The sequence below is a fragment of the Anopheles merus genome, chromosome 2L (assembly GCF_017562075.2).
Source record: "Anopheles merus strain MAF chromosome 2L, AmerM5.1, whole genome shotgun sequence".
NCBI lineage: Eukaryota > Metazoa > Arthropoda > Insecta > Diptera > Culicidae > Anopheles > Anopheles merus.
The window spans coordinates 16,644,302-16,788,480 of NC_054083.1; the positions used below are offsets into that span (position 1 = coordinate 16,644,302).

At 41.3% G+C, this 144,179-nt stretch overlaps 1 protein-coding gene across 1 annotated transcript; it reads left to right on the forward strand.

Moving 5' to 3' along the window:
* Positions 1–16,342: 16,342 nt before the first annotated feature.
* LOC121594889 (general odorant-binding protein 45-like) lies at positions 16,343–17,182 on the forward strand. Its single transcript, XM_041918674.1, has one exon. The coding sequence runs from the start codon at positions 16,343–16,345 to the stop codon at positions 17,180–17,182; it is 840 nt and encodes a 279-aa protein (XP_041774608.1).
* Positions 17,183–144,179: the final 126,997 nt, after the last annotated feature.

Below are 144,179 nucleotides of genomic sequence, written 5' to 3' on the forward strand. Positions count from 1 at the left end.
TAAACCATTAACGACATCCGACGTATATCACAAAGAATGTGAATTGAGCAGTAAACTGGTCAAATAAATTATTGTGCTTCTTTTATAACTGACGCTGCAAGATAGATGGTCTTTTGAGTCATTTTTACATTCATTAAAATTATAGTAGCTTTATTATTTTTTCTGTTAATCTTGAAGTGTGAAAAAAATATAGATAACAGGTAGAATAAAAGTACTTTTACTGAAAATCAATTTTTTCTCTTCCCGTATCGGTTCCGCTTTGTCAGATGGAATAATTTCACGGAAGCAAACAGTACGGCACGTAAATGTAAGCTATTGGTATCCTAGACTCAATGGTTCGGTTTCGCTTCCATTGCTTCTAATACCGCGGCCGGCGCGACAAAGATGAATTTAACCGCTTTCATGGTCATCCATTGTCCCACCGTGCAGGCGATGCAATCCGTCCAGACAGCACCGCCACCGGCACACCATCGCACACACTCCTGTGAGTGCGGAGGGCGTTCGTCATCACGACGATAATACCGGTGGCCATCACCGCCATCGCCCTCTGGATGGTAACCTCCTCTTCTTCATCACGATAGTGTCATTTGTTAGCTATTAGCCACGGTTGGCTAATTCAATTCACTTTCCACCACTCACCACTCACATCGTGCCGTGCCGCCAGACACAGCAGCAGCCGCATCGAACAGCACCTAAATCGTCAACAGGACAAAACATGTATACAAAAAGAAAAAAATGTATACCAACAAACACACACACATACACACAACACACCGGCATTTCAATGGCGCGACGACAGTGACCTACTTCCCGGGCCGTGGAGACGACTGTTTGCGTCGCGCGAAAAATGGCGCACACCGCTAGTTGCGCCGCTTCGACAGCTGATCCGCTCGACGCCTGCTGGTTCAACCAACCTGTCGCTCTGGTTCGATTGTTCCGTATTCCATCATCATCACCAAAAGGCGCGATGGCGCCTATATCTTCAATAGGCAGTTTATTTTTGTTGCATTATAGCCTCCTGTTACACTTCTTCGTCCGCTTCCTCGTGTCAGACAGCCGCTAGCCGGGTGGCACTGCCCGACTCTGCACGAATGAACGCTCCATACTTCATCGTTAGCTGGTGTAGCTTTTCCGTTTTTATTGAAACTGACTTTCATATTTTTTATTATAACCAAGTTTTGTTTTGAACTTCATTTTTCGATAGCTCTGCCTTGTTCGCGTCACGGTTCAAGTGGAGTCAATTCAGCCATATAATTTTGGCCTGTTGTCGTAGGTTAGGGCTCATCAGCCAATACAAACAGCACTCTCTGCACTCTGCCGTTTGGTAAACAGCGAACTCGGTAAACTGGAATGAGAACTGCGGCAGTTTGTTCATTTATTTCGCAAACAAGCGCCTCTGTCCTCCAGCTGCCCCCGGCTACGATGCTATTCACTCGCTTTATGGTTTTGGTGGAGGGTTTCGGCGATACGGCGTATGGTTTAGATGCAATTCGCCCTGACGGACGTCGCTGTTGCTTTTTATGAGTCCATATTTTTTGTTTGTCGTTCATGCTAGACTGTGGGAGACGGTGGGAGGAGAGCTGACTGTCACCTGGAGCAGGGTGAGATTATGACGAATCGGTCGAAACGCTCGGTCGGTCGGTGGCGCGACAGTCATGGCCACCGTCGCTACGGTGAACGGGTTCGTCCGGTTCGTGTACGGTTGGGATAGGTCATTGTGCCACACTGTTGTCGGAAGACCCCCGTCATGGTGCGGGTGTCGATGCACGCGTAGACCTATTGCAGCTATCTCTAAATATTTACCACTTTGATTAACTGTCGATCAAAGTTTGCGCTATTAGTCACACGGCTTCGTCTGGGGGGCTCCCGACGCAGACGATGCACATCTGCTAAATACGCGTCGTTCAAGGCTGGTACGTTCACCGGCCATTGCCGTTATGGTGGATTGCTTTGCTGCTGATGATGCGTTGTACATTAAGGGAGTATCTCTTTGTCAATTTGTTTTCCCAACAAAAAATGGAATCGAGAAAAATCTTTTTTTTTTCTTCTTTCAAATATCCACCAGTGATGTTATTGAACATGGGTTTTGGGCTGCAGATGTGCCTGCAATTCCTGCCAAAAGGATTTTTTTGTGTTTTGAAATTACGAAACAAAATGTAAGATTATGCAATGGGAAACCCCTGCCAATTAACTGTCTGCAGGAACGTGCCGCCGTTTTGGCTACAGAACGGATATTCGCTATGCAAATTCTTCACCTTTTCGTTCGCCGGATGAAAAAGTGCACGAAGATAGGAAAAAAGGAAAACCAAACACTGTGTTCTGCGTCCATCGCTTCCAACCAACAGATAGTAAAATTATATTACATAAAAAACCCACCCATACAGACACGCGCTTTGCTTGAAATGTTCTGTCACAGATAAATGTTTGCTTTCGTTGCCAAGATACAAGTTGGCATCGATGGTCCTGTGTGCCAGCGGCCCATTGATCTTCGGTCCGACCCGTCGGTCCAACGTAGCGTGAACTGTTATGTCACACGTGCGCATTGCTGTACGTACTTTTACTCTTCGTCTTCCACGACATGAAGACAGCTTTCGAAATACTTCGCTTTTACTACGCAAATAATGCACATTGTTGACTGTTGGGAATATTTTGGTAAAAGTAATTCATTATGTTTGGTGAACTTTATCGTACCTCATGGGAAGTTAAAAATATTGTAACTAGGAACAAAAAAAAATTCAATCCATACTTCATGCTTGCATTTTGCATTTTTCAACAAATAGCATAAATTTATTTCAAACAAATTGAACCATATTGCTTTCAATTGAAAGCCAATGTAGGCTTAGTCTAATGCTTAGTGTGAGACAGAAGAAAAAAAAACATGTTTACATTTAATGTTAAAATAATAATCCAATTCAAAACAGAGGATCAATATTTACTTTTAATTGAATGTTGTTTTTTTTTTTCAAACCTGAAATGAAATGAAACAAAAGGCGTAGGGTTAGGTATTGATACTAGGATATGGATGCATCTGTGATACTCGAACAACTATTGTTTTACGTAACATGTAAAGTGTCTAGGCCTTCGTGCATTGTTGCTGGTAGAATGTCAATAATTCACGGCTCTATCAATCCAATTCAATAGGAATCCTTTGAACCAATTCAGGATTAAAAGTAAACAGAAACGCAAATGGCTCATAAATTAGCTGTACTAATAATATATTTTATCTAATTTTGTTATTCATCTTATAAATAAAAATATATCTTCCTCTTTCTCTATGCTAGCCTTCTCGTAGCATTGTTAAATGGTTGTTTCGTTCCACGTGGTATAATTTCAAAATAATTTTTATTTCAACTTTCTTTCAACTTTTTTGTATATGTAATCATGATTTTATAGATGAGATTATGACAATGATGTTGATCGTGTTGATAGATGAAGCTTTCTATAGAGATATAAAAAAAACAGCCGTGTAAAAATTGGTGGCGATTGTTGCTGGCTACTAAACGACAATATTTACACCAGACAAATCAAGCATCTTGGTCAAAACTAAAATCTAAATAAATGAGTAGTGCAATTTGTGTTGGTGCAAGATGTCACTCAGTCATTATGAGTTGTGCTTCTTAAGTGCATCGATCATTTAAATTAATTACAAAAGCTTTTAATAATGACTTTCGGTATCATTACTATTCATTACTTGCACTTTTAAATTACAACAATATTATCAGCTGCGAACTAAAGCTAAAAAATGAACTATAAAAAGAAGTTTAATTTAAGACTTACGCTTTTGCTCCCACTCATTCGACGTTAAAATGTTCATCTCTATTCCACTGACACCAAGACACGTCATCATTCGCTTGGCCCCAAACGTCCGAACGACTAGTGCCACTGTCAAGTTCATGGGCTTGAGTTGATTGAAATTTATTTTCAATTGCCATACCCTGCCTTCTGCCCTCTTATCCACCATTACAGAGAAACGGATCGCTCATTAGCATCGGTCACCGTTTCTTCTGCCAAAAAAAAAAATATGTTCCTTTCGCTGTGAAGTTATTTTAAACACACAGTTCATCATCCTGTGCATCGTCTGTGGACGGTGGGGCGTCAGGAAAGGTGAAAAAGAAATCGTGACGATGCACCATGCTACGGACATGTTGCACTCGAACTGTGGGTTGGTCAAAGCCGCTAAGAATAGTACGTAACAGGACGGACGAAATTGCGTTCGTGGCGTGTTCGGATTCGCGCGTTCATTTCCTGGCGTCCGAGCTGCCCGACAGTAATCGGGGTATAGGAAATAGTATCATTCAATGCATCGTGCTTTTCGGATATTCAAAATGGAGGAAACAGCATCCACCTAAAGTAGTTGATCGTTGTTGATTTATGTGACGTCCGACTCGCAGTAGACGAATGGGTTATGATCGTGTGTTAGTGGAGTCTTTCGGATTCGTTTGTCTTTTAGCAGGAAAGGCGAATGTGAGAGAAAGAGGCGTAACAATAAAACAGAGCAGAGAAACAAAATCAAACGATAACGTCTTAGCCAATACAACCTTACAGTCCCATTACCCCATGGTCACGAGAAGAAGATTAAATTATTATAACTATATTTTCCCTCTCATTTCGTATCCCATTAGGGAAACGCTTCCAAACCGCTATATTCTGTTCGTTCCAGCTTCCATCTCAGGAGAGTTTAAGGGGAAAGAGAACTGTGATCTGGAGCATACAACCAGAGTGGAAAGTGGACCACGAACGGCTCGACACCTTTGGGGAAACACGAGGTATCGATAAATGCCAACATCGTTTCGCTTGGCAGCGGGAAGTTGGCTGCACATCCTGAAGGTGTAGCATTTCAATGGATATTTAGTCTAGGAAACTAAAAGCTCCTACTATTTGTAATTTCGAGGTTTAGGAGGTTTACATCACTAGCCAAACCGGCTTAAGCTGATGCCGTTACCGAGCTGAAAGTACAAGCAATACTTGATTTTATCATATGATTCTAAATCGCGCCAGTGATTGAATTGTCTTATCAGGTACGAAAAGCAAAAAGAATTTTGTTTTTGGAATATAATTAGCTTCTCTATTACTTATAATTTTCAATTTTTGTGCGGGGTATCTGATTTACTAGTCTGATTATTAACACACATTATACAGTCAGGCCTAAGCACGGCGAAGCAGTCTAGAAATAAATCGCAGATTAAGTCTTGTGGCAGATAACACTTCAATCGGATAAATCACCGAGCCACCGCCCAGTCGCTGTCTATAGCCAAATGCGCATGCGCTTTTGCATGCAAATCTTTAAATCTACACCAATTTCGGTACAAGTTCTTATCAAGGCCTCAAGTTCCAACGTAACCCATAAACAGTCTTTCCCATAATACGAATAATACTTTTCTAGAACATTCGTGTTGGGATTGTTTGATAGGAGAGTGCCCAACGACCTGTCATAAACAGAAGGCATCCGAAGATAGCCAGAAAATCCGAACCAATACGAACCAAACTGATCAGGACTGGGATAAAAAGGAGCGGTAGGGCAACATTCGGGGCTCTTGAACCAATTAGCGGGAAAAACGACTAATTTTTTGGCGCATTTCACGTAATAAATGCTTGGCAAAGAATTTCACCCGATTTTGGTTATTTTAGTTTCTAACAATTCGTTTAACACGGATTTTCGAGTTTGTCAAATATCCCATTATTGTGTCAAAATTTGGATGAAAAATAGCTTTTTTATGATTTAAATTGGTACTTTTACATTACTACCTATTTTATCAAAATCGTGCTGACTATTTGAATATTTATGTATTTTTATCGTTTTCAAACTTTTGGCTGTTGCATTTCACAATTCATGGAGATCATCGTACCGAATACGTAAATAAACTATCAAAAATAAAAAATTTAGTGACACAAGTGTTGCGTAACTCCAAGAAAGACGACACCATGCTAACCAGCCGCAAAGTTCAAAAGAGTACCGTGTGATAGTAAAAAGCGTCATAGTTCTACAAAGTATACTGTTGAATTTCTCAATAAGCCATTAGATTCCATTAGTCATTCGATATCAGTCAAAGTATAACATAGAAGCAACATCATCAACTGACTAGCCGGCTGCGTGGTACCAATAAGTCCCGAAAGCTTGTATAGACCGGCATGTCCGCATACGACGTTACGCCAAGTGAAAAAAAACGAAGCGATTTTTTCTGTTAAACAGCCAAAATCAACTATAGAGTTCGAGCTGGCTGTTTGGGGAGTTTTATCTTTTCCATAATTTAAAATAATTACAGATATTTGAAAATGGGATCTAATAAATTACACGTTTTTGACCTTTGTATCGTTAATGTACGGAACTTCGTATGTTTTCTACTTACAGCCGTCGAAAATGTATTAGCAATACTATCATAGCTGTATGATGTGTTTTCCAAAATTACTTAAAACCGACGGCGTGTGAACTGCTTCAGTTAAAATACGATATGATCTCATCTCAGCCTCGCGATTTGCATCATACACCTGTACAAACATTGAGCTACTATCGGTGTACACACGACCACAAAAAAACCCTATTTCACACAGAACAGAACGGCCTACAGCAACGTGTATCACACCAAAAACATGGAAATGAGTATTCTCTGGAATTCCCGAGCCCATCATCACCACCACACAGGCTATACCCCATAAATCTTCATGATGCAGATCAAACACGAGCGAAAGGAGATTAAATCATTGTTTGCTGTTAGCGAGCCACGCCCAGGTGCATGTTTGGGTAAGTGCTCTGGATTTTACAATTATGAGTAATGCTAATTTTCATCCATCCGACCACCGAGGCTCATCCGGCAGTGGCAAATTGGCAATTTTAATTGATGTGTAGCTCTCTCTCTCTCTCTCTCTCTCTCTCTCTCTCTCTCTCCTTCTTCTCTCTCTCTCTCACACATACACATGCCCTTTCATTTAAAATTATCTGTAGGGCCTGGGACGAATCTGTAGTGGCTTGGGATGAACCAATCCGACTCGAGTGGAGGATGCACTTCAAGCAAGGTTAAACATTACATCGATGACTCATTAGCTTAATAAAGCAGGTGGGGGAACACTATGCCATGTTGGAATGTGTCGTCGTACTGTTGGCTGGAGAAAAACATTCTTCAAACATGATTCATAGGCGTCCTCTAGGTTGATCCCTGTACCCCTTTTTACATAACAAACACAAACCGTTAGCTTTAAGCAAGCGGCATTTTATCTCGCTAGCAGCATTTTTGTTACTAATCGTGGCCAATTTGGCCCCAACCACGGATAGCACATTTTTACAGCGTGATCGATGATAGCGAACGGTAGCGGTAACATTAAAACCGAAACTTTATTTCAATCAACCATAACCATGCCTTAGTCCTTTCGGCGGGTGCCCAGCGCGTTGACGGCACATAATTATGGATCATTTTTCGCTCAAAACGTATTGGATAAACTGCACTAACGTGAGCTGAGGGTTCTTGGTTGCTAATGCAAACAGCTGCCTGAAGCACACGATCAGTCGCCATTAAACTGTACCATTTTAGTACGTACGGTTAGCGTATACAGCATCCACCGTGTCCATGCAATGGTTCGGATTACGAGGCTCTAATTTATGCATAGGTAAATGATTAATTAGACGCAATTACGAGCTAATGGATGGTTGGGAAAAGTTAACCGAAACAGTGTCGCAGAAACGGTACGTGCTGCTTACATCAAGGAACCGCGAGAAAACCCCTAAACTGCATCCACGAGAAGGGAGAACGAACTTGACGCTGGTATGCAAGAAGCTGTTACAGAGAACCAAAAATTTGGACGAATTATTTTTGAGGTCATGTAAGTTTTGGAATGTTTTCCAAATAAAAATCTTTGTCTTGAATCATCAGAGTCATTCAAGAAAGAGTATGACACATTAAAAATTGAATAAACTGTTCTGTTTTAAGGTGGCATAACACATTTTGCTGCTGAAAAATGTTCAGGAACAAATTCTTATTTAGAAGTACATCATGGTTCTAGAGCATAAGAGGACTTGATAACTACTTAACCAAGTTAAACCCGTAGAAAGACTGTAGTATCTTCTAATCATGTTAGTAGATAAGCAGGAAACACACAGATTTCTTATTAATATGATAAGGTACCATCCGTATAAAATTTATAAACCATTAAAATAACTTGTTTTCTTGTGAATTTTAGACTTAGTATCACTTTTATGTCTTATACTCAAAAATTTAAATATCTGCCAATTTTAACAGCAATTTTCCTAATTGCTAAACATTTAATCATTAATGCCTTGTTTACATGAAAGCTTTTTATTCTATGAGTACAATTTTCTTGCTTTGGTTTCATTTGTAATTTGTATCTTCTTCCATCGTTTAGCTTTAACTTTCAACACAAACACAAAAGCAAAAAATATATTGGAAAGTCTGCTAAATAGAGCACTAAAAACAACACTTATAATCTTGCAAAAGGGTACACCGTTAAACAGTAAGCTCCATGATTTAACCCACATCCACGCCATCAACGTTTGATAATATCTGCAATTTATGCCACAAACTGCATCACTTCATTGAATGATTATTTAATTATTCATATTGAATAAAGTTATCACTCACAAATTACACACGACCATGCATTGGCTAGTTATGGTGTCGTGTGGGCACCCTATCTGAAGAGGAATTCCGTTACGTTCTTTAGGGTGTGCTCACAAACCTGCATCGCATCCGATCGCGCTGCAGCTACACAGCGTTAGCGAAACAGCGGCAAAGCCTGTGATAAAGTCCTCCCACGTACGCGTGTTCTCAACGTTTCCTTACCCGGGCGGCTTTACACAGTCCACGCCGGCAGGCGCAGTTGCATAATCGGACACATTACAGTCTATAATTTATTCATTCGAACACGATTAGTAATTAATGAAAGTGAATTTAATCGAATACGAAAATGGAAATCTCATTTCGTAGCCCAAGCGAACCGGGTCTGGAATAACAATTTGTATGCATATATGTTCCGGTAATTGCCCCTCGGTCCCCGGCTGGTCCGGGACCCTTTGGCCCGCGTCTGCAGCTCCCGCCCCAAAACCAGAAACCAGAAAAGAAACAGCATCTGCTCAGCCCGCACCCTTTCACGCGCTGAAATGGCAATTTAAATGACACCCGACACTCGGACGGGTTGCACACGGGCTTAGAGACGGTCAGCTGTACACGCGTGCGTGGGCCGCGGCGACACGATTAATGCAGTTTTCAGCTGTCGCCAAATCGCTGGCGCCTGTGCCCGCTGGCCCCCTCGGTGCCTCGGCAAAGTTATGAGCTGCGATGATCTTCCACCGTGCAAGAAGCTGTCGAGGCTGCTATTAGTTAGCTAGCCCAGGCCCCGATGGTTCGATTTCAAACTATCGCTAGGAGCTGCAACGGACTCGGCACAGCAGGGAGAGCTGCTGGCGATGGTTGCTGAGCGGGTGGGAGTGGTGCATATGCAAATGAAATTAGAAACATCTATCCGTGGTGTGCGATGAGTGGGTCGAGCTCGGTTTCAATACCACGGACAGGCTGAATGGTGCAAGAAGGGCAGGAAAGAGCGTTGGTTCGATTTGAGTGCGCCAAGTGACACGCGTTTTCCCGTGGACTGACCTTGAAGCACGATAGCTGCAAGAAGCAGGACATGCAACTGCGTTCTTGCTTTTTTGTGTTTACTTGTCAGTGTGCTTGGCAGTGGGTCAAGCAATCGTAAACACTTTCTCTTACGCTTTGCTGGTTGTTGAAATACGGGTGATGATTTTCTTATCTCCACTATTCCGGAACTTGAAGGTGATTGTTTTTTTATGTCAGATATGTCAGTTTTGGGAAATTTTGAATGATTTTCTTCAAGTGAACTTATTAATCACTGAACACTATTCACTATTCAATATCCATCACAAGTTCATGATAATTTTCACTAAGTGTTACATGTATACCTAAATATTCCACCTTATATTACTTTATGTCATGGCTGTCGTTCTATATATGTCGTTCTATATATTCTCATATAAAAAGGCCATTTGTTTGCTATTCAGGTCTTTTCTAGTATGGTTTAAATATTGAATAGTGCGTTGACTTCAGTGAACAAATATTGCAATTGTTATATTTTTTATAAAATTAACAGTACACAAATATCTAGAAGTAATTGAAATGTTTTTATAGGGAGTCAATAAAATCTTGAGATAATGAAACAACATAAATAAATAACTAAGAATTGAGGGTTGATGTTTGGCTGATTTCTGTTCTGTTTTATTTGACATTTAATGCAATCTTCAACCACATGCCAGTCTTTTAGCACTGTTTTTTTTATTTAAAATAACGTACAGGAGTTTAAGAACTCATTATTTTTAACATACAGAAGTAACGAAGTGAAATATCACTATCCTGAAATAATTTTAAATTCTTAAAAAAAAAAACATTTCGAAAAGTGGCTTGGCTACTGATTTACATTAGTTCAATTAAATTCCTTACGACAAATACACTACCATCCACCGACGATAAACAACCACAGAAGCGCTGCAATCAAACAGCCGTACCTTTTCTCAAACGAAACTACAGCTGCGTCGTTAGTTGGCCACAACCCTAAACCGACGGGTAAGGTAAGTTGCTGGCGGAATTGCCAAGCGAATAACGACATAGAGGTGGCGCAACGAAGCAAACGCAAGAGGAAAAGGAGGAATAAAAGCAAAAATCTAGCGTCTAATTCAGCGTAAACTACTCACTTTACGATGCAATCGCGTTGCGGGTGTAAATTTAAATGCATTTCATTCTGGTAAAGGATACCGCCCGTCCGCCCGTAACCCATCATCACACCGCCAACCATCCGACCCCCGGCCCCCTTGCTTGCTCGGTTGTAGGTGTACATTTGCGTACACGAAAGCGCATCAAGCGGTTTGAAATGTGCATCACGGGTGAAAATTTCAAATTCATTGCCAAGAAAATTGAGACTTGGTTTCATTAGTGGCTCCGAACACGAACTGTGTGCGCTGATCGGTAGATGGAGGTAGCAGGTGGCGGCAAACCGCTGCACTTGCCTGCACGCCGCAAAGGTAAAGGTCGGACCAGCATCCACGCCCTGCCAGATGGAAAATTGTAGGAAAAAAAGATCCCATCCATGGAGCTAAGCATTGCGCGGAACGGCTACCGTGGGTGATGGTGGAAAGCAAATGAAACTGTGGCATTCGATGTTTGGTGTGCGGGGAAGCGGTACGCTTCGTACCGAGCAGCACCATTTGATGAGCCGGTGCAAACGAACGCTTTGAGCCGAGCAGCTGAGGTGATATTTGAGGCACCATTAGCGGTCCGCATCCGAACCGCGTCCTGGCTGGTGAAATAGTAATCGACAATTTGATGAACAGGAGCGCGTGAGAGCGTCGAACAGAGCGGAGGAAGTAAAGAATCTGGCGCGCAGAGGGTGGGTAGAATTAAGCGACCTAGTAAAATGCAACTGCACTTTCTGTGTCGATGTGCGCTCGGTTGAGTGTGGGCCTGCCGGGTGCCGTTTGAGGGTTGTTATGCACGGTGAAAGTTTGTGATGAGCTAATATATTTTGCCGCTGTCAGGAAGCAAAACTAATGAGATCAAAGTTTAATTTAGGGAACGCTGACGGAAAGGCAGCATGTGAGGTTGCGGCGGCGAACATTGGGTATGCGCAGTATAGTGCCTGTGGTTTGTACGCGGCAGCAGCAGGAAGAGGAACTATTTTGGCTTAAGATAAACATACACAACTAAACGTGCACGCGTGTGCGGGTTTTCTCACGCGGTTCTTTGACGTTTTCACACGCGGTCAGTTATTAGATGTTAATGGCTTTGCGTAAAACCCTGCCCAGAGCAATGCCAAGAAGAAATATGTGCAATGCAACAGGACCTCTAACGTTTGCAGTAGGTGGACGAGAGGAAGCGGCGTTTGTTAGGATCAGATGGTGAGAGCGACTGGAACAAGTATATGGCAGCAAATGGAAACAGGGCACGGGGGTACAAAAATAGTGTACCAGTCTGTTTGTTTTGTTTGTTTGTCTGAATGTTTTTGAGCAGCGGCACAAGCAACTTCCTGGAGTGGGTGATATTTTGGTTAAGGGCCAAATATTGTGAAACGTTTCGCGTATAAGGTGGGGTAGTTTTATAAGCTCTGAATGAATAGCTGATAATTTGATCTGCCTAGAATGGGAAAAATACACATGTTTTAGTGTGTTACAGTCTTTTCCGGAGTCACGCGACACTTGGGTTAAGTGATTTTTTTCGACAATTCGTACGTCAAATTGGTACAATTTTCTCGCAAAATGGCCGAATTCAAATAAATTGCAGTTTCGCTAAATCAACAGAAATAACCGAGTTTTATACACGAATCGTATGAAATAAGTAAGAAATTTGGCCAAAAATAACTTGTTCTCCTTCCTATTCTGACTGAAAAACATGATATTCGAATTATGCGAAAATCCGAGTCATGTGAATGTCACTCGAAAGCATTATACGCGTAACTCGGGGGAAGACTGTACAACTCCCAACACCGGTTTACGAACCATACAGATTTTAACAAGGTTCATAAACACTTTGCGGGTTTTCAGAAAATAGATAGTTAATGGAAGATTGAATAATATTTTACTACAACCAATGTGATATGTTGTCTGTCTGTTACCAATTTTTTACACTTTTGAGAATTTTAGACGTTTTGACGAGTGAAACACATTCCGTATTTTAAAACATCAATAGATGAATTCTGAAAAAAATCGTTTCAATCGAACATGGTTATTTATGCAACATGTTACAATGTTATACGCAATAACAAACAATTGTAATGGATCCATTAGTTGACCGACTCGTCTATACCATTGCTTAATGCTTATCCTAGCACTAACACTAATATCCACTATCACCAACACTAAAATAAGGATTCCACTGTAATTAATATACACTGCAACTATATGACGTTGATGTATGAATATGGTCACGGCTTTGAGGCATAGTATTATAAAATCATGCATGATATCTTCTTTTGTAACAATGAGTTATGAGTGAGTTTATAAAAATTTCTTCTAGATGCATGCATGATTGACTTCTACCGAATAGATTGTTGTTAATGGAAAACAATTATAAAAACGTTAAAAAATTAACATTAAGAGTAAAATTAACACATTAACATGCTGGCACATTTTTGCTTTGATTGATAAATACTTTTATTTTGACCAAACACATTCTGGTTTGCATCGTAATATATGATTACCTCTAATTATTATACAACAAATATCAAATTGAGATTTCTTGAAATGAAAAGTTATTTATAGTCACAATAATCATAATTTCGTATAATAACAGTGCTATTACCACACCTACTTAAACGTACATTAAACTAGCACAAGCTACAAAAGCTGAAATGTCAAATCAAGAGGCGAAATGTATGTAATGATCATTAATGGCACTACAGTACACTGGTACACAGGTGTGCTCTAATTACGATTCCACCCTATCGTGTACGGAATGAAACCAGCCACTGCACACGACCAACTGACCATCGAGCCGACAGGTGATAAGACACTGTACACCTGCCCCTAACAACTTCTGCCAATCGGCGATACAACGGAGCCAACGACGAGCTGATAAACTGTGCACTCCGCATTGCAATCGGAATCAAACCCCAGGAGTCTTCACACCTTTCTCGCACCATGCGGCTGCAATAATAATGAGTGGACTAGAGGGTGCAGCATTTCTGATTATCGTGAACGTCCGTCAGGTGTCATTATGCAGGGCCGAGTGGTACTGAGAGTGGCAAACATTATGCCCTTAACACTTCCCAGAACTCGGCAAAGCATATCATAAAGTCCCAGCTTCTTGCGAAAAGTAGGACAACGGGTAACAGATACTCATCGTTTATTCTCATTTTGTCCTGAGCTGATGAAAACATGCCGCATGATAATCAGGAACTAGTTTGTGCGTATTTCACACGGAAAAAACAGCTGAGATCGTACCCCCCGCTATCATTGGGGTGGTTGCTGCCACCGTAAGGTGCTGCCATCTAGCTCAAGTTCACAGTGAAGGCAACTCGACGCGAACGGACGACGCTAGTGCAGCTGTTGCGGAACCGGTTTTAGGGTGTTCGCGTCATCCCCTCGCGGAGGTGCGCGAAAGTATCACCAACACTAGAGTCGAGGGCCGCCTGCACACCACCGCGCTAACCAACGTCAAACCAGCGCCAAACTACGGAGCAGCTGGTTGCCGCAGCCAGGTTACGCATCGCGCACTAGCTTCACACGTCAGGCCTACATTTGCATCGGAGCGCGCGCACACAGCGAAGATTGCCACCATCACCACTCACCCACTCACAACCACTACCAATGTTTGCATTCTATGTGACGGTGTACGTGAGCGCTGGCGAGTGGCCCGCCCGTGTGTGCGCGCTAATCTGACACGATGTCGATGTCAGCCCGATAGAGAACGTTCAGCGTCAACCTGTCTAACGAGAACGGTTCCCACCTTTCCTGCGGCTTCCCGTGCTATCTGGCCTGTCGCACACCCACCACACGGGCCCCACACCACCACCGCCTTTACCCGGCCATGGCTTGACATTTGCTCAGCGATAAGTACGTCAGTACCGCCTGGCCTGGTAATGCTATTTTTACGCGCCTCGCCCCACCATTGCGATGACTCGCAGCCACACTGGAGACGTGCGAGCTGTGGCAGCGCGGCTCGGTGCTGGGTCTGATTCCGGCCGAGATTAGGACGCATACCCGCGGTGTGGCCAGCGTACACGATTTGTATTGACTTACTGACACTTGAATGTACTGGCGGGTGCGGGAAAACATGTCAAATTATGGACCGGATCGTCGTACTTCCGCAGTGAAATCCTTTATGCGCGCTGGTGGTGGCCAGTGTGTGCGGGTGATGTTGGATGCTATTCGATGCCAAACCTGCCAATCAACCGGGGGTGGCAGCCGGGTCCCCGAAGCCGTCACCCGTCAACACCCCGCCAGCGAACCGGGCGAAAGTGCAAGCGAAGGTATGGCAGTGGACGGTTAATTGGCTTTACTTCATGCATTTTCCCGCCCCAGTGAAATGGTGGTGCGCTAGGGAGATCCAGGCGGGAGGGTGTCTTTATTGGGCGGGGGGCTTGTGGGCGCAGCGCTGGTCGCTGAAGCAGCACTAGAAAACACGTCGCGATGCGTGTGTTTTCCCTCAAACTGGACAGGGATTTGTAAATAGTGTGATTCGTGAGCAGTCCATCCTGTTGCGGTGAGGATTAGCGAGTAGTTTAAAGGTTTGTAACGATTTACACTAACACCGTGCAGCATTTCAGTATTGCATAGTAGCATTTCAACGAGCTGATACTTTACATAAAAGGTTTAAATCATGGTTCACTCGTTCTTCTACAATTAAAAAGTAATACAAAATAGTATACAATGTTGGCAATTTTCGTTCAATATTATTAAGACGTAAAAAAATTAAATTTTGATGCTGTAATTTCATAACATTATTTCATGAAAATTCAAATCAAATTCTTGAAAACGATCGTAAAAAGATAAATTAAATAATACTTACATGTCATTCAAGATGCATAACAAAATGTGAAAAAGGACTAGCACAACCTTCTAATTTAAAATAAATTATTAGTAATATAAATTATATTCCCTGGTAAGACAGTTTTGTCAGCGCATTCCATTTGATAAACACAAATACATGCATGTGAACATGTAAAAAGGTGTATAAAAATCAAAAATGTTTTAAAATCTCATAATTCGTATTTGCTCACACGTTCGTATCTTTAACTTTGCTCCTAATCAGCCTGTGCGACGAAGATGTCGCCCCGACTCCAAACAAACACAACACCAGCTCTTTTGTTGTGACTTACTGTCACATCGTCTCAATGCACCCGTTCTGATAAATTTCACCTATCCCACTAACCCGTCCGCCCATGCGTGTTGGTGCGTTTGATTTTTCATCAGTTCTTGCCCTGAACGGCACGGGACAGGCCCGTTTGCGTAATAGCTCATGGTGCTTCACGCTCTCGTAAATTGAGCAACGATGATGGTTTTTGTTTTGCACCCACCCTGCCATGGAGCGCGGGCACAGCACAACAAATGGTAGCCGAAATGGTCTGCAGCTGGTCGACAGTACGTGACGTTCCGACGATCCCGCTATCCGTCCCCGATACGCCCACAGTTTGCCAGTTGCTGATTTTTGAACCCGGAGTGCGTACGTGCTAATGACTCGTCTCGTAGTGGAATCGCATTTAAAGTGCACTGCATCGCCTATAAAGCACCCCGAAACATCAAACAGGTGCGTTTAGTTATGAAACATTCCGAGCGTTGCACTACACCGCGGTAGGTTGTCGGAGCTGGAGCAAATCGTCGGCCATCGACCGAACGATGGTGTACTGGTCCTTGGGAACGGGGCTGCAGCTGTTGCTGCTGCTACTCGTGCTCGGCGGTAGTGAACTCCAGGTTAAAGCGAAGGGTAGCCTCATACTGCGTTCCTTCGACGAAATGGTGCTCGAGTGTGCCGAGCTAATGTCGATCGTTCACTCCAAGCTGGCCAGGATACGATCAGGTGTGATGTTGCCGGATGAGGACACAAAGTGCTTGATTAGGTGTGTCGGTATTAGTGGAAGGTTCTGGAATGACCACACGGGACTGCGCAAGGAGCTTTTGGCTCGATATTTTGTGACCGATCCAGCTGACGCATACAATGTGAACCGCACGGAAACTTGTTTGCAGGAACTGCCTGCTCTAGAGTTAAATGCTGAAAAGTGCTGTGGCCTAGCGTTTGAGTCCTTTCTGTGCTACTACTACAACTATGGAAACCTGCGACAGGATAGTGTATTCGTACCACTCGACTATCTGCAGTTGCAGCATGTGACATCGCGTTGTATGGATGTGCATCAGATCACAACAGAGCAGCTGATGAGCCTCAGTGAAGAGGCAATGGACGCAAACGACAAAGTTCACTGTTTGGTGCGGTGCATCGGACTCCAGACTGGTGTTTATAGTGATCGCGAAGGTGTCAGTATCGATCGGCTCTATGCTCAGTACGGTGAAGGTCATTGTGAGAGAGAGTTCAAAACACACGCTGTCGAATGTATCACTAAGCATAGAGAACTTGCGTATGGTAGTCCCTGCAAACGGGCGTATCATTTGCTGTACAAGTGTTTCGAAAACGTGCGCAACGTAATATCGGCCTATGAGTTACCAGATTCGGATGGGAATTAGTCTCGAGATAGATTCAAGGCACACACAATTACCAGTACAACACAAAAATTCCCGAAGGCAAGAACTTAGGATCTTTACAAAACTCTTGTATCAAATCATGCGAATCGAGTTGGAGAACGTGGTTAGTTAATCGATTCCTATGGCATATACTGAGGATCGCATTACATCAGTTGGTTAGAGTGTAAGAAAATGAGAAGCTAAAGATTAAGACTAAAATAAAATTTGCATGCCGTGATCAGCATAAAATACTAATGAATTAATTGAGAGTAATACAAAAAAGCAAACGAAACGAAAGGATTTTTATCTATCGGGCAAGGATAAAAATTCAAACTAGGATAATTAAATTTGCCTTGTAAAAAGATGCAGTATTTTCATCAGTCTTTGGCAGTCAGTATTGTATTGTTGTCAGTATACATTACAATCAAAACCAATGAAAAAATATCAAATTTAAAAAAATCAAAAAGAGATAATAATAAGCATATTAAAAGACACAACAAATTAATAATTAGTCATATTTACTTAAAATTTCAATACAAAATAGATCATTTACATATTATTCTTATTAAAAGCGTTACCTTGTTTCTTCTTAGTTGGAGCACATCTCAAGAATCAATTATCTACTATGTTATTTACAATGGTTTTGAGGAGAGATAAATTACCTGTATTTTGAAAAATCACCAAACATGACGATAGCAATCTTCTGTAATACTAAACTTTCAAAGTTATTGCAAATAACAGCAACTTACACGTTATCTGATGTTCAAGAACATGTGATTGACTAAAAAACCTGTTCAAGGCACATAAAAAAATACAAAGATTCTTCTCTGGATGAATGAAACTATGATTTATGAAACATAAATTAAATGGGTTGCACTTTTTTAACAACTAATAGAAACACGCTTGACGATTGATATATTGTATGTGAGATTAAGTCATTAATTATTTATTTAATCACTGCCTTATTTTAGTTGTGTCATATAGTCAGCCTCCTTTCTCATGAACTTGACGTTCCCTCTCTCCTTTCTTCTCTTCCGCTTTATGTTCCATCGCGTCGTTTACGCGATAGACCCACAATTTTCATCCCTCATTGCCGTTCGGTTTTTTCTCAAAACGATCCCTCTTTTAGAGAATATACTTCTTTCAATAAAATCATAGGTTTTTCGATTTCCATATACCTTTAGAAACATTTAGAAATATCCTCCTGTGCACGTTTTTTTTATTCGTTGTCCTTTTTCCTCTTCCCCTAGTATTTAAGAAACTAAATATTGAGAAACCCATGCAGACAAACAATTAATTATTAGTATGCAAATAAATAAATCAATAAATAAGTAATAAAATAAATGAAGAAATAAAAAAATTAATAAACCAATTAAACAAATAGATAAATAACTAAATTTTGTTCTTCTTTTTGGCACAACAACCGTTATCGGTCAAGACCTGACTGTACCCACTAGTGAAGTGAGCTTGGCTTTCAGTGACTTATTGTTACCATAGCAGGATAGTCAGTCTTACCTATGGGGGCTCGGTCTATTCGGGGCTTGAAGCGATGACGGGAAATAACGAAATAACTAAAAAAAAAAAAAACAATAAATAAAAAAATATAAACAAATTAATAGATGAATAAATAAATGAATAAATAAATTGATGAATAAATAAATAAATAAATATATCAATAAAAAATCTATATAGTGGAAACGTGAAACGTGCTTATACTTTTTAGTTAACAACAAATCCGTTATGGGTCCAAGTCTCGAAAGTACCGCACACCTTTTAGTAGGACTGACTATCCTACTATGGGCCATCAATAAGTCCCTGAAGGTCCAACTGACAGACTGGTGGTTGTGCAAAAGAAGGAGGAGCTAATTTCTTAAACATTATTTGTAGTAGCTTGAATGCTACCGAAGCATAGAAATCATTTACAAAAAATAAGCTTTTAACGAATCCTGAACGCTTCGTTCACTAGAAGCAATCAACAGTACCTTTGTACCTAGTACGTGGTCTAGTTTCTGCAACCATTTTTTTTTTCAATTCACAATTGGCCATTAAGCTTCCGTGACTTTGTTTATCAGATTGCAAGTATTTATTTTTCGTGAGTTTGAATCAAGTATGCAAATACGACAACGGACATTGATCGTTCGCCCACCGTGTGGCCCTGCCCTGCCATGCGGCCACAAATCGAAAAGGTCGCTATCGTACTATCCCCCGATCCCGCAGCCGATCGATTCGATGAGTGGAGCGAGCGAGCGAGTCGATAAAAAAAGCTCGGTGTCAGTCTATTTGCTTGGAGCATAATTGATTGAGAACGTCCAACGACGAGAAGCTGTCTTTCGTGTACTTACCTTATTTGAAATTGGTTTCGATTGATGTTCGCCCATCCCTTTGGTGGGGCTTGCATCCCGCTCAAACGGTCCATGGGCTCAAACGGGACTGTGGGAAGGGAGACAGGGAGCAATTGCCCCTCTGTGTCTTTGGCGGGGCCTGAAGCGACATTTAAGCGAAACCGACGGCAATCGATAGTGACAATCGACTTCCATTCTGACACTGGTGCTGCAGCAGCAGATCACTCTACAGGGAGCGCGAGGGAAGGGTACGAATGGTTCGCCCACGGTTGTGCTCCTACCAACCCAGCGGGCTACCAGCTAACAAAACTATCAATACACATACACACACACACACTCACCCGTCCACCTATAGCAGCGCTCCCTGAAATTACCCTGAGGCACGGGCGAAGAAGATTGGCAGCCCTTACCGGCAGCACCATGGGGTGAGGGGGAAATATACACCTCCCCGGATCACCTACGTAGTGAGTGTGACTTGCGGAGCTCGGAATTTGTTTTGCCTTTGCACGAGCCCTTGATACCTTGATCCAGTGCGGGGATCGTGCGAAAGAATGAACGTAGCGGGTTGGGGGCAACATCAAGAACCAATCAATCTTTTAATAGTTCGATCACGATTTTTCGTCCAGCAAACAATCCGATTCGGATTCGGATTGTGGCCCGATCCGGTGCATAGCGATGGTAGGGGGCACGGGAGCACACGAGAAACTCTAGTTTCGTTTTGTTTCATTATTATTCATTGTTGTACGGAGAGCGTGGTTGGTGCTTAGTTCGCGTCGAGTTTTCTTTTCTTCTACCCGTTTCACTTATCTCCCTCTAAACGTACCACCACTGTTCGTTAGAAGTTAGTCAAGAAAAATCACTCAACTTCTGCTCTACGTGCAGCCTCCACCGGGTGATGCGGTGAAGCTTTCCAGCTGCCTGTCTTCTGTGCCGACGAACAAAACAAAGTTCCCGATAAAACTAACACCGGCAGCATGCTATTGGCGGAGCAGGGGCCAAAAGTTTCGCCGAGGAAGTACACGCGGTAGCATTAAGGCGTGAAAAAACAACCCGAAATCCGATGCGAACAATCAATAAGTTTGACTGATTGTTCGACGCGCAGCAGGCGATTGTAGGCGGTGTTGTGCTGATTCACCAACGGTACAATAGCCGGAAAAGGGTAGGAGTCTTTAATCCAATGTCACAAGGTCAGGGATAAGTTTTCATGAGCCATGCTGATTGCTCGAAACAAGAATAGAGCTAATGCTTCGAAATGGAATGGAAGGGAAGGGTAGGAACTTAAAGATAACCATGATGTACTGACGCAATTTTGTGAATCTTGTTTTAGGGAAACCGTCGTTAACGCCTGGTTATGTATTCGTTTATAAAATGCATGGTAGTGGTTGAACATGCATTTTTAAAATGAAGCACAATTCAGTTCATAGTAAGTAAGTAAAAATAAAACAATTTCTTCAGCATGAGTATCACGGTAAATGCATGGACATTACTAAATTACGTTTATTACACATCAGGGTTCCAAAAAATATCAAGCCTGAATATTGTGTAGATGATTCATGTAATAGCTTGAAGCACAAAGAGTTTACATTAACAGATGTAGATAACTTTTGCTTATATTTAATACCGTTTGGAGGAAATGTATAGATTTTCTCTTAATATTTAGCTTTGCACGGTTCTGAATCTTAGCGCATTGATATCAATGAACACTCATTTTGTGTTAAAGAATATTGATCAAATATGGTGTTTGTTAATTCTAAATTGGGTTACTTTAGTTGGTTTGGAAATGTTGCAACATGCAAGCAAATGGGCAGCGGACAAATGTAACCTTTATTAAGTTCAAGATTGTAGAGATCATTGAGCACATTAATATGAGTAGCACATATGCACACATTGTTTTCATGAATTTTAATAGTCAAAACTTATCGTTTTTGTGAGAAAAAAAATAATAAAAATGTCATTTGTCTATTATCATATTATAAAGTAAAGACTAAGAATTAAATGCAAACTTTTGCCGAATTTCTGTAGGATGCGAGAATTTCTATGCATTTGAAATATGAAACATACGCGGTATCATCATTTTTTGTCGTTTTCAATACTGCTTTGTTCAAATGTTTCATTATTTTAATCAGAAATCATCATTAAACATATATACAGCCCAATAAACAATCTGTCCTTTTAATTAAGTTCTAGCAGCCAGCCAGTAAAAATGTTTCGGGGATCTTTTGACTTTCATTGTAAGGATAATGTTGGCAAAAAGTTTTCAACCTCCTATATTAACAATGAAACCAAAACCGGTGGTCGGTGCACTGGCGCATCAACCGATTATGCTGATGTTATTCTGGCGCACACAATCTTGCAACCACTCAGCCGCCGAAAGGGGGCGATGATTATGATGATCAAACGTTTAAGGTCGAGTGGTCGAGTTTAGTATGAAGCGTTCCGAAACCCTCGGAAACTAACTTTCCTGTGTTTGGATAGTTTCCTTATCGTCGAACCACATAGGCAAAAACTGGACCAACTTTTCCGTCACCAACAAGTGGCTTCTAGCTCTAAACTACTTCTAGTCCAGTTCAACGCACTTTCCTCTCAGTGGTGTTCGTATGTAAATGTAGCTATCTCGGAATTGAGGATGCCAAAACATGTTCAAACACACACAGATACACACGTATGTTGATCACAAACCTTACAAACCCTACAAAGCCAGAAGAGTATGGGTGGGAAAGCTCACACCAACGGGATGAATGCTAGGATGGAGCAGTTCTCATTACGAAGCAAACTATGCAAATAAGCTGGAACCCTTGTGAACCCCGACGTGTGGATTGATATGACTTACCACAAACACCACAATGAGACAAAAAGGTAATCTCTGGATAAGTTTGCAGTCATAAGATAACGTTTAAGTGTACTATATTTTCTGTTAAAATGTCTCCTTCTTTTATTTTTGTAGCTGAGAGTGAAATGTTAAGTTTGTTAGTGTTCAACCATAGGATTCATTAAAAATTTCATGACATTTTTTGTTGGTCAGATATTCTTTTCTTGAATAAAATTTTACTCAATCACATTGTTTTAGTTTGTGTTTGTGCAAAGCTTTCCATGCACCAAGTGCACCTCATCATATCTATTCGCCAAGATGCACTGCATCCAACGCAAAATGGACTCTCAACTATGTTGGACAGCTTAATGCCCGGTCTCATATGTACTGGTGGATTTCAGGTCAAAAAGAAATTCGCTGCTAGTATACGGGAGAAACTTTTCGGATGTGACAAATGCAAGCGGCTGACACTAGAAACACGAGACACATTCTACAAAACTTTCCGAGAATAGCTGGCGAGCCCGGTACGAGGAATGAAGAGGCAAAGTAAAATTGCTGGAACATCTCCGTAGCTGTATCTCAAAGAAAGTGCTCCCAATACAGTACAGAAAGTCGCATTTGCACCAAATAAAACGACAAAATTACGATCGTGCGCGGAAAATGAGCGGAACGGACAGCGACTGGCTATGAAAAAATCCTTTCCACACAAAACCAGCTGTACTTAGGCGCCCGGCACCCGGGAAGGGGTTTCACAGACGAAACGGCCCGAAAGGAAGCAGCTTAACAAATTGTATTATTTATGGCGCGACGGTGAGTTATGGAAAAAGTTTTCCTATTTTGGAAAATGTTTAATTTTCGTCAACTTCATTACGCGCGCACACGCCCGAAGTTTGAGCAAGAGGGAGAGTGAATGAGAATGAGTGAGGAAATATTTCTCCGCCCTTTTCCATCCCGTGCCAACAATGAACGACAATGCATGCAAATGGACGGGATGCGTAAAAGGGATAATTTTGCTTAAGATGAAAACATAATATTTAACAGCTTAGCTGTCGGACGTTTGATCGTGAGTTTGTGCAGAACAAGTGAATGTCGCTTGCACGGCAAGCGCTGCTTGTGCATCATTGGGTATGGGATGGAAGGAAAGGTAGCATTAATTAACATACGAAAGGCACTTGCACAACTAAACTGTAGAGAAGCATTCAAATAGAGGCAACAATGTAAAAGACACACTAATACGTTTCATAAAGCCAACTGAATGTGCTAGGGTTGAATGAGACGCTTTTTTTAAGTATTTCTATGAAGATGGCACTCGAGAACTGCTTGGAAATGGAGCACGAAAAAATAAATCTACAGCCCAAACAACTCTAAGCTACTCGGCTCCCGGACTAGCAAGTAGATTATCTGGCATGCGGAGGGACTGCGATGGCACTTGAAGAGTATTTTCCCCATAGAAAACTTCCAAGCTTCCGGGGACTTTATTTAAGTAATTTATTTTTGCCTGTAAATCCTATTACAAAACAAATGTCCCTTTCCCGGCCCACTTCGTCCAGATATTCGGGGCGGACAAAGTTTTGTGCTATGCTATCGTCAATCGTCACCGCTGCGAAAGCGTCACCGTAAGGACGCATCATCAAGGGGGTGGACGTCGCATAATTTCACCCACACCGCCGTAGAGTCTCTGCAGCGTCGAAGATTGAAGCGAAATTGGTCTCGGGCAAGATTGTTTCCACCATTGATACAGGAAATGGTGATTGTTGTGGGCGTGATTGCACGATCCGGCGGACCAAATGGGAGACTCAGCAAGAACCGAGAGAGAAAGCAAAAAAAAAAACTGAACCAGAATATCCCTGACCGTTACCGAGCGGCAATCAGATCGAAGGAGCAAAAGTTGTCGTCGAAAAGGTAAGCTAGATGTTTTTCTTTTTTTTCCTGCCATTTTCATGCTAAAGCAGTAAGTTCTTCTGAACCGATGGCAATGGTAACACATTTCGAGCAAAACTTTCCAGTTAATCTTCATCCTCGCATACTCTCCCGGGGGGTTTTTTGACCCCGACCCCTTCGCTGGTCCCCGGTTGGTAGTTTTTGGTTTTCTAATCGTTGGTGAATTATCACTAGGCTGGCGAATGGTGACCCTGAGAGTGATACACAGAAAGTTTATTTAAGAGGCAAGGCTTATGATTCCGGGAAGCTTATGATCCCGAATGACTACTAACAGGATATTTAGAAACTTTCCTCATCACTGATAATTGTTCTCGTTCGCGTACTTTTGGCTCAAGATGACAGATATATACATCATCACAACATACCGCAAAGTTTTTTTTGCATCAAACAATAGATTTTGGAGTAGTAGAATTTATTCGTAGTGTCTGTCTATGTTAAAAAAATTGAAAGCAAGAGTATTTTGAAAAAAAAAATTGTTTAACGGTATTGTATGGATCTGTAATGGATCTAAGAAAATTTGAATTCAACTAATGTTAAACTATCTCCAATTGTTTGAAATGCTGGCTTGGTTTTATTTCTAAATTCTATCGACGAAGATTTACATAACAAAAATAATTGCAATCTCGTAAAGATAACTCTGGAGTTTTTTTTCAAGTTATTGATTCATTTTCAATACAAAATACATTTACAATACAATACAAAAAAATAAATATGTTCGTTGAACTGTGTGAAAAATCACGGCGGCAGATATGGCTGACCAAAACGATATTCAGAATTGATCCAGGACTGAGAGGAATATAGTTATGTTTTATGTGTTATGTGATTGTGTAAACTGTAAGCAGTATTTAGTACGGCTAGTGGTCATTTGGTGGTCGTTTGGTGAATACATAAAAAATATAAAAATACACATAAACTTCATTAAAAAGTTTTACTCTGGAATGCTAGACACGCAAGTAAACTTCCAAAAACATTCAAGGATAGCCTTATCAAAACATCCAAACTTCAATTTACTTTTTATGACGTTACATTGGAATGCTACCAAAACAATTCTATAGAAACAATTGTTATTTATTTTCGTTCGATCTACGGCCTTGTGCAGTACTTGACAGACAATTCCAGACATATAAAATTTGAATTGATTTTCATTTTTATAGACTTCTTTTTATGAATTTTCATTACATCGATCGTCATAAAATCTTGTTTTCCCCTACTACTTACTTACTTGCATGTACGTAAAAATAGGATAGGAATATTAATACTTGTTACATTAAAGAAAACACCCCAAAAATGAGTTGCTTAAAATGAGCAACTAAATGCGTGACATTTTGTTAATGTATTTAAAAATGTTAAAAAAAGCAAAATTATTTTTCATAAGCCATTTTAAATATTAATTGCATGTGAAATATTTTTTGTAGTACAGTTTTATGAAAAAAAAAAAAAACAACTGTCGCTTTTGCCTTCAATTCTTACAAACTCGAAATGACCGGAATCAATTAAAACATAGAGTGCACACATATATGCACATTCATAAAAAGTAAAGTAAATAAGGTAAAACAAGAAATATTACAAGATGCTTTTAATTTGCTGTATTAAAATAATGATTACATGATGGTGTTTAAAGATAAAACGATTGATATGACAAAATCAGACACAATAGTGAAAAACAACGCGACTTCCTGATTTTTCAACAAGTAAAAGAGAAAAAAGCATACGGTGTAGTTTTTGCAATTTAACGCGGTCATGACTCATTGATCAAATAATAAATCTTTTTTTCACAAATATAAAATTTATGAATTAAAAATTAAAATTGAATTTTTTAGAATTAAAAAATGGCTTTTGAAGAATAAAAAATTAACTAAATGTGTTGAGAGGCTGTGAAAATGTAATACTAAAGTATTACGTCATACCCTTTGGATGTTTCATGATTGCACCTTCAACTGCATGAACTAAGTTGAAAAAAAAGACAACCAATATTCAAACATCTTGATATTCTTGTTTCCTCCCACCTTCATATCTTGCACGCCCGTTCCATGAACCGTTGATCGTGAAAAGAATTTCCACTTTCCATCACTTCGTACACGCCGGGGGAAATGAAACACTTGTGATATTTCCTGATAGTTTCGAGCGAAATGTCTCCTACACGCCGTTCCCAACATCGATCCAGAGCTGCCGCTCCTCATCAGCACGAATGTCCTTCCACTCCCGGAAATACTTCACGTTGCCGAGCTTCAGCGACTGTTGATTTCAAACCATCCTCGCTTCGCAAGACTATCTGCCCTTCCTATCAGCTTCGTGTTAGAGTTACACAAATGATGGTAAAGAAAATTTCCCCGATGCTCTCACGCTTCCAGTGCACCATTCCCAGCGAACTGCTTGTGCTGTTTCAGGCTTCTCCCTTCGCACCTGTTTCTTCGTTCCAACGTTGCGGTACAGTTTTTCCTTCCCAGGGATGTTGTTACCTTCCGCTTTCAGTTGCTTATTTATCGTTTTTACGATGGAAAAGTTAAACAAGAAACTCCCAAACGCTTCCTACTGCCACTGGCTTGCTCCATCTCCTCCCCAGCAAAGCACTCGCCTTCGCAGGCAAGGGACGAACTTTCCATCAAATTCCGAAACGCGTAATTCGTCGCCACCGTAGGTCGTCGTAAGTTTGGCTGGCTGGTGACTGGGTGATTCGTTTTCTTTTCTTCTGTTCGTTGTATTCTTCCGCTCTCTCAATGTGAAAATGGTGCCCAATGGTACAACAAGTCAAACGTTGTTAGCCGAAATGAACTTCTCTCCACCGTGAAGCCGGCAGGATAATAGATGTGGATTAAATTGCGTGATCTTTGGCGTCCGGTTGGCGTTTTGGGGTCGCTTTTCTTTGCTTCGTGTTTTTATTTTTCTTCAGATTCCACTTTCATTCTCGGGCAACAGGATACTGTTCCTTTAAATATCAGGAGTAAGCAACGATGGACGATTTGACGCGGGGGTATGAACTGTGTTGTTGTCGAGATGGTGCGGTTGATGATGATGATGGCCACGATGCAGGTCCTGGTGGTACGTCAACATTTGCCGAAAGATGATTGACGAAATGAAGCAAGTAGTTGCGGACGGCAAAAGGGAGCGAAAGTTTATTTCTTCCCTTTCCAGTGTCTGGTACACAGTACACGGAACAGTGGGAATATTTGGAGCATTGAGGGAGGGCATTTTTCCCTTCACTCTATTGGCCCGGGCCGCCCAGTGAACACAAAAGTGGCAAACGTTTTACCACTTAACGGAGGCCTTTTTGACCATTTGCCCAGACGAGCGATGAAAATCGGTTTGTGCCTCACTTGGGCCTCGTCCACCTAGGGAAACTCAATCTAATTTATTTGCATATTTGCTGAAGCCTACTGAGGCACTGGGCGGCTGAGCCACTTTTCTTCGATAGATACATACTTAAGCGGCGTAGCATTTCTTGAGGGGCTTGGATCATCGCCTGGAAGTAATACAAATGCTTCCTGTTCCGAGATGGATCGTAAAAGCAGCTACGAGAGGATTTGTTTTTCAAGGTGCTGATGGAAAATGGCTGGCTGTTCAGGGTTCTAAAACAGTTGTTTTCTTATGTTATTAGAGCAAGAATACAATAAAAATCAGTTCGTTTAGTTCAGCTTCAGTTGCATCCTTCATAGATTTTTTTTTCAACGAATTGAGATTTATGAGTTAGCTCTGATATAACTAAATTTATCAAATTTGTATTGAGTGTTATGCATAATACGTACTGTATTGACATATTTTAAGCGGTCAGTTAAGCTTTTGTTGTGACTGCCCAAATAATGGGATATTACTCAAGAGGAGCTTTATATCAGCCATGGACTTTCTTTGAAATCCTATATTTATTCCATGTGGAGTTGTGAATTACTGGAAATAGTTACCATCCACACTATCGAGCACTTTTTCACTTTGAAGCTTATTCGTGTACCATCTCTCGACCTATGTTAGCAAATGATCAAAGTGGCAGCATTTTGCTTTCTTGATTTTTTGAATATTCCATATTGTGCAATAAAGTTAGACATTTTGTGAACATCCATTTGTATGTTTAGTAAACATATCTTAAGCGATGTATGAAACCACTCATGAAACATATTTAGCGGCGTGTGTCTAACATTTTCTATCGGTATTTTCATCATTTTTATATGATGAGCATTCGTGCCAGGTTTTCGTAAAAACTCATTTAGTTTTTTCATTATTATAATTTACTCATTTTGATTAGTACAGTGCTGAACGAAAAATTATGATATATTTTTTCTCATGGCGTGGTAGTACTGTTCCACTTAGAAACATGTTTTGGCATTTACTTATGTTGATAAATATACACACAATTTTTTTACCGCAGTTCAGTAACTTTTTACTGATTTTTTTTTTAGCTTAAAGTTTAGAAATCGTTTCAGTTAAAGAATTTTTACTGAACCGTTCAGTAATCTTGAATGCTGAAAAAAAAAGACAGCTCGTTCATTGAAATCACAGTAAAGCTATTTTGATAGGGCTGTTTATTCTGTAATTGAAAAAAGTGGCAAAAAAACCTTTAAAGTGAAGTTTTTATTGATTGCACAGGGTGGCAATCTTTTATCTCATGTTCATTCATGTTGCATAAAGTTTGGTACAAATTTAAACTGTATTTTGTTGACACAAGTTTGTTGATTCGGTAAGCACTCATGGTCACGACGAAATTTCAGCAAGTGCAGCTCCGTGGTGTAAAGATTTTACCCACCAAAACGGTTACACAATTTTTCACATCAATCTTACATGCGAAAATCTTCCCTGAAATTTTATATTGCTGTGATTTGGGTTTCTTAGCTTTAGCTGGTTTAATATTATATGTGACTATCACTATCACTGACTATCACTATTCCGCCTGTTGAATGGTTTCAAAAGAATAATATTTGATTGATTTATTATCTATATTTAACATTTTTCCACCTTTAGTACACTTTAATTTATATGTGTGCGTATCACGCATCGCAAAACTATGAAACATATGGGATAGTATAGTATAGGAATTTGAATGTTTATTGTATGCGGACGATCTTAGACTTTTTTTCCTGTGAGGTTTTTTGGTGATTGTATTGTCCTGCAAGCATCGATCGACTCTTTTTCCGACTGGTGTCTGAACAACGACCTACAAATTTCTGTTGATAAATGTTTGTCCATGTCGTTTCACCGTTCTAATTGTCCAATAGTGTTTAACTACTGCATCTCCGGTACACAATTACAACGACACAGTGCAGTAAAAGACTTAGGACTTACTCTTGACCGTAAACTTGACTTTCATGTGCACCATAACGAAATTATTGATAGAGCGAACAGAATGCTAGGATTTATACGCAGGCAGACCGAGAGAATTCTCCGACCCACGTTGTCTTGTCGCACTCTACAAATCACTAGTCAGATCCATCCTAGAATACTCCTCAGTAGTTTGGTGCCCATCGTCGTCGTTATGGTCGAATAAGATTGAGTCAGTGCAGAAAAAAATCACCCGTTTGGTCTTACGGTTCACACCCTGGCGTAACGTAGCAGCGAGACTTAGTTATCATGCCCGGTGTTTAATTTTTGGACTCGAGTCTCTTGCTACTCGTCGCGAAACGGCGCAAATCTTGTTCATGAAAAAAATCATCCTAGGAGAGATAGATTCACCGGACCTTTTAGCTAGAGTTAATTTCCACGTACCTGCTCGTATTTAAGAAACTTTAGGCTACTAAGAGTTGACCAAACTAGACGTGCATTTAGCGATAATGAACCTTTGACTGCGATGGCTATCAGATTTAATGCACATTATGACTCTTTTGACTGGAATTCCCTAAGTTAACCTGTTTTTCTTGCTGTGATACTATGTGTTATTTATTTTGTGCTGAGGTTACATTGTACCGTGATGCTTTATGTTATTATAAGTTTAGTTTATAAGATCAGTGATAAGGCCAATGATGGCCAATCACTTAACATTTACAAATAAACAAATATGTATTTAAATCTCTCTCTTCTGATACATATAGTTTCTGCTCTATTTAAAAAGATTTGCTAAAGTACTTGACGCAGTCGTTAAACTCCCTTGCAATGAAAATATAGTGTTTGGTGAGTTTGTGAAAATATTCAATTCGTAAAATAATTTATATTTTATATTTTTAGTTTATTTTATTTTCAATAATATTAGCCATAGAATATGCTGTAAAAGCAACGATATTTTCTAACCAGGTTTCAATAGATTGTTTTCCATATCGCTAAAATCGATATTTCTGAAAACAACACAACTAAAATATGTCCTCCATTTCAACGCAAACAAAACAAATGGTTTTAGGGAAAAGTAATTTGAGTAAAACATTTTTAGCTTCTTTTAAAAATGGGAAAAAACTGCGCTCAATATACAACCACAGCAAAAATGTTGAGCTGAGTACAGCATTTTTATGAATTCATCCCCCCTGCATTCACTCGTCTCCCAACAGTCCCTATTTCTGTGTGCTAGCTGTATCCATCCGTTGCCACGGTGCGTTGTAAGTTTGCATATTTGCCTGCTGCCCAATCGTTTTTCAATTTTTCGTACAATATTTGCACACACTGGATCTGGTTTGTCTACAAAATGCATTCGGCGAATTGAATAGAAAGCGTCAATGGTGAATTTGCATGCAGCACACAGCTACAAGTTAGCTTGAGGTGGCAGTGAGCGGAGTTGGTAAGGGTAACGTTCTGCTTGCAATCGAGCATGTATCAAGTCTCGGTTGGAAAAAGTGTTTTATTTCCCCTGTATTCTACAACTGCGTTGGGGGAGAAGCATGGGGTTCAGCTGAATCTAGTCGGACTCAGCCAGGATGTAATCGTTTTACTTTTTCCCAAATAAAAAAAAAGCAGAAACACGGAATAGAAAACGAACTAAACGATATGGCCACTATGGCATTGCTCGCCTGGCTGATGCGAGCTGGTGCAGAAGCGGTATTCTAGCGGTCCAAGAGCTCTACCGAAAGGGTACGATAAATGGTCATCGTTTATCACTGGCACTATTGCTTCGGAAGCTTCAGCAAACAACCGTTTGGGGGATTCTGCTACCGTGGCACAATTCGAGCGCCCTTCCAGTTTCGATTCATTTCCGGCCGGGATAGATGTGTGTTCGATTGTCCATTTTACGCTCCCGAAAACTGCTTTCCCTGTTTCGTTTTCTTTATTGCCGGCCTTTTGGAGGTGACGAGGAAACATGAATCCATCCAAGAACGATTGTTGGAAATAGAATATCGAACAAAAGGGTGAGACAAAACGGGGTAAAGTTGAGAGCGCTGGTGAGCTAGGACCTAGAATAAATAGCTACACGCTACATTAAACAAATCGGTTCGATTGATTTCAAACTAATCATTCCTTTTGCAGCTGGCATGCACAAACGACTGCAGCTCTAGCTCATCCGTGCTCGATTTGGGTCACTTTTTCACTGCATGTCATCGCTAGTCATTAAATGGATGTAAAAACATGGGGAAACATTCTAACTGCAACTCTGTTAGCTAATGTTAATTGTACTTTTTGAACAATGTTAGCTTTTCTGGGTTGAATTATTGAGGCGTTGAATCGATGTATTTTAAGAAGAATAAACAGCATCGATTGAACAGAAGCTCGTGCAAGTTGCTATATAGGATGCCACATGGGGAGCCGCTGTTGCTAGAGCCACACTCAAATGGCCCAAATTTCCGAACCCGGTCACATAATATTTACCATCCGTGTTTGGAGCCCCTCCGAACGACTCGATTGAGTTGTGATAGCGGCAGGGCGGTGGCCAACAGAAGCCCATCGCTGGATCCGACTATTCTAGTGAGCGAATGGCAGTCGCGTTGTAATACAAACAATACCTACCGACGGGGTCACTCGGGAAGCCGTCGCGCGAGTGTGCTTTGCTTCGGTAAATTTAACTTGACAAATGGAGGAGATGATTCCGAAAACGGGGTTAGGCAAATATTTACCTCCACTGCAGCGTTGGTCACAAATACCCAACCAACAAACACGCGCACGGACAGTAGCGTGGCTGCTGTGACACTCTCCGGTGGCAAAAATAATTAATCAGTAACCGTTAAACGAACGAAGCGAACTGCTGCAAACGGCGCGGTGTGCGTCACGGTGGTTCCGCAGCCATAGATCCGGCGCGCTGCGGTTACCGAGTTTACACCCATTCCGTGGATGAAATTGATCGACTTTGTCCGTGGTTGGCGGGCCGCGAAACTAATGCATTTGCCTTTGGCAGTGCGGGCCCCTGTAACGGTTGCTTTCTGGCCCGGGAGGAATACGGCTGTAGGCAACGCGTCAAATCACAAATAATCGGCCCAACACGCAGCCAGCGCGCGAAGTGACAAATGTTTGTATCCCGCATCGCCTCAGTGGCCTCGCTCTTTGTGGTGGGGGCCGGCTCTCGCTGAGCCCTTCCAGAGGGTAGGGGGTCCTTTTGCTTTGCTGGGCTTGTACAGTGAGGGGGGTATTAGCAGCAGCCGCGTCTATGGGTTTGAGCTGATTAACTTACCACGGAAGATTACATCGAACATACAGTGACGCTGATGGAGCTATCAAAACTAAACTTAGCTGAAGGTTGAAATGGAGGATTACTTCGAGCGTAATGAATTTTCCAGAAGCTAGAATTGTGGGCCACACTGAAGGCATTGATCTGCATGATTTGACCTGGTTTGGTTTAAACTTTATCACAAACATAGATCGCTTGTCAAATTGGGATCATTTTGCAAAAGAAGCTTAGTGTAGTAGCTTTCAATGTTGTACCTCTGATCAAATTATAAAACGCTTAAGATAAAAGCATGGCATCCCATACTACATTGACATACATTAAAAATGGCTTGTCTAGTACTAACCAGCGAAGATTTCTAACAACCTACTTCTTCTATTTGGTGTCATTGGATTTTATTAGGGTGTTTTGAATAATTGTAATAGCATTTCGTTGATTGTCTCAGAATCTTAAGTTAAGTAGGATATAATTGTATAAATTATTAAACAACAGTACGTATGTTTGTTTGAAGATATGATACTTTCATTTTCATCTTTAAATACACTAGTTCAAATCTGGGATTCTTGTTTTTATGAGATATTAAGATAATTCTTCATTGTACATAGCGAAATTTACTCAACTCTTCGCAACGAGGTTTAAAATCCGTTATGACAAAAGCTATGTAAGAATGTTTCACTATACGTCGCAGAGTGTCTAAAAGGCTCGTCAACAACATAATATTAGCCTTATAATCATGCCAAATCAGTTATGTTTCAGGTGAATGTAATTTGGTTTGAGGAAGGTTTTCATGCAAATATGTTATATGTTTCACAATAAAATCATATCCTCCCAACCTCCAATATTTTTTATCTGTTAATGTGATGACTATTCGTTGATGTAATTATATGTAGTTCTCATGACTATGTCTAAAAATGATTAATTAGTTTACAGAAAAACATAATAGTTTACCAAGAGTATGTCAGGATTAGCCATTGAAAGAATTGAAACTTCGGTCTCTGTTGTATGAAGCTTTGTATGATCCTCAAACATAGAATCATTTAAGAAAACTTATCGGCTATACCATTCCATTTAATCATCATTAACTTCGAGCATCGTATCTTCGAGGTTCTCAATACTACGTTGAACATGTTTTTAAATATACTGAAACAAATAAAGAAACATTAAATTTAACTATTTAACTTTAACAACTACTGAACCCGTTAAAATCACGCTTTCTTCATGATATATTATTTGCTCATAATGCATTATTGAAGCTAAAGAACGCGTCGGTAATAGGAAATTGTCACCATCCAACATAATCTTTCAATTATCTTATGAGTTCAATTAAAATCCAGCTACATTCAATCGTTACTAAATTGACTAAATTGTAAAAAAAAACAAGGTTTATCACAGTGTAGGTACTTACGATGCCCCTTTCACTTACAACTCCGCCCATTTGCCTGACCCCACATTACAGGGCACCTTTACACTTTGCGAGCATTTAGTAGCTTTCTGAAATGGCTTTTTCGCACTCCGCGTGGGTCACTTGCGCCCGGTGCTATCGGGAGGATCTCATTAATGGCCGTTTAGTAATCACGCCGAATCAATTAACGTCAGCAGTAAAAGTGAGAACACGAGGCTTACCGAGGCACCGCACGGTTTACAAACGCATAAAAAAGTGCACCTTCCCCACCTACTCTTCCCGTGTGCACTTCCAGGCCGTTCGCTAACAAAACCAACAAAACAATTGTACGGTTCCACCCTGCGGTAGCAGGGACGCAGCCGAGGTCCACCGTGCCCGAGACCGCCCTATCGCCCAGTATCTCTCACTCTAATCGCGAGCCGACTCATTATTCTCTGTGGACCCCGTTAGCACCGGCAGCTAGCGTAGAGTGGTGTAGCAGCAACAGCAGCAGCTGCTGCTGCTGCTGCTGCATTCGTAAACGACCCGCCGAACCCGCGTAAGTGCATGAATGGAAGTGTCGATTTATCGCTCTTATTATCTGCTTAGTGCTGACTGCCGCACATATCGGTAGCATACTACTCCCCCCCCCTTTCCCCGGGTGCCCACGAAGTGCATCACGCCCGCTCGCCCGATGCACTGCTCGGCTGCGTTGCCGCATCGTGATGCAGCGTATCGCTGCGGGAAATCGCACAAACAAACAAAAAATTGGTGCCCCGATCCTGAAGCCGCTTGCAGGCAAGTTTGCTATCGATCTAATCGGAAATCTGACCAGTTATCAGGTTTGTTTATTGGTCTGCTTTTTCCCCTCGGCTTCGACTCGTCGGCCTGGTCCAGCTTTGGCGTCAGCGTGGAAAGCCCGATAGCAAGCGTACATATTTGCACAGGAACGATAAATTGCCCTCCGCTTGCCCTCCCAACAGAAAAGAGTAGTGCAAGGGATCTCCTGGCTACTGGGCGTGCGGCACCAGCACCAGTGAGAGAGATCGTAGTGTCATTATGTGCATCTTACATACATTCAAGCGTCCATGCGAGTGTGTCTGTGTTTGGTTGTGCAAACATTATCGTTCGTCTTCGATCTTCATTGAGTTGCCTTATTTGCACGGTTTTGAATTTGTTGCAATCTTCCTTATCGAGCTTCGCCGAGTGTGACGACTTTGCCCCGGAACGGGCAAAGAAATGGGCAACATTTTATTTGGCCTGTGATTTGTGTCAAACACGCTTTGGCCAACCAGGTCAGGTATGGCATGTGTGGGTGAGAATTATTTAAAACAAACTGTAACACTGTTTCAAACCCGCTGCGCTAATCGCTAGCGCGCAATGTACAATCCACTGCAAGGCACACGGCACCGGATTTCAATACCTTTGCGCCGCATCTTTTCGCAGCTCGATCGATGGAAGATTTAAATCTGAAACAAATGCCACCAGGCAGCCGCGGAACAACGGCCAGCAAGAACACAGAAATCATCGACCCATTCCCTCCCGCCCGGTGGCAATTTGAGATCTGCAAATGTACACGTAATCGCCGTGTATACGCCGTGTACATCCATAATCCGATCCAATTAGACAACTTAAGGTCAGCCGGTTCACCGTTCGCCAGCCCTGCCCGAGCGGATCGAGGACAGTGGCGGCAGCGGCGGCGGCAGCACGGTAATCGCTCGCGTACGGATGGATTGAAGCAGGCCCGTGGTCCGTCATGATCGAGGAACGGGTTAGCGGTGTGTGTTTTGCTGTTTCTCGGTGCAGGTATTATCGCTCGCGTTGTGGTTGGTGGTTTGCTCGCGATTCCCCCTGCTTGCCGTTGAACGAGGGTTTGAAAGCGTGGTGGGGAGTGATGGGGTGAGTGAGGTGGCCAACTCTACCGATTCCTTTCCGATTTGCTACACCCGTGCATTATTATTTGTTTTAATGATATAAGTTTTATTCTAAATTGTTTGATGGTTGCAACTTACAATATTTTTTCATGTTTGTTGGTAGTTTTGTTTACATGTTTACATAGTTTTGTTTACATCGTTTTAGAATTGAAGTGAATGTGGTGACATTCACATTTTAGATTCTTTGACTACGCCACAACCAATGTTATCAAAACAACCATTTAGAACGTAATCCAAACAATCCTTCTAGGAAAATTCTAGGCATTTTTTTGTAAATGTACAGACTAAATATTTTATATATTTTTAAACCTCGTTTCTTTATGTTAAGAAACGAATTTCTAAAGCATTGCATTCTCGAAAAAGTTTAGTAATATGCATTCTATTGTTTATTTTTTTTAAATAATTGAAAACTTTTGAGATAAACAAATTCTAGATCACATTTTTTTTGAAACATAATAAAAATAATGTTTATAAAACGATCAACTTAAAACTGAGTCTTAAGAACCAAATATTGAGGAAAACGAGTCATATATTAATTACTTATTGGCAATTTGTTAGGGCAACGTCTGGCTTATTATATGTTGACTTCGTATGTAGCTATTGATTAAATATTTGGTAATTCATTTGACTCTTATATTCAACTAATGTTTGAATAAGAGATAAAACTAACAAAGAAGTAAAAATGTAGGCAGTATCATTAAGCTTCCAACATATTTTCATTATTTGAGAGTCTTTCATTCCTTGAAAACATTTGCACTTTTGTAGCTCCCCAGGGCACTGCCAAACTCGTGCAACGGTATCCCGGTACTGTTGTGAAGACTGGCCCACTGTTCGCGTTGCAGAAAACAGTCACACTGCCAGCAGCCCGTAACGAATGCAGCTCCGGCACCGTGTATGGCTGGAAAATTAATCATATTAAATTGTAAATTATGATTTATGTGATTTGATATATCTAATTTATACCACTAGCGCCTAGGTTGTGCTCGCAGCCAGCGGCCCGGGCGGTATTTTGACCCGGCGAGAAAAAAGGGCTTGGTCCTGGCGAGAGAGGAACCCTTACTTACAACGGTAGGAAGTGTAACGAATCTTGCATCGCCTCCGGCAGGGTGTGTTCGCGATCGCAAAATTGACGTTCGACCCCCTTCGCTCGACGTTCGACGTGATCGTGTGCCCGATCGGTCCGAATGTGTGCAATACTCGGCGGCACACACACACGCACTGCTGTACAGGGGCGGACGGTGTGGTCATGTCTCACGGCGATCAGCTGATTGTTGACCAGCCAAACCGTCGCCCGGTCGTGTCGTGTATGGTTTCCGCATCGAAATATGACGCGTAGTTGTACGTGGGGTGGCTCAAAATACCCTCTCCCTCCCCCCTCCCTCATTACCTTCCTTACCCTGGGGTAGTTTTTGGAGTCGAGGGTCGGGCTAGCTGAGGGTGGATGACAGGCGTGCAGTTTTTCATGCGCAGCGTAACGCGTTTAATCGGCTGCTATTTATTTTTGCTTTTTCCAGTTCAGCTTGAGTCAGCCCCGAAGGCACTGGGAGAAGGTTACTCGAACCCTGCCAGCGAGCCGAGAGGGTGGTGACAGTGGATTGGAGCTTAGCCGTTCCGTTCGCCCTGTTTGAAAGGGTCCCCCGAAGCCAATTTACACTTAGTTACAGTCATATTAGCGGATCGTTACAGAGCCCCTCCCTGGTCGATGGTTGGGTGGTTTTTGCGTACGTTTCGGAAATTGCCGACAACGAGGGTGACAATGTTGATCGAATCGAGCCAAAACAAGCTATATCTCTTGTTAACCATACTTAACCGTACATACGTGAACGGTGTTGTCTATGGTTTTGCCTTTTTAAAGGACCATGTTTGGTTGCGAACCTTTAAAATTGTGCTAAAATCAATTTATTTTCTACATCACTTCAATTGTAATTCTGTGTAGTAAAGGAATGATAAAAGTCTAATATTATTGAATGTTTCATATAGTTAATCAAAAACCGATTGTCAGCAGCTTAACAACATCAAAAATATGGTGAGAACAATATAGAATGATTGATTTTGATAACCTGTTTTCCTGATCTTACCTGTTTTCAATTTTACCTGCTTAATGAAGGAAGTTCTTGTTTAGTTCAAGGAACGAAACATTTGTCTACTTTCAACTGTGCAAAACATACATTAATAAATTATAAATCTTATTCGATTAATTTTATTTATTTATTCATTTTTTAAACGGATTTACTAAGTTAAATTTCTAAAAAAAAGGTAAATAATTCAAGCACCGCACGATAAAGGATTGCTTAATGGAACCTAGATAACTTAAATTAATTTATAGCTGTTTACTTAATTAATTTCCAGCTGTTTACTTAATTTCTAGCTGTTTAAATTTACCTTGCTTCAAATTCATTAAGTGAATTTTATTTGTATGCCTATGTTAAGCAGTTTCTAGTTGAAAGTGAAAGTAATTTAAGAAACTTTGTATCGTTTCTAGAATTATTTAAGCAAACTAAAACAAACAAGTGAAGCAAAACCTTTTTTGTTATTAAATTGTTAGTTTTACATGTTTACTGCCTCTTGAAGTTCGCCAAAAGCTTGAATTAAAATTCCTACTACTAATTGACAAATGTCATCCCCGGTCTGCAAGTGGAGGGAAAATTGCCCGGCCGATTTATATGTATATTCTCAATAAGTTATAATTCTATACGCTTCATCAAACGCGCCAACCTGCCAGCGGCATTCGCGCTCCAACCGGGCGCATCCTGATGCGCTTTCAGTTTGCGGAAGCATGCACACGCACAGGCATTACCGATCCCACCAACCGGGCGGGCAACATGAACAGACATGGGCGGACGGTGTTAGCGAATTGGGATGGTTAAACAGATGTGAGTATGCAAAGTGTGTGAACGAGGCTTGCTGCTGCCAGCGCTGCTTCGTGTGCATCGCGCCGATTAATTAAAATGGAATTGCTAATGAGGTATTCTCATATCGGATAAATTCGTTCGCATCCTACCAACCGGGCATCGCGGCACTCGTTATCTATCCCAACCTGTTTTCCCGTTTTCCCGCTTTCACACACGGTGTACGCCTTTGTATGAGCAGCACATTCCCGAGGACGCAGGGAAATCCTGCTGATCCTTGCTGAACGCTCGAGCTTGTCACCGAGTGGAGTTTCCCAGAGTTTCGAAAACCCATCAAAGTCAGACTTCCGCTTCCGCTTCCGCTTCCGCTGCGATGCTGTCACTACCGAGGATACACACATACCGTTCCCGAGCCTTTTGTCATGCCTGCCCTGGGCAGATCGGGAAGAAATGTACTCCAGGACGTACGGGCAGACAAAAAAGATTCACCCCTGGTGCCGTATCACTCGGAAAAGTATAGTGCCAATCCTGATGTACCACGCGTTGACAAAGCCTCACCTCTCTTGCGGGCGCTTATAATCCCATCCTTGCGTACCGCACAAACGGTACTGCTGATTGTGTGTTAAATCATGCGATACTACGTGCAACCAATGTTTGGCGTGGTTTTAAACGTACAAATTCAGACTCTCAAATCGTGAATCACGCGCGATGCAAGCTCTACTGATGCATCACACCATTGTACCGCATGCAAAATGCAGCAACCCAGTTCCGTCTCTCGCACTCTCTTGATTTGGTGGTGGAGTAGTTTTGGCGTGCATTTGTACATATATTTCATTTACCTGTCACCCTGCAGTGCTGCAACAAAAAAGAGAACGCTTTCGCAGATGCAGCACTCATTACGGGTTTATGAAACGGAATTATGAGGAAAACTAATTGAAAGTTGTTTGCACTCTAGAAAAGCCCACTAGAAAGCAGCGGTATATTTGGTTCAGTGATTTCAGTGAGCAACTTTTTGTAATTAGCAAAAATTGTGACTGCTTGGTCAAACTAGTGCATCAAACTCTTTCCACAAAGTGAAACCAAACAGTGTAAAATGTATCAAGTGCACTCACAGTTGCTTAACAAGCGCCATTTTATCCAGGTGACTAAACTGCACCGTAGCAGCAGCAGTAGCAGCGGCCCTCTTCAAACAGTTGCAAGCACTCTGGGAGACTTTAACTCCTTGGTGGGCCAATACTGTCGCTTTTACAAATAAGGCAGCACACAAGCGGTTCGATTTAAATTTCAATACAAGACCACCATTCCCATCTTGGGTGCCTTCGAGCAGGTGGCACTCTTTCCCGGAAAGCCATTCTCTCGCGGCGTGGAAATGGAAATGAAATTGTGTGGAATAATAATGTACAGGCGGCAAGCAACGGGCTGCCGGGTTGATCTTTTGCCGCCAATTGATTGATGCTTATCGGATGTAAATGAAATTATTTCAGCTAAAGCAACACAATGTCAACCAACCACGTGTGTCTGTTTACGGGTGTAATCGGTGACACACTCGGGGTAATCGTGGAACGTGATTGGATCGTAATCGAACATGTTCTGCTAGCGATTGCTGCTGATCTCATTACATATGACAATTGGCACTTGAGTGAAGTTCCGTTGGCCTTGGCGTTAGGATTGTTTAGGATGAGTAATGAGAAGTGTTTGGTTTAATCTTCCTGGTTTTTAAATAGACACAATTTACAACACAGTTTATATGTATCATTGAACACGTAAAATAATGTGAAGATAAAGTTTACATGTGTTTTAAATAAATGTACAAATCATGTCTAATGAAGGCATCTTGATGATGGCATATGATCCGAAATGTAAGCAAGATTAATCAATTGAGCAACGATGTATAATTTATAAGTACACGCGGAGGCTATACATGTATGCTCATACGACCGATTAGGCATTACTGGTAGGAAAAATTAGTGTTGCAATGTCCATGCTCATCATTTAACCGTTTCTCGTAGCAAGAGTGTTCATAGCTTACACGTGGCAAAACACGACTTTGAACATTAATAATTTTAGGATAAATATTATTTTTCTTTCTCTAACTTTATCATGCAACTTACTTTATAATAATAATTATTTTGATGTTATTGCTTTGTGTAGCAAATCTGAGGATTTATATAAAAGAGTTAATCATGAGTGTCCTCGCTCTGGAGACTACAATTCAACTACAATCCAAATTGGGACTCAAGTGGTTCATGCCTATTTCAAATTATAAGGCCAAAGCCGTTGCTCCTGATAAAAAAAATTACCATAAATTTTGTATAAAAGAGCATAACTCAAAAATAGGCAAAACAATTTAAAGGTTGTTTATTGAGTTTAACTTTAGGTTGAAATTATTAACATTTTTTTGAATTTTGAATTTCAAAATATTACGCCCAAGTAGCGATGCTTTCATGAAATTTATGCTGAAAAAATTTCATATTCTATCTTATTAATCTACAGCATGTCAAAACGGTTCGCAAGCATGTAGTTGACATATTTGTCAGTCGCTTACTCCCTGCTCCACTTATTGCAGACGGATTGTTAATCGAGTTCCCAACCGCAAACATGATTGTTGTGCGCTTGCCACCCATTGCCAATAGTTTGCATACAGAACGAGAATTAAAATGCAGCGCAAATGTAAAACAAAAATCCATAACATTGCAGCATGCAAACAGCGGTCTGATTATCGGGCAATAATTCACTGCCTTCTCGATCAAAGCCCAATAACGAGAGAGCACCCCCAGGCCGAAACCGAACGCCCGCAGTCCACTCGTTCTTGATGCTTGATGCCAATCAAATTGCTGTCCGTGCCGGGCTTGTGTCCATTTCGCGTGGATGGAAAAAATCGTACACTCCCGCAGGGAAAAGCTCCCCGGGAGACGCGAGCTTTGCATAAATTAGTTCACAGCGCTATTTTTAGTTCCTTCACAGCGGTGAATGTAGTTGTCAATTATTGATGTCCTTTGGCGGTGACTTGTATGCCGGTGGACACCAATTGACGTATACTTCGATCTGCAGCAAAAGAGGTGCACTTTTTTCCGGCATCGCTGAACAACCACAGCGGCACCAAGTAACACGTACGCCACAGTGCCCATTCCTGTGTCCAGACACAGGCGGCAAGCGTTTCAAGCGCGCTGGATGTGGGTCAAGGAGTGTAGGAAACCAAAATCAACTTCAAACCTAAATTGCATCGATTATTCGTCAGATTTCGGTAACCACTGACCTCCCGGGCGAGGAAGGGATGGTAGGAAGGCTATTGTGGTTTCTGCGATCTGCAACGGTTTCCCGACTGGGCCAACGGGTACATTTTCATAACCAGAAGTCGACGAAGGGCTGGGCTCCGTAATGGGGCGCTATTAAAGCCAGCAAAGGAGAAAAGCAATGCCTCAGCATTGGTTTGTGCAGAATAAAATCATGCACATTTTAATGAGTGCATACCACGAGAGGATGCAAATCGTGTGTTGGCACGCTGCTGCTGCTGCATGAATCATTCCTTGCTTGACGGAGTCCTGTGGAGCGGTCTTAACCGATACTTTCAAAAACATCGCAGCCCAACCCAATATTTGCTCAAACTTATGCAATTTAAGCTATTTAAAAAAGAAACTAGTAAATATGAGGACGTCAGATTTTTCCGCTTGTTTTTTTTCCTTTTTCCATCCAAGAGCAGTGATAAGAGAGATGAATAAAGTTAACCGACCACGTGGTACAGTCGTAAGACTTAGCAAACATGCTTATCATGGATTCGAACTCTGTATGGATACAGAATCTAAGTCTTTTTTATTATTTTTTTTTTAAACTTTTTAAAATGTATCTTTAGCTGACATCTTCTCCTATTTGGTGTAAACGTCCAACGCGGTCATCCGGCCTATACACGTTTCCGATACTTATTGAGTACCATGCAGCCAGTCATATTCAGTCCTTGCCACGGGAGGATGGTCGATTGTAGACTTGAGCCCACAAAGGACTTGTTATTAAGTTGTCAGAGTTGACGACTGGACTACGGGACCGCCTCATAAACTCACAACAGATTAACCAATAGAATTTTTCGTGAGTATAAAATCATTATAACAGGTTGGGAGGTATACACATGAACTCTTGTTTTTAAGCATTAATGACATCCTAAATGAAAAATGAAAGTGTAAGCCATGACGTTGATTTATGCAGCAATTCAAACAGCTCCTAAAATAGCATGTAGAATGTCGTAGTCTGGAACGAATGAAATTTGAAAACCATACACTGCGTAGTTTGTTTGAAACCATAGAGTTTGATGCAATCATAGAGGAATGTTTCTTGCTCAAGAAAAAAAGGTGTTTGTATGACTGGATCATTATAAAATTTGTACAGATATCAAGCTTCATTCGTAGAAAACACTAAAAATCCAGACATAAATAAAAGATTTTGTTTTCGTCCCTCGATGGTTTCGGAGAAACATCATATTCTCGCATTACGTTTGCACAACGAATTGCAGGCATTGATAGTGTGTGTGAAAAACCTGCGAAGAAGAAAACCCATTTATGATAAAAACCCGTGCAGCGTTGTATGTGTGAGTGTTTTTGTGCACTTTTCCATCAACTTTATGCACCGTAGAAGTCTTTCATCGACGGTGCCGAAGGGCAGTAAGCGGATATGCTTTGCTGTTTGTACTTTTGGACGGGTTTTTTCAGTTATGCCTTTCGGTAGCACAACATCGAATACGCTCGAACGCCTGGCTGCTTTCATGTTGCAACATAATTTCAAAGCCACAGGCTCGATACGCGTGAGCTTCAAAAATGAGCTCATGAAAGAGTGGTACGTTTTTTTCTGCCGTTTTGTGCAATGCAATGTGTTCGTTGCGTGATATTCGTTTTTTTCTTCTTTTGTCTTCCATAAATCCCGATACGATGCTCTTTGCTATTCACTTTCATGTTAACATTTGCGTTGAGACTGTATTTTAACGCAACTTCCCACAGTTTTTTATTGGTGTTGTTGTTGTTGTAGGGCGATCAGGGTCCTATTTTTGCACGTCCGGAGCTGCCCGAATTGGCATGCGGATGTGGGCGCTCTAGGCTGGGAGCTTTTGTTTTCGCGCAACTGTATCCAGAGCGCTTGGTTTTCTTTTTAGTGAACGTGTGTGTGTGTGCTTGTCGCGAAGCGTTCATGCTGGGCGAACTGAAATCAGTTCTGCGGACTTCACGACAAAAATGGGACTTTCACGACCGGGCCGAGTTTGGACGATGGTTAAACACCAAAAACTAAAAAGTGCACGCCCAGAATGGAAGGTAAATTTATAGCAGGCTCACTGATTTCATGATACACATCTATCAGATTATAGGTAGTCTTGGTTATTATGCTTCCGTTTAGTCTGCTTAGTGAATGCAGCTTTTGTTTGAAGTTTGACTTTATAGCACTAATCTTTGTCAATACATTCAACTGCATATGGACAACCCAGAAGGAAGCATCATAAAAACAAACTATTCAATTATTCCATTGCTTTCCGTTTGAATAAGATATCATTCTAATTTATTTTCCTTCATCCTGCCGGATGGAAACGCAGCGTGAAACGTAGCCTCCGTAGTAGTGTTTCCTCCCGTGTTTTCGACCGTGAACCATTGGCTGTCGTATGAAAGGTGCGATGCGTTGGTGCACTTTGGAGGACTGACGCTTCCGTTGATATATCCTCAGCTTGCCCTCCGGTGTGCAAAGGTTAGCAATCGAACAGAATGCATTTCGTTGAGTTCAGATCTTTCACCGTCCTTTCCTGTTCCTCCCCCATCGGCTCCCTTTTGTCGAATGCATGTGGTCTGATACCAATCCTGTACCATCCGTGCTAGCTGGTTGCTTGGCTGCTGTGTTGAGTTTTTGCCTTTGATTCGATCATTTCATGGTGATGCGTTCCGACTTCCACTGCTTTCTTACCCCGTCTACAGCACTATTGCAATCCTAGCATCTCCACCATGTTTCTCCCGTGTTCCTTTCTAATGTGCATTGTATGTGCACTCAGGGAATTAGATTTATCGTACATAATGCTAGCGTTTTATGATCTCTTTTTATTTGATTAAACTTTAAACTATATTTAATCATACTGCTTCACGTTTGCCACCATCATGCGTACAAGGAGATGTATTCTACGATCTTCGAAGAGAAGAACAAAGAAGTGTGCAGTTCAGAGGCAATCGGATTGGTGTTGTAGATAGGAAAGATTCGATTGTTTGACGTTCGATTCGAGCTTGGAGCAAATTTGATTTCATTGTCGTTTGTGCCTTGTCGGGTCCAGATATCAGTATGAATTGTTCGCGTCAATCTTCAGAGGCGTGAGTTATTGCATCGTAACATTATAGTAAAATATTACACATTGATTGACAAACGATGCGAGCGTTTATTCAAGGTGGGATTAACGCTTGTTCAAAACTGGATGTGAATTTAATACAAGAATGTCATAAAATCAATTCAGTATTATTAATAACAATAATAATAAATACTATCATTTATGTTGTACAGTTTGTATTGGCCTGAAAATCATTTATGATTAAATTTTATTAAATATCATTACACATTCCACTGTACGGAAGTTAAAATACTTATACTATTGTTGAAGGCGAAACAATCACATTATATTTGTGCAAAATGCAGAACCAACCCCTTCACTTTGACTGTTAATTATCGCTCGGTGCTGATGTAAATGCTAATAAAATGTAATTCTGGAATGCAAACAATCGAATATGACACGTTGTACCATCGTTGGCAGTTTTCAAGGTTTCATTAAGGAGATAATGCTTGGCAAGCAAATCCGAGTAAGGAAGTAATTGCAATCATGATTATATTTCAGCACTTTTATATCCATTTTGTCTTTAGTAATATTTGTTTGTAGTAGATTGCGCTATTTGCGCAAAGCGGATTGTTTAATTTGGTTTATTTCAATTAGGATGCATAAGAGCTATAATGATATTTGTTTTTGTTCGATATATTGAAAAGTGTACTTGATCATCTTACATAAGTAAATATCAAAATAATGGATTCGACCCTGTACATCTGAGGGTTTTTATAAATCAGTTTGAAAGTCTATCTAACTTAAAATACCTTATATTTTTCCAAAACGCTATGAAGGTTTTGTTTTTATTCAAATTTGTCTTAATAATAAATTTGAAAAGCTCATACCATTTAATGAACTAATTTTCCGTTAGGAAAATAGGATTCATGCCGCGTTACGCAAATGAAGATAAATAATCGAATCAGGGGAAATACAAGACATTATATTGATTCTATTATGGATTGATGTCTCTTTAATCCTTAAGCGACTTTTCACATTTCCTCAAACCTCTGACCAAGTGGTATCGAAAAACAAATGCAAGAAAGTGTGCGAATAACACTCTACAGAAATTATTGCTTCAGTGAGCTCCCAGACATATAGGAAAGTTTTCCACCAAAGTCAAGCAAAGAATGAAAAAGGTAACGTAAAGCACTACGAGGGTCAAAGAAAATTTATCATCCTCCAGGTCGAAACATATTTACACTCACACATGGTCTTTCATTTTTTCATTCACTCTACTTCTTTCTTCCGCTCTCTATAAAAACCTTTTTTCCTAAGGTCTAGTATAAATGTGCGTATAAGTGTGTGTATGTTTGTGCGAGCTAGAGTGAGTTGTTGCTTGCTCTTGCTCCATTTTTTTACGATGGTCACTTTCCTCATCGTTCCGCTCGTCGTACGAAAAAACACCCAAAGCACTTCAATTTTCTTGTCTTGCTCGTGGATTCGGAGCTATTGGGAGTTTCCGTTTTATGCACCGGCACCTTTGTATTGTTTCCGAGCGATGTGAGCAAGCAACAAACACTGGAAGACTTGACCAGAAGACGAAGGGTCACAGATTCTTCTCGAATGTTTTTTTTTCCACGCTTCCGATCCTGGACTGACCATCAACTGCACAGGGCATTAGGACTTCGCTTGTGAAAGGATTCAGCCAACGGGAAACTGGCCTGGCCCTTCCTACGAATACACTTATGAAGGGGAAACACCCCCCCCCCCCACACACACACACACACACACACACACACACACACATACGAGGGAAAGCGTCACCATATCGAGTAATAGCTTTTCGACACTTCATGGGATGTCAATCAATCAGCTTTAATGCATTATTTATTATCCCTTTCCTGTCGTCGGGTGCTGACAACGGTGCAAAAAAGCTAACCGATTTTCCCCGGGAAAACAGCACACCGGACACTCACAGCTCACACAAACCCTGTTTCACGCTCACTCTGCCTCGTTTCTGCACATTTGGATGCACACGAGCATTCGCTACAAGTTGGACACTGGACAAGGCTGAGGTGTGACTACCGGGGCAGGTTGGTTGGTTTGGCTGTAAGCGGAAAATACCCTCCGTCTCCATCTCGACCCTATTCGAGATATCGCCGGCTGCATAAAAGTGGTAAAACCTAGACAAACCCATCACGAGTATGAAATATACACTTGCCATTGAGACCATTTTCCGGAGTATGCTCCGCCTCCTCTGCCGTTTCTTCCTGCGGAAAGGAACAAACATGAACACACATAAACACACACAACACACAAAAACACACACCGAGTCAGGAAAATATAGCAGGGTGACCGGAAACTGACCATCTGAATCGCGTGCGTGTAGTGGTACGTGTGAATATGGTGGTTCGGGAGTTGCCCGTCGTGTCCTTCTTTGGCATTAATCTAGCCGGTAGGTGTTTGGCTTACGCTTAGCCCTCCGTTGGGTCATTGGTGACAAGCGAGAAGCTTATGGGCAAGTCTGTGTGTATTAGTATGGTTGTGTTTTGATACATCGACCTGGCTAACGGAGAAAGGGTCATCGTGTTTGTGTCGGGTAGGCTATCGATTTTCTAGAACCATAATTCATACACAAACGATCAATCTGCATATGACACGCACACTTGCTGAGGAAGAGCCACACGCAATGTAGGTGCGGTTGGGAAAGAGTCTGCATTCTAGCGAGGGTCTAGCAAATTCACAACGAGAGGGGGGGATTTTGGGTACCAAAGTCTGCAAAGTTCTCTGAAAACAAACATTCATCGACTTGCATGACTGATAAAGTCGGCAGTATGGTTTAGTTCTTTGCACTCGAGTCGTGTTTGTCCTGCCAAAAGAAAGATTATGCGTTGTGTGGTACTGTTTTATTTTTTTTGTTTTTTGGGGCTTTAATTAAAGTACGGTATGGATTTTTTAATTACACACAATAATTTTCTTGATAATGATAAAATCACAATGGCACAATTCAACGATTAAAATAATTATTCAATGAAAAAAATTAATTACAAATCACATTATGGAGCTCTTAAAGGCACATTTCCGGTAATATTATAAGAAAAAAGAAGAAGAAGAAGAAGAAGAAGAAGAAGAAACAGAAGAAACAGAAGAAGAAGAAGAAGAAGAAGAAGAAGAAAAAGAAGAAGAAGAAGAAGAAGAAACTTTATAGCGTGCATTTTATCATTCTTATAGACACATATTTTTCAAACATCCTCTAGAACCTTATCGTGGATTCTCGATGAACTTATTTGGCCCATAGACCTGACCGATGAACGCAATAATTGATCGTGATAGTTGCGATCTATTTAACATAATATAAGCTGAAAACAAAACTGCACCTAATTTAACTTGATAGGCCTTACAACAAAATTGCATTGCAATTTTGGAAAAGAATCAACATTGCTTCTTGAAAACACATTGTTTTCTTGAATTATTTACTTCATCTTCAACGCGTCAAAAATGAGCAAGTCGCGCTGGAATACTTATTCTCAAGGCTTAGGCCCTGATATAATATCTTCCTAAGAAAGTAACAAATTGTATTTATCCGTTATTCAAGGTCACTTCTCACTTAACTTTTCTATCTCATTCTTTCTATATATCTCAGATTGCATTTCTTGCAATGGGCGGATTTAAATCAATGTTAATATAATTATTATCTTCACAGATATCTCAGACACTTTGCCTTCTTCCATCAATCTGTCTAGCAACTGCCAACGGCAAGAAGAAGGTTGCAAAAGCCAAATCGCTTTTTAATTCCCAGTTTTATTACAACTGACGAAGCATTACGGCAACGCAAACGTTCTTTTTCAATAAAGTATAGTAAAGGTGCGTGCCTAAGTGAGAGAACCCTCGGGGTGATGTGTCAATTTCCATCCTCTTTTATGGATACATTGTAGCATCAGGTTCCAATAGCCCAGATCGATTTCGATCGCATGTTCGATTAAGTTAAAAACGAACCAGTAGTGAATCATGCCATTTTTGGAGTTACAGGTCGCTCCAGGCCAAGTCCAGGTTGCTACAGTTTGTTGTTCTGTTTGTGTAGGTGTGTTGATCGGGTTTCGCATGTTAAAAGAACACGATTGAGCACCATTCTCGCTGTCAAATTAAATCTTAAAGCACGTAGCATCGACCGAATATCGGTGCGCTGGAATTTATTTTAACCAACAGTCCGTTCTTTAGTAAATGCCTAACAACCGATGTTATTAGCAACCGAGGGAGATTAAAATGTTAATAAACTTATTCATTATTCCACGACAATATGTGCGCGAGTGCATTTTCACCTCAGGGGTGAATCGATGCATGCGGATATGTCATTTCGGTGAGATTGCATTCGTGTGCAGTTGGCCTGCGGGCTATTACAAACCTCGAAATGGCAGCCTTTTCGGAAGTCTCATTGAATTCGCCAGAGTGTGTAAATTAATCAACCGAGTGTGTACCGTCTGTACGGTCACACTGATGTGGCTGCCTACAAGTAAGGAAGCTACACCCGACCGCTTTCCAGTTCGTCGAACTGCAATGTGATGCATAATAAATTGAGCAAATTTATGGAAATCAGAACGACGCTGGCCGTAAAACATGCGAATATTACAGTTTACGATATCTTTCGCGATATGGGAAACCGACAAACCACGACGACGATCGTGTCAGGTTCCTGCTCCGGGTTTCTGAACCTCAACCGGCAGCTCGCGCTAGTCAGCATCTTCGTTCAAGAAGGAATTTACCCCGCGGTGTCGTTAAACCGCGACTAATACGCTCTTACGATGATGATGAGCTGACCGAGCCTGGGACTGCGAGCTAACGACCGTTCAATAGCGTTGGATGGTCGTTGACGGACGGCTGGCCTTCACTTGTAGGGGAGGTGTCAGGCAGGACAAAACATCGTAATGATACATCAACCTCGATGTTCATTTTTCTTCATTGGACGGTACGTATGCCAAATGGGATAGATTTGTATAGATTACTTCCAGTCAAGCTTGTCAGAACAGCGACAAGAACAGGAACGGCCTTATACAGGAATTTAACAGTATCCTTACAACGTCGAGTGAAAATTGTTGTAATTGTCAAATAATGATAAAATCAAACATTTGATTAAGCATATTTTCAAAACGAACTTCTTAGTAACAGTAAACATCAATAAATGTATTTCAAATCAAATATATTGGTGTTTTCATTACATATAGGTTTTTTTTGTTAAACTTCACCTTTTTACATGAACATTTTAGCATATTGTGCAACCGTCCTTCAGCTTTTATTATTTGCCCGAACGTATCTAGTAGAATTATTACATAATTAAGTATAATTAACATGCTATTTATATCGTTTTTGTTTGTTCATCAAAGATTGCCTGATTATCAACCACAAACTAGCTGGCTTTAATAGATATGCTGTAAGACTCTTACCATGGCAACAAGGCGATGTGTTACCGTCATACCATTCCCAGTGCCTGCTTTCAGGGATTCAGCCGTTGGAAAAGCACCGTGAGATAGCTAAATGCGTTTTTAAATCAGGCCTTCTCAACCACCACATTTATGCTCCTACTCTATTTTCTACGATAGAATTCAACGCGCCATCTAGGAATCTACGTACACGTCAATTCATATCCGTCCCTCGTTACAGAACTCGTTTTGTCCAGTATGATCCTATGTCAGCTCTGTTTCGAACTTTCATCAATAACTATGATTTATTTGATTTCAACATATCGCATAATGTTTTTAAAGATAGACTCAGGACACAACTTTCGTAAAAATCATATTTTCAATATACATTTTCTATTATTGTGCACTAGTTCTCCCCTATCCATTTATGTACATTAGATAGTTTGTAAGCACTAATTAAAGTACATTCATGTAAAATCTTTAAGATTTCGATGGATTGATCAATAAATATATAAATATACAATGTATCTCTTCAGATTTTGTTTCTGTTTTGTTTCAAGGATGATGAGAATAAACGACGAGAGTAGTTGTTTTAAGAAGAAACTTAAATAATTTTCACATTAATACCATATTTTCCATGATACACCAAGTTTTTAAACTTACCATCAACCACGCGTTTTCTTTTTCATTAAAAAAGGAGCTGTGTTTTTTGTAATTTGTCTTCTTTATCCTCAAATAATATGACACGTGTATGGATATGTTTATCTTTTTGGCATTAACTTTTAACTTAAGCCATGCATCTTGCCAACACAAGCATCGTATAGTTTGAGGTTGAACCTCCGGATTAAACCGTTGTAGAGAACCACCTATACAATGTAGTAACTGTAGCTATGCCATATCGTAAATCCCGCAAACGATCAACAACATCATGTTTTTGATCGTGTATGTGCGCTTAAGCAGCTGGATTGAGAACGATCCAAACGATAACAATGATGCTTCACGTCCCGTAGGGAGATATACACCGCGTACTACCATATAAATAGCCTTGAACGCAGCTAATCAGGTTTCCTCCTCTCGTCGAAAACGGGAGCAGCTGGATAAGACAGCAACAACCGAACAGAGTTGTGCGACATCTCACCGGGATTTTGCCTGCCACATTACGGGAGCAAAGCGATGAATACCGACACTTCTTTCTGACACATTAACGTTGTTTCTAAGTGGTGATCATTTAAGCACACGTTCATATTATGCTTTATCGTTGCGAGGTCATCAAAAATGTCAACTAACACTGCGTAAATATTGCCCTCAGCGGTAAGGCCACAACACACTCAGCACAGCATTGGGGGCACGCCGATTATTTTGACAAAAATTATGCTCTAAAATATACTTTGAAAATTGTGTCCAGTTGTGAATATGCTGACAAAACACGTTATTTCCTCTTCTTCTCTGGTGGCCTATTTAGGGCAGCTACTCTTCTATTCATTGCATGCCTGTTCCATTCTATGGCCATGTTATCCCCCGGGTCTGAAAAAAACTCTCTTTGATGCTTGTTGCTGTGCAGTTGTACCAATGGTCATAGGTTACGTTAGACTGGAAATTAATTGGCCCAGCAAAACTATTCTCCGACACCGCTTTTTTCTCGGCTTTTATCTCGGTCTAGAGCGTATTCATTTCCACCATAAATCTGTCAAAGACAACCACTTTTCCGTTGTACGGAGCGCATGTTTCCATCGTGGATCAGAGCACACGAAGCGTGACAGCATCTCAAATGATAATGGCTACCAAACATGGTTTCCAAAAGGAAGTATATGTTAGTTTGCTCGTGACTGAAGAAATGAGAACATCTTTTTCGTTTTGTTGTAAATAATGGATTGAGATGAAATATTTTTACAAACGGTTTATCTTTACAACAGTTAATCCTCCCCAAAATTTAAAATTATATGCATACAAATTTAATCATTCTTGCTTTAGCGATCCAGACATCCATATATTCCGTAAGCTACCATGTTTTGCTGCTGTTTGTTTTTCAACCTCACTTAAGCACCGCAATAAACTATCGAAATGGTATTCAAAAATGATTCTTACCCATGCACCGTTGCATTGCTAGCGTCGTACATGCTAGATCCTTCCAGTGACTTTGTGAAGGAGGATATGCTGAACTGTTGATTTTTTTGAGGCACCAAGAGAGCGTCATGAAGATCCAATGTTTTTTCCCCATCTTGAGGTGAGCAAGCAATGATTACATGAAACGGTTTGCTATCGATAAATGTCAACATCAGATTCACGGTTTCTGCTAGATCTTATATTATCGTACATTTGTCTGTGAAGGTGCATATGATAAGAATGCACTTTATGCACACAAACTATGTGTGAAAAATTAGCTGCCAGTGACAGTATCGTGTTCGGTAAAAGTTTATCAAAGGGGAGTCGATACGACATTTTATGACATCTGGAGTAAGAGCATTTGTGCAAGCATTATAAAAATGTTTGAATGTTGTTTAGTTTGTGATTCAGTGTGTATAACAAAACAAACGGTTTTAATGTATGAGATACACAAACACTCTCCAACCCAAACGCTCTACTCTTAGAAAGGAACATTACTGAAAGGAAGCGTGTTCTTATTTACTACGTTGACCATCTAAAACCAACCCGGACTGGCAGGTTAGTCGGTACAACAGATTTGTGAAAGGCACGAACAAATTGAATGACAAATAAATTTTAGTCTTTTGTTTTACCACCATCATTATGTGCCCTCATTCCTCGAGTTGCAAGAAAGAATCTTCGCTTGTCTTGTTCCAGTTCATTCCGGCGAAGAGTTTTGCTTGCTGTCACTGTTTGCTTGGCTTTGGAGCAGCAAGTTCGTTTTCGCTATTTTGACGATGCACCGTGCTTACCAATTTTGAGTACACACAGCAACAGTCGTTGGCAGACGCGAGAATCCTGTATGGGTTGTTTTTTTGTTTTTTTTTTTATTTTGATATTCCCTTACCCTATTCTTGAGCACGAAGCTTATCAGATTATGATTTTCGTTTCATTCACGGAACGGTGCATGGAATAATGTAATTATTTTCAATTGTTCGTTACCCAAAAACCTTTGGCAGGACTGACGACATGCACTGTGTAGGTTGAAGGAGGTCTCGACTATTTTTTTCGGTCGTATCTAGACGATGCTTGAATCGCTGGAGACACTTTGTAACCCAAACGATCCGGAGCGTGTTTTTTTAGAGTGAGGGAGGAGGGAATGGCTTTCTTCGCGGTTATAGAAAAACCTGCTCGAGCCAAAAAGGTAGACAATTTTTGAAAGCAACCACCGCTGGTTGGATGGTTCTTTTGGTACTGTTAAGCACTAGTCCCACAAATGACTATAAGAACGTGAAGATGAAGTCAAATGTGATCGCGCATAAATTAGATTCGGGATGTTAGGGCTGCTCTTGGACTAGCTGACTGTAATACGTGCAAAAAAAAAAATACAAAAAACCCACTTAATGGACCACTATCAGGCACAATGGAGCAAGCTAATGTGCCCGAAAAGAAGGCAAGGTAGATAGCATTATTTTAAAGGCAAAACTACACCGCTTGTCGTCGTGGTCCGTGCAAGATAGCCCTTTTACCACGCCGATTTCCCTTTCGAATGAATCGTAGATTGGGCAATGGGCGACGACTCGCTCGCACGAATCGTAGCCCCGTTTCTATGGTGTCGGACAAATTGAATTTATGATGAACTCATTTTGTCACGATTCGCCCTGCACGGTGCATGGAACAAACGCATTTCGGCTCGGATGAGCATGCGGTCGAGCAAAAGCAGGAAGGTGTCAGAAGGTATGATCGGTGCACAAAGATATGCTTCCACTCCGTTGCGGTCTGCAGGGCGGTCGTTTCGGAAGCGTGTCTAACCGAATAAGAACCGCGGCATTTCGGAGCAAAATGGAATGAGGTTTCGACATGCTGCGATACAGTGCCACTCGTGCAATGGATCGATGGATGGTTAAAAATAGAAAGGCATCAAGGAAGCTTCACTCGCTGCCCTTTGACATGACGAGCGCGAAGGGCATTCCGTCGGTTTATTAAATGCTTTCGATTAGAAAGTCGATGTGATTGGAAGTGTAGCTGTTCGGTAATCAGTGTTATTTTTTTTAGTGTTATTAACTTTTTTATCAGGATTTTAAAAAGTTAATTCTAGAGTGTATAACTTTTTCGCTCGTTGATTCAAATAACGCGTAAAACATTTCTAAAGACTACCAATAAAATTACACAACTTTTAAGCATAGTTATTAAACCAAGATATTGTGGTTCAAATTGATTTACGGTACTTAAAATAAGATGAACCAAAAAAGCCGAAAAAAGTAAATGAAAATCAAAGGACAAATGAGAGCACATATGCCTCGACCTATCCGTCACATGTTGTTCGATAGTTGGTGTTTATTATTATAGAGCGTTTGGAGTAAAACACTAGTCTGGATAAGCTCTGTAATCCCCGTTATCGTTCCACATCCTTCACTCTTGCGGTTTTACACATAACACGCAGTCATTATCATACATACAACCATACACACACCACGTGAAAATTTGACATACGACAATATGTAAGAGAGTGCATAAATATTCATGAAATAGACGGAATGTTTTATTAAAGTGTCTTAATAAGTGCTGCTATTGTCTACCAATATTTTTCATTAAAATGCTGAAACATTTTCAGGAATGTTTGAGATAGTTATTTGTACATATTCATAGTGTTGAAAAGAACATTCTATTTAATTGCGCGTAAAATAAATGTTTCTTATGTTGCTAAACTGTAGTAACTTTCGAGTTTGTACAAAACAAAAAAATCTAATTTTGGTGCAGTTTAAGCCATCCGTTCCTTTTTGGTTAGCAGTGTTATCCCAACATCTGTGCAACATTTCCCACCTTTAACGTCAAACGATCGGCTTCGATGGTTATCAATTCACGGTATAATAATTTGTTGGTTTTTGTTTTTACAATTCACGTCCAACCTATCGTCTTGGTGCACACCAAGTCCCTCAAGCACGTCTTGGCAGTTTTACGCCACCAAGCACAACAAGACGTCAGGCAATAGGTTAGTGGCTTCAATCGGAATCCCTCCAATCCTTGGCAGCTCAACTGGAAGCTTGTTTGTTTTTCCGGTGCCGCGTTGTTGCTGTTGCTGCGGGTACCTTGTCAAAATCTACCTTGCGGCGGGAACCCGGTACGAAGCTTTAGCCCAGCGTCAAACCGTCGGCAACCGTTTTGTGCATCAGCTACCCCAAAAGGCGGGCGAAACCATCAGCTAGAACAATAAACCCCCCGGCCACCAGGACGCGGAAAAGGATTGGATTGCACGGGTTGCTGCCCCGCCAACAGTGGCCCAACAGCCTCCGGCACTGTTTGGACGGGTTGGCAGCGGAAGCGAGTGCATTATGTTTGTGTGCTTTTGCTCAGTCTGCGCTGACGGTCTGTGTTGCATCGCAAAAGCGCAGCCAGCGAGTGGTGCAAATGCACCGAGCCGGAACAAATGATGGGTGAAAAGGGTGCTGTATGGGATGGGTTCTAGCGCCGAGGTTAGAACCAGCCAGTCATTTGCTGCCACGTCTTCAGCCACGGCTGCAACTGAAGGACTGCGGCTGAGATGGGGGAAAGTGTTTTCCTTCACGGCAGTACGGCATATAGGAGGTTGAGGATTTTTAGCTAACAGAAACCGGATACCTTCGGGGTGAATTCGTATAGAGCGGCGAGCTGTGCCAAACGGTGGGCAAGGATTGTAGGTGATTTTGCTCGAGACACGTTTGCATTTGGCAAAAATCGAGTCACGCCAGTGTGCGCACATTCCGTGCACACATTCGCACAAAATCCCACCCCTAATTGAATGGCGAAGAAAAATGTCGAGTCTTAGGAAAAATTTAATCAGCATTAGCTGTGTAAGGGACTTTCCATGCATTGCCGTTTTATTTCGTTTCCCTTGATGTCCCACACACACACTAACACACGCTCTGTGTTTCATTTGTATCCTTCTATCTAACTGAACCTTTCGCTCCGAGACCGTCGACTGGGAAAGCAAAAGAACCGAGTCCCTCGAGAGACGCTAGCTAAGGCTAACTTATGCCAAAAATAAAACCAACCCACCCATGGGACCCCTCGGGATGGCAACGTAAAGGGAAGCCTGTGACTGGATGCGGCGGAGCGCATTAAGCTTATTCCTTCTTCACGGCCAATGGAAGGCGACATTTGTAGATTGCATTCTTCCTTCATTTTACGTGGTTAACTTTATGCCCGCCAGCTTTAGCACCAGCAGCACCGACGCCGCGGAGCAGAGCGGAGCATATAAAACAGCTAATTCGGCAGCTTTTCTGGCACGGGGATGTTTCCGCGAATATTTATGCCCGACAATAGTGTCTGCGCTTTTGCGGGTTCGAAGCTTCAATTTGTTTCGATTTCGGTGTCACGCCTCTGGAAAATGCAACTGTGCATTCGATGCTTTGTTGCTACGGGGGAATCCGGCACACTGGAGTCTGCGTGAAGCGTAACAACACAACGATGCCAGGGCGGGCGAGAAGGAGAATAAAGAAATTTCATTTGGCAACGAGTTTTAAGTGCAAGGAATCAATTTGTTCAATCCGTTAAGATGGCATGGTTTGATGCTGTGGAATAAAACTGTAGGATCAATGGCAAAACCTGCAGCATTGCTGCAGTAGATTGCAGGAATGAAGCGTTTTTTGATTAAAATCGCATCGCCGAGATTGGGGTATGAAAATGAACTCCCAGCCCCGTTAAGCTGGACGTTCAGCTGAGTGGCGTATTTAAATTACTCCACAACATTATTATGTCGTCCAGAACACATATTTACATTTGAAATGTGTACGTCGTGCTTTATTATTCACATTTTACAATACCACAACACCACGACCGCCTGTCAATAAATGAACGTGGACCGCCTTTCAATAGTTACCACAATTGCTACAAGCATAAGCATTTATAGATATTTCTCATCAGCATAAAGCATTGTTTGGCCAGAACAAATAAAGTGCACGCTTTACGAACGAACACATGAGCGCACTGTTAGAACGGTTGGCGTAGTGTGGCGAACAAAACGTGTCTGTGTTTGCTTTCGGTTTGGGTGTTTGCTTTCCCCGACCCGTTTCTCTACTCGACTGGCTAGGAGTGCTGTTTAATCAGGATTGGGTGGAACAAACTTAATTTTTTTTATCATGGCTCACCTTTTGCTGCATCTATTTTGTCCTTCCGCATAATGTGACGGAATTTTGCGTGCGGAACAACAGCAAGTACGTGCCTCCCCGAAACTGTACAGTGATTGGCCCGGGCAAATGCATTCCAGGTGTGGGCAAAAGAACCGTCACACGCAATAATGCATTTGATTTGCATGTTTCAATAGGGAGGGGCATGCAAAATTTTTGCAGCAACGCCAATGTTTACTTTTGTTTGCAATCTCCTACTGCAAGTACGCTGCAATCGGGTTGTAGTGAATAGGGTGGGTGATTTGTTTATGTAACATAAATTATTCATTTGACCAGAAGCGATGAGTTTACAAGAGGGAACTAGAAAATAAGTTTTCCAGGGTAACATAAAGTATAGTTTCATTCATTTCAACTTATCCAAATTTTCTACCTTAAAAAACGTAGGTTTTCAGTAAGAATGGTTGCTCAGAAACTAAAAGCTTTGGCGAGTCTATCAAAAGCAAAAACAGATGTTTTGTTATTGAATATAATTGTGCAAGGTAGAAAAATGGTGTTGCTGCACAATAGATTCATAAGAATAAAACAAAATTTTCACTGCGGACTTTCACCGAGCGTTGAACTTGTTCAATATTGATTTTATTTTTCAAATGAAATCCTAGGTTGATGCAAAGTTTTCAGCGAGGCTAAAGCATTGTGCTCCAGTACAAATGGATCAATGTTAACCTAATAACCATTTTCATAAAAACATGCTGCATCAATACGGTGTAGATAAATTCGCCAATTTAACATCGTTTTATCTTTGTGAAGCCTTTGGTGTATTTTTTTAATTTCATAAGAATCATAGTAAAATGAAAATCACAATTGTAATAAAAATTGATTTAATGCAGATGCATTTCCATTACGAATAACAATGGATTGATAAATTGATAAAATAAGATGTAATAAAATTTATTGATAAGGTGCAAGAAATTGACCAACACGAAATAGGTAAAACACAGTAGCTTGCATCAAAATCGTAACAGAAAAAAAGGTCTAGTAATTGTGCGAGATATTCAAACAATTTACTGAGCTATTATTCCAATTAAAGTTTCAATCTTTTTAATAAACCATATATTTTAATAATCGAATCAATGGTGCTTTGTTTTAAATCATGACTGATTTATGTGTTGATTGGGTTTACTTGGCAATCTAATGTTCTATAACCTATAGCAACAAGCTACCTGAAATGTTAAGGGTGTGTAAATTGATGAAAACTGTTTTTAAAAATATCACAAAAAATATTTTTAGAAAAATGTAAAAGCTTAGAAGGTAGTATGTTTCACTGGATCATAGTATATAAACACTATATCAGCGTCTAAAATAATATTTCCTAAATTGTATACGTAGGTTTACGTAAATGTAACGTATACGTAACGTATAGTAGATTTGTATGGAGTGCAAAAATTATACGATTTGAAGTAAAATATTGTGGTACATGTTATTTGAGATTGATTTTTGTAATGACTATATCTCGTTCATTTATGTTTTGCCAGGTTTTGTCGTTGTCCTAACACATATATTCAAAATCAAACCTTACTCATTTATCATCGTTTTTTTATTTTTTTCTCCTTCTGTCTGTCGAAGCAATTGCGATGTAATCAGCCCTCCCAGAAACTCGGTGTATGCAGAGTACAAAGCATAGCACACCGGAACAGTTTCTAATTGCACCGACACACATCGCACAAGGTTTAATTGAATTGTCTGTCTTCAGATGAGTTTCTGCGGACCCCGCTGCTGGAACAAACTAACCCCTGCGGTGGGGGTCCGATGTCAAGTGGGCGTACAGCACCGGTCGATAAATCAGCACCGGGTCGACCATTTAATAACGCTTCACGAGAGACATCTGCGACCTTTTCAGACGGTGCTATTCTTTCCTTTCTTTGTGCCGTTTCCTTTGCTCTCTTTCCTCATCTGAAAGGTTCAGGTCAAATCTGGAAAACAAGAACTGCAACGGTTAGGTCATCGCTGATACCTACCAGAAATAGGTGGTGGGGAAAAGCAGCATTGCGATGCTGTAGCAATGCGAACCGACGGTGTCTTCTCGAACCAGTCCGGCCTCCGAGCGATCGAACTGTCCATCGGTGTGTCTCTCATGGGTCAGCTTATCATCATATCGTTGAAAGAATGCTAGCAGTGAATAACGAGTTTATCGACAATTACACCGTCCACGGCAGTTTTCCTGCTTCGGCGAAGGACGCCACCCCTGCCGGCGGTTCTTCTGGATGCGCGAAACCGTTGCGAAGTGCTCCGAGGCCCAATCACGTAACCATAGGTTCCTGCAGTGTCGATCCGATGGATCAGGTCGATCTAATGTTAACCAGCAATCCTCACAGCGTACGGTCCTCGCTATGACTCCTCGCTGCATTCTGCACAGCCCGAGCCATGCCCTGCTGTCGGTCCCGTCGGAACGGCAACGGAAACGAGATTTCATTGTATGAAGCCATTTAATGGTACTGAGATTGGTTGGTTAAGATTTCCTGCGCGGTTAGCCCGGGCTCCGAAATACCGTGCCGGTTGCAGTCCCAAGTGCCCACTGACGAAGGTCTTCAATATTGGTTTTGCCACGAGCTTGATTGTTGCCATTCCGTGGTAACTCGGGAAAAATCTCGCGCTCTAATGCGCTCCCTTACCTTTCCCGGAATGGGTAGGAAAACCCCTGCCGAACGGGGAGGAAATTTTTCCTACCCAACGAAACACACGGAACGCGGGCAAGGTTTCTTATCCCGGACCCAGCGCCAGAGAAGCTCGTTCGCAGCGAAGCGATTGCAGATTCTGATTGTGTTTACGGAAATGAGTACGGGCGATTGTGAAGCTGCTTCCTTTTTGTCAGGTCTCGCTAGTCTTTACACCAACGGCAACGGGTTGTTGTTGGATGGAAGCTCGGGAAAAGCCACAATAAAAGGAAACACAGTTCGGACGGAAAATCGAATCGAATATCCCGTCTGTTGGTGATCAGAAAGGGTGGTGTGTTTTTTATTGCTTCGATTCAGTTACTATTGCAATTAAATTGAAGCAGGAAAAACGAAACTTTGCAAAAACAAAATAAATCAAACCCGATGCTCATCACTATCTCACTGGTTGATGGAAAGCTTTTATTCTGGTATGGGAATGAAAAATTCGTTGGGCTGTTATGCTGTAAAATTCCAGATCCATAAAATGTTAGGGTTTACTGTAAAAGATGGGTAAATGTGGATAAAACCGTAAATAGAAATATCGATGCTTCTCCACTTTTTTATACACACACTTTTATCGTCTTTTTGAATTGCCAATGGTGATTTAAGAACCCTGGCGAATTTAACACAATAATTGAAATGAAAGCGTTGTTATAACAGAAACAGAACTAAATGAAATAAATAAAAAATAAATAAATAAATAAAAAATAATGAATAAATAAATCAATCAATCAATAAATTAATCAATAACTAATTAAATGATTAAATGATTAAATAAATAAAAAAGTTCATTATTCAATAAAAAGATAAATTAATTAATAAATCTTCTTCTATTTGACGTTGACACTGATCAAACAAGTGTATGTGCCCTTTGGTAGTTATTCATCAACATGGTAGAATGAACTTTATCCATAGTTCTTTTTACTTCTTTTATCTAATTCTTTCAACAACTTTTAAAACATTGGTAAGCAGTTGACAGATAAAAAGGACTACTTTGTAGCGTACCTTTCATAGCATTGGACTACTGATTTTCATCTGCACTCTAAACATGTGCAGGAACGCTCATCCATTCTCGCTGTGCCCCATCGGAAGAAATTAGAAATAGCTTACGTGATCGTCCTCCCGTCGCGACAAACGCGTGTCCGTACATATTAAAATCCCTCCTTGACCCGCCGCTCTTTCGCTTCTTCCCTTTCCAATTACAACGGTAGTTAATATCGGACACTAAAAGTTGATGGCCAGCAAGTTGGCGCGAAACAATCCATCGAATTAATTCCCAGCGACACTAAGTCGCTGCCCGAAAGCGTCTCGCGTCTTGCACGAAGTAGATAAACCGTATCAGCGAGAGTACCGAGGAAGCAAATGTACAACCATACACACACACACACACACACACACACACACACACACACACACACGCATAACTAAGCCGGCATCAAGATGCGAAAGTGCATCTACACGTTCGCTGCCTCCCCGGTACAGCTGCGAACACATGCATTGCGAGCGCAGCAAAATCATTGTCAATGTCAGTGCGGTTATGATTATAATTAATAAAACGGTTCTTTACATCTCTGCTGGATACAGCTCCTCCGTCCCCCAGTCCCTTTTCCCGCATTGGACCACCGTTCTCAGTATTTATAAATCAAACCGCACCGCACGCACGGGGCGTGAAGAGCACGCTCGACGACCAACGCACCGGATCGTTTGCGCACTAAGCAAACGTGTGTATTTTTACCGCTTTGGCGCGCGTTTTGCACCGCCTGGTGGCACACGCGGTGCAGTTGCACTTGATTGTCAAGCCCAGCGCGGTGTCGGTGCGTCGGTGCGTATTAATAACATGTACTGCATTTGCATCCCCAAGCAAATATTTTTACCCGCTGGTAGCCGCAACCGATCCATGGTGTTTGTGAATGTGCGCAATACCTTTGGGCTTGGTTTAGAAGGGGAAGCCGACGGCAGGGCTTCGCTAATTGAAAAAGTGGTTAAAAAGCGATAATTCATAGTTTAAAACTACTCGCAGTGTTTGCGGTATCCTGACGTTACCTACAGTAACCAGGCGTGTGTTGTCGATTGCCGTAACGTAAAGTTGTCTGTGCGTGTAATGTAAGGTTGCGCTGTTCTCGCAGTAGTATTCGTAGTTGGAGATGATGAGTTTTGCAAATGAATGAGTTCCCACTCATTCAGATATACACAAAAAATCCTCTCAATCGTTCGGTCTGCTGATTGCTTTTGGTCGTTCTGAACCGAAAGCGAATGCCACCAACCTCCGAATGCGAGCTGCCTCGTGTAAGCACATTAGTATTGATTTGAGTTCAATTCTATCCGGTAGCAGCTGCTGCCGGTCGCGAGCGACCGCTAACGCTACCGACTAATGGTTCTATTTGAATCCCACCCCGGCTAAGACAAGCAAACTTCGGCATCGATGATTTATTAACCAAACGCCAACTGGGAATGTAATCAGCTGACGAGCAGCTCAGTCGCGCACCAACCTTGAACGGTCGATGGAGGGTAGATTGACCAGGCAGGAAGGAACGGCTTAGTGGATAGTTCGTTTGTTTGCTTCACAAACTAGTTGATTCTTGCTGCAACTGCTACCGTGGAAAATTACGCATAATTTTTCATGTTATTCCCCAATAGCCGGTTTGTTTCGTAACAGCTATAATGATGACGTTTGTCTCAGCGTGAAGCATGGTACGTCTTGAGGGAGAAACTTTAACACGCTTAACTGAGCAGGTTTCTACTGGCGCCAGCCTGCATCAATCGATGATTGTCGGAGTTGCATAGGTATGAATTCAATGCTGAAATGAAAATTATATCTAGTTAATGAGCTTTATTCCATATAGGAGAAATGGAAGGATTCGGATAACAATTGATTAAATTTATCTTTGGAGTTAACGTGTATGGTCATATTTCGGTTCAAGTTTACTTCATACTGTAGATGAAGTTTTAGTGTACCTCACACACGTTTGACGTTTAACATTCAACGTTAAATTAACGTTTAAAGTTTAAGAAGTTAATTACACGAAAACAGAAAAGCATAAGAAAATTAGATTGTAAATATAGCTCTGAACAATTCTTTACTTAAGGATGTTCAAGCATACGAAGTAAAATAGTGAGTTAGTTCAAAATGTTTTTCAACTATACGAAAGTATGTAAAATAGTTTTGGGACCAAAACATAAAAAAGCACACAAAAAATAAAAGCAAAAATGTATTATTCCTAAAATATACGCTATACAAAAATTATTTATGCTATAACAAACTAAAGCCCGCGTTAGAGCTCCAGAGAAATTGAACGTGACATTGTGGGGTTTTGTGCAATATTTCATTACACTTTTTTCAGAATTTGGCTTATTGTACACCAAAAAAAGAATATTCAATTCCCAAATCATCTAGAATCTACACAACATTGCATCAATGAATTAAATGCATTTCCTTGTGATTTTTCCGCTAAGTCAATGATGGTCTGCGGGAAATCACAAGGAAATTGGCATTTAATTTATTATACAATTTTTTTTTTATTTTCTAGATAGTTAAGGAATGGAATATCCTTTCTTTCGGTGAACAATACGCCAAATTCTGACGAAAATAAATTGAAATACAGCAATATGACCAAAATTTCTCGTCCACTTTCACGCAAGGTCTATAGCGACCTTAATAATTGAAACGATAATGTCATTATATTGAATTGTGCAAGTTTGACATTGATGAGTTTTTTATATGAGGTTTAATGTACTATACTGTTTTCCAATTTATTAGAGCAAATGTAATGTTCTTAGTTATTTTAGTAATTAATATAATATTTGAAATAGTTTTTTTAAGTTCGTTTGAGAACCAGTTTTCCAATACAAGTGAAGTAAACAGATTAAATGCACGTGAAATGTCAACCCAAACTTCACAAAATATTACAATCACTGAACAAAATTCTATGAAAACAAAAAGATTTCCAAAACTCTACTCAAAGCAACTACTTACACCGAACGGCAACATCTCTCGCACCATAAATAATAAACTATTTTCGACGAACGCAAAATCAACCCGTCCTGCAACAAGTTGAAAAATTGAATGTACCATCTATTGAATTCTTTTCCGCCGGGAGCCGATTCGAACCACTGCAGGAAGTGTGGGTGAGAAATTAAAAAAAAAACATACACACACACACACACTCTTACACACTAATACACATATATTTATATAAACTCCTAGCTACCGGAAACTGGTGCAGTTTCATAAATATTTAAGCATCGAAAAAGTATTCCTAGCGGGCTGGCAAAAGCCCTCGTCGTGCTTCATAAATAACATTCTTTTTCTCCTTTTCTTGTTGCTGCCCCATGCAGCTCGAGCATGGTTTCCAGCTCGGAAAAATGGCCAACTCTCAGACACCTTCAAAACTTTCACGAAGGTGGGTGCTTGAAGAATTACCCGAAAACTTTTCCAATGAAGTTGTTATAGTGCGTGTTTTTTGCCCTCGTTTATCCCTGTTTTCACTCGCTGTTTGGGCTGTAGCGATGCCCCTTTCGATTACCTTTCAGACGCTTCAATGGGGCAGCTAAAACGAGAGAAAGAGAGAGAGAGAGAGAGAGAGAGAGAGAGAGAGAGAGAGAGCAGGAATACGCCAACCATGACCCTACAGATCAGTGGTATCAGTGGTGATGGTACTGGTGTGAAGACGCCCGAAGCCAATGTCAGCCTGCCGGGTTTAGTGTGGGTTCAACGAGTCTGAACAAGACTGATCTGTTTTTTTTTTTCTTGAGACAGGCATAGATAAAAAAAAAAGATTCGACAAAGTGCAATTGAAAGTTTGCAATTGCTTGGGAGGATATCCAAACGCATACTCCCGGGCGAGGAAGCAAAACAGGGATACATGGCCAAGACAACAATTGTACTGCAGGGGGGTGATTGTTTAGAGCACATAATTCCTTCTCCCTCTATATCTCTATCTCTCTATCTTGCTTTCGCATGCTTTCCTTCTCTCTTAGTAATCTACAACACTCCCAAAAACAGTCTTATAAACGAAAACAAATTTACATAAGAAAAACGAACTATGAATAACATCATCGTGCGTTTTGCGGGAGCAACATGCTGTATGCCTTGCAAGTGTATGTGCGTTGTGGAGAAGTGAGGGAGCGAAGGGAGGCACTGGAAAACTTTTATAACTAAACAAAATCCGAACTAAAGTAAGGAAAACCAACCAACCTCAATTGCCACATTAAAAGAAAGGTTTCATCCCCTACGCTAATGGATGGCGAAACAGCGGCGAACATCGGGACCGGCAGATCGCATCGAGCCCAATATTGTCACACAAACGGGCTTGGCAAAAGCTTTAAGCCGTTCAATGAACGAGGTGTTGGGCAGCGCGAAAGGTCCCCTGAGGATCGGAATCTCGCCAGCTTATTCCCGTGTGACATACTAGGAGGGTTGGGTTTGTATCCGCCCCGGGAATATCTGGCTGGTGGCCAAAAATGTAGATGAGCACCGTATCCGTTTCAATGCGAAACGATGTCGGTGATTTTTTTCCTTGCCACCTCTTCTCCACTCTGCCAGCCCCGGTGCAACTATTAGCTGCGATAAAGAGCTGCGCGCGGGCCGCGGGAATGCCATTTCCGGTGGAAATAATATCCGCAAATAAATATCCTTTTCCCGGGGACACGATAGAATAAAAATGTAAATATCTTTTCCGTGGGCCCAATGTTCTGTTTTGCGAAGCGAGTGAAAGAGTGAATGTTTTTTATCGTTGGTGCTAGATCGGCTCGGGATGAAGATCCCTTTGGTCGTTGTTGTTGTTTGCTTGAGACTTTTTAACCACTCATACTTAGGACAAGATGCTTGCGAGCGTAGACCACAGCGGAGCCCAGCATCGGGATCCTTCCGGTGTTGAAATATTGCACAAATTTCCGGACACCCTTGGGCTGGGAATGGGTTTTTACTGTGCCAGGCGAAGACAGTAGAGGTCCATCGTTCCGTACGCTTTTAGGTGATACGATTCCAATTTCAAACAAGTACATGTACGTAGCCTGCCGTAAAAAAACCCCATTAAACAGCTGCAAATCCTACTATACGCGGGTCAAACGCAGTCAATCGTGCGACTGCTCGTTCGGTCGGTTTATGTTCGACAGAATGCAAAAGCACATTCCGTGGGACAGGCGCTTGTGGCACAATCAAAAGTGGCTGTAAATTGTCGCTGATTAATTAACCCGCCTCGCTTATCGTGCGGTACTGATCGTGCGGGAAAGCATACTAAAAATGCACTCTTTTGACCTCGGCTTGGACACACCAGCGTCCAGTCCTCGATATTTTGCCTCATGATCGATCGGACGACCACTCGTGCAACGTTGTTTTGTTCTACAAAATCATTTTTCAGCTACACACTGCGATGAAGGTTGGCTTGGCATACAGGGAGGTCCGTTTGAGCGGGACCACCCCCCTCGTAAGGTGATCGTATCGGTTGCGTTGGAACGACAAAAAGTTGTCCTTTTGCTTTGCTGCAAAAAGCGCGAGACCATATCAAACGTGACAGATATGATTGATTACGTGCCACCATTTTGCAGTGTGATGAAAGCTGTAGAAGAAGGCTATGGGGAAGAAGGAGGCAAAACAAAAAGTGATCGTGTTGGATCTGCAGTCGAGTTGCATTCGCAGTTGTGACTGATCGTCAGTTCGTTTCGGTTTTGTGCCTGCTATTTGGATGTTTCTATGGTGATGACAGTGAAATATATGTTTTTAAGTTTACAACGTCCCCATGCAATCTGCTCGTGCCCAGGTTTGCTTAATATGGACTTGACAATCACGAGCTACGAAAGATGAGTTAAGCTCATCGTATGTAGTTGTCAAACTATTATAAAACTTAAAATAATTCCTGAAAGTTCTGCATTATTTTGGAACTTGAATAAACATCATCAACGTATCAAATCAAGAGTTATTGGATGATAAAAAAAAACCATTAAAAACAATTTTTCTTCACTTGCAACCCTTGCCCTTCGCCAGATGAACACTATCTGAATCGAACAATCTTGTTCGTGCGGATCTTTCAAGCATTCTGCACAAAGCTCAACATTAAGTGTTCACAGTTTATCGGGCTGCTTCGTTGGTGGTACAAAGCACTTGTGTCTGCATTCAAGACGATCAGCAGCACATAATTCGCGAAACGTTTACCGTCCTCCTTTGCCACTTTTGCCTGGATTGATGGCAGAGCGAAACCTTTGCATGACCATGGCGTACGAGAAGTGTTGAAATTAATTGCTTTTTCCTCTCGGAGTTCCTTCCCCGTCCAGCTGGGAAGAGCCGAAAAAATGATTTATTTACGGCGTAAATTATGCCTCACTATAAACGGCCGCCGGACCGTTGGGCAATTGTTTTGATTTAGAGGAGCGTGCCACGATAATTACCTACTACGCTGGATTTTCACAAACATGCACATTGCGACATGTCGACCCCAGTCGCGGCCAGTGTTCAGAATGCGCAATCGGAACCGATTTGAACCGCACCGCGTGCTGTTGGAAAAATAATGCCTTTCATCGATACGCTCTTAGGCGACGTGTTTTGACAAACAACGGTGATGAGTGATCGCTTTAACAAGCCATCGAGCAAATTCTATACTGATTATGGGTTAAGAATAATAGTAAACAGAAAACTCCTGATCCCTCGCTCTGCTATGCGTTTTTTGATAGTGATCTATTTGTTTGGTGCATTGTGTGATCCCACACTAAGGCTACGATAGTGATTTGTCTTGTTGAGCGCAGTGCAGATTGTAAATGTTGTGCAAACTTTTGCACATTTTGCGACACGTTTTATTGGTGTTGTGATTTATGCTGAGTAATTAAAAGCACATATTCGCGATCGTTATAGAGGAAGTTGATACTGCTCTTTGCGATGATAAGTGCACAAGATTATAGTCATTAAATGCGTAGTTTCCAGTACTGTTAGAACAATGGGCTGGATGCATTGATAAGCAGCGATTTTTTGTTCTTCCTTGTCCTCATCATTATGTGCGTAGCCACAACAGCAACATAATGCTGATTTTTTGTTTAAATTTTGGAAGACGGTTGTCAGAGTAGAATACCACGCAATCAACACGCTGAGCTACAGCACAAATTCAAAAGATTTTAGGCTTAAGGATTCAAGAATGATTTTTCTTCATAGAAACCATAGATAGTTGCGAAAAATCGTTTACCATGCAAAACAAATAACTGTTAGTGGGGCCCTTTCCGTTTGAAGTTCGCAGGCTGACATTTCAGCCTATCAGCTGTTTGTATTGTATAGCATTTTTCAAGCAGCTATCTATGTGAGTACATTATACAGGTGGGCTTATCCCAAGGTGTATGAATTTAAAAGACTGTTTTTTATCGCTTTTACTTCTGAATGATGATTTTAAGAGTGTTTTGAGTATTCGTCAAGCCTCTAGAAAGCTCGTTGGAGCAAAAGTTTTCACTAGTTCTGTCAAAAAGTGATGTTAAAAATTGGTTATAAAAAAAGCTATGAGACTACCTGGACTACATACACTTTGATTCCAGATTCCACCACCTGATCTCTTTAATGCACCTTGGGATAAATGTAAACAACCGTGTTTTCGAGCAGGTACTCGAATCTAATTCTAGCTTTGTGGCTAGAATAATCTAGACTGAAAATTGCAGGCTAGTTTTTTGTGTGGTTTTGTATGGAGTGTTTACATGATTTCAGCCTCCAACTGTCAAACTCCATACAAAAAACTAACTAGAATCGTGAAGGCCCTCAGTATTCTTTCTTGCCACACACTAACCTTTACTTACAGTTTCAGTAAGCAATCAACTGCTATTTCAGCATAGGAGGATTCTTTCATCTCGGGTCCTAATCAACGGGTCAAGATGGATCCCATAGATGTCCCGCTCAATATACGCAGAGTAAACGTATCACTATAAAAATTTATTTCAATGATTTCAAGACTAAAAAAACTATTCAAATAATCATACTCAGCTCTCATTTATGAGCTTGATCAAGATTCAAAATGTATTATCAGCTTTTTGCGTTATTCTCATAAATAATTTGATTTTCATTTTAGTTTGCTTTTCATTAACTTCTCTTGACAGATACCTATCAAAGCTTACTTTCAAAAATGAATCTACGACCTTGTCTGTCGTCTGTAAGCCAATTTTTCTCCATGGTGGGTGAAGGCATTCCAGTAGGCATGTTTTCTATTTTTATCAATGCCCCAAGACAAAATTGTTTGAGTAGATATTTCGCATTATGTTGTTTCCTCAATGTTGATCCAAATCAGGTTTGATCGGATAGCTGACGCGATAGTCAGACGCTGAAGATCCAAAAATGATCGCTTTGAAATGTGACGTCATTGCCTGTCGCTGCGAATTTTCAATGGACGTAATTTTCGCTTTTTAACATGTACTTTCTAACAAGTTTCCTAGGTACTTTTTCGCTGTTAGGTTGGATGCGTCGACTTTCTGCCCAAACGAACGCAACGAACTTTTCGCTAAGTCGTCGCCCTCTTTTGGAGTTTCTTGTAGCTCATGGTCGTCGACTATTCGAAACCGGGCTTTTATTCGATGATCTGATTGTTGTCTGCGTCTGATGTCCACAAAATGCTGCACGATGTCCGTTTTCGTCGTGGCGGGGTGCCGTTCTTTGGTTGTGCACGCTTATGTACAAAGGTGCTTCAATTTCTTGACCAGCACGATCAAAGTTCGAGTGTCCAGTCAAATGCAGTTCATTTAACATTTTATCAGTACGGGTGAAGGTTAACTATGAAATATGACATTTTTCTTATTTTTGTAAAATTCAAAAAAAATGAAATGTAAAAACTATCGCCAGATAAAACCAGATATATAAGATTTAAAATTTGCTCACTCTTTATCTATTGCTCTTTATCTCTCTTTACAACTGACTTTCTTTTTATGCCTCGATACTGGTTAAATTGATGTGACATTTTCTTTTACAGAACTAAGGTCTCTTGAACCATTTCAAGACTTCTTTAAAAACTGATGTATTCAACAGGTGCAATCAACATAAGTAAAGACAACAAATGAATCATATGTACTCCATCAATACTATTCTTTCCTTTTATGTTACGCGCTGTGTACACTGCTAATTACCCCTATCCTTGAATGCTAAAATTCAAATTAAAAGAAGCAATTAAAAACGATTATATTGCAAACAAATCATTCACTTACATTGATTAAGAAGTCATAGCCAATCATCCATTGCAGCGTAAAATAAATCGAACAACCTAGAATACGTATCAATGCTATTCTATTGCGTAGGAAGCATTGCGCATCGGTGTAACCTCAAACAGTCTATTTTGCTAGCTGTAGTTGTTTGACTCTTCCATTAGCTCGATTCAAGCTCATTGCCATCAACAAGCCTAAAACGGATCAGTTATAACTGTACACATACACACCCTTCAACACCGATACATTCCCCCGATGGCTAGACACTCTTTCTCTGTATTTCACTTCAGATGCCGCCAATTACGCCTAGCGCCATCGTCTGTAATCCTCTGTTGATAGCAAAAATTCACTTCCTGGTAGTACTACCCAGGCTAAGTTAGAGCTGGACATCGTACTCAGTGCAGAACCAGCCCCCCCCTCCTCCCCACCTTTGTACTGTCGTGAACGGTCAGCCAACGACAGCTAATACGGCTGCGACACTCATGGGGCAACAATTGTCAGGAAAACCAATAAAACATCTACGCTACGCACTGTCAAGATGAGTAATGTGGAATATTAATTAAAATAATAAAGAAAAATAAAAATAATTCTCTCCGACATTGACACTCCGTAACGGGCGTTTGGCTGTGGCGTCGGATTAAATCGTTCGGCATTGAGGCTGCCAGCAGTCGGCACTTGACACATAGTCAGAGGACAGTTTCTACCGATCTCCTGTACCAACCTGATCCAAGCTCGGCAAACCAAAGCAAAATAAACGATCGTTTCGTAGAAGCATCAGCATAGACTCCCTCCCATTCGCATCCGGCACAACAGTTTTCTTTCGCTTTGGAAAGATCGTATCACGGAATAAGAATGTGTTTGAGGGTGAAATTACCCACCCAAGATAGTGATTCTTCTTGGTCTTTCTGTTACCCCAGTCACCGGAAAGAGCGAAGGAAAACCACCACACGGCAAAAGTGACATATATTTACACCAGAGTGTCACATAAATTTCCTAAACAGCATTATTTATAAATTCCAAAACCAACATCCGGACTCTTACCCAACGTGGAAGCTCCACCCCTGGGGACCGAACGTAATCCATCCGCTTCGAAATGGAGCGAACCAAGGGAAGATTAAAGCAAATCTGGTAGATGACAAACGGAACCATTAGTATCGCATATCACTATCATCGCACATTGGCACATCTGGCTGGCAAGATTGAGCAATGTGGGTAATGTTGAGATTGTGTCTCACCACGAATAGCAAGATGGGTGGTTTCGGTGCTCGAGCTGGAGGAAATTCTGGGCGCCATGCTGCACCAATTATTTTACACGATTGAAGCAAATCTAGCAGCTAGCAAGCTTCTAGCAAGTGCTAGTCGTGAGGTTCCTAAAAAAACGGAATGGAACGAATGTGTTATAATTTACAAATGCAGCTTCACAAAGTAAACACTGAAGTATTTGAAAAGTGATTTTGATTTCTTTCTTTAAGAGGATATAGACGAAACGCAAAACACCTTAACTGTGGGTGGTTAAAATTAGTTGCGTTCAGCAACAGATAAAACGCGGTACGGTCCACACTTCTTCAAAATATATGTTTGATCAAATAATTTATTAGTAGCACACATTTAGTCTAGCATAAAACAACTCCTGTAGGTTTCAAGCCATATTTTTCCGTTTAATTTAGTCTTTCTCGCTGTTCTGCTTTTTTCACATTCATCAGTTAACATTGTTGAAATAGCTCATACACCGGGCAGCTATAGCAGGTGAGTTTATTGCAGTACAATTGATTCTCATTTATTAGTAGATCTGAATTAAATATCTCGTTTAAAGATACGTTTCAATCGATTTGATTCATTCGCAAATGATTTGATTCTTTTCCTTTACTTCTGTTGTTCGTAAAATCTATCGGTTTCTTAAACATTTTTATGTGAAATTCGTAACCAAAAGACCTTCCCAACATCCGGGCTTTGTTCAAGACGCCTGGAAACGGAAACTTAAGCACCTTGCAAAACGCTAAACCACACAGCCACTTGATAACCCAATCGCATCCCGCAGGAAAAAAACGTGTGCTCGTGGGCATTTTTCGACGCCATTTGTGGCAAAGGTCTGCGCTCGTCAACATTCCCTGGTCAGTCAGTCAGTCAGTGAACATTCCAAACACTGAGAGACATTTATTGACTTACCTCAAGACACCCCCATACCGTTGCGTGCGACACTTCGCAGCAGTAATGGGGACGGATTGGCACGTACGCAGCACTCGACGTGTGATACTCTTTAGCGATTTCATGCATTTGCAATTCGTTTGCATATGATGGCTAACGAATGGCTTCAACACATGTATTCCTTTCTATTACAGCTTATAAGACAAAGTTAATGCATTTTTTTGGGTCCCAGAAGATATTTTCTAATTCATGCTTATTTACCATAAGTAACATTTTAAAATAATGTCAACATGTCTTAATTATTTGACAAAATAACAAAACTTCTTCTCTTCTATGTATTTCTTCTTAGTATCTACAGAATTGCTTGTTTTGAATCTAAATCAGAGGAAATAAAGTCATGCTTCCTGTATTTCGTTGCTCCGCGATTGCTGCTTGCCACTAATGGTGCCATTTACCCTTACAACTCAAGCTTGCACTCGCACTTTCACATGGAAAACCCATCGAAGTTCGCCCCATGTTGCCCCGAAACGGTCCAGCTATTTCCTCGTTGCAGGATAATAAATGTTAATTTCGACAACTTTACACCACTTTTCCACTCGAGCAACAACCTTCTCCATGCCCCGCAGGGTACTACGTTCCATCAGCCTTTCTTCACGATTTTATGACCCGACTCATGCCGTCAAGCAAGCTTCACCTGCACCGAATTTCCCTGCACGAAAGGTGACGTAAAGTGCATGGCACCGACCGGCGAAGCAAACCCTTTACACCACCCTTGCACACCAGGTGATGCTTTGAAGCCCTTCCTTCCACCGGCTAAGGAAACTGGTCCACTGCGGAATGGCGTGTAGAGCTCCGTGTTGCAGAAAATTGCAGGTACCGGCGAGAGTCATAAAAATGATGCCATGGACTGTCGAAGCGGGCTGTAAGGTGGTTTCAAAACGGCAACAGAATAAGAAAAAACAAGACGAATTACAAAATGAAATCATAAATGTAGATGCTAATCTCATAGCGGTGGGTTCAGACCATTACAACACCCTTCCGTCATGGCGCCTTAGCGATCATTTTAAGTCTACTGAACTAGTTGTCCAATGCAACTGGAGAAACATTCTAGCACGTGGTGATAATGCTTCTGTTTTCTTTTTCTACATAAATCAGTTCTTACTTAGACTGCAAACTCCAAACGATGTCACAGCACGAAACGGATCCGTATGACGGACAGTGTTGTGCCCATCGTTTCTTGCATTCCTCTCGGAGCTCTTTGAAGAAGAATAGCTTCCTGGTGTCATCAACAACATTTCTGATGGTGTTTGAAAAGAAACGGCAACACAATATTGGCCACGAGTTAGCAGTGAACGATACTCATGACTTCATTGTATCGGCACTCAAAGTCTCTACGAAGAACAAAAAAAAAGTATATCGGTAGGCCTATTTTGGTGACGATTTCGCTTTTCAACGCTTCCCTGCTTGGCTGAGCTATCTGAGCAGCCAGATAGGAGCGGGTGGCGTTCATTTCATCACTACTAGTGTCATGATCTAGTAGGCTATCAATGCTCAAGATTGTTCTCGGTTGATTGGCTGTTTTTAAATGGGTCATTGGTTTTTGGTTTCATCCCGTGCTTCCTCAATAGTTCATGCATAAGCCACGTGCACAAGAGTTTGTTGCGTATAAATAAATGAAATTTATATCAATTTATTTTGCTGTTTGCTATGAAGAGGATTTTGAGCTGTACATCATTTATCCAGGAATATATAACTATGAGCATGTATCTATAGCTAAAAACAAATCAAATAAATTGTATGAGCCCCTCTTAGCAATACATTTTGAACAGCACAAAATTATTGTATATACCAAATGTGTTGGCGGTATTATGTGTTTGTTGTGTTTTTTTTTTGTATTTACCATGTGTCAGAAACAGTGTTGTTAATTGTCGACATTTTTTATAATATTCGCAGTAAGCGGGTGTCAAAATCATTTTTGATCATGATATGGTTACCATGACACGACTTTCCAAAAGCGACAATCATTTGTGCAATAACAATCAATGCTTTTGCGATGATATGATTGCAAAAAATGTAGGATGAATGTCATTTGAAATTTTTCATGAGAGGCCAGAACTGCTCAATCGTGCATTTATCGATACTTAGTCATTAGACCACTTGATATTTTCACTCAGTCAACACGGAAAATGGTATTCTCTTACAGGAGTAGAGAAATTCACGCGAAAGGACCCATTTTCGATGAAGATCTAGTTCACTTGAGGTACGGCAAAATCAAAAAGTCAAATGATTGTAGCAGAAAAATATCATCGTGTCAAATGATATATTTTTTTCCGTGATTGTCGAATGAATGCGTGGATCTAGAATGCGATGCTTCAAAAAATATCATTTTGTAAAATTTTATGTCGACGACTATCACCGTTCGCAACACTGGTCAGAAACATCATTTACCTTTCATACAAACTTGGTCATTCAATCAGGCTATGACCAGCATATCAGCTTAATAATTAAGGTAAATGTTAGGGTACACTTTAAAGTTTAAATGAAATGAAATAAAATAAATAATGGCTGCAAAACATAAGTTTTGCATGTGTCTCCACTTAAAATTTCCCTAAAGACATTCAATAACCAAACTAATACTTTGATTCATATTTTCATATTTTTATGAACTGTTACAAATAATCATTTCAGGTAGGCTTAAACCGTCTACACACCCATGACCCCCGGGTATAAAGTTCCATTTGATTGTAAGCGTAACCACACGCAGCGCACGTACACACGAATACTGCCAGGCGCAAACCGAGTACCGGCGCGTTAGCGGACGCGGCCGCGAAAATAGATGACCTTGTGCAAAAATATTGCGCAGGTCATGGATGCGAAGACTGGTTTGGTGCAACTTTCGGCTCAGCTTGTGTTATGTTTCGGTTGTTGTTTTTGTTCGCCTTCCGTCAATTTTCTGCTCGCGAGTAAATTTTCTCTTCTGTTGTTCTTTGTATTATTATCTTTTTCATCATTTTTATTGCTTTTGCTTCGATTCCGCTAGGCAATCTTTTGCCTGTCATCGTTACACGCTTTCCCTGTTCGTGTCATTTGCTCTTTTTCTCTCTCTATCTTTTTTTTCTCTCTCTCTATCTCTCTCTGTCTCTCTCTCTATCTATCTCTTTCTCTCTCTCTCTCGATCTCTTTCTTCTTCACACACTCTCTTACTCTCTATCGCTCTCGGTTTATTTTTATTGAACATTCACTTTTAAGTTTATTTGAAGGTTGGTGTGTATTATGTGCGTGTTTCTTTCATTCTCTCACTGCGTTTTTGCAAAAGGGTGGATATGGCAGTGGGGAGTTTCGCGCGTCTCCCCTGGTTGCTAGTTGCATGTTTGTTTTAACTACGGTTCAGCTGTTTTGCACGATGCGCCGGCTGGTTTCCGGTGGAATAACAGCGACGATCGTTTTGTACTTCTGTGCCATAAATTGAAGGCAAATAAATTACTGCGCTGGTCTCGAAATACGGGCCTGTGTCAGTTAGGGTGTGTGATGAGCATCCGAACAAGCAAAACCAGAAAGAAAGAGAAAAAAGTCATTCACGAAACAGGTTAAAACCTTCAACGACACCATATGATTGACGAACATAGCAACGATAAGATAGCGATGATGGTGAAATTCGCATGATCATAAATCAAGCCTTATTATTTAATCAGATATAAAAACATGAGCTTCAACATCGATGATTATAGGTAAAAAGTAAAAAGCAAGTGGTTGGGATTGGTGTTTTATTGGTGTTGTTGCATATTTATAGTTTTTTTTAAATTTAATGACAACTCATAGACTAGATAATTTTCTGATAACATCTATTTTAAAAACAAAATAAATGTTTATATATTGAATTTTGCAACCCACATGAGTCAATTAAGCTTTGCATGAGCTAAACACTTCTAACCTCTCTGTGCATTCCCTTTTCTATGTATCAAACACTTACTAAATTAGTTTCAATTCAATTGAGTGCAATGAAAATATTAGTTCTTTTGTAATAAAAGCATTGCTTTGATCTCCAAGATTGCCTTATGCTTGCCTCTGAGACTATAAAATTGAAACTTGACTCAATCCTGTTGATCCTGTAGATCAGAATCGAATAACATTAACCGGAGTCAGATCGGAGTCGTGGGTGCGCTCCAGAGAATACATCGCTATACGAACACTCAAGAGGAAGAAGAAAAAAAGAAGGAATAATAGAAGCTTAGTAAAATTGGAGCACGTCCTAACGAAACATATTATTGTACATTATAAAAAGATGGTATGTAGTTTAAAGGTATACTCATTCATCTGATTTTAATAAAAATAAATCTAGTTTTTTTTATCTCACATAGAAATTTAACATATGTGTAAGTAGCGCTCACAAATTTAACCAACAAAAAAGCTTAGTAAAATTGGAGCACGTCCTAACGAAACATATTATTGTACATTATAAAAAGATGGTATGTAGTTTAAAGGAGGTATACTCATTCATCTGATTTTAATAAAAATAAATCTAGTTTTTTTTATCTCACATAGAAATTTAACAGATGTGTAAGTAGCGCTCACAAATTTAACCAACAATTGTATGTTTTTTAGATCAAAGCAAATGTAGATCTTTTATAAAAAAAACCATTAAAAAAAAACATAGTCAAGTTTATTAGCAATCAGAAAGTATTATTCCAAAATATGCCCGGTTAAAAAAAAATCTCAGGTCAGTTAAACCTCACGATCGCACGATTTGTGATTGTATTTACTCGCCCGGTCCTTGATTTAAACTGCTCGCCACGCTGACGCGCTTGTTTATGCCTGCTAAGCTTAAACACACCCTGCTGGGAGATGCTGAGGCCGTTGAACCGAACAAAATTCAAAACCCGAATGTTCGGTGCGATGCACCGAAACGCACACCGTGAAATCGTGTATTTCGACAGTTTTACGATTTACTTCCAAAGCGCGAACACCCGAGATAGCTCACCCAAAAAATCGATCAATAACCTTTCGCGTGAGGCAATTAAACCTGGTCCACACACCTCACACCATCTCGCGGGCAGAACACCAACAGGAGATAATGCTTGGTCGTGCATTTGTTTGCTATCCTTTCGTCGTGAGCCACATACAAGTTATATTTTGCTGCCGGTTTCCTTCTTATTTATCTATATCCCTTTAGAAGCCTGCCTTTTAGCGGTAACGACCTAAACCGGGGACATCATTACATCATGTGTATATTTTCAGCCGAACTGATGTGCTGGGGTCGAGCGAGAGCAAATTTTTTTTCGTGGCTTGATATTTTTGACCGACCGCGTCCGCGTCCGATGCATATATTTCATGTCCGCCCCAACATGTTGCATCATCAGCATCGGGTGCGGGTGCAGTTATCGGGCAACGACATTGGATTGTAGCGAGCAACCCGTTTTAGAAAAGCGATGAGAGATCGTCAAAAACAGCTAGAGAATATACAGCAAATCTTGCACACATGCACAAAAAGCCAAACATAAACAGCGCCAAACTACTTGTGCAAGTCAGTGACTTTCTGACAAACGCGAAAATGAAGCGTTCGTTCCATTCGCAGGCAAACGGGGGCTTGATTTTGGGGGAAACGCAGTTCAGCCAAGCCATCCTGCCGCCTGCCCGTGTCCTTAAAGTCCGACCGACGTACTGGTCAACGAACCTGGTTGGCGTGCAGCGTGGATTCTGACTTCGAATTATCGCGAAAAATTGTTTTCCACCCGTCAGCAAACGTGCAAAACGCAAGCAGCACCGGGCTAAGGTGCAGGGGTAGCGGCCAGACAACGGTTTGCCGCGGTTGTTGCGAGGGAAAGTGCAGCTGGGATGGATTTTCCCATTACATTTTCCGGTCGCTAACAGCTACAGCTACACTGCCACTGCCTCCGAAACCGAACACGGCTGTCAGTTTAACGGTCGGAGGCAATGTTTTATTTCCTTCACTACGCGCACCGAGCAGCTGGTTGATTTTTATTTGTTTGGCTAATTTTGTCATTTGTTCCGTTGTCGGGCATTGATGCACAAGAGCGCGTCCATCATATGCCGCACCCGGGGTGGAAAACGCAACGCTGCAGCGATTCGCGCGGCCGGATGGTTTTTGCAAAAGGGAAATTTCTTTCCCGGGGCCGCAAAAGTGTCACAAATTACCGCCGCTGACTGCCGATGAAACCAAACCCGACGATGGCAGCTTTGTCATTCTCGCTCGTTCTGCAGCGGGCCTAGCCTAGTGCTGGTGCTGGGAAGCGTTTCGTGTGGAACATTCCAAACGTCGTCGCCGTGGCCGGCCGGCAACGGCAACAACTTCCTGAGGGGGGCAACGGCAAAAGTGTTCCGATGTCGGTTGGAATTATTCCGTGCTGCGCTGTACTTGCATGCGTGCGTGTAAGAAATATGCCTGTCACCAGCTCACGTTTTTCTTACGGTTTGTTTTGGGGTGACAGGACGGGTGCGCAGGGGAAGCAAATGATGATCCCAAGGAAGGGGTTAAATTTATCTTTTTATGATCACACGAACTGTGTGTATGTGTGCATGGTTTGGTGCCGTACAAGGGGAAAATTCTGCTCGCCGGTTGTCATGATGATCATTCAATTTGCCGAGCAGAAGTGAGATGTTCGAAATGGAAAATAAGACGAAAAAGGGTGAAGGCGTGAGAAGAATGCAAGACACAGGCAAATCATCCTCAACGTTGAGTTTGTTCCTTAGTTTTAAATTGATTTCTTCAGTTTGTCTTATAGCATTTTGAAAGTGAATATTCCATATTTATTTTAAGCCAGTGACAAAGTATGGTATATCTATTGTTGTGGATTTTTTCTACATAAGCATGTTGTTATTTTGAGACTACATTTCATTAGATAAGCTATATCATGCATGCAAATATTCACCAGTAAGCAGCACAGAACGGCTCACTCAGACATGCCGTGCCATTAAATATAGATTTTTGTACACCCCGGGCCCTGCTCGTCCAATCGCTAATCGGATCGGCAGCTTACCCGCACACCGGCCTTTACCACAAAAGGCAAACGACGGATATTCTGGATATTTTTATGACCGACTCGATGGCGGCGGCCGAGACTCACGAACCCGCGCACATCATGACCGTGTGTCGACCGGCTGATTGGATGTACATTCGCCACCCCGTTGGCCTGCGATGAACGATCGTTGACGCGCGAAGTAACTCCAATTCTGTTGCGGAGTCGGCCCAGAACGCTGTCAGTGACTTGCAAGCTGCGATCCGGTGATGCAAAGGGATGGCTGACTCGTGGGGTGGAGGGAGGGGCCGGAAAAAAAAGAACAACAACCTGACGGTGCGACGACAGGACCTGGCACGACCTCACGAGATGATGCACTCGACGCTGTGTGTGTGTGTGTGAAATGTGCTGTAAACTGCAGCATGGTCTCGGTGCAAAAAAAAAAAACTGGGCGCAGAAATTATTCATCAATCACATTGACATTGGGAAATATAAACACAAAACGCGAGCACTTCTTGTACGCTAGCCTTTTCTCCTTCCTCCTCCATCCGGAGTGGATGGTTTCCATTCACGACCGCACCACCACCAGGGCAGTTAGTTGTCAGATCCGCCTTCTTTAGCATGCAAACCCGAATGCAGATGGGGCGGATTCTGCACAAGATATGCCACATACCGGCGGCCAAGGATGGTGCCAATGAACTGTAATAAAATTATGGTTCTGCATTATTAGTCATCTCCCTATCTTACGCTCAATCGGTTGTGTTTGCCATGCCCGTCCCGTTCCCGGTCGCAGGCTCCAGTGGCGACCGGAAACGTGAGAAAGCTTGCCGTTGAGGAGGCAAGCTGGATTGTTGATGAGTTGTGTTTTGAATAAAAAAAGGGGGGAATTAATCGTTGCTTGTAGATGAACTGTTAAAACGATGAATGTTGGCAAAACAAAATACTGTCAAACTGGAGGGTGTTTTGCACACAGTTGAGGCGATACATGGTGTAAAGTTGGATAATGTGAAGAATGAAAACTCATTTAACTGAGTATTTATGATTTATTTATGTACTTATTTAACATAGTATTTATGAATGAAATGGAAAAGTGATGCATAAAATGTAAACGTAGCAACTCAATTCAAAAAGAATAACCAAAGGATCTTGATTAGTATTTTAAAACTTTATGTATGCAAAGTCGATCTATCGAAGCTTAACCCTAGAAGCTCTTATTGCTTGTGGAGAATGCTCCTATTGCTTTTGGAAGTATTTTTCTTCTTCTTCTTCGGCACATCAAACGTTGTAGTTCAAGGCCTGTCTCAACCACTAGAAGGTTTGGATATCAGTGACTTATGTATTACCCATATCAGCATGGTCAGTCTAGGCACTGTCGATTTTAGGGTTGATCCCATGACGGGCCTACTTCTAGTAAATTTGCTCGAGTGGTCGACTGTACCACGAGACCGGCCAAGATACTGTTTGGAAGCATAAGTTTGTTTTAATTGTTTAACAACATTCAATTATATGTATTTGCCGTCGATGGACGAACGACGACAATTAGGCCTAGCTCAATCTTTTGCGAGGTGTTAATAAAAACAGGTGTCAACACCTGTCTTACAAATTGTGTACACGTAAATGAAAAGACTCTTATTCGTTCTACTGTTGAGTCGGATGTTAAATTGATAGTTTAATTAGTGAACACATCACTTCTTACCATTTTTCTCTTAAATTCTTTGTTGAAACAACCATTAAAATATGTATGATAAAGAAAAATGGGCGTTATGATACTCCCACGGTATGAAATTTGGTCAGAAGTTTAACGTAAACCAAAATTTATCCATTACGTATATTGATTACTTCTTTAAGGATTAGGATAATCGATCTGATAAAGAAAACAATAATTAGAAAAGCAGCCACGAACAACCAATAAAATATTTTTCTTTACAATTAAATTTTGACTTGCCCTGGCATCATTTTTATAATATAAAACTCAATTTCAAATGAGAAACACGCTTCGTTCCTTCATCGATCAGGGAATTAACGTCAACGACAATGGATCCACAGCAGGGTAAAACTTTTGCAAGTGAAATACGTGGCAGCCACTGAACCAGCAGAAACAGTGCACTTCCGTCTCCCTGCTGTTGACTTTGCATCCAGCACCAAAGTGCTCAATCGCCTGCCGGGTGTTTTGAAAACTGCTTCGCAAAAGGTACACTACCGACCACCGCTCGCAAGAATCGGATAAAAGCCCGATCCCACCCAACGCATTGCATCGTTATTGGAGGGCGAAGAGGCATCGACAAAAAAAAAAAGAAAGAAGACAAATTTCAATATTTTCCCTAGCACGTCGTACGTTGGAAGGAAATTGCGATCTGTTCTGGGCCGGACCGGGTCGGTAGGTGCAGTGTCAGGCCGGGCAGTTGTTGCCATACGTCGCTCGATTGTCTCCCATTGTTTGAGTGTCCTGGTGGTCCAGGACGGTGGCACATCGCAAGTGACAACACTTTTCCAAACTACTTCTCCAAACCGGACCGAGTACGAACAGATATCGAATGCAAACGACTGACTGGCTGCATCTGTGTATGTATGTGTGTGTGTGTCGATTGAGCAAATCGCTTCAGGAGTATTTCATCTTTTTGAAAGCACAACAAACGGAAGCAAGAGCGTCCGAACTTTCAATCCGATAGCCGGACTTCATCGACCCGGATGGGCACACAGTGCCGGGGATCTGGGAAAGTGAATGATCATGATGATGATGATGAGGATGAAAAAGCGGCGGAAAGGTAAAAGTATCCTTTTTGCATTCGACTTCAACCAGCACTCGGTCATCATAGGCACTGTCTGTGGACATTATCGGTAGTGGGGGTTTTCCCGAGCAGGATTGCGGGAGGATCTCCGGTTGGCGAAGCGAATGAAAAGGTGAGCTCACTGGAATGGCCGTCAGGGTTTGCACAGTTGCACATGCACCTGCCAACGCACGCTTCCCTCCCCGGCCGGACTGGGTAACGAGACTGACAAAACAGTGCATCAGTGTCCCGCAGCGATGGATTTGCAATTTTCTAGCAAAACAATTTCAAATTATTGTGTCACAATCACTCCTTCACTTCGGCTTCGGTCGCTACCGGCGGAAGTGTACGGATAGCCTTTTAACTTCCTCTCCCCTCCCTTCAAACCTTTATTTTCCCAACGGAATCGAGCGCCGCCTACGTACCAACGAGTTCACATACGAAAGCATTGCAATGAAAACGAGGCACTGTCAAGCAGGTGAAGCTTTTCCTCCTTCATTCGCCTTTGTTAATCATACATCATAAAAACAAGAAAGTGTAAGGAATCTGCAATATCAGAATCGCTATCGGTTCTGGACGACTGTGATCAATGAGAAACGATTCTAATTGTACAAACAAATAAGTTTTCTTTGCGGATGTATTTCTGTGTAACGGTTGTGCGCGTTATGTTCGTAACTTTGATCATGAGAAAGCAGTACTGTAATCGTGTATTCAGGGAGCTAAACCACTGTATGCAGAGTAAAATCCTTCCAAGGTTTTATTAGGCATAAAAAATATTTCTAAAGATAATTAAAACTTCATCGTATCTAGCTAATCAAAAATCTCAATTTATCATCTCTATCCTCACAATCTCTATTTTCTCTATACATCTATTTCTATACATATAAATATATCAATCTCGTGTCACGGTGTTTGTTGCCAGCGACCTCCGAAACAGCTGGATCATTTTCAACGAATCTTAGCGATCACCTCATGGTGGCATGATAATAGGTTTAAATAATTACATCATTTTCAGAAGTTACACTTAACTTAATTTAATTGAAATTTTCTAACTGCCATACAAACAGCAAAATTGTTTTGTTGTTGTATGCAGCACTTCGACACTCGGTGTAAGGTGTCTAGTGGTTTACACTCGAAGTAAACTGCCAAGCGGTTTACTGTGCTGTCTCAAATATTCCAATAAACAAAGCAGAGATGGTGCATAACTTTAGTTATTAAGGAAAAACTAGGTTTCCCGAGCCAGCTAGAAATTACAAAAATAACAGGCATTAACTACAGGGCTTCCTCTCGGTTTTTTATTGTTTCCAGCATTTAGTTGTTTTGAAGCGTTCCCATGATTGATTAAAATACTTCCATTTGAAATTAAGCTTATAAAATATGTATGAAGTATGACTTGGAAATGATTTTTCGACTGATTCATATACAAATGCATTATATTTTTCCAAACCTGCTCTTCGCTGCAAAACCAGATAGCGAATAAAAACGTTACTACGTGTAGAAGAAACGTCGCAACAACAAAAAAACGACTTGAACAAACACACCACCAGAATCCTGGAACAAAAGTAGGCCAACACGATTAGATACGGAATACCGCCGCCGATGCAATTGCACTTTACACAACTGTGTACATTCGTTCCACGATTCTGAGTATGCAATTGGGGGGTATTTTTCCCCCTGCGCTCTCCCGCTTTGGAAGGTTTGTTTTTGTGTACCTTAATTTTGGCTTCTTTTTTTCTTGTTGCCTTCATTTAGCAGGTTTCAGTCGAGCGTCTTCCACGTCTCTTTGCGTTGTTATGCCAAAATGCAGCGCTCCAAAATGAGGTCAGCCACTCGTTTCCAAAAGCCACCATCAACGCTCTCATCCTCTGTCCCCTCCGCCAGCATGGCGTTAATGGTGTGCCTGGAGAGGTGTAAATTTTGATAACTGCGCTGCACTTTTCGTGCAGCTTGCCCTCGAGCCCGGCTCCGCTCGTCTCGGTTGGAATTTAGAATCGCTTAACGTTAGACTTAAAAGGTGGCGATGATGCGCTCCGGTCTCGCACGGTGATAATTGTTACGGCAAAATGGAATGGATGCTTGATAACGTTAGCACAATTAGTAGGGCGACTGCAGTTGGCGTGCAGAATGTAAAGAACATTATTGCTTTTGCTAATGATGTCAGAAAAAAATAGATATTGTGTGAAAGTGCATTCAGCTCTTGGTATCTTATAATTGCTAATTTTGAAGCATGTCGCAAGTATTCCAAACGTACAATTTTTATCGATTTTTATCGTAGATTTTTCTTTATGTTGCTATTCTCAAAAAGGTTTTATCTATCAGTCCCTCCTCCTGCCTATTTTAAGTCACATTATACTAGATTTTAAGTTGTTTTAAATAAACAATTTTTATAAAAAAATCAGTCAATAGTATCAAAAATGCAAATGGTTTGAACAGTAAACTAGTAATATTAAAAAAAATCTTTTTAATTCATACGACAAAACTACCATCAGCAACTGCATCCAGCTAGGAATTTTCCATCATGTATCTCCCAACCTCAAAATTTGTTTGTAGCTTGTGCTGCTTTTGCTCGTGGCTAATTGGATACTCATATGTAATGGGAAAGGTAGATGGTCAGGCAAAAAAAAAACAACACACGGCACAAATTGAATAATTTGTTTACGGAACCATGACTTTCAAGTGTAGGTAGTCACATTTTTGATGTCATTTTTTTATTCCCCGGTCCGACCATTGGCCTCACCGTGGTCATGTCGAATGTTTTTTATTAGCTTCATTTTTTTAGCTGTTTTTGGTCAGTAGAAACGTTTGCCCATCCCATCGTTTCCTTATCTCATTGACCTCATTCCGCATTTGTGGTGCTGTGACGTCAAAAAGAGCAGCCTGCTATAACCAAAACAAACCACAATTGGAGTGGGGAGAAAATAACAAAATGCAGTATATCAGCTGCGTCGAAGCGCGGCGTTGGAGCAAGGGAGAGCAGATAGCTGAATGCAGCCCGTTTATGAAGTGTAACTGCAGCTTGATGCACCACCTCGGGGTGGCAGACACTTACGGCAGCACGCTGATAAGATTAGAGCGTGTAGATAAGACGCGGCGAGGTTCAGCTTGTTTTAATCGTGCAGGCCAATCAGGATGTCTCCGTCAGTGTCAAGATCGACAAATTACTTTCCTACCTTGCCGGCTTGACTTTGCATCCCACTGCCGGGGGTCTCAGCTGATGTGTGTGTGTGTGTGTGTGTGTGTGTGTGTGTGTGTGTGTGTGTGTGTGTGTGTGTGTGTGTGTGTGTGTGTGTGTGTGTGTGTGTGTGTGTGTGTGTGTGTGTGTGTGTGTGTGTGTGTGTGTGTGTGTGTGTGTGTGTGTGTGTGTGTGTGTGTGTGTGTGTGTGTGTGTGTGTGTGTGTGTGTGTGTGTGTGTGTGTGTGTGTGTGTGTGTGTGTGTGTGTGTGTGTGTGTGTGTGTGTGTGTGTGTGTGTGTGTGTGTGTGTGTGTGTGTGTGTGTGTTAATCAAATATGACGGACGAGTGCTGATATCAGTTTGGGTGAATGCTTTCCATTTCGAACGTTAATCGAAAGGTATTTGCTTAACTGTGCTGTCATGGGTGTTCAATCTTTTCATTGCACTTCAGCTGCAACTAGACGCGGTTCATTGAAACTTGAACGTCAGAAAGGAGGTCAGGGAAGAGTGTGGTGGGATGACTTGCATCCTTTTGCATCGTCCGATGGTTTTGCCCAAGTGAAGATAGTAAATGGAAGGTGATGTTATGATTTTTAGCAGTCTGGACGCGTACGATAAAAAAAAATGCTTTGCGTGTTTTGTATGTTATGTTCACAATGGAGAAATGTCATAATTTCTTATATTTCAATGTTTTAATAAACACAATTCCCCTAATAAAGTAATTTATTGATATTTTTTAAACTAATTATAAACAATTTCATATCAAAGCGGTGTACACCTATACCATTGCAATGGTAGTAAATAACATTTTTTATTTATAGATTTTTAACAGCTAGAGTTAAATCAAAAATGAAATAAAACAAAGATGAATGTGTTAAAAAAGACTCTACGAGATGGTCAAAATCAAAATAATAATATTGTTATTTTCAAATAGATTTTTTCTCTTTATAAAAAAATGTAAAGCATCAGAAATATCAATAATTGACTCAAGCATAGATATGTTTGCACAAAATAAATTTATTCTAAACGCTGACAAAGGAAGCCAAGTTTCCCAAACAATTGTAGCACCTGATAAGAATATGAAATCTATTAATATGATCAGAATCGTATAATATGATATTTCCAAACATTTATTTTAAAGCGAATCGTTTTTTCCCCTCATTTACTCACATCTGTCGCTCTCATCTTGACCTAGATCAGTTAACTGTGCCCAATTTTTACGACGCTATTTTTAACTGTTTCACAGTAACATATGTGGCATGATTTGATAATTTATTCCCCCAACAAAGAAGCGTGTCTGAAATCGAAGCAGCAAAAATTTTAAAACCAATCCCGTTGCTCCTTCCTTCCGGCTCGACCAGATCGGCAGACCTAGAGACAGAGTGATAGAGTCCGCGCATCCGTGGTGGGATATTGCTCTTTCCTGCCCGATGCATTATTCATTTGGTCACTCTGGTACCGGGATACTGAGGGAGAGATACACATTTCCAGCGCCAACCTTACCGTTCCGAGTTCATTGATCGTGCCCGAATCGAGTCACCCTTCCGAGTTGGCGATCGAGATGGATCACCCTCTCACGTTCAACTCGCTCAACCGGTCCGTGGAATGGTGCGATAAGCACCGGATTTGCGCGCCTAGATTCAGTCTCTTTGCTTTTCCGCTCTTTACGCTTCCACCCAGATCCAGTCCAGAGTCTTTGCAGATCACGTTTCGAGAGAATACGTTAATTGATGATCACGGAGTGATGCTGCTGCTGCTGATGATGTTGCTGATGGTTGGTTATTGATATTTACGGCCAGAGGGTAAGAGCAGTGGCATTGGTAGGAAAATTGTGCAATCTAATCGATTTTGATGCACTTGGCACATTGGTATATGGATTGCGATGGTCGCGAATGGTCACATGCCATGGTTACTGGTGCATTATAATCAAACAGTAAGTGGAAGATAGGTACGCCCTTCTAACTATTTCGATGATTGCATTTGCATGTCATTGCAACATGTTACGGATTTGTATTTAAATTTATTGTATGTATGTAAGGCAAATGTTTAAATGTATGTTAAACGTAAGTTGATTGGCATGGACGGGTCTAGCAACCTAAGACTAGTTTTAAGAGGTAGATAAAATAATTTCATGTTAAATAAGACACACGTCTGATGAATAAATACCAAAATGATAAAAATAATTAATAATAAATAAAGAAAAACTAACAATAAAAGATACAAAAAAATATTGTTTTTATATTTAAAATAATAATGCTCGTAATAAAAATAATAATTAAAGTGATAATAATAAGAATAATTATAATTGCAATAATTATTATAATTTTTTTATAATAAATTAATTTTTATAATTTTATAATTTTTCAAAAATTTCTTTTCGGGGCCGGTCTGGTGGTACAGTCGTCAACTCGAACGACTTAACAACATGCCCGTCATGGGTTCAAGTCCCGAATAGACCGTGCCTCCACACGTAGGACTGACTATCCTGATATGGTAACAATAAGTCACTGAAAGCCAAGCTCACTTCACTAGTGGGTACAGGCAAGGCAGGTCTTGACCGGCAGCGGTTATTGTGCCAAAAAGAAGAAGAAGATAATAAATTTTATATTTTAATTTTAAATAATAATTATCATAATAATAATGATAATAATAATAATCTTATTAATAATTATTATTATTATAATCATAATAATCATAAAAATAATCATAATAATAATAATAATAATAATAATAATAATAATAATAATAATAATAATAATAATAATAATAATAATAATAATAATAATAATAATAATAATAATAAAAATAATAATAATAATAATAATAATAATAATAATAATAATAATAATAATAATAATAATAATAATAATAATAATAATAATAATAATAATAATAATAATAATAATAATAATAATAATAATAATAATAATAATAATAATGATAATAATTATAATAATAATAATAATAATAATAAGAATAAGAATAATAATAATAATAATTGTAATAATAATAATAATTGTAATAATAATAATAATAATAATAATAATAATAATAATAATAATAATAATAATAATAATATTAGTAGATGTATTATTAATATTAATGAAAATTATGAATATTTTGAAAAAAATGATGACAATTTCAATGTTGTATTCCATTTCAAACAACTATCTAAATGATACAGCTTCTGCGAAACTTTATATCCTTAGAAAAAGCTTCAATAATTTTGCCCTCCGGCCGGACAGACACATCCACACAATACAGGAAATGTTTGCGCAATCGAAACGATGTATTCGAAATTATTTGTCTTTTGCAATATTACATCCCAATTACACGCACCGCAATGACCCACAAATGAATACATAGGCTATAGGGGTGTGTGTCGGTAAACTTTTCGTCCGAGCTGCTTGAGTAACGCGTGGTGGTTATTGATTTTAGCCACCCCAATCCGTTCTGTTCACATATTGATAAATGTCTTCGATTGGTTTTGTGGTTTAAGGGACATACACGATCCGAAGATAGGTTTTGACTGAGTTTCGGCCCAAACCATTTGTGGAGATATTACATGATGCCAAATTTCAAGTTAGTATTCAATATATAAATTATATTGAATTTATACAGTCGATAAATCATTAATCATAATGTTACATCATCTTTTTTCATGTTCTAAACGCTTGCACCATCCTGGTGGCCGCAGCCTGTTCGATAATAAAGTCAATGTTGAAACGTCGCCATGACTGTGGTTTAGCACCACAGTTTGCGGTCTAATCAATTCGTTCAGTTTTTCAAATACACTTGCACCGAGTGTCGCCCTACCGGCGTGGGTTAACGATGTTAGCGGGACAATTTGCATACGGGGCCGTCCTAAAGACGCGATCGGGCGCCTTCCCTGTTGATGCCTTTTCTCTCCGGTTCATGCATCACTGTCCGCCCGCGTCTTTGGCGACCGAAACACACGGCGAACGTGACAAACGGACCAATCCATCCCGTACCTTGCAAGTCTTCCTTTCGCCACTCAGACGGCCATTAAAGCTTACAGCTTCACAATTCTACGGTAACCGCGTGTAGCTGCCGGCAGACCGCGTGGGTGGTTTGTACAAATATCTTGTGGAGAGAAAAAGCACACATATACACACTCACACACGTACGCAATCATGTACCTGGTTGGATTTAGTGCGCTCTGTGTTACCTTCGTCCTTCGTGCCATTGACACCGATCCCGCTACCGGACACTCACGCGAGCCGTCGAACTTGAAGCGTCGTGGTATATCGACGGATGCTTTGCGTGTTTTATTTAATAAATATTTATTTACATTACGCTTCCCCAGTGCACCCCAACATGCGACGGTGGAAACGTTACGGTACGGTCTTTCCTTTTTTGTCAGTCGCGCCCAACCGTCTGTCTCGACTGTCTGTGGATTGTCCGCTCGCTGGTACATCCCGCTGAGATGTGTCTTCCTCGAGACGGTGGTTCGGCTACTTTCGCTTCCATTGGGAAGATCGTAAGAGGTATTATTCACTCTAAATAAGTCCTGTCTGCTATGTTCAAAGGCTCCTGAACTCTTCCGTTTTGCGGCTCACTGACCTACGTCAACGCTGCTGAACGGTTGAATGGATGAATAAATCCAGCTGGATTAATTTGCGACTGGACGAAGCATGCGATCGACTTATCTCAAGGCCCTTCATGGTATATTTGGTATATTGTGTATACAGGGTTTCCCACTATTTATTGGTTGGTTCCCATCAATTTTTGGTGGGTTCCCATATTTTTTTGGAGCGTTCTTATGATTTTTTGGTGATTGTATTGATATCCATTCAGAAAATACCAATAAATTATGGGAACGAATCAAAAATCTATGAAATACGACCAAAAAATCGTGCGAACGCACCAAAAAATCATGGGAACTGACCAATAAATCGTGGGGAACCCTGTTAGATTATGATGTATCGTTTTCAGGTCACTTATTGCTTATATTGTCTGTAATGACCATTTGCGTATTTTTTTCGAAAGAAAAGAATGACAGCAAAATGAAAAATTGATTGATATATTAATGTAACAAACAACAGATTAAAAAGCATAAATCTAATTGAAAGTTGAAGTTTTTTTTCGATACACGGAACGGAAAGGTACAGCAGTGAAAATTTTTATTGAATAAAAAACCATATTTTTCATCTTATTTCACGAACGGTTGAATTAAATTTGTAACAGAATTTATTTTCAAATTCAAATTCGTAACATCATTATTTGAAACTGAATGCCACTATGAGCTTTTTGCCAATATACCTGCCAAACTTATCAGACAAATCAGTGTGCTTATAAGCACTAACAGTATTACAAACAAATCTACGTACGTAGGAGTGTTGAACGGAAAGGTATAAGTTTATTTTACACTTCACCGATCTCAGGTCAAAGATCAGTGCCAACAACAACATGGAAGCTGAATATGTAAGTAGCTGTTCACCTTAACAAACAAACCGAAAATGGCCTGTATCGACTTTATAGTATCTTTTGTAGTTTCAATGCTCATATATATCTCATGATTGCCTGTTAGTCGCATTTGTCAAGCTAACCGTTTCATAAAGTTCATTTTGCAAAAGTGTCTCTAAATAATGAGAACCTTTGAAAATTCCAGAGATGTCGTCCCGAATATGGACTTCAAGACAAACGTACGAAATTGTAAACGATTTCGAAGAGAGGACCTCAAAGCAGTTGTAGTTTTGGATGAGTAAGTGAGTAAGTAAGATAGTACTAAAAACAATAATGTTTCGGAATATTTGTTTATTAAAGTAACAAGCTTTTAACTTATTCAGTTTTCAAACTTCCAGCAGATTAGAATACTTTGCTTCCAATACAACTCAGATATACTTTGTAATGTTGTCCCGCTTTAAGGCAATCCGGTGAATTTTAATGAAAAAAAATAAGAAATACCAAATCTTACATGAAGCAAATGTAAATCGAAACCAGAAGTATTTAACAATAATGTAAACCCTATACAAAACATGTAACCCCACCCCCCCCCCATCCCTGTTGAGTATAATAAAAAATAAAAAATAAACTATATAAAACTGGCATGAAACAATGTAGTTGAATAAGTACATTTAATGATAAGCTCTGTTGAAGTATAACGGGACAAATTTACATAGAGTCATTTAAAAAATTACTTCGTTTTTTCAGCCTTGCCAATATACAACACAACAGGACTTGATAAAATATCCAACGTTCAAAAGCTAATAGCTAAACACAAGGCAACTTCATTTACTTCAATCATCGCAGTATCGTTAGCACTTGTCCACCCTGCGTAGTGCCTGGTACGTCCCTTTCACTCGTCTCTTGCTACACGGGACAAGCACGAGATCAGTACAAGGGTACGCTTGATGTGCGCTTTTGCGCTCAAAAACAAACCCCGCAACAATCGGGACGCTTCCGTGTGCGTGGAATGGTGTCGGCGGAGGCGTTTCAAAAATTGCACTCACTGGCCCCGATTCGCGCATTAGGCCACCACACGGTCATGTGGTGTGGTGCATCATCTAAACAGCTAAATGCAGTGCTGCGCCAATTGCGTTCGTCAATAAGGAACTGGAAGGAGCAGAGCAATAGCAGGCAGTCGCACGTCCCTCGACACGCCGGGCAGAGCTCTGCTCTTCTAGCTAGTTCTAGCGAAATTTTACAGCCTTTTGATTGCTCGTAATGAAAGCTGGTGGCAGTAATTTATGAAATAAAATCATTATCCACTGCAGCCGGGTGTGTTGCGAGGGCCCTTGATGGACCTCGGACTCGCTCGTTCAATCGATTAGATGAGTGCAGGCAGGCGCTATTTTTATGTTATTACTGTTTTTTTTAGCTTGTAGACAATTTGACCTCTAGGTCGTTTTCCACAAACGCACAAACACGACCAAGGTCAATTAAAATTCCATATTTTTCCTTTTCAAATGATGCTTCTTAAAATGTATTTAATGTTTGAATCGGTCATAAAACCTCTTATCTGAAGAACGCTCAACGAAACGGTCTATTTTGCGCTTTTCCTTTCGTCTGACCCAATTTTCGGTCAGTCACTTAGTGTTTTCGACGCCTTATCAAGTGTTTCGTGTTTCTTTTTACGTTGTTTTTATTTTGTCGTAATGCACCCCACTTAACCAATCACGCAACAACGGGTACTGATCTACGACAAACTTCGGCAGCCCACCAAATGCACTCCAAATGAAGGAATGCCGGGAAGCCGGGGGCGCACGGGGGCTTTGAGCGATTCTGCGATAATTGTTATCTGGTGTTTACCACCGGTAAGCGATAGGAGGTGAAGTGGCCGCTTGACGGGTCTGTTATTTAGGTACTACGGCCGCGTTTTTTTTTCTTTCGAGCCGTCGTGATTGATTAAGCCTTCAAAGTCAAGGCTCGGACACTGGGGTGCTGGTGAAGTGCACCCAATCAAAACCAAACGGTCATCCGATAACATTGTGCGATGTGGTGGTGATAGGTGGTGTGGCACAGGTTTGACAGGAGGAGGAGGTCACCTATCGCTTCATCGGAATGCTACGTGATGCACCGAACGAACGAAACACGACCCAGTGAAGGTTTTATGTTAGCATGATAAACATAACATAACCTACTAATAGTATCAATTGTAGCATGATAAGATATACGCTAAGCTGAATCAGATGCAATGTTTCTGGTCGCTGCTAGCGTTTGAATCTTTATTATCAAAAATTTTCAAAAATCAATTTGAATGTTTTGTCAGTTAAGTTGTCAATGGTTGAGTTGTTGATAGTTAAGGTGTAAAATTTAAAACAATTGCTTAATGAAAGTGTCCCTTTTCCAATTCAAAAACTAAGCAACGAAACCCTCTAAAAGCAAGCAAACTAATTCGGACACATGTTCATCCCCTTTTCGCTTGCTCGCTCTTATCTTATCATCAGCTTCTTATCTTCCGTCGCTTCAAACATTTACACGCTCTAGCGACGCTGTTTGGTGTTGATGTACGCTCTTCTGATGTATTTTCCGGTTGCATTATTGCACGTCTTTCGCTTTTATACGCCTGACCTACCTCAAAAAACCGCTCATCGAAGCGATTGCGTTGGGCTTGTGCAAATTTTGTAAAGGTTACACTACAATTGAGTGCGTTTGGGTGTGTGTGTCTGTGCTCTGTTTTTTTTTGTTCATCCTCCCTTCCTTCCGCTTCACGCTTTATCACCCTCGGCCGCTTCGCTTTCATTGACCGCGATCGGTGACATCGGTTACATCGGTGACCGCAAGATGGTGACAGATAGAGGTGTACAGATGCCACAGCAAATAAACACAACCCCTTAACATCAACAATTGCATCAACAAATCGTTTTCTGCCAGCATCCCTGCCCCGGTTCTCTCTCCCGGGCTCCCTGCTGCATCGTTGCGACGTTCGTTCCAGCGCGATCAGTGAACATGAAGGTACGAGCGTGCGCAAGACCATTCGGACAGCGATTAAAAAATGGCTGCCCATCGTTAGTCACGGCCGGCAGGGAGGAAGAAGAATGTTACCGCCGCCGTCAAGCCAGACCAAGGTGGATCATGTCGTGTCGCAGTGACGATGTGGAGTGTCATATTTTGTAAACAATTTGGCCCTTGGCTTCCTTTCCCTCCCATTTTCTGCCCCCATTTGCCAGCGGGACCACCTTTTTCGGCGGCTTCGGATTACGATGGCCGGTCTGTAGGCAAGACTACACACCACATACACACACACACACATATACAGATGGTGCGCAGAGAATTGCGATCAAAAAGTGCATCTGCAAGAACCAGGGGCCGGTTCCCCTGTACGGGCATAATTCGCGTTTCTTGCCACCCTGTCGCGGTACGCGGGTTGTCTTGCGATTCCCGAGCGCGGCGCAACTGGCGCAGAGGTTAACAACCATGGCCTTGGATTGTGCGCGTATCACGATTCAGCGAACGGAGCTGCGCTTGGATTCCGTTGCATCAAAGCGGACTTTCCGGCTCAACACTTCGAGGTCAGGTGAATGGGAACAGTTTTTTGTGTGTATGTGTGTGTGAGGACCATTACCTTTCGCAATAGGTGGAGTTTGTTATGTCGTATGCTTTTGAGTTATATTTTTGAATTGATTCACTGGTGTGTCTTGTCTTGTATTTAAGTACACTCTAATCTTCAAGCACTATGAAGGTTTTATTTACATTACCATAAAAGATTACTATCGTTTGATGACTGTTTGAGATGAATGACAATAACAACAGTCTTAATGAATGAAAGACTTGTTAAGATAAATTAAAATACATGGCAAATAAACACTACTCGCCCAACTATAATTAATTTTATTTTACATTATAACGACACAAATCATCGTTCAAACACGCCTAGGATAAGCTACCTAGGCAAAGAGAAGGTAATGCCACTGAGGCAATTTGATGAATAGAATTGAACAAGAACCCGAAACATACAACACATTTTTTTATAAGCATAATTTTTTATAAAAGTTCATGAAACAAGCCATTTTTATCATTAAAATTATAAATACATGAAATTTTAAATACTTTAAAATTTGTAATTCAGTATAAATAACAAGTTGGCAAAGTTACCTGGTGAAGATTTGCTTCAATTATTGTTCCCTGAAACAGCTTAAAGTTGCGGCAAGCCACAGCAGCATGAAATAACGTTTGTTGTTAGAACTGAGGCACACGCTGTTTTCAAAACACACGTTAAAGCATCTGTTTCCTCTGACAACTGTAAATACCTAAAATTAACTTCTCCCACAGAACACGAGCAATCACTTTTTTATCTTCTTCTTTGGAGCAACAATTCGTTTAGTCAGTCAAGAGCTGCCGTAAGTCAGTAATGAGTTTGCCGATATATGACTTTTTATATTGAATGATTTTAATTACAATCACCTTATTCACCCCCACAACAAAAGATAAACTTCGAATAGCTTTTTCGTTGCACTGACCTCGTTCAACGGGATGACGTGTATCGAGTTCCGTGCACGTAGGCCATCCCACTGCCATCCCGGAACGACTCGTCCCGTCTCTCATGGTTGCGCTTGCATGCGACTTCCGGTTAGTAAAAGCAACACGGTAAGCCATGGGGAACTGCAGCAACGCAACAACGCTCGCCCTCTGTTCCCTGTGGCTTTCAATCGATCATACTTTTTTTTTATTGCGCTGAAGGTGACACTTCCCTTACCGTCGATACCGACGTCACCCTCGCACCGACAAACACCGCCCCAAAACCACTTTTGCTTTCTGCTAGGACGCGTCACCACCACCACCAGCAGCAGCGACAGTGCGCATCTGACGCTGACCTCATTTGGGTTTGTTTAGCCATGCACGTTCCCTTCGCCCGCGGATTCCACTTTCCATGCAACGTCCGTTGTTTGCGAAAACGGTGCGGCGCGGCAAGGGACAGTGGAATCGCTTCATCATCATCGTCATCATCACCGCCGCCGCGTTTGTCATTCACTTTCAATATAGCGACACATTTCGCCAGTTACCGGAGGTGGGCCTCGACTCAGCTGGGAGACAATCGAACGCTCGAGAGCAGACAGTGTCCTCCTTGTCACGAAGTAGCCGAAGCAAAGCGAGAGTAACAAAAAAAAAAGCTGCGCCTCCATCTGACCAAATAAAGAAACCCCCCCGGGCCGGATGGATTCGCGTACGCAAGTGTGGCATCGGACGCTGGTGCGTCGCGGTAACGCCCAGCACAAAGCGGCAAAGTGTGGAGGACAATCGGGGCCGCCTCAATTTGGGGACGAAGAAAAAAAGTGTTACGTTAGGTCAGTTATTTTCGCCTCCGAACCATGGGCCGCGACCGGAACGGCAAAACGGCAAGTGGATGAAAGGAAACGAAGCAGTAAAAACGCACGTATTAGTGTGTGGGATGGGTTTGGGGGTTGGTTGGGGCTGAGCGGCGTGCTTTGGCTCCACCAACACACTAATGACCTACGGCGGGCGCCTCGACACAACCGAAACCACGAAAGATAAGAGTGTCCAGACGACGCTGGAAGCAATCGAAATTTTTGCCGGAGACAGTATGTGTGTATTGCATTACAGTCGTCCGGAACGGAGTGGAAGGTGGCTGCCCTGACGCACGGTGCGAAACGGAGGCGAAGCAACCTCCCGAAAGGGAACTTTTTAAATGAGCTCCCCCGGTACGCTTGTCTGCTCCTTCGAGAGCTGGGAGACAAAACTTTTGGCAAACTGTGAGCAACATTGACACTTTCCGCAAGGGTGTCGAAGCTGAACCACCAATATGCTGCCATGTGTATGTGTGTGTGCAAGCGTGTCTGGGTGGAACGTTTAAATTGGAAGTAGGATGACGTATTTTTAGGGAATGATTCCAGCACATTCATGAACCGGGGAAGAGAGTACCGGCTCGGGTTTGGGAGAGCCAACGCTACGTACAAAACGGAGGTAGCGAAACGAACGAGGTTGGATAAACATCTTCCTTCCGTTTATTCATTCCATTACATTGCGCTCCGTGCGGCTCCGTCTCTCCCAGGAGCGCCAGTCCGCATCCTTCCGCCAGACAGTGCCATAGACAGGCCGGACCACCGACCCCATAATACCGAGACCTGTGTGTCTGGGCGAATGGACACGTTTGTGTTGGCGCTGTTTGTCTCTCTTTCGCTCGCACGGTCCTCTATCAGTTTTATCTCGCTCGCATCGGTTTGATGCTCATTTTTCTCACTCACGCCAGACGTTTACGTTTGCAAGCTTCCAGACCTCAGCTTCTCCTGCTCCGAAAGCACACCCCGCCCCGGGAAAACACACCGACGAGGGAGATGTGTCTGGGTTGCCGTTTCTATCGTCGGCTTCATCCTTTCCATTTCGCATGCATTAAATTGTGTTATTTCATTTGCACAACAGTTACACGATAGGAGTGTGTTACACGCACACCGGTTTCGGCTACTTTCGGTGTCGTGGGTCGTGACTACTTGGCCACATTCGTCAAGCAACCCAGCGCATTGCACGCTGTCCGTCTGCGTTTGGACGACGAGCTCCGATTATCGCATTGCACATTTTTTGCAGTTTATTTGCTGTTTTTGAACTGCAAGGGAACTTTTATCGACTGTATGATATTGACACTTCTTCAGATGGTAAATTATAAATGCTTGCTTTAGATGGCGCTTGCTAGCACTGGTGATTGACCGGGCGAGAAGTAAATTGTTCGGTTGAAGGGTAAAATTTTATGAGCAGTAAACCATTGGACGGGTTTCATTTGTTTGAACATCAATAGCATTTGTTTTGGTGTGATATTTGATTAGCTATCAACACTATTTTACTTCATTTTTTATGCATTGTTATTTAACGTTATGTTTGGAGTATTATTTCCAAATGGTGAACTAACTATTGCTTATGGATAAATAAATGCTTTAATCAACAATATTGTAGTCTTGCATCCAATAGATTCCAAAAGATAAAATTAAGAAATGTTTTACAAATTTAAATATTACTAAAGCACAGAAAAAAAGTTATTTCGGGTTACTATTTTTTTTAACAATATCAACAATATATCTGCTTTGTATGATTCTAATACATGCAATTTATTCTGAATTTAATGTTGAAATTAGACTTTTTCTGAGAAATTCGTAAAAGCGTTGATGACATTTCCGATGTTAGTCCATAATCATAATAACAGTAATTAATTGAATGTTCTAGAGTTTGGATTGACCTTTTTTAACAAATAGAAAACAATGTTTGGAATAAAAACACACAAATCCCAATTTTCATACCATCATTAATGATAAACGTGTTTGCTTGTACAATGCTACATTTGTTTTTGATTGGAAAGGTGTTTTATGTTTTATTTTAACAAAGATTAGTTTACAACAAAAAGTAGTTGTTATTTCAATGAATTCATTTTAGTTATTATACGTTCGTCATAGCGTGTACTGCGTTATTTTCCATAACAGATTGTTATGAAACCACAAAAAAATTAAACTTAATAGCCATAACTATTGCCATAATGCCGCGAATTTGGCTTTTACCATGAGTATTCCTTTCCTTTTCCATACTGTTTTGAATAATTTTAATAAGATCTGTTATAAAAATGTCTGCCAATCTATAATAGTTTGAGTTATAATTTTTCAATTTTTTTAATTGTTTTATGCGACATTATTTTTTAGGATAAATTCATATTTAACGCATAACTTACTCTTTGAGCCCAAACCCTTGCGGAAAATATGTTTGCTGTTCATGAAACAATCGATTTTAATCTCATATTCCCCATCTCATATCGCTAGCGAGTGTCGTCCCGTAACGGGCGTTCATAATCCATGCAGAGAGCATTTAATCCCAACAACATTCCTGCCACTTGGAGTAACTAATGCAATGTTCTTTAATATGTACTTCAACAAACGAACTCCAAAAGCTAATCCCACTACAAAGAAACGCTTCGTTCTGTTTCAACTTCAACTCGCTCACTACACTAGCGCACACAGTCCTACAGCCATGTTCTACCATCCTGGAGCAGCTCTGCGGTTTGCCCGACCGAGAGTCGTCGTCGTCGTCATCATCAGATGTACGAGTCCTTCCTGGCGGTTAGAAAGAAATGGCAAAAAGCTTTGCTCTGCTAAATCCCTCATACTTCCCTCCACCGCAGCAGACAGTCGGCAGTTAGTCATAAAATAGTTTAATCGTAAGACCTATCCCAACATGAAATTCGACTAACAGCTCCAAACTCTCCCAGTCTCCGCGCATTGCTTTTGGAGCGTGTCGGAAAGGGGCCAAAACCAAACCCTGTTCGTGTTGGTTCCTCCGGCCTCCGATCGACCTTTCCATACACGGATCCAAACCTTGCCGCTCGCCGTCTGGCCTGTCTGTGTGTGAAGTTGCTCCGTCCGTTCATCTGTCTGTCTGTCTGTCTGACTGCGTCCTGCGTCCTGCTTCCAGCATGTCACTCGCGGATACCGCGAACCACCAGCTAGATACGTCCACCAAGCTCATGCGTACCAGCTCTATCCGTCTCGCTCTCTACTGGCTCGTACACCACACCAATACCAGCTGGTGCTCGCATCGTACAGAGCTACTACCACCACACAGCGGCGTGCCCATTTATAACGACCGACTTGGACACGCTGTTGGAAAGAAATAAAGTTCGATGGCGAGATGTCGGAACGGTATGCCGGTGCGGTATGAAAAAGTTTTAAACGAGAGCATCTAACGACCGAATCCCAGCAGGACTCCACATCTCTTCGGCCATTTCCTCCACCACCGGGCACACCAGCGCAACCCTTTCCTCCGCAAATCGACCACTAAAAATTTTGAAGCTAATTTCTCCAGTTCCCCTCGCATCACTTGCTCGTCGGCAGAACTATCCAAAGGTTGCATGTTTTCTTCTTCCTCTATTTATTGGATACATAAATGTACCACATCTCGTTAGCTTAACTTCTGCCCACTCACTAGTCTGAGGAGTCTGGCTGCTGGCTGCAGCAGCAACAGCAGAACCAGCTCCAGCCGTCCTTTTAAAAGTGCCTCCACATGCTTGCGCACACATAAAATAGAGGATGTGGTCACGGAATCCTGCACATCCATCTTGCTCTCCAGTCTGAAGGTCGTTCGAAGGAGAGGGAAACACACACACACAAACACATACAGCACATGCACAGCACACGGAAGTGTGAATGCATAGAACCGTCCGGTGTCGGTACGATGGGAGAAAAGTGAAAAAGAGATTGAAAAACATGAAAACCACCGCCAAAAGCTCCCCGTCTAGACTGTTAATATAGAGGGAAGGTATATATAAATTTAATGAAATTCTCCTCGAAATTCTGTCCAAGTGGAAGTGTTAATTATGATATTATTGCTGTTGGTGCTGCTGGGTGCACTACTTTCCAAACCGCTGACCGAAACGACCGGCTGGTCTGGTTGGTGGGTACCAGGAAAGTTCTCCACCGAGAGAATGTAGACTGCACTTTCATATTTATGTTTGGACTACCCGCTGGACGAGAAATGAAACATTTAGATGCTGAAGCAAGCTTTCCTTTGGTTGTTTTAACCGTGCTAGAATGTAAACACAGAGATAGAAAGAGATCTCCATTTCTCTCTAAGAGAGAAAGAAAGAGAGGGATAGAGAAAGAGGGAGAGAATACTATAAAAGAAAAAAAAAGATTGAAAAGAGCTTATGGGTTGCCTTCTTTAACATACTATTTCTTCTTTCTAGACGGACTAGATAAAAAGAAATCTATTTTATTATCATTCTGAAAATCGTTGTGAAATCATGTAACTCGATCAGTCTCTCTCGTCTCTCTCTCTCTTTCTCTCTTTCTCTCTTTCTCTTTTTATCTACCACTCTCTTTCTTTCTGTCTTTCTCTTTCTGTCTTCTTCTTTCTTGCTCACATACATAATCTTAATACACTTTGGATCGTGCTTACGGACGAACGTAATCGGACCAGAAACGATGAAGTTTTGAACTTTGGCAGTAGTTAACAAGGCCCCCTACCGGTTGAGAGTCCTCCAGCCCTCCAGGAAGGTACTTGTGACCACTCAGGCTGGCGATACTCTGTTCCTAGTTCGTTTTTTTCTCTCTCTCTCTTTTCTTGTCGCTGCCTTTGCATCACCCGTCTCCTTCCCATTCGTCCCTGTTATCAAAAACCAATCTCATCCTGCGGGTGCAGCTGCATTTGCTTTCGGCCAGGGAAGTAAACTTTACCCACAGCGGGCAGACATCGACACGAATCATTTGCCCGAGCACCCGTTCGCTCCGTGAAGTAAATTGGCTGCATAATCTCCGATCTCCAGCTGGGTTAACTGGTACGGGTCACTTCTTTCTTCGCTCTGCCTGTTTTTCTTCCGTGCGCTGAAACTGCAGTTCACGCTGCCGGGCGCGCAGCCGTGTTTTTGCAGAGGAGCCAAAATTTTGGCACAAACGAGAAGAATGATGTTTGGTATTTTTTCTTGTGAGTTATTCTTCTTCATTTGTACATATTGGGCTGATAGAATAGATGGCAGCATAGAAGAAAGTTTTGCTTTCGGTATGAATAGAATACGAGCGAAACATCGGCATGGTGCTGGGCAGACGGGTTGCAAAATTTCTGCCAACGTTGTAAAACCAAGAGCCACGACCTTTTCTTATGCACAGTTTTTACCCTCCGGAAGCCATCGACTTTAACTTCGTCACTGCACCAATCGTTTGAAGCCCCAAGTTGCCAGGTAGGCAGGGAGTCGATCGAACAAGTTCGATCGCCCCAGCAGACAGTGCAATAACTACCAGCAGCCGTAAAATACACATTATTCCTAAATCCAAGAATTTAATACATCATTTCCTGTCAGCTTGGACAAGGCTTGGGGCTGGAAGGTAAGCGAAGAAGCAAAATAATATTGCATCCGTCTGCCCTTTTAAACCGTGCCCGGTAGGGCGGCTTTGTAGTTGGTGGATGTAGTGAAAAGAAAACTGATTACCCAGACAAGGCAACACACTCTGTCAGACCACCCGGTGAAAGCACCGGTCGACGGCGTGGAATGTCCTCATAAAACTGACAAAAATCTCAACAATTCCTCGTCGTTGTTGACGAACGACGACCACAAACCGTGCTAGCACTGTGTTGGACAGCAAACTCCTGCTTCTGCCAAAGCATTCTAAACGAAGTAGGAGATTTGATGGAATTGTGGCAAAGATTGTGGACAAAGTAGCGCCGATCAAATCCGGACAAAGGATGATTCTTTTTAAGGAAACAATTCAATGGCACTCAGCTATACATTGAACGGTTAAACTTTGTCAATTCATTGTGTCTGGTGGTTTTGGATAAGTGTTTATGGTGCACTTTTAGTAAAACAACATTTTCAAATTGATTTTACGTTATTGTAGCAAATAGAATAAACGAGACTTTTTGTTCGTTAAATGTTGTAACAAGGCATGTTGTATAAGCGGCAAAACTTTATTTAGTATTTTAGTGCTCCCCTCTGGAGCACTCATCTAACAAGCCACCATGCGTCTCCATGCCGACAAGGAAGCATTTTCTAGTCATAAGCATCAAGCTAGTTCATTTTTCTGCAGCTTCATTCCACTATCAAGTACATACAAATACCCTCACCCATGTGGTAAGTTTGCAGCTAAGTTTTTGATGCTAGAACAACTGCTACACCAACCGAACCAGCCAAATACCATCCCGCGTACGAGGTGCATGATGGAGACGCCGGGAAAATATTACTTATTGAAAGCAAACGGAGCCGGTGTTTACTTGCTAGCATCGTTCACCACACCCGGAAAACGGGGAAGTTTTTCTCGTTTGCCGGTGCAAACTTTACCATACCAAATCACTCAACATAGCGCAGCGTTGGTTTCTCTCGTTTCGTCGTACCTCGAGTTGAGCAGTATGCAGCTTGAAAACTTACACCGGGCGTGGTAAACTGCTGGGATGAAGTTTACGTTTACCTTTTTCTTCTTTTTTTTTGTTCCGGCACGCCAACGTTGATGAAGATGGTGATGATTAGCTGTAGCCATCTACAAAACTCGATAGTCGTCAATCTTCTCGCAGATGGATCGCTTCATTCCTGACATGTGTGCATGAGTTTGTATGGTCGTGTCGGAGCATTTCCCGGGATGCGCTGAGAAGCATCGAGATTGGATACAATTTACCTCCCGCCCTTGTTAGCGTGTGATACGAAGACGGTGCGTACAAAAGGCAGCCACGCCATGGCTGAATCGATTTTTGTGGCACTACGCTTCTGTCCTGGCCGGTTCAGAGGAAAACCGACGCGGTAAAACGGAAGCCGCGGGTAATATTTATCGCTCCGTCGAGATTTCTACCCCATTTCTCTAGCACAGGTGAGCGAGCCATACATGCATAGCCCGGTGCTGCACCATCTGTCGGTGTTTGACTTTCATCTTCGAATCGATCCTAAGCACACCACTAGAAAGGGTGATCGGTGCTGATGCATAGTACGGCCAGAATCCATTCCTCGGGCAAATGTTTGCAGGAATGCATGTAAGATACTATTTTACACTTTCGCATCCTGAAGAAAACCTCGTCGGCTGAACGTGATGCGATTCTGAGGTTTCGCAAAGTTTATCGATTTTCTGTGCAGCTCTTTCGTTCGCTGCGATTTCGTAGAACAACCGTGCGGAGTATACACACCGCAATGGCTGTTGAGATAGGTTGGGAACCTTTTACCACCTACACACCAATACACACGCGCAGACGGCGAGACGGAATCGATAACAGCCACTTTGCACGTAATGTTGAGCATAAATAAATATGTACAATATGGTTGAATCGTGCGGGTACGGTCCGTGGTATGGTGTGCTTTATTTCCTGTTCCTTCTTTTTTCGCATTCCTTGCTTTTCGGTTTGCCTGTCTGGTTCGGCTTCGGCGATGGCCTCATTTTATTCTTCTAACTCTCTATCTCTTCTTTCTCTCTCTCTCTCTCTCTCTCTCTCTCTCTCTCTCTCTCTCACACATTCTTTCTTTCTTTCTTTATTTCTCTATCCCTTTTCCTTCAAACACTTGCTTTCTTGCCGGTGTGCTTGTAGCAAGGTATTTCAAATCATCAATATTTCCTTATTTCAAATCGATGAAGTTTGTTGACTAACAGCCAGACTATCTTACCACTTACTATGCGTCATGATTTATTTGTAAGTGGGAGCAGAGAGTTCGATGAATTGTTTGCCTTACGGGTTTTGTATGGGTAATGCAAACAGGTGCTTCGTTTCGTAACCGTATACGACTGCTTGTGTTGATACTTTGCGTGTATATTTTGGTTACCTACAATAAAATTCATAATGCAATTTACTGACATGATTCATGTGATGAACCCCATCAATATACCATATTAATCAAATGTTATAATAAGAAATAATTGCAATGTTTATAATCACTTTAACAATCGTAATCAAATGAATATGTAGCAACGACTAACTATCCGGCTGTGTGGTACATTCCTCCTTTGGGTCAACAACCGTTGCCGGTCAAGGCCTGCCTGTACCACACTACTTGTGGGTTTGGCTTTCAGTGACTTATTGATCCCCTCATAGCAGGATAGTCAGTCCTACGTATGGCGGCACGGTCCATTTGGGGCTTGAACCCATGACGGGCATGTTGTTAAGTCGTACGAGTTGACGACTGTACTACGAGACCGGCTGTGTGGTACATTATAAGTCTCTAAAGCCTGTATCGTCCAGCATTATCACGTGGCCAACAACAACAACAAGACGAAGAGCAGTGCTACATCAATTTTTACACGTAAGTAATTACAAAACTATGTTGAGGTAAATTATTGCTTGTACACAATTATACCCATCCAATTCTGCAAAACGCAACTTTGATTAACAGTTTTATTACTTAAATTTCAACCATTCCTTACAAATAACTTGTGCCTAAGTAAAAACATCAGTTAATCAAACATCAGTTAAACTTTTCATCCATGCAATAAGTATGCGTATAAGTTGATTTTTTCAGGATATAAAATAGATCATAAAGTTGGTAAAATAATTTACTATGAAATGACAATGTTTGATTATTTTTTTTTTAGTTTAATGATTTGTAAATCATTCTCTAGTTAAATAAATAACTCGATTATTTTTTACAACAGGCAACAATTATTGTCATCCTGTTTTACTATAAATAAAAATGTATTGATCATGTAGCTGTATCACAGGAACAAAGCAGGAGTCCAAATATTTACTGCAATTAAGAGTGAAAAGGGATTGCTCTACAGGAAAGCAGTGATCTTGAAACTAAACGCTGATTGTTTATGGTTTTGATTAATTGTGATGATGGTTATAATGATAATGAATACTTGTTTTACCGTCATAAAAAAAAAAACTAGATACAGCTAGTAGAAAAACAAATACAGTGATTTCGTTACTTTCTGTAGCACCTGCGACACACAGACAAAATATTATGATACATAAAACACATAGCAAACGAAAAAAAGTTGATTAAACTATTCATATCTCTATTTATCTATTTTGCTAGTTCAAATATAAAACAATGTTATGGGATTATTTGAATTAATTTGAATAGCAGTTAAATCCTTTGGAATTCATTTTATTTATTGCGTTGTACACGAAACGATAACAGCCAAGCAAGTAAATGTTTAGCTATGGCGAATGACAACACCCTCACACACTCACACGCACACACATACATAAGCGCGCACAAAATTTGTTGCTTTCCATCCCGTTGTGTGAGCGTCTCCTTTTATTACGTTTTGTAGCCATTATTTCCATTGCTCGCAGACACTACGCAATCATAAAATAACGTAGCGCAGGTCCGGGTCGAATAGTCGGTGGATGAATAAAACAAGCACAAATGCTATGCAAAAAAAATCGTACTCCAAAAAGAAACGCAAACAAACAGCAGTCTGGTGGTAAAAACGCACACCACCGTGGAAAGATATTGAATGCGCATGTGGAGGGTGCGTGTGTGTGTGCGTTGAAGAAATGGGCCATTGCGATGGGGAAAAAAAAACAAATACCAGAGACAGCTCTGGGGGATATATATAAAAAAACATCCGACGCCGTCAGCGTATTGCGTTTACTTTACTTCTGCTTTTTTCGGTTTCATACGCATCATTTCATTACCCAGGAGCTAGTTGGGGGAAATAGGGAGAAGAAAGCTAAAACTATGTACGAAATAATAGAGCGGCAGAACAATTGAGTGCAGCAGTCAATTATTAACATACTGCAACTTTATCAACGCGACCGCATGCATTATATATTCGAAAACTTTATTGTTTCATGGACAAGCAGCTCGATGGCTCACATTTTATTTTGCAGTATTTTTATCCATTCATTTTATTATCGGTTTCCGTTTTTTGACTACCGCGAGTTTTTTGGTCTTTCCCATTGAATTTCTTTTTTTATAAAGGCTTTAAGCCTACTGGCTTCACATGCCTCTGAAATTACGCACTAGTCCTGAACATGGAGTAGACAAATAAATTTGCTAACGAAAATGTGTCTTATTGTCCATAAAAAAAGCTGAACGAAATAGCATTTCCATAGTTCATTATATTATCATAGATCCTTAAAGCACACAGGACCATCTTGCTCTGGTCAATACCATGGTGAGCTGGATTACTTGCCTACCAATGACCTTCACACTGGTGCCTCCAACGTTCAATGATGAATTCTCCAACGTAAATCTCATGAGAGAAAGGGCTTTATGTCTTTCTATAAAGTAAGCACATGGTTCTGCTAGAGCTAAAGTCTCAAGTAGCACAACTACATTACCGCTTCACCAAAGTTTAGCTCTCCCGTGGGATGACAATGTAAATGTCTCGCCGAGAACCAGAACATTCGCTCCGCGTGCAGCCGACCGATTTTCAAACCGCAAGGAGACCAGATACTTTCCCCTTACGTAGGGCAGTGTGGATATGGCTGTAACGACCAAGCTATTAACGTCAGCGCTCGTACCGGCAGCTTTTACTTCACACTCGAGATGCTTTTGATAGTGCACTGGGGGATAGAAAACATTGCCATCGAGGTCAATGTGTGAGTGTTATTTTTTGGAGTAGTGTAACCATTAGTATAAAATGAAATCGATACTTTTTTACGTGTATTTAAGCCTTTCAAGGTGCCGCTTCAATGAGACGTATTTGATTAAATATGATTAAATTCTGGAATCCATCGTCCAACAGCAGCTAATGATTATTACGGCAGTCATTGAACAATTTTATCCAACTTGATTCAATTACATCCTTCCATCCGAGATGCTTCTTATCGTATTATCCAACCACTGTCATTGCACGATCGCTCGGAAAGAAATCGTTCCTACGGTGTCCCACTGCAACCGCGTGTCTACACTGCCGTATCACGCCACCCATAATCCTGGGGTTCCATATTCTTATCGTGTGCCATCGCCATCGTCGTCGCGGAAAAGCGATCACGTTTCGCCGGCCAATTAAATTAAACATCCGTATTTTTAAACCCGCTGCCAAAGCCAGTGGCTCGCGAAGGTTCGAGCATTTCTCGCATCCCGCATCCTTTGCCCCAGTCTACGTGGATTTGGCCGGAGGATGTGAGGTTTCATCGACGGGACAGAGGAAGCGTACGTCTTTTGCGTTGACTGTTGATGATGCGCTTCATGCTTTTGCTTCATTCTTTCCTCATGCAAGAGACTGAAGTTCACGAGGTAACGGTGCTATCGCTATTATTATTGTTGTTAATAATATTTTCTCCTTTATAGAAATAACAATTCTTGATATTTTATTTCCAGTGCTCTTTTATTGTTCCAGATACTAACTAGTGTGTTTTTTATGCGTTAGGAAATCTATTTGAGAGCCAATGTTCCATTCCCTTCATCGCTTCCTCTCGAGGTGCTTGAAATATCTGACGACATCTACCGAGCTGCCCAAAATTCACTCTTCTTCGGATGAACGATGTGAAGTGGCTTCGTTGGTGCCACTACCATACCGGCCAGCTTGAGATGCAGGAGCGTTGCTTTGCATAGAAATTCCGTCAAGTTTATCCTTACACTATGTTGCACGGGTATGTATGGGTGTTAGATTTTTTTTTATCTCTCTACCTTCTCTCGATGACAACGTTAAAATGTCTCGCCATCCCCTTGATGCATGCTTATACAGCTCAATATGCAACGGCACGGTGGTATGACACCCTCAACTGTGTTATACAGGACTTTAAGGTTTGGAAAATGATTTTAAAAGTATGGAGGTATGGGAAAAGGCAACCAAGGGGCACAAAACATTTGACTGTCTGTCCAATTCGTGAGTGAAAATGAACGAATTTGGGGCGTGATTCGCGTACCAAACTGTGTCCTAGTTAAATGCAGACTGAAAGCATTTTGCTTCCACCAACTGGTGTGTGACAGTTTTGTGCCTGCGATGTCGGTTTTGAATAATGTAATTTGAAAAAAATGTGTGCATTCGTTTTAGGAGTATTGAATCACTGCTCGCAGCCGATTGATTATAGAAAAGACCTTTCGTTTAAATTTTATCAAAGTTTATCAAACTACTCTGTCATTCTTTTAGGAGTGCAATATTACAATTTGTCTCGATAATTACTCTTGCTTTATTTTAATATACCAATAGGAGTTTAATTTACAAGACCATCATTATTAAAAATAGGGAGGAAGCTTTTAATTACTTGCAATTATTTCCCAAGTGTATTGATTCGAGTGATATTTTTGGCTGGTATGGAGTAAAACTATGGCAAAATATCAATTGGGTCTTCATATAATATAAATGAATAAACTGATAATGAATGTATTAATGTATGAAATTTCAACCAATTTAGAAACACATTTATTTCTATCACTTTAACTGTGACATATCACAAATACCCTTATAAAAGTTTCAACACTCTTAACAGCACATGTGAACTATTTCCAAGGCTGGTGCTATTTTCATCTTTTTGCCTTTTTACCATTTTAATATCTTTTCCTCAATTACTTGTTCTTTCTACATTGATGTGGTCTAAATTCATGGAGGTATTAATTTTCAATTTAGTATTCACCCTTTACGCTTACTTAACTAAGCCTCCGGCAAATATGAATTCCTGCAAAGCGTATCCGCCTATGAAGTATGAGTAAAACCGATGTACATTAGCATGTTAAAAGCAACAGAATTATGAAAAACTACAACGAATCTATGAATAAAATATGACCGATTGTGCTACGATGATGTTGATGATGGTGATGATACAAATTCGTGTGCTGCAGCACCGACTCAAACGTCAACAAAACCCACCCGTCGGCTTCTGGGTGGGTTTTCACGCGCCCAGCGGACAGTGGGTTGTTGCTGCTGGTGCTCTAACGAGCCACCCTTTCCCGCGAAAGCATATGATTCCGTGCCTGATTGCCTGCCTTTTGACCGTGAAACGTGCCATGGATTTTATTCTTACAGCAAATTAAGCATTCGTGGCAGTCGTTAATTCATTCTCGTGGACCTCCGCGCTGCGTGGATCCGGAAGATGGTTCAACGAACCAGACCGGCACAGGGGCAGCCTTTGCACGGAGAGCTTTTAAGTGCTTTTGAATAAATTGGAATACACCCGGGTTGATTGATCGTGATTGCTGTGTGTATTTTTGGAACTCCGCGCGGAACATATTAACGGATTAGCAAGCGATTGCGACTAGAAACCGTACCCGGGAGGGTTACAAATTATGCAAACTTATTCGAATGCGAACACAAACGATCATTGTGGTTGTTTTAAGCGCAACAATTATTGTAACTAATGTTTGCTTTTTTTTGTTGTTTGTTGAAATTGTATTGTGCTTCACGCTCATTTCACATTCGTCCAACTCCAATTGAGCCTGATTAAACAATCAACGCGCTGCTTAACTCATCTGCCGGTTTTGTGCCAGCTGATTCGCTCACAAATTTGTGCAGTCCTGAGTGTGGAGCGACCGCTGGCTGGCGGAGCAATTAATGGAAATGAGGTCGAACCGCGACGGACAAGCCGGCGAGCTCTCGAAAGTAAAAACCAGTCTAACCAGGGTGCCATAAATTGTTCATCACCGCTCAAGATTAAGGTAGTCGCAGCGTTTACCCTGCGCCCGCACCCCGCGCGGGACCACATTAATCTTTTCGGTGCGGATAAATCATGTTCGAATCATCCTCCTACATGAGCGCAGGAACCATCATCTGCACGAGGGCGCCACGTTCCAACGCACTAGATGAAGGGCGCCAAGAGCGATTAGCTCAGGCAATGGCGTGAACCGCTTTTCGAACGGTGCTACCAGAACGGCACTGGTGGCAACCGTTGTCGGTGTGCCGTCGCTGTTCACCTTGACTCTTGAAATTGAGTGTCAGCTTGCGCGGTTGGCCCTTGGGTGAGGTGGAAGACGAGTCGCACATTCGCGAATTCTTCGTTCCAGCTACGGCTCAACGCCTCGAGTGTGCTGTCACACTAATTAATTGGCATAGATCGTCCTTACGGAGTACGGTGGCATACCTTCGAGGAACAAAATGCCTTACTCACAATGCAGCGCGTGACAGGGAAAAATGTGGCGAGCGATCTGTGCATCTTTGCATACCTTCGTGGGACAACGATCACAATCGTTTGACTTTGATGAGTGGCTGGCGTTTTGTGCGTGTTTTGAGAAATATGTTATCCTTTCTTGCACATTTTATTGACTCTGTATCGGGAGCACAGCTTAATCATGTTTTGGCAGAAACTCATTAAGATGTAACTGCCATAACCTGCCAAAGCACTGCTTTCCTCCACTAATCTACACTAGGGAGTGTTTCTGCAAAATTCCTGCTCAGATTAAAATACACAGCTAGACAGGCGTAGCAACGATCGGAAGGTAGATAAATTTTCAAATTAACAAGCAAACGGCTTGCGAATAATATATACACGCCAGATGATAAATTAACTGCCGCAGTTGCGAACAGTCGTCGGAGCGGTCGTGATCCATTCGTTCGAACAGCAGGGAGTGTTCCGTGCAAGCCTTTCCTAAATCCCACCTCCTTCCCTTCACTGCCGATGATACCGATCCAGCTAGCCGGAGAACGGAGACGTTTACTTCAAAAAGCGCGTGCCGCCTCGACAGGCGTGTGATGCGTGAACAACCGGCCCCGGGGAACACAGAAATGTCAACCGAAAGGCGAGGCGGCCGGTCCGTGCATCTTTCGCACGCGCGGCATCTTCACAGGGCTGGCTGGCGCAGTTTGGCGCGGAAATTATTTTTATTTCGGTATGATGATTAAGCGAATCATACCCACTGTGGCGGTTGTCGCTACGGGCCTGCAGACGACTGCGGTCGATGGAATGGAGGGAATCACTACCCTACCAGATCATATGACTCACACACTGACTGTGGATTAGAAATGATGTTGAACTTGCAGCACTTGGGGAACACCCTGCGCTCGGAATGGATGTGTATTCATCAGAATCGTCCTACCTCCAGACCCAGATCCACAACTGTGCGCAGAAGATCACAGGTATCTTCAGCCTTTCTGGAATGTAACTCGACCTGCACGCTAGCAGCTCGTCCGCTTAAGACGCCAGCACCCATGGACAAGAATTCGCACTTTTTATGAAGCACTTCCAATCCACAATCCTTGGGCCGTTCGTCTGAACGTCTTTTAATGAGGGCATCGTCCAACTGGCGGGGACTTCGGAGGACGTGTGTCGCAGCTGCTTCAGATGAACCGCGTGAAGCGAACGAGTTGGGCCGAACTCCATCAATCCGAAACTCACCATCGATGGTGGCCATCGGCGAGGTCAAACACCGGCTCGATGATGTGTTAATACCTGGCCAGCCTCTCGTTCATAAATTATATGCAGCCCGTGTTGCAGGGCACGGGACACGACGATTGCTCGGAAGTGGCAAAAGAGCAGGAACCTACTCGGGTAATTAAACGCGCGAATCCGTTCACACCCCCGGACCGCGTGCGTTTACAAAGACGGATTCGTTTGGTGCGCTTGCTTCAGATGACTAAGTCTCAACTGCCGTTCAGCGCGGGGTAGCGTAATATTCCACCACATGTTTCAGTGCAATCGTGCTCGTTCAGGCGTCGTTAAGTTGAGCACGCAGCGAAAAAATAATGCTGCACATACGAATGTGTGCCTTTTTTCTAGCACCGAATGCGCTGCCGCTCGTGAAGTTGTTGCTGATGGTTGTTATGCCAATGATGACGATGCTGGGAAGGCGCGTAAATTATCTTTATTTATTGCAGGCTAACGATCGCATGATCATCATACTAGCACCGTTTCAACCGGCACACAACGTTGCCCTGCAAGGAGACAGACAACGTTCCCGCCAAAAACGATTGTTAATACATCGTGCAGTTTGAGCGGGTATTTCTGGATGGAAGAGGCGGACACAGGGCTGATATGATCAATGGGGATCGTCGCTCGCTTTAACTGACAATCGTGCTGTTGGTGTTGACGATTTAAAGGGGCAAATAATGTTATTATCATTGTACTTTGTGGTTGAAATTGTTAAAACAAATCGTTGCTGCAGTCGTTTGCACCGTGCAACAGATTTGCGACTGAATTTCATCTCTAGTAAAAAGCGTGTGGTTGTGTGATGCAAAAGATTTTGCTGGATTTTAAACGCTTCTTAGTCATGGTTTTGAAAATTACCTCCCTCGCATGGCATTTGATTTCCGTAGCTATAATGCTTACGCGTATTCGGTCATAGTTTTTGTTTTGTTTATATAGGTGCTACCACGAACGGTCCCGTGATACAGTCGTCAACTCGAACGACGCAACAACATACCCGTAGTTAGTTCAAGTCTAGAATGGACGCACCGCCCCCCCCCCCCCCCCCATTGCAATGATTGACTATCCGGCTGCTTGGTACTGAATGAGTCTCAAAAAACTTTTAAAGGCTGGCAAGTATGTGTAGGACGTTTTGCCAACAAATTTAAAACAGCTACAGTAAGCGTTCGCTAACTAGATGATTTTTGACTGAAATGCTTTATAATGGATGTTCGCAAACTGGGATGGATCCCTGTTAAAATCACTTAAACGTCAAACGTAAAACATCCGGCATCGTATGTTTACGTACGCTATCATACGTGATAGCCATGGCCCCCAGGAAACATAACTGGCTATCGTATATGATAGCCATAGCAGTCAAAGTGTTAAACAAAACAGTCAAACCAACAACTCAAAATGAAAATCTTGCCATTCTTTCTCAGTTATTATTTACTTGCTTTGATGGTTAGAATTTTCAATTCAATTTACGAGCGTCGTCCCCTAACTGAAAAGTAAAAATATCCCAGCTAGCGAACACCTACTGGATTAAAATAAATTTAAAACGTAATTGAACCATTGCGCAATTCTTCTCGATAAACTCGATAAGCTAAGACTTCCCTGCTCGCTTGTACACTGGCTTAAGTCTTACCTAATGAATCGCTCATACGTCATGAAAATTGATAAGCACTTGTCCAATGCAATAGTCAGCAGCTCGGGTGTGCCACAAGGAAGCAATATTGGCCCGCATCTCTGCACCTTGTTCATCAACGATGTTACCCTCGCTTTACCTCCCGACAGTGTCAGTCTGTTTGCCGACAAGGCTAAAATTTTCGTGCCTATACATAACACAGGTACCTAAAATACTTTCTGTTCGTAGTGCAAGCGCAATGGCCTGACTATCTGCATCGAGAAATGCTTCGGTTTTTTTTTGTTTTTTTTTTTTTTGTCGACGTAGGAGCTCAATTACTGCTACCTACTTCATAGAAGGCACAGCAGTTAATCGACAAAAATATGCCAAAGGTTCGGTTCTGGAATATTCGTGCGTAGTCTGGAGCCCGACTACTGCTTCTTCAATTGCTCGACTCGAGGCGATTCAACGCAAGCTCACGCGATATGCCCTACGCCTACTTCCCTGGCAGGATCGCAATAATTTTCCTCCTTATGCTGCGCGATGCCGTCTTCTAGGCCTTAAGGCTCTTTCGGTTAGAAGACGCAATGCACAGTGCTCTTTCACCACTGCTTTTCTAAAAGGCTCTATCGACTCATCGCCTCTGTTTCATCGTGTTGACTTCTACGCACCATCCCGATCACTTAGGTCTAGAGAGACTCTACGGGTCGTTCAGCATCGCTCCAGCGCTGGTCGGTCTGACCCTATGTTCCGCATGTCGGCTGTATTCAACACTGTTTCGGATTGCTTCGACTTTAATATTTCAACTCAGTGCTTCAAGCAAAGTCTCCGGCTTCTACCCTGGCCACAGTGAACTGCGTCAAAAATTAGGCCATATGGCCCGTTGAAGATTAAGCAATAAATAATAATAATAATAATTACTTCGCAAACACGCAATTTTTTGTAATAATCAGTATATAGAAAAATGCATAGCAATATAAAACAAAGAAACAGCAGATGATCACAATTAACATTTGGTGGTGTAACTGCTTCAAGTGTTAAAACTCTATGAACAATTATTGTTCCTACAACTAAAACAAGCAAAAAGTGAGTGTTGTAGAACTGTGAAAATCACCATCAATTTTCATTTTGTATATAAATAAGGTAATTGGACTACTTGAATATTAATCTTAGCTTAATAATATAATTAATTTTATTTCAGTTTTATAATGCTTCTGGCTCTAAAATTTCAAGTACGAACAGAAAATAATGCATCTCCTTTATCAAACAATGTAAAACAAAACCAAACTCTGGGAATCGCTCTTGCCGTCGTGTTCCTTTTCACTTCAATACGCTGCTCATCACGCGCAAATGATAAAACGATACCAGAATAAGCAGCAGTAGTGTTCATTTGCAATTTGTATTCGCTGCAGACGATCGATGGAATATTTTGTATGACACAAACTCCAATGCTATCATCAATACAAAAAAAAGAAAGAAACCCACTAATGCCAAAACGGAACCCGCAACATCCCGTTTCGTGCAGCGAGAGAATGAAGAATGGTCATAAAGTATGTTACTCCCTATCTATTTGCATACCGAGTGGATGCATTTGATTTGCTCTTCTTTCATTCGTACCGCCCACCCCTCTGCCAAACGGTGATGAACGAATCTCATGAGAAATGATCTCAACAGAAAATTTGCAAGAATAACTGACCTACATACATGCGGGTGGAGCGGCCTCCAGACACCATCCCGCCATCACGGTTGCATCCTACCTTGCGGTGGCAAACCGTCATCAAAACGATCGCCCTGTCGCAGACACCCATGTGATCCATCTCCGTCCGGATGGAAGAAAAATGGCCAAAAATGCAACGCCATATCTTGCCCGCGCCGTTTCGCCTTTGGTTTGGAAGGATGGATGCTTTTTTTGTTGTATGGCGCGTTTATTTTCGTTTGTTCTTTGAGGCCATTTTTGTTTCTGTTCGCTTTTTTCCGCGATGCATGGTGAGTGCTCTGAACTGTGGGCAAGGAGTCAGCGGGTACAGCAACGTGTGCTGGCTGGGTGAATGGATTCGGTACACGGAGGGTTAGCTGTGATGTTGATTTTTGTTGGGAAGCTCTTTTTGCTTTCCTTTTGGACTCTCGTAGACTCGAACACCAAACGCTCTTTTGTCGAGTATTTACTCCTGCACAAAATGGACGTCATTTCCTTCTTCCCCTGTCCTCTCTTTTTCTTGGGATTTTTCGTTGCAAACTGCTTTCCGGCCAGGTTGATCGATTTGCAGCCATTGCTCCTTGACCGTTGGCCGAGTGGTACAGGTGTGGGAGTGGAAAAATCGTTTCCCATCACCATTAGGGTAATATTTTTGTGTTCCTACTCATCTGCTTGGACTCGTTTTCATTCGGTGTGTTTATTTGAACTTTTTCAAGAGGCAAACGAACAGAAAGATAGTCTCTTTAACAATCGCGATGCATTTGGATTAAATAACCAAACATGACAAAGAACGTTCAAAAGCTTTTCTATTGATGATGAAAAAATGCATTTTTGGATAAAACTTAGTTTGCTGTTTCAGTAATTCTCATTTTTTCATTTTTTATTCCAATGCTTTACTTTGTGTTAATTACAAGTGCTGTAAAAACTCTTTTTTTTATTATCTCAACCATCAACCCCAAGCAGCAGTGTGTAAAAGCCTCAGAATGAACCGACATTTCACGCCCGACTCATCGCATTTTCCAGTTGTCGCGGTGACCATTGAAGCCTGGAATTTAATTGCATTTCATCTCGATAACCTATAATTTCCAATCAAATTACCATTTCCGGCAAGCTGACCGTTGCATTTTTCGCTTCATTCGGTTGCGGTCGTGGGGGTCATGCCTCGAAAACAGACCATGCCAACGATGCCAGTGTTCCACTCTGCCTCGGATGAGCGTTGTCAGCGAACCACCGACTGCCGATCTGGTGATGGTTTATCATTGTAAGGAAATCAAATAGGATAGGCTTTTATACGATTCTGCTGAATTTTTCTGCATTCCATGTTCGGTGTTTCGTTCTGGTGCTCAAAAGGGAGGGAGCGGGGCCGAAAAAATAGGTTATTTTGGACTGCCTCAACGATAACGATAACCAACTATGTGGAATGATTCAATGTAATATCCGTTAATGAAATTAATTAACTCACTTTTTGTGCATACCACATTGGCATGTTTCCGATTGGCACGTCAATGAGTTGCAACGCGGAGTGAAATTAAAATTGCGCGGTTGCCTACATTATACAGTGATGTAGAGCGTTCCACATTTGATGCATACCCATGTGAAGTGATCCATCGTGGAGGGAGATCATTTAAAAATCAAAAACATAATTAGATTTTGCTTGCACCCTGCTCCCTGACACCTGAGATCATCACGACTCATTCGCTCCCGTTGCATTCAATCATTGCCAAATTCACACTTTTGGGGCTGGGCAGCGTTTCACACCGTTTCACACCATGCATGCGAAATGCACCTCGGCGAATCTTCGAACACGGATGGATTTCGCTGCACCGACACGGCTACCAGACGCCAGGGGTGCCATCTAGGGAAAGCTCGGCCAACCGATTATGGGTTCAACTGGATTTAAGTTGAAGGGGTTCTCCTTCGGTATGGATTGCCATCGCCTTCTTGGTAAGATTACTTCATACCTTTGGCAGGCTGGGCTGCCAATTCCTTCAACGAGAAGCATCTTAAGCGTGATCGTGAATGAGTGCTGAATGTAATCGTTCCACAGCGATGAGAAGGCCAACAGGGTTGAGAGGTGGCGAATGACACTGAATGCAAATTGCGTTGCGGAGGTTCAATGCATTGTGTATCGTTGTCTAATTGAGGGTGGCAAGAGTAGGAGAGAGAGAGAGAGCGTGCATGCGTTTGTGCATGTGTGCATGTTTGCTGATTGCATCTTACAGAGGTACGATCATCAGGGCTTCGGATTTATGACACTTCCTAAATAAGCTGGCAACAGTTATTTACCCAGATACCCTCGCGCTTTCCTGATCGATGAGTAATTTATGGCTGTCATGTACAAATATAGACAAAGGTGAACAACTTTATCCTCCGGTACGTTAAGTGAATCTGGGAATAGTAGGGTAATAATTAAGTCATACACAGGTCATATGATTGTACTAATTTACTATATTGATTGATGATCAACTACCAATAGCAATCTATGAAAAAATGTTTAACTTTAGTGTGGAGCGATCAAGGCTACTTATTTTTACAATAGTTGTTTTAATTACAACTCAATTTGATTTTTTTTAATGTAACGTTACATAGCAACTCTTTCTTCATATAAATTTAAGATAATAATATTGTGTAAAATTACTATAATTAAAACTTTAAGTTTTAAATAAAAAAAAGAATATGCTCGATGATATCAAACACGCCCACTTACATTATCTTCTTTGTCATTGGTATGGCCTGTTAGGTAGTTAAAATAGTTTTAGATATATAATAGCCCCATACTGGGGGCAATATAACAAGTTGGTGTCTGCTATTAGAGTTTGAATTTTATATTAGAAAATAAGGGATCAAAGCATGCTGCACAACGGACTGATAATTAAAGAAATATGTCCTCGTTTCGTTGAAAGTCGAAGCACAAAGCAGGATGTATTGTGTCTTTAACCTTCATTTCTATAACCACCTACCCGCGTCTGTTTAGCTTGTTCTTTTATGGTAACTTTTTATTGGATTATCGAATCGATCCAAAACAATTAGAATGCCTTGAGAAACATGTTTTAAAAAAGTGGTAAAAAATTCAAAAATTTTCATTTTTTTTAAATGTGCTTTAAAAAATAAAATCATCTTTTACCCCTTACTTCTATAACCACCTACCCGTGTAGGTAATACATACAATAAAGGATTTTGGTTTCGATTAGTCACTAATTTTGTAATGATATGTATAGCAATGCATGTAGTTATATTTATAGAATCCCTTCCAAAAGTTTTCTAGCTCTTAATATTCTTATAAAGCCACATAGATTGAAATGATTGCCCCGACAGTCGGGAAGACATGGCGGTGTATTAGTGTCAGTTCATCTAATTGCTATGCAATCAATTTATTTAACTAATAGCCATACTTCATAAATTTATAAGATAAAAAGAAGTATTGTTATTATAGCGGCATATAATAAGTTAAATACTACATTTTTTACCAATAAAAATACGAATTGCCTTCTAAAATGTATTACCTACCCGGGTAGGTGGTCATAAAGATGAGGGTGTATTTTTGGTCACAGAAACGAAGGTTAATTCATATGTTACATATGACAAAGAACTTGATTGAGCAACTATTTCCATTCGTTTGAATTGCACAAATTTCTGGACGATTAGAGGAATAAAAGAGTTAGCGATCCATAGCAAAAAATAGAGGATGAGGCGAATGAAACAGATTTTCACAAAATAATTGTTGATAAAACTGGTAAGACCAAAAATTTGCGTAGGCAGCTTTAGTTCTAGATATAGTTGTATTGATATTGTTACTTCTCCAATCAGACTTTTACGCTTAATTCTGCATGAAACGACAATAACACACATACAGCTTTTCTACACTCGCTATTTAAACACTACAAGAAAGTGGCCTATTCTTCTTCACAACGTAAGGGTTCACGCAATCTTAGCACAAGCCATCTTAATATGTCACTGAAAACCGTTAGGTAATTTTGTTAATAAGTGCAACAAATCCAGCCTACAACGGTGAAAAGAAATAGTTTTGATAGGGCAAATTATTTTCCATGCGTCCGTACAACCGGGCCCGACAATACCCGGCTATCCGCATTCTACCAGCTTCGCCAATTCGCGATCGAATGTACTTGCTCCAGATGACATAATTGCCGCTGGTTTGCTGGTGGCCCTTGTTGGTGATAGTCAAGAGCCGCGCGTGATGCTCCCGTTGCACGATAATTGCAAGTAATGATGAAACTAGTGCACTGGATGGACTGTGTCGCATGGTCGTAATTAAATTTACTTTGAATTTTTTGAATTGTTGCACGCCACTGCTGCCGTCCAACGGGTAGAAGAAATGGGTGGATTTGGAGACCCAGTGGAACGCTGCTATTTATTATCCTTTGCTGCGAGCGAGTTCAGCACGCGGTTCAGCACACTGGCGCATTCTTAGACTGCTATAATTTGTGCCTAGGCATTATAAGCTACCAATAGGTCGCAACTTGCAACTCGCCAGCTTCTACTCGGCATGGGTTTAACTCCAGGCTCCAGCGTTGCCAGCCCGGGTGACAACGGGTAGAAGAAAACAAAATCAGTCCGCTAGATCCGCGCGTAAGCTTGGAGTGTAAACCATTGGGGCTTAAATTAAATAAAGTGCAGGCGGGCGAAAAGGGAAGCTGCAAAACAGCATTCAAGCTTTGCCGGGAACGAGAGACAGAAAGGGAGTCCGAACTCCAGAGAACTGGGAAGGAAACATGTAAGCACACACACACATACAGCAGTGGGACCACGAGCGGACTGAAGTGAAGCAGAAAAACGGACCGAAACTAACGAACTGCATGGTAAAACAAAAAAAAAACAGGAGAAAATTGCAGAAGAAAGCACTCCATCTTGCAAACTTTTATGAGCAAAGTTTGTTATGAAAACAGTGTGTTCAAAAGCTGCAGCAAAGAAGAGTAAGCGTCGTCTTGCACGCGGAGTTTTGGTGCCCAGGAACGGTTGCGGCAGCATTCACAGGCAGGCACGAGGAAAGCCCTTTTGGCTGATGGGTGCCATCTACATCATCGTGCGCCCGATCGCCACCGGTTCTCCGAGAGTGCAGGAAAGTAGAAAAACACACGGTGGCACAGCAGGAAAAACTAGGTTCCTCAAATAACTTTATGATGCGGCGATAAAAGGCTGTCTGACTAGAGCGAAATGGAAACCACCACCTTATTTTGCCACCTTATCCCTGCTCTGCACTCTATGCGTCTTTTCTTTCTTTGGTTTTTAGATTCCACTTTATTTTTGTTTCCCACTTTTTTACGACATTCAGTTTCTTTGGGCGAGCTTCTGAACGGAAAAGGTTAGAGATTCTGGTAAACCAAAGCGCTTCCTACCTCATAAGCATAATGCTCTGCATTTGATAAGCATTATTTATCTGCCATTCGATCACGGGGAGCTCATCTTCCAAAAACTGAGGTTCGTCCGTTTGTGCACCATTTCGCAATAAGTCATCGTACTCGGTCTCGGGGCATACTCCTCCCGGCAATCTCCTCATCCTGCAGGTCAAATAAAGCCAACTGGTTCGACATGTGTGTACGTGTTCCTACCAGCCTTCCGGGCATTATTAGGGAAGGTTCGTCCGGTGCGGTAAAATAGAGCAAGATTCATTTAGAGAGCCAACATTGGCATAACATTTTTGCTCCCGCACTGCTTCCAAGAAGGTCCTGACGAAATACATCGGGTTTGATTATGTATAATGCATAAAAGATTGCGAGGAATTGAAATTATAAGCCTTAGTCCCGTGTCCTTACCGTTCCCGGGAAGCAAGGTTGAAGCTGCTCGAGCATCAAATATTAAGCACAGCCCAAGTCGTAGAACCAAATGTACTTTACCAATATTCTGTGAATCCAGAACCATCACTCCGGCGCAAGGCCACAATCTCGCCGAGCGCTCTGAGTGAGCGAGTTTTGATCTCTGGCGGCACCACTCCTGCAGTGTGCGGTTATCCACTGGACACCCTTTCCCACAGCAAAGCAAAGGAGTCCGTTTCCGCTCGACGTTGAATCGAACCGGTATGATTACCATAAATTTGATCACATTAATTTATTTCCCATTTATATCCATTTCTCTTCCATGCTTTTGCCGGAGCAGTGCTCGAAGAATTTACTTTAACTAGATTTCCTCCCTCCCCACACTTTTGCTCCGCACATAGTGTCGTTTGCTAAAGGGATACTCCCTCTTTCGATGAGTGCTCATGGTTCATTTCGTACCAGTCGCTATGTGACTATGTGTTTGTGTGTATTGTGAGCTTTTCTTTAATCTGTCAGTGAGAAGTTGGGCGGCTACGTTCTGCAGCACTGCTCATAAATAGGGTGGGGATGCGAGACTAGATCAACAAATGTAAAAATGTAAGATGAAAAATGAGTCCTGCATGGTGTACGGTTTCGTTGGGTCGCCGACAGGGGTTGTGCAGTATTTATTTCCCCCGTACTCGAAAGGAACCGAACCATTGATGGGATTGTTATTATTTTCTAACGCGCATCCTCTTGTACACATGCACCATCCCTTTTGCTGTACGAATACGTTTTACATCAAGGCAGCTTTGCTGGGGATGGGAAGAAAATTTGGTTTATGAAGGCAGTTTGAAGCTGCTTTACTTCCAACCCTATTTCATCTTATCGAGTTGTGCTGTAAATTCGCACAAATGTTGCAGTTGTATCGTTTCGAAGATGGTAAGAAGAAGAAAAAAATATACAAGCCAGGTTGTCGTATATTCACATTAGTTTTCCATCCACTCTGGGATAAGTGACTAGAGTGGTAAGGAAAAAGTTTATGATAAGTGAGATAAGTTCTTCCTGAAATGGGATCACCCTAATCGGTTACTAGAACGTAATCAAACGAAAATGCGAGGTAAGTTAAGTTAAGTTTAGAATAATAAAGCATGATTGGGGTGACAGAAAGGCAACGTTGAGTGAGAGAAACTTTTTTCTTAACTCGTGTAGAATGTTTAAATAATCTTAACACTCTTTTTTGACAGTTGATTTAAGAAGACATCGCTACTCTCAAACGTTGGAATATTCATTTTTTTCGCTAAATTTTATTATAATCATAGTCAAAAGTTTATTTGATTTGTTCGCGTACGCATGAAGTGTATCATGTAAACAAGCCTATTCAAAATGTCCAAAGGATAGTTATGCATTTTAATATTTTTAAGTTTTTATACGCCGATACGTTTTGCTATGGCAATGTGAGTGGCATGGTTCGTTCAAGATTTTAAACGAGGATGAGCTAGTTATATTTTCGCACGCATCACGACTTGGCCCTGTGACGACTATCAATAAAAAAATTGATTATTTTATTTTTCTTTTTTGTATCAAGACCATAATTTAAGAGGGAAAAAATACCACTCATTGTTTGTTCGAGCAGCTACCACTCATCATAAGGCAGCAAATCAGACCAAATAAATATCGTAAAAGCTCTGCCAGGCGTTAAACTTACCCCCCCCCCCTCCCCACCTGAATCATTAGCAGCGGCAGAAGCAGTGATGTGACTTGTTTGACAACGAGCTACAGCTGCACCCATTGCCTGCGTTCTGGACAATCCCCGTCTTATAGGCGCCTGGACGCAGCCAACCGGTCCCCACAAATCGTCAAATCGAACTCACGCGCTGTGCACGCGTTGATGCGTGGCAGCGTCGGTAAATATGCTACCCATCCTCATATGCCGGCTGGAAAGGGGTGTGATTAGAGAATGTTAGCTTCATGTTTCATTCAGTGATTCAACAAACATCGATTCACCTTTAATGACTACTTTCGTGGGTGCTACGCATCGGCCTCCGAAAGTCAAACGCCGAAAAAGGGTGCACAAGCCCGGATGCCCTCATCGAACGGGCTGAACAGTAGAATGCGTGCGTTTGTATGATTGAAAATCGTTCAACAATATGTTATTAGCGCGTGCTTTTTGGGATGGTCCCGTATAAAACTGCTCGCTCGGTGATGACATTAGCTTAATGTTTTCGAACGAACGCTCGATCACACCCATTTGGAACATCCCAGCTATCTAATCAATTTGAAGCCTATTTTCTCCACCCGGGAAACTGCTGCACTCGAGACAATCGTCGGCAAATGATGATGATTTTTTTTCCACACCACTGGATGGCACATTTTTGTTAGACATATTCAACATTGGGTCGTTTGATTTTTCCTACGCATTACCTTTTTTACTATTTTTTGCTTTCATAATGTATGATTACATTCAATCGTATGTTTTAGATCTAGGAGTGTCGCTAGAAAGCGTGTACTGTACAGTGCAGAAGCGTAAAAATTACAACTTTCAAAGCATTGATGAACCAATTAGTAAGTTGTGCAACATGCATGTACATTGACAGTCCAATATATTCCATTTCATTTTTGATCTGCTTGACTTGAATGCATAATGATAACTCATATTGGTAGAATTAAGGGTTTATTACATTTTAAACTTTTATAGTCATTTTATGGAATAAAGATGTTTATGAAAATGATGGAAATAATACAGGGATTTCCAAGGTTTTTCTCATAGTTGTGGGACGTTTCCTTGATTCTTTCTTTTGGAATTTAACTTTATAAGTTGGAAATTGGACTCGAAGGCACCCTTTTTGGACAGGTTCGTTGGAAAGTCCTATTGGATTTGTTCAACAAGGGTGCTATAGAGTTCAATTCCCATTACATTAAGTTCATTGAACGTAAAAAAGAGTTTATAAAGTGTCCCACTGCTATGAGAACCCCTGGAGAACCCTGTAATGCCAAGGAATTAATGTATTCATGTTTAATTAACATATACACCAATTTCAATACAAACAGTTATGTTTACTGATATAAAAAAGAAACAAACTATAAATGCGCTATAAAATGGTTTTTATACCAAATACCAAATACCAATTATCAATTTAAAAAAAATTATACCATATCTGACATAAGGTTAAATTCTTTGCCTATGATTTGTGACCTAAACCACCTCCTCTACAATTGTTTGTCTTATTTTGATGCAAAAAGCAGCGTTAATCTTTGCCAAAGTCACAAAAAGATATTAAATAGTGGACCATTCATTACGGTAGTTAATTAAGCACCACTCAACATAATGCTCCTCTACCCCTTTGGTGCAGTTTTTCCGTATTTAAATAATAGTTTGGTTACATTTTTTATTGTCAGTAATTCAACTTCACGCTACCCAACAGTACGCCGACTATAGTCATTGCTTTTCGGCATTGCTCTACGCCATTCGCTGTCTTACCTTTATCCTACCAAACGTATAGAGCAGACAGTTGAAAAATTGTTCCGCTTAAGGTTGCGGCAGTCATTCAGACGCGTACGCGTGCATCAGCGAACATGTGATGTAGATTAATTCGTCTCCTCACCCTGTCCAAGGGGGTTTCACTTTTGGACGCAGTTTGAAAAATGTCCCAATTTAATTCCGCCCTTTTTTCGATAACGATCAGCCCCACTCTTTCTGCGGGTGGCTATTTGTATTTGTTTCCTTCCGTCATTTGCCTGCATCCTTTTTCCAGCAAGCGGGCTGTGCCTTCAAACAGCTCAACGCGCGGGTGCGCGCCTGTTGAATTCTCAATCTAATTATTGGACAGAATTAATTGCTTGCCCAACGCTTACGGCTTCGAGCGCTGAAGAAAATTTGAATGAAATATCTTCCAGCTTGCGTTCCTCGGGGAGAGCCGTCCGCTATAGTATTTCAGGAGACGTAAAGGTAGCTCATCTACAAATACCGGCTCAGCACCGTAGCCAATAACCCGCATGGCCGTAAAACTACACACGGAAGAGGACAAATGCGTGAATTATGTAAATGCACGCAACAAACTAATATTTTCCTTTCCTTTTCGGTCGTAATTAGGCACGAACTTATTTCTGATATGGTAAACGCGGCTGTTTAATGTACGATCAACGAGTGGGAGTTTTGGCAGTGCTCAATGTTAGTTGGTTACGATTTGTTTCAGTGCTACGTAACGCTAGTACGACCAGTGATAGATACATCTCCATACATCTTCTTGTTAAGGCTTTAACGTTTTGCGACCATTTTAAGGAACGTGTAACTAAACATTTTTTGCACGCTAGTTGGACAGGAATATTTTAAACTTGGTCGCATGCTAGTGATGGTGAACAATTTACGTGCAGATTGATTTCCTTTAATTCATTTATCTAGGAAAATATTTAGCGAGATTTAAAAAACGTGCGCGGTTTAACGCATACATTTTTAAAACGTGTCTCATACTTCTATTTTCAAATAACTTCTGGAGCTACTCAACAATCAATATTATGCTTGAACAAATAATCATTTTCAGTACTTTTCTGGTAGATTTATTGAAATAATGTTTTGTCCTCGTTTCATTACATTGGCATACTTGTAGTCCATTCCTCCGAGAATGTTTCCTAGGCCATGAACAAGTATAATTTAAGACATTACGTGACGCGCTCCGCAGTCGAAATGAGCTACAAATTCTGGCATTCAGTGTGCATGAGGATGTGTGTGTGTATTTTTTATTCGATTCAAACCTGCAATCCAATGGCAACGGCCGAGTTCGCAGCGAGAGTCACAAACCAATCGGCTGAAATGGGGGTGATTGTGTGAGAAAAAAGCACACATAAAACGAACAAACCACCCTCACCACATTCGCACAAACTCTTCTTCAATATTTTTGCACGGCGAAATGCAACCTTGTTTACTGTGCACATATGCACCGGTGAATAGAGGCCATCGGGGTAAATTGGGTCAAAACGGGTGCATCTTTGCTCAGATGGCACGATACACAAACCAAAAGGCGTTTTTGCCTGCACACCGTTGTCGACTCCCTACGATCGTGGCAAACAACAGCCGCACGAGCGGCGCTGCATCCCGTCCATCAATCAGAGTTATTTATATCGCAATTAAAAAGATAAAATTTTGAGCTATTTACCAAACAAGGGTCGAAACGGACGTCCGAAAATACGGTGCGTCTTCGCGTTTGACTTTCGAAATGACGAACTGACCAAACAATTCGCCCACCAAAACGACCGGTGAAAGAGCGTGTGTTTAAACTGTTTGTGATAGCGGATGCAGCAGCTCAGCCCAGATGAAAGTGCAGTTTGGGCAAACTGCGGTGCGCTGTGGGACAGAGCGAAATAATGCAGAAACCATTCATGTGGTCTATCACCAGACAAAACGACCGGCGTTGTACAGCCAGGATGATCGACGATTTATTTACTATCAAGGTAGAGAATGTTAAGCGTAAACACACACGTAAATTATCCACTTGACATTGGGCACGATTGCTTAAAGTTGTAGTAGCAAAAATATACCACAGGTTAATGTTCCAATGTTGTTACAATTAATGATACACGTCAACTAGCTATCAGAAGTAATTTTATTCGATGATATAAAACGGGTGTTTCATCTGAAACATGTGGAACTGTCTAAAATATGTATACAGTGGCTGACAAAAATAGGTGAAATAGCTGCACGAGATGAGTTTGATCTTGGTTTTCTTTGTCTTGTTTTTTACTATTTGTTACATATTACAAAACATCAAATGGGTCTGAAATATAACTCATTATCCAATGATTTCATAAATTAATGTATCTTATTTAGAGATAAATGAGGACCTTCAGTATCCCCAAATTAGATTGAATAAAAAAATAAATCTGCTTTGGGTAATAAGAGTTCTATTAAACTCCAAAGAATGTAAATAAAAAATTTGCTATATTTTAATAATCCTACAATGTGTGAACAAGTTTAACATGTCTACATTATGTGAAAAATGAAAATCATGTTTTAATCTAATATTGGAATGATTTTACATGTGATTTTGTTCTATTTAAAATCGATCGATTGTAGTGCATGTGTAAAAATATACTTTTTATTTAGTTTCTTTTTAAATTTAGCGAAAAAAGCATTTTCACCTTTAAGTTTCTTCTTTGGCTCAACAACCGATGCCGGTCAAGGCCTGCCAACACACTTGTGGGGTTGGCTTTCAGTGACTTATTGATTTCCCCCCATAGCAGGATAGTCACAGTCCTACACATATGGCGGCACGGTCTATTCGGGGCTTGAACCCATGACGGGCATGTTGTTAAGTCGTACGAGTTGACGACTGTACCATGAGACCGGCTCAACCTTTAAGTTTAGCAATAACAAAAAAAAGACTATTTGAGAAAGTTTAAGCTTTGAAAACTGTTGATTTTATCTTAAAAAACCAATCCAATGAAACGATTTCATATGTGACACTTGAGCATAAGCTGTTTATCACTTTCCCATTTACTTATGTTGAGTATTAGGTTCTTGAACGCTTTTTTCATAATCAACAATGCATCAATTATTTTAAATTTACTTTTTTTTACTAGACATGCATCCTGTAATTGTAAAGATGTATATTTTGTTAACCACAAATTATTTAAAAGCTTTCAAAAACTTTGCCTCATTGCATAGAACTTAAATTATTATTCAAAATCAGCATTCTTCACATTAAATTTATCCATTTTTGAACATGAAATTGCATGAAATTTCTGTATCGATGCACGTTCCCATCTCTTTCAATATCATAAATTTCCTTGGAGATTTACAAAATCCGCGATAATATCTTCCTATCAACATGGAATGTGTACATCATTCTGCGTGCAATCTTTCGTTCGCCACCTTACCGTAGCAGCTGTCCGCAGCTCGGATCGTAAAACTGTTTTCCCAATTAACAGCGCGAAGTCCTACGCTTCAAACAGGCGAATGTGACGAATGTGAAGTCCACAAAAAAACTCATGCACAAGACATGCATAAAACTGCAATGGGAACGGAAGACGTCTTGCACACTGACATGCCACACACACACATACACGCACACCCAAACACACGTAAATGGGGGAAGGAAGGAAGCGCATTCACATTTTCACCTCATTTCAGAGCTCGGCACAAGCACGGGCACGGGCAGGACCGGGAGGCCTAAAGGTGGCCGCTGATTGCAGATGGTCGTATTTCTTGCAATTATTCGCCATTTGCTAAAGTGGAGAAATGAACGTAAATATCATTTTTATATGCGACCAGACGGCCACGGTTCTTCCTTTACCTACCGCAGCCGAGCCGAGCTGGGCGTGGGCGGGAGCACCGCTTGGCAGACGCTGATCATGCTGACGATCGTTGGCGACAAAACGCGTCAAAACGGTGGACCCTTACAAATGATAAAGATGTGAGCGACACACATAAAAATTAACATTTCCACCCGGCACCGTTTCGCTCGCGGGACGTCGAAGCGTTACAGTTTTCTTTTGAAAGGGTGTGTGAGTGTTTTTTTTTAATATTTATTTCTGAATGCTTCTTCAAAGCATCTTTTTGCTGCCATGGTTTGGCTGTTGCATGCACATGCAGGACAGGGAAGCTATTCATATACTGTCATTCACACACGCACGCGCACACACGTACAGGCACACATTCAAAAACACTCCCGGAGCTACATCGAAGTGCAGACATTTGTCGGCAGTTTACGAACCGTAACGTGTAATTTTGGGCCTGCATTTGCATTCGCACGGGGCAGAAGATTTTTATTTTAGCAACAATTTGCATTCACTTGCAATCCGCCACTCCAGACGGACGTCAGACCGATGCACCCAGGGGACACGGACGGTGGACCTTTGGTCAGCCCGAGTCGGCTTTTGCGTTCCAGCAGCTGATTGGAATTTTTGCACCACCAATTTTCGCCACACGTCAATTTTTCACCTCCTGCACAAATCTCTTTCTTGGTCCCTTGCTGGTACCCTTAATGTATCACCGCACGTTTTGGTGCATCTGGTTCGGTGTAGGGGGTGTTTTGAAAAAATGAGAATTGTTTACGCGCTGTTGCTGCATTTTGCTTTGACAGTTTTATTTCGTCGCTTTTGTACGCCGACGCGGTACGAGCTGTGAGGGTGGGTTTGATTTGATGTGTGTTACTGCAGCTGCAAATGGAACAGTTTTTTTTCGCACTGCTTAGAGATGCATTCAGCAGCATGTGCGGGAAGTATAAATTTCATGCTGCAATGGGTGAAATGGTCCCTAAGGAAATGTTGTTGGTTTGTTTGATAGGCTGTCAAATATGTTCTGTGGGGATCGTTTTTTTATGCACCAGAGTTAGTATAACAGTAAATGTAATTAAAACTCAATTATCCTTGTACCATCGTCTTTATGAAAGAAGCCAACCAAGCAAAAAGATATGTTTTTTTAAAAGGATTTTAAATAACTTTTTTCTAGTCACTCAAACATTTTTTTAATTTGCATAAGGAAATTTAATTTTAATGGCACCTAATAACCGTGCGTATCATTTTCAAACAACAGTTATCTCTTGTTTTTATTTCGTACACAAAAAAAAATCTTTACATGACAACATGCTGAAACGACCAATTGTGATGACTATTTCAGCCACCTGTTTGCTAATGGTAGAAGGAACAGTTTGATAATTCAATCTAAAAAAACTACTTACATGCTTCAGATACCTTCCAAACATTTTCAAACTAGTATCAATTTCAACAGCAAAAAATGGAATGGAAAAAAATCATAACGATTGCAGCTGACCGATAAGAACAATGATCAAACCCGCTTCCGGATGTCAGGTGGGAAGTCATGCAGTCGTTCAGTACATCGTACAATGGTAGTGCAATGTGAAAAAAATATGACACTCTTATAGATGAGTCAGAACATGTAAACAAAACGTAAGGTGAAAAATATTACCGACATGAACATGTCAAAGTGAAGTGTCCGTCGCAGCTGAAACTGCGACGTTCCGAGGCAGCGAAACAAATGGTACAGGATGGGACGACGAGCTTTTGCTGGGAGAGTATTAAAATGATTGAATAAAAAAAAAACACATCCGTTAGATCGGAGAAGGTGGCGTTGCAATGCAAAGGGTCAGAGTGTGGCACGGTCGGCGAAAGAACGGCAGCTGCAGCGAGCCGACGGGAATGCGGGCATCAGCACGCAGCCCCAGCGCTGCCGAGCGATGATCAAGTGTTGAAGGCAGAATTGTTGATGGGAAGGTTGCACAGTTCGCCGATGCACTGCTCATCCGTTGCATTCGGCTGAGCACCTCCCATGCCCGGCCGACCGACCGACAGGAAGGAGATGCGCAATGTTTTGGCGGTGGTTTGACAGGCGGTTTTTCGGCCCGATGGATATGAATACAAACACATACACACATAAGTATGGCGCTACCGAGTGTGCTGCGGTCCAGTAGCAACGTCAACGTCATCCTTCCCAACTCTTCAATCTTACCCTTTTCCGTGCCCATTCAGGGAAGGGCTTTTTTTATTATTTTTGATTTGAGCCGTACGACGACTAACGGAAATGCAGATTTTAATGGTGGGCTAATTTTTAAAACCACGTTAGTATTTTTTTGTGCTGTGCCGCCCAGTTGAACATACCCAACCGAACATGTGGCCCTGCTCCCAGGAGGTTGGAGGATGCAGTTTTGTTGCAGTAAAATGCAGCGGTATTTTGTTTTTGTTCATTTTCGTTTGTTTTTTTTTACGTCATTTCCATCAACATCCGTTCCATTTCGCTCTCGTCTCGTTGGTATCGAACTGACCGTACAGAGGATGTGATCGAACCCTCTAGGTGCGTGCGTGTGTGTATGTGTGTGCCTGTTCGTTAGTTGAGCTTTGTATTTTTTGTTGCTGTTTGCGTACGTTTTTGGTGTACATACATTTTTTTCACATAACTTAGAGTATGCAGAGCTTCGGTTGACTGTTTTTGGCAGGGGGAAGAGGGAAATTAATTCAACTCTCTAGGTATGCGAAAGCATGTAGTGGAAACACCTGAAAGGCAGGCATGATGTTGTTACGGTATACAAAAAAAATCAAACCAATATCTATTATAATGCACTCGTTGATAAAAATTCACCTGCCGCTTTACGACAGTGTTGCAGTGTTTGGGAAGTTTTTTTTTTTTTCGCTTATTGCAAAGGATCCCCGATGGAATGCATTATATGGTCAAAATTATTCAATGCATAAATTGCGCAAAACTAGTAGTATCGCGTTCAATGTTCCGTTATGTAGATTAATGATTGCGTTGTTTTGTTTTTGCTTTGTAGAATAAATGACAGCTTTTGCAAAGTCAGTTGCGATGGAGTCAGTTGGGTTTTAACAAAAATGTAAATAATAAAAATAAGTAAAAAAAATAACAAACTAAACCGAACAACAGAAACAAAACCACAACAAGCCAAGTTTAATAGCTTTGTTCACAAAAGCTCAACTTCTTCATTGCATTATTTTTCCAAAACTTGAAAATTGGAGAACATAAGGTCCACAGCACCTGATTGTGAAGCAAAAGTTTTTTTTTTTGGTATTTACTTTACTAACACAGCTTTTGGAAGCGTTTTTACCAAATCAACGACAATTTCTAAAAAAGCAAACCCCTCACCATTTTGAGATCCACCCAAAACCCAAACCAAACCACCGGCTTATCATTAAAACTGCACGACCGAACGCATTGTTTGTACGCATTCAATTGCGTACCCCCGGCTGTGTGTTAGATACCGATCGCAATAGCTCGTCGCACGCAACCGTGAACCTGACGCATCACGCATCATCGTGACATCGTGGTACGACCCGACGCCCCTACTTGGCACTCGGTGGGGCTGCGTGGGGGGCGATACAAAATTATCATCGTCGACTAAATTTTGATAGAAAATTGTTCACACAAAACATTCGCTCACGGAACGCAGCGGAATCAGGGAGACAGCAAGGGTGACGAGAGCTTCACCTCCCGCCGGTCCGCTCGAGGAAGCGACAGAATTTCGGGGTTTGCGCGTCTTATCAGTTGTGCCCGATCGGGGAGCAAATAATACAGCCCGTGGTTCGAAAGTGGTGGCTCATCTTAACCCTCTGCGCCCAAGAGCCACATGATCACATGATTTCGGGGTCTCTCTGCAGCGTGTTGCGGGATTCAAGCACACACGCACATGGGGCGCGCAGCTGGCAGGATGGTACCGGTAACGGAGCGGTACAAAATAAGCTAACCTCATTCCTGATAACGCGCACAAATAAACGGTTAAGGGGAGCTTAGCCTGGGGCGTACCGCCGCCAACCATCGGGCCGAACCATTGTGACATTTGGGCACGGCTGGGCGCTATTTAGCCGTTTTCGAGCCTTTTGTAATTGAATAGAGGAAATCACACCGAGCACGCATAAATATGCAAATGAGGCACCCGCGTCCCGTACGGTCATGGTCATCTTTCGCTTCTGCTTGCTCGTAATACGAGCTCACGGGGTAAATAACACGTTCGGTGTAATATTTCCGTGCGATGTGATGCGTACGCTAGTGCGATTGGAATTGTGATTGGGAGTGAATCGACAATACTTCACAAAACCAGAAAGAAAAGAGTCGTGTAATTTACATTATTCTGTTTCACAAGGTTCGATGTGCGCAATGTTATATTTAAGTTAAGTCATTATTAGTTGTAAAGAATAATTTTGGATTAATAACTTTGTGGGTTGAAAAAAACGGAACACAAATATTCATAATTAAATTTTAGAAATATTTTTTATGTTCATGAATGAATAAACTTATATTAAAATAAATTCTTTTCTTGCTGTGCTAACTGTTTCTTATGTATAATTTAATGATGGACCATTCCCCATAAATTTCTTTACATCAGCACAATAATTTTGGCATTTTGTCATTATTTGTCTTTGGGTTTTACATGCGCAAGCTTCCTGAGCAACAAATTCTAACAGCATTGTTGCTACCAAGCGAAGATTACCGAAACCCTTGTTCAATGGGTATTTACGAGCCGTACAAATCGTACGCAAAAGTCCTACTGACACACCTACGCGCGCTCGTGCCGATTGAATGAGTGGTTAATTATGCTGAAAATGCAGAAAACGTTGGGCACAAGCGAGACCAGTTATTTACTTAATCGGTCCGCACGGTATCGCTTACGGTTGTATATCCCCGGTCGACATTAGGAAAAAGTATTTTCCTTGGGGAAAAGAAACCTTCCCTTGTCGCTGTTTCATTTAGGAAAAGGCCTTCTGGTAGCTCCCACCAAAAAATACCAAAATTGTTCCGTTCGGTTCGCATTTCGAGCAAAGGAAACGCTCATAATCACCCGTTGCAGGAGGTATTCTCTGGAGGAGTACTGTACTGCTCGTCTGTCCTGCTAATCCTTCTCTTCGCTCGCTTTCTAGGGAAGAACGCGGAAACATTCGGAAGAAAAACGTTCCCCACGACGGCTACCAACTTAACCGGCCCACGGAACGACCATCCGGGTGGGTATTAGTTGCTCGTTAAGAGCTTAAAGTAAACTCAGACAGATCCCAGCTGGGACAATTCTCGACCAAACAAGTAAGCTGCCTCCCATAGCACGTCCTTCCAGAAACGGAGTGCCGTTTGGCTACACTTTATTAGATCTCAGCTAACATTCACCACATTCTGGATGACCTTCTTGAAAGAGGTGAATTAGCAGCCTACACAAAAAAAAAGCCACAGACTGTATATAACAAGCCATTCATACTGCGAGCCTATTCCCGCTCAAACGTGTTTCGACACGTTCAATCTTTCAGCGATAGCAGCCGGCCAGCAAAAGTGTCGATTAATCGGAAGGCACCAGCACGTTTGAGAGGACCAGCAACCGTTGTCTTACGAGCCGGCGACCGTCGTATCACGTTGAATGGCCGGGGAGACCGTGATGTGTTGACTCATGAGCTACTCAAACATTCGCGAATCAGCGACCATCAAGATGTTTATCGATATTGCATCAGCCAATATGAAGAAAAAAATAGGCGATCGCGCTACAACCATTTGAATCAAAAAGAAATAAATGAAGATTATTCTCTCTACAGCGAAATCAACTGGTTGAGATTTTTTTTACAATTGATTTTAGTATAAGAAACCATTGCGTTGTTTTTTTTTAATGCTGATTGGACTTGCTGCTTCTTAGATAAACAAACAAATACTACAGGGAATAATTGTAGCTGCTTGCAAAAATGCTTAACGTAATCTGCTTCAGAAATACGACATGACATTTGTCATTGAACTAAAACAAAAATGAAAAATCTTTTTATTTGCTTACGTACATCGCTTTGAGAACAATTCTAAATTAATTTTATTTTATTGCCAGGAATGTTTTTCATAGCACGCCTTACTACATGTGATAGTTCCATTTTTTTTTTAACAATTGGTATTTGGCATAATAAAAATGGCTTATTTTATGGTTTGTTTTTAATATACTGTTGTTAATCAGTTAAATCTACTCTCTACAATTTGGAATGAATTTGTAATTTTTTTACATACACGCTTCAGTATAACAACAAAATTGGATTTTTGTTTTGCGCGAATATCAGGCGAGACGTTCTTCAACATGGCTTTAAATGGTTTAAATAAATGCTTGGTATCGAAAAATATCTTTAAATGATAGCTTAAACATCAAACACATTTCAAACCGCCATGAAATTTTCTCCAAATGCAACATTGTTGGAACACATTTCTTGATGCCAGTCAATTTACGGACAAAACGATGCAAACGACCTCTCGCAACAGATCTTAAAAATTTAAAACCACTAGCAAGGTGCCACGATTTATAACAGCAAATTTGCAATTCGTTTTTTTTTTTTGGAATTTTCCATCAAACCAAGTGGAGACAGTTGCTGTGCTTTTAAACGAAAATCCACCGAACCGCAAAATCAAGTTTACGATTCGGTCAACGAAGGACATCATTTGCGAACGCTGCGTGCGCGTAGACTGAAGAAACAGCACCGCGCTTAAAAATGGGAATCGTTGTAATTTTATTCGCCGCCGGGACCCGCACAGCGTAAAAGCGCGTTTGGGCTTTACGAATTGAAGCGATCAGACCATGGGTTGAAAATGTCGGTAAAATAGGCATACCATGAATCGAATCTTTCAAAGCAACCCACCACCAACGACTTACTGGCCGCTTTCTTTAAGATACCCTGCGAACCATAGCTTGCGATTTCTTGCACTTAAGATGTCTTGCCTTTGTTGTGACACCCTTAGCTCAAGCTCCTCCAGGTCTCGTACTACCTAACCATTATGAAGCGTAACGCGACGGATGAAAACTGAGCATATTAATAAATGGCCCCCGCGTTGTCAACGGGATAAAAGTCCAGAAGTCGCCCTCTAAGGTTGATGGAAACGGTCATAAAATATTAAAAACATGCTAATGGGAAACTGTTTTCGTTTTTCAACATTTCAGCTTGCTTGTCCTGCATGGTACGATATCTCATCCCCCAACCTCACCACTCAATTTGGTGATTTTGGACGGAGTTTGCTGTTTTGAAATTACCTTACAGAATGTAGGGCTTGACGTTACAAATGAAGGGAGTTCAGGATTTTTTTTTTTCTCTCTACTAGACAGCAAAAGAAATTGTCAGACGGTCGTTGACAACGCTCTCCGTTTATCTGAGGCTTTTAACGATGCTTGTCATTGGCGGTTGGTGGTAGGATCCTTTCCATTCCGAATAAACTTCACAGCCCATACCTGATCCCCCTTCAGCATGACCAGCGTTGTTGTCCAGCAGTGTTGTCCATCAAAATTTTAACGATAAAACTGTCATCTTTCTCTTCTTTTTTTATTCCCTGTGGCCAATGGTCATTGCGGGAGGAAATTTTTTAATAGCCTAGACTGGTCCCTTCTATTCTCGCTGTTGTTAGCATCAATATTGAAAGCACCGAAACCGATGTCAAAAAGTTCACTGACCAGTGCAGGATGTTACATTTTGCGGCAAAATGCAAAAAAGCGAGAGAGAGGGAGAGAAAGAGGTAAAAAGAGAGAGAGAGAGAGAGAGAGAGAGAGAGAGAGAGAGAGAGAGAGAGAGATTGAGAGAGATAGGGAGAGATAGAGAGATAGAGAGAGAGAGAAAGAAATAAACGCAAGAAGCTTATCATATTTTCCTGAGACCTCTTTACAGCAAGCAGCCTCAAGAAAAGTTGTTATCTTCCGGTTGGGTAATATTTGATGGGAGAAAAGTGAGCTGATGGTAAAATAATTCTCAAACTGCAAAGCACACATTGCCAAATGATTGGAATGCATTCATGCCTTTTTTTGAGTGCAAGTGCTACAAGTAACGAACATTTAGCTCAAGAGATGCTTCAGTTTTGTGCAAGGGAACGTAAATTGAGTCATTAATAATGCAAACCAACCAACAGCTCTATTTTTAATATGAATTGAAAGTGTCTGTAAGATGACCAAGAATATGTATGAGTTTTTAGTTTGCTTTGAACAACTATTTGAAATGTTTTGCGGTGCACAAAGTTCCTTGGAGTGTTCCTTGGAGCTATTGAAATAATACAAATGATTTTTACAATTCAATTAAAAAGTTTCAGGTTAATCAAACTTAAGATATAATCTTTGCGACAATGTTGATTTGCTGCACCGATTGGTTAAGGCTTCCCGCATAAATCGCAAAAGGGTTCGATGATCACTTTTAACGTTTTTCAATCGTTACAAGATTAAGGCTTTTTTATGCGAACGAACGAGAAGAATAATTTGATATTATATATTTTAGTTAAATAAATTCAAAGATAACTATAAATTTTACTTTATTTATTTATTTCATAATTCTGTTGTTGTACGTTTTGTTCCCGTGGTACAATTGACAACACACACGACTCTAGTATGAAAAAAGTCTCATAACATAATTATCAAATATTTTTATTGACCGGCAAGGCCTCGTAGGTCGAAACGCCAAGAGTTAGAAACAGACAAGGTTATTGCAGTGTTTTCCTCTCCAAGAAAAAAATGAAGATTTTTTCACTAAATTCAAAATACAGTTTTTACACATGTATTCTAATTTTCTTTTTCTTCTATTTTTCCGTTAACAAAAGTCAGCTCTACACAATATGACAAATACACGTAACAACGCCTTTTACGACCGCAAACGACCACGCTGTGAAATATGTCTTCATTTTAGGCCAAAATAATCATATTAGGCTACTGGATTACTTACCTCGAAACTTCCAACCATCCAGCAGCTCATAACTTTACCAAAATACTATTTCTTCACTACCTGAACGTAGCACCCAGAAGCGGATGCCAAGAGTGTTGGTGAAGGTTTCGAGGAAACGCTTGAAACAGAAAGAGAAAAGGTTCACTTCCTATTTAACAGACCAGTCTGCTGTGAGGTGTACCTTATTTACGATATTTGCCCGTTTGCTTTTCACGTACCTCTTATAACACACATACACACCCCTGTCCTGCCCAGCCCTAAACTAATCAAACTTATAACGCTCCTAGCCAGTTAGCAAACGCGGCACTACGGCCCAAATTGAGAGCGCAAAGTACTCTAATTCATAACTCTTTTTTACGATTATTTGCTTTTGCTTCACGAAAAACCCATTGGATTCTTGAGCGATGCCAACCAAGCGGACGGGCCATTTTCAATGTGCATTTGGTTTAGTGATATTTTTAAAAATAAATAATTTCCTATCTCGTGGAAACTCTCTGGCCCGAAACGTTTCCACAGCAAGCCGGCAAGCGAAGGCAAAGGCGGCCCTACTAAAAGCGATTCGAAAATGAAGGTTGTAGATAAATAGGAAAATGTGTAGTTTAGACGTGTAGTCTCGTTGACGAGTTTGTGCGTGTGTGTGTGTGTGAGTTCACTAGCGCGCTGACATCTCGCTGAAAATTGGTTAACTAGTCGGGGAAATAGTGAAATAACAATAACAGCAGTCAGCAAGCCGGAACTAGGCAGTAGATCGGCTGAAGTATGGCAGCGTAGACGGTGCGGTCTAACGAAACGAATTTGGAATTCATAATTTCTTATCAGTTGCGTAGCGTTTGGGCAAATTAACTTTTATTCTAGAAACCGAAAGCTTACCCAACCGCATCAAGCGGAAAGGGCACACCCTCCGGGATGGGTTTTTTTTCATCCCCGTTTTGGAGCTACCGTTTGCTGCGTGTTGAACTTCTTTTTTTCTTTTCAGAGGCCCGTTTTCCGTGCCGACATGGTTAGCCGCAAACGGTGTGCGCCTTCGTTGACACGCTGTTGAGGACTTCGAAAGTATGATTTGTGTGTGTGTGTGTGTGTGTGTGTGTGTGTGTGTGTGTGTGTGTGTGTGTGTGTGTGTGTGTGTGTGTGTGTGTGTGTGTGTGTGTGTGTGTGTGTGTGTGTGTGTGTGTGTGTGTGTGTGTGTGTGTGTGTGTGTGTGTGTGTGTGTGTGTGTGTGTGTGTGTGTGTGTGTGTGTGTGTGTGTGTGTGTGTGTGTGTGTGTGTGTGTGTGTGTGTGTGGTGTGTGTGTGTGTGTGTGTGTGTGTGTGTGTGTGTGTGTGTGTGTGTGTGTGTGTGTGTGTGTGTGTGTGTGTGTGTGTGTGTGTTTGCACCAAAGTGGGAAAGCTCTCGCGTCACTGCCTATCGATGGGAATTGGGCAATAAAACACCTTCGTTACCCGCATAGCATAATCATCAAGATAATGCGCACCCGAGGGGTGTACAGGGGATGTGGGCTCGTTATTATCATACGGCGGCTTGTACGAGGAATAAAGACAATCTCACTCACTGCCGCATCGCACACGCATTTGAGCGCTGCTTACGCTTGAAAGCATATCGAAAATGATGCTCGGGTGATGTAAACTTTCATAAAACTTAATGAAGCGTACAACCATGAAGCGCGTTTCGTAGGAGCATTTAAACCAATCCTAACGATCCTCTAACGCCATCGGAACATATCATTCGGCCTTTTGCTAGCTTGCTAGCACACCAGCACAGGAGTGACTTTTCAAAGACCATCTCCCATTAAATGGACGGTGGACGACTTCAATTGACCGTGCGAGATAGTGCGACGAGTGCAACTAGGCTCCCCGGATCTCTTCGATGCACGTTTGGGGTTAAGCAGCTTAAAAACTTCTACCTTTTCCGGTCAAGCAACCGTTCTAAGCTCGTACAGTACCTGACAGCAGGGCTTGAGATCCATTATCGTAAAGGCTATCTGTAGTAATGAGACTCAAACGGCGGCTGACGAGAAAACTGTCCATTTGCAAAATAACTAACTCTTCCACTCTTTAATGCTCCGGAAAAGGGTAAATGTTTCAATTAGGTATATGAGCTATGAACAGTTTCGACATAGTTTTAAATGCTATGGTTTGAAGTTGGTTTTGAGCCACATATTAAATTATATGTAAGCTGGTAGGTTGGTTAGACTTTTTTTTAAAGTGTTTGTTTCATTTACTTGAGGCACAGTTCTAATGCTCTTCGTTGGCCCAATAACAGTTGAGCATATTGCTTTTGGAAAACCACTCCTCAATCTTGTATCCTCCTCAATCAATTTAATATTTGAAATCAACGAAAAACTCGATATGAGTAGGCTCTCTAAAAATACTGCTTTTAGCTTTGAAGATCATTCCTACGAACTATTTCAACTAGCCAAAGCAAGTTTCGCTTTATGCCCTCCATAATGATGTTGAAGAGTAGAAAGAGCTAATAATACAGCTGAGAACGTCATCAAACACTATAGCCTAATGTCTCAATAATATAATATGGGAGCAGATGACATTGAAGGTTCTAATGCTTAATAAAAATATTAAAAAATTTTAAGCTTATACATTGAAGTCATCTTAACTGATCTCTTCGTTATATCCAAAAGTGCAAGCACGAATCAGATTTTTGTGAATGAAAATTGGGAAAAAATATCATCGTAAGTTATGGAAAGTCACACAAACTGCACCGTATTCTGGTCTGAAAGGCAGATTTTTTTATTCCCTACCGAATAGGATATCACCGAAAATAGATTAAAATAGGCGCAACAGATAGGAAATGAAGGAAAACGACCTCAATGTCCGGTGATTGACGTAGGTTCGGTTTGGAATGTTTCGCTATCCCATTTGCAAGATCCCTCTCAAGACACCGGAAAACCCGGAAGGATACGCCCGGTTATTTCGCTGCTGTTGTTGTTATCTTTTCCTTGGGAAACTTCCTGATTGTTTTTTTTTGTCCGTTGCCTGCGTTCTGAGCAAACAGCAAACTTGGTCGATCTTTCCAGCGAAGGCGTTGGTTTGAACATTGAGCGACGGGTTTTCGCTCTTCTTTACTGCACTTTGCTCCCCATCGCGTCGCTTCCTTATTGTTGGAATACTGTAGGAAAATTAAATTTATTTACGTTTCCATTTGTATCGAAAGGTTTTATTTTTTCTAAAAGGCTCTAGTTATGTTTATCGAAATGCGGGATATTTTCCATTTTTGTTCCAAACCCTTATCCAAATGGTCATTGCCTTGATGTCAGAGAAATTATGACATCTTACTGTTTTTTTGCAGCGTTCCCTTAACTCATGGGGCAATTCTGTGAATGAGGGAATGATTCAATTTTTGTTTGGTTTTTTTTTCACTGTCCAATTGGAATACTTTTCTGATTGTTCATTTTTTTACTAAGAGCAAAAAGGCATTCACATAGTTGCTCTAAAAAGATCGTCATAATCAGACGTGTCAAACTCATGTTTTGGGCATACTACTCATTAACCAGAGCATAATTTCGTAGGCCGCAATATCGATGCTAAAGGTGTTCCATTTTAAATATAGACAAAGTTTATCATAATTTCGTAATGTCGCATATGGAACCCTCCGGAGCTGCATGCTGCCCATGGGCTGTAAGCTTGACATACCTGTTCATAAGCATGTAATGTTTTTATTTGTCACTATTTTGGGTTTGCTTTTTCATCTCGTTTGTGTTTCAATCACTCCAATTCTAATCGTTTCCAAACTTATTTCACACCCTTGTTCGAATGAGGTGTATCTTGATAGCAAAGTTCTCACTTTGTCGTTGGATCTTTTTTGTTACATTTAGTTTCTCTTTACTTTGACTGCCATCATCTGTTTCATAAGCAGTTCAGCCGGAAGGACGCCTTCTAATATAATTAGCAATAAATTTGATGTTAACATCAGATTAAACAATGAAGGAATATGGTGGATGTATCAAGCGCACACATACACACTTGCCGCTGGCCTCGAGTTGAGGCGCCGCAATCAAATTAAGTTAACTATTATTTTTATTTAACCGATAATGGATTTCAGCTGCGATTGCGGAGTCATTCCACCAGATGGAAAGCTCAACCGATCTCGACCGCTCGCTTCGCTCTCGAGTGGCCCTTGGCAATTAATTAAAATGACCACTTGCTTCGTGCACGTTTACCGAGCTCTCGGCGTCGCGGTTGTCCTCGCTGTCCTGTTGCTAAATGGACGTATCCTAATATACAAAACAGTGGCTGGGAAGCACTAGCAACTAAGGCAATGGCCGAAAAACTTCATCCAAGCTGCCCGAAAAGCAGTCGGCTACCGTCACCTAACCGGTGGTCCGGGATTTGTGCGGCAAAAGGAAAACCCCCTTATCCCAGTGTTGAAGCGGCTGCATGCCCTCAACCTTCAGGCGCTCGAAGCTAATGAGGTCACTCAACTCGAAATGTCAAGATTTTTTGATGGCCTGATACTTGAGTTGCGAAAGTTACCCTCGGCGATGAAGCTCTTATTATTACTGCGCGAGTAAGTGTGTCTGTGTGTGTGTGTTTCTGTAGCTTTTTTTAGGTGAATGCTGAGGTTTATTTCTTCTTAATCATCGTTCACGGTTTGGTACAGTTTCGCGGAAAGCAGGTGATTGTTTTTGCCACAAGAAGAAATCAAGATCGAGCGAATTCGTGTTCGCGCAAAACGGAAATGAATAATGCCATTATTATCAAGATACCGAGTGCCCGGACCCGCTGTATCGTTCTCATCGCCATAATGCAATGTTCCTGGAGTAGCCAAGGCTTTCGATTTCGATGCTACCGTCGGAAAAAACTATTTGTAACAAGTTTTGTTCTGTTTCGGTTACATTCATTTGACAGCACGATTCCTACCTCAAACCGTGTAGTTCGTTTTTGTAAAGTCATTTTGAAAATCTAGCCTTACGGGTGTTGGTTAGTGAGCACCGAGACTTCATTTACATTTTTCGTATGAAAAAAGTTCTCTACATTTTAACCTGATTGAATCGCATCTTGGTTTTGTGTGTTTTAAGTGAACATTCAATTTTATTGCTGGGCACCGAAATAATGATGGCAATGACTTGGATTTTACTGTGTAAATATATTAACAAAACCATGAGAGATTATTCACTAAAGCTCAAATCGTGTTAACCATCGTGTAAATCATCATTGATAGCTAAATTGGGAATTGTTGTGCGAATTCATAAACTGTTACATTCTCAGAAACAAAAGCACATTACTTTCTGTTCACTTGTTTGTTTCGTTCCGCGCGTTGTAGCGAAAGATGTGATTTTTAGACGAATATCATTAAATGTATTTTTGAATATTTTGTAAATAAAATGCTAAAGGTCACTACTATGGAGAAATATATAAAAGCACCTGAAAGCGAGAGAAACACGAGCAACAAGACAAATCGAAAAAAAAGGATTGGCTTTCCAAGTTCCATTGTTGAATTACTCGAAAATCAATGTTGCAATACGATGTTCGTCCCTGCCGATGTATTTTTGTTTTCAAGACTTTACACAGTACCGAGTAAAATGAAAAAAAAAAAAAAACGTTTTGAAATATGCCATACTCTTGTTCATCGAATTCATCGGTTAATTGCAAATATTCGGCTCTGTCAATAAATGCTACCTGTGAACCATTTCCCCAGCAACAGAAGCCCTGCAGCTAGAAAAATGAAAAGCTTTTTATGCCATCCCACACTATACCGGTGCAATGAAGGAGAGCTGCGCATTCGCGCGATGCACAAAACTCACGTTCACGCTAATGAAAATTGAAGTTGTTGATTCTGCTTTTCATTTCGAACATAAAATCCATCATAATGCCCCTAAGCTTGGTTATTGTTTTCTGTTATTCTACGTTTTTCCCCTCTGCTCCCGTTCCGTGTGCGTTTTTGTTCAATATTTGGCTTCGACCCATGCGTTTGTTAGACACGACGGGGACAAAAAGCTGATAGTGTCTGCATCGATGGATCGGAAAAAGCTTGCCAACTCTTCAACTTGCTCCACGGCACGGCCGTACCTGTACCAGAGGAAGCCCAGCCTGGCTAGATGGATGTTGGTAGTATTTGAAAATTAAGCCCAAAATTGAATTGGCTTTCGGGTCTCGCATGTACATCATCGTAGTCGCCGGCGTACTCGGTCGTTGCTCGTCATCAGTAGAATGCAGTTTACCGGACCGGTGCAACTGCAACCGTACCTAACGGAGATGCAACCGAGACGGGAGGAATTCGGACGTATGTGAGTGTGTGTGTTGTATATTCCTTTCTCGACAAATGAACGAAAATTTTGATTCGCATTCGGGCTAGCAAGCGAATCAGCTCAAAACTTGGCCCCAGCCTAGCAATGAGCAATAGGTTACCGGAGAGAGATAGTGTGTGTGTGTGTGAATGGGGGAGCGATAGACGACTAAGGGCAAAGGCGGCGAATGTTAAGCTGTGTGGTCCTTTGGCCCAGCGCATCGACTCCTTGCCCAGCCAACTCAAACACGCAAACATCGAGCCCAGCAGCAGTTGAAACAACATTCATCAATTCGTACGTCCAGATTCGCCGGCCGAATCCCGATACTGAGCAGAGCGCTGGTACGACCTATCTCGGTATGCAATTTCGATGTTTACACCCTACTCGCCGCCCCTGGTTGGAAGGCTCGCTTTTAGGCATCAGGAATAGGAACCCACCCCATACGCTGGAGCCCTCCATTGCACTCATTTCAAACTGCTACGCAACCCTGGTTGAATTACACATTCTGCACAGGCCGGTTCTAGGCAGAGCCGCAGCACCATAAAGAACCCATGACCTAGACTGCACGTGGAAATGGTGATTGATTAGGTGCATCTAGCGAGTACGAACGGCAGCAGGCTGGTTGGTACCGTCAGAAATACGACCCCGGAACGATGGCAGCCTACGCCATTTTTGCCGGTGCACGCGGTAAGCCAGTGTCCAAGCTCCTGGTCGAGGCAATAGGAATGCGAACGAAAACTACTGCAAATATTATTTTTCTTGTCAGCAGCCTTGAAGCAAAAGTTCCCCCCCCCCTTCCGTTCCTCTTCTATCTCTGCCGTGCGCCATGGGGTCAATGAATGCAATTTCCAGCCGGCACCGACAAGGCAAATCAAGCCGGAGCCGCAGGTGATAAGCTTCAACGTTTGATT

Coding starts and splice junctions, on each gene's coding strand:
- LOC121594889 (XM_041918674.1), top strand. CDS start 16,343: ATGGTGTACTGGTCCTTGGGAACGGGGCTGCAGCTGTTGCTGCTGCTA.